General features: G+C 39.0%; 2 protein-coding genes and 1 long non-coding RNA gene across 9 annotated transcripts in view; all 3 read left to right on the top strand.

The window, feature by feature from the left end:
* The first annotated feature begins 23,101 nt into the window (after positions 1 to 23,101).
* LOC144077471 (uncharacterized) lies at positions 23,102 to 36,488 on the top strand. The gene is made up of 3 exons (XR_013301021.1): positions 23,102 to 23,345; positions 34,839 to 35,040; positions 35,117 to 36,488. It is a non-coding gene; the product is annotated as an uncharacterized LOC144077471 (long non-coding RNA).
* A 2,734-nt stretch (positions 36,489 to 39,222) lies between these two features.
* LOC144077469 (axin-2-like) lies at positions 39,223 to 96,408 on the top strand. Of its 4 annotated transcripts, XM_077605244.1 has the most exons (12): positions 39,223 to 40,599; positions 41,214 to 41,395; positions 79,402 to 80,346; positions 82,102 to 82,242; positions 84,619 to 84,721; positions 86,223 to 86,363; positions 88,125 to 88,546; positions 88,639 to 88,788; positions 88,873 to 89,106; positions 89,226 to 89,327; positions 90,160 to 90,285; positions 94,765 to 96,408. In XM_077605244.1, exons 3-12 carry the CDS (start codon positions 79,514 to 79,516, stop codon positions 94,889 to 94,891), a joined length of 2,379 nt encoding a protein of 792 aa, XP_077461370.1. In that variant the 5' UTR covers positions 39,223 to 40,599; positions 41,214 to 41,395; positions 79,402 to 79,513; the 3' UTR covers positions 94,892 to 96,408. The 4 variants fall into 4 exon arrangements, with proteins under 4 accessions (XP_077461370.1, XP_077461369.1, XP_077461371.1 ...); XM_077605243.1 differs by having other exon boundaries at positions 39,223 to 41,395; XM_077605245.1 differs by lacking the exons at positions 39,223 to 40,599; positions 41,214 to 41,395 and adding an exon at positions 75,548 to 75,846.
* Positions 96,409 to 133,786: 37,378 nt separating this feature from the next.
* The window catches only part of LOC144077597 (testis-expressed protein 2-like), a 17,118-nt gene continuing 6,725 nt past the window's right edge, over positions 133,787 to 144,179 (top strand). For 2 of the 4 annotated variants that reach the window (XM_077605463.1, XM_077605460.1), the window contains exons 1-5: positions 133,787 to 133,934; positions 134,332 to 134,423; positions 142,066 to 143,488; positions 143,627 to 143,827; positions 143,934 to 144,179. The exon at positions 143,934 to 144,179 is cut by the window's right edge and continues 61 nt beyond it. In XM_077605463.1, the coding sequence (XP_077461589.1) occupies positions 142,085 to 143,488; positions 143,627 to 143,827; positions 143,934 to 144,179 (1,851 nt within the window). In that variant the 5' untranslated portion in view covers positions 133,787 to 133,934; positions 134,332 to 134,423; positions 142,066 to 142,084. Of the gene's footprint in view, positions 134,424 to 142,065; positions 143,489 to 143,626; positions 143,828 to 143,933 lie in introns of all 4 variants that reach the window. The other 2 variants (XM_077605462.1, XM_077605461.1) reach the window with 2 other exon arrangements.

The following is a 144,179-nucleotide window of genomic DNA, read 5'->3' as shown; positions in this document are numbered from 1 at the left end:
AAAATTTTAATTTTACAGGGGACCTGTGCATTTTTAAGTGATTCTGATAAAGATTGCAGTGACTAGGAAGTGGTAATGAGGTCCATCTTGCACACCTTGCTCTCCTAGAGTATGATCAATTTTATTGATTTGCAGGACGAATATGAAACATCTGTCTGTGGCTCAATGTGAATTTAGCACATATTAGTTGACCTTTTCAAACAAACAAGGAAGGATTTTTTAAGAACTGTTATTGATTCACTGAGCCTTGTCTGCATGAGGAGTTTAAAATATATTGACTTAGTGAGTACATTCTTATTTAAAATGTTGGAATATCTAAAATCTTTCACATGGCAATACTGTTGTCATATAACAAAATAAAGCTATGAGCACACTAAGAAAGTCCAACTCCTGGGACTAACTGATAAGAACAGCAGCTCAATACTGCTCTAAAGCATGTAACACTCCTGATTTGATTTTGTCCACCAATGTTATCATCAGTCACTGGGAGGTGGGGGCATAAAAAAGTGGTTAAAGGATGACATTTCCTTCTAGTATATCTGTCCTTGGGTTTGAGGTGAGTTTCGATAGATAGACAAAATAATTGCACCCTACAGTCAATAAATCAAAGTCTGTAAAAATGTGTGTGCCCAACAGACAGCACAATGGGTTTTTCTTGCAAAAGATCCAAAATTCCAGATGCTCCAAACTTTGTTCCATCAGTAGCGTGAGCAGTTGTGCAGACTCATCTATCTATGTGTTGTCAGTCGACACTTTACAAACATATCCACGTTTCACAGTCGGACTGTTCCATTAATGTGTGCCTGACAGCTTTTCCATTCCTTTTGGTGTCTTATGGGAATTTCTAGATGCCATGCCTATGTACATATGAAGGGTGGGAACACAGACAGCTGAGGGTTAGATCTCAATTGCGTAAAAGCGTAAACAACCCAGTTGTACTGAGAGGAATTGTAAACTTGAGCGATAGGTAACTAAAAAGGCTAAAACAGATAACAGATGGAGGTGTGAGGCAATAAACAAAGGTTTGGGAAAATGGCTTTCAATCTTGCCATTGTGGTGTTATTAGTTGTTTGAGTAAACAGGCTGCATCTCAGGAGGGATTGCTTTCCTCAATGTCAGGCCGCAGAAGTTCAAAGGCGAAACAAAGGGTCATGGGATAGACGAGTCGGGGGTCAGGGGGCGATTTGTTGAGGATAGGGGTCCTGTTGTCCCCAGCTGTCCTGTGCTTGTCACCCTCACCCTCTGACTAAGGGTTAGCACCAGGTCAGACGGCCACAAAGAAGAAAGGGAAGAAGAAGAAGGTGAGCAAGTTCAAAGGCAGGCTAGTCTTGAAAATGGGCCGTTTTTGTGTGACTGTTTGCGACAACAATTGCTGTAATGTCCCTTCACTTCCTGATTCTTTTGCTCTTTCTGACTGCGTAGCCAGACATCCCATTGGCCTCTGATATATTTGTATATACTGCAGCAGCCTCTGCTCCTAGAGAGAGAACTACAAGATGCACCTGAGCAAATATTAACATCCTTCAAAAGGAGTCTTTGAAGTGCTGAGAGCAAGGCCAGGGGTCGTCCCCCCTCGGCGGTCTTGGCAGGGAGCACAGGGTCTACTGCAGCCACCCCCAATTAGCATGCTGCGGGCCAAATCCGGTTCGTGACAACAAAGCGTCTGGCCCATGTGCCACTCAGCGATTCCCACTGTCAGCCACTTTCAATTTCACAAATGGGGTAACATCTTCATGAGGGCAACAATAACGCCCTTGCGTATCCATTATCAATACAACAAAATACACAAATCTACATGTGGATGGGCTGTGCTCCCAGCCCATTGCTTGTAGTTGATATATTTTGAGTAAATAGGATATTATTTCTGTATGTATTGCAATGAACATTACAGTTGCTTGTTTATTTTCTAACTTGGCTTGTTAGCGGACTGTTTTCATCCACACTGTGATCATGAGATCTTTGATACGTATGCTGAAAGGAGATTTCTAAACTCTTCTTCAAAACTATTACTGCTTGAAGCATCAAAGAGGAAGTGTTTGTTTGTTGTATATACAGTATTTCTCGATCGAATAGATGCTTTTATATGTCATTTCATGGGCTCAGTAAACCACTTTAGTGTAGTTTTGGCAGTTGCAAAAGCACCAATACTAACAATAATACTATTAATAATTATACCTACAACAATGACCATACCTAGACCAATTTTTCTATCAAGAATACATTTCTATCCAGCATAATTTAATGTACTCCAGAAAAATGTGATAAATAATAAAGGTGCCCCAAGGATTTTGTTTTCAACATTTGTAATTACAGTAGCAGTAAAATCTGATCTCATTACAGTGAAATATACATTAAAAAAAAATTGTATCTTACAATGGATGTTTTTGTTTTCCCCCGTCTTGAGCTACTGCTTAATCTTACAAAACTTATTTAAGGGGGAAAAAAGAAAACTTCCAGGGACTTAAGTGTCTTTTCTCCAAAATCCCTTTTCAAAAATTGGAAAAAGACTCGGGGAAAATAAATATATAAAGTCATCCAAGAAACAGGCTAAGTGGTTTATCTCCTTTCATCTTTTCACTGCTATATGAGGTCTAATCCTGCCTTGTGTCTGCACTCTGCAACTGAGGCTCTTCTGAACTACATTAAATAGAATAGATTTGTTCTTTTGAAAAAGTCACACAGTGGCATTTGAGAATCTTTTTTGTTTTATGGTGCCATAGCTAGTGTAGGAGGCCACAAGTCGGAAGCATTTAAATGTTTATCCGTCTTCTGAGCTCTTGCTAAAAATATAGCACTTTTTGCAGGGTTGACGTTTTATCAATCTTTTCATGATGTAGATATGCTAAAAAAGGGTAAATGTAGAATACGCACATAGTGCATTTATGTATGTATGTAGTATATTTATTTTGCCCTCAAGCATTTCACATTAGTTAACACTCATACATTTACACGCGTTCCTACAGTAGTGGTACTTTTGCTATGTAAAATGTTGCCAATCCTCTGGGGCAAATTAGGGTTCAATGTCTTTCCCAGTACGGCACAGTGGATGAATGCTAAGGAGCACCAAATGGTTAGCCTGGCAAGCCAACCTGACTTTGGCCATAAACAGGAAAAATATGGCAACCATAAATCTGATATTCTGTAGTTTAAGCTGGATTTTAAATAGATATTTGAGATGGGTCATACAGGCACAGGAACTGTAACTCTCCAAAAAAGAGTTACAGATAAACAGATGTACATTCTGTTGGTTGTGGTCAATTTGTGGGATGAAATCACAATAACTGCAGTTTTTGTTTAACATCTACGATTACATGGCGTACTGTCATGGACAGTGCTTTCTTTTGAAAAGACAGCAAATGAAAAGTCTGTTTGAAAGATTTGCAGAGTTAGGTCTGACTTTGACTCAATGTGAAAAAATCCCCACATTTGTATGTTCTTTCGTACATTGAACACAACTTTATGTGGGACAAGCACTAACAGGAGACTGAAAAGACTGCCATTGAGTGCTGTTGAAGGTAGAGATCTCTGTCTTCCTTCTCGGGTTCGATTAATTTCGGATGTGGAAGATGTTGGTTGTCCAAATACAGTCTGGAGGCGATGAACAGTGACTTCGAAGCTTTTATTACAGAATATTCCGAGCGCACCTGAACCACAGTAAAGGCCGTCATCCACAAATGCGCAGAGACAGACAACTTGCATTCACCTTTATTCTCTTAAGAGGGTGGTACCGAAAGTGAACAAGGATGGGATTTTCCATTACTTCATACTGTAAACTATTTGTTATGAATGGGCAAATATAAGATAACGACAATATTGCAAGTCTTCAAGGACACATCTGGGTACAGGACAGAGCTCTACTAATGAGAAGCTTGAGACTCATGGAGTCATGACTAGAAATGGGCAAAATACACATTTCAAGATGAGACCTACTTCAGTGCCCATACAGATACTTTGGATATGCGGAAAAAGAGACAGGAACACTCAAAACCTTCCAAAACTCCCAGGACTTGCCGTTGGGTTAGGGTTATGATGCGTCACAAAGCCCCGCCTCACATACTGTGATTCATCATTCAATATTGGACTTGAGTGGAAATCCAAATGAAACCACAGAATAATGGCTGACTTGCCATGTATCTTCACATGTGGAAAGTTAGGCCCGCTTGCCAGGCTTTCCAATGAGCTGACAATACAGGAAAAACATATAAGTTAACAGGTATGATTGCTTCATCTCAGGTGTTAAAATTCTTATTTAAATGCTTACTATCTAAACAAAAAAGATTAATAAACTTATTTTGTTCAAGTGTGCCCTACTCAAATATATTCAACATTTAAGGTTTCGTCAAAACGCATCAACCCATTTTTAACCCAATCAGGGCTATAGGTGGGCTCGAGCCCATACCATGTGATTTTGAATGACAAGCATATACATGTAGTGTTTGTTGCGAACAGAGGGCCAGTACTACAGCTAATGTATTCCTCAAAATTCTTATCAAAACTGATGTAAGAGGCTTGATTCTCTGACACAGTGGAGTGGCAGTGTGTAAGGCAATAAGAAAAAAAGTCGGCTTGTTTGATCTGCTTCATTTCATTTGCGCACACTAATTTGGACAATAAATCAGATAAGGCCATGCCAGCATATGTTTTGACATCAAAAGTGACATTTTTCCTGCTATGCTTCTGCTTCATCATCTCGGTCAGACTTCTGAGAAAGCACTGATTAGATCATCCTCACTTCTCTTCACAATGAGTTATTATTGTGTGTGGCAGCCATAGATTGGATTCTCAAAAAATGTTGAAACTGTATGAAAGTTTGAGTTGAGTGGTTTGGTCACTGACTGTGTAGTGGCACATTTCTCTTTAGTACAGGCAGCATTTATTCTACACAAGGCAATTTAAATATATATTTTCAGACCAATATTGTAGTGTGGTTGTTTGTCTATATAAAAAACAACAACAACAAAACTGACTTATAGTGGTGCCCAATAAACAGCGTGCTTGTGTTGATAAAAAATTAACCAAAACAACAAAATCAAAGACTTAATGTTGTGCCCCCTCGCCTTATGCTCACCACATTATCAGCTTGTAGGAAGCAGCTGCTGCTTGTGGGTGCATCAAATGATGCAGGCAACCTTATTAAATAATGAATCAAGGTGTAGTTCATAGGATACAATTTGATAAAAGCGCCATCTGTCAGTCAAAATTAAACTCTTCTGTCACCATGGTATTATTGTTAGTTAATGCTGATCTATCTTTCATATCTTAGTCCCCCCTCTTTGTCTTCCATCCTCGTTGGTTCGTCTCTCTCTTCTTGTCAGAAGTTTGAGGTTGTCAGTTTGTCAATTAATGCGAGTTACTGCATGTTGTTTCATCACTTGGGACGTTTGATGTGTTGATAGAAAATGCCTTTGAAATCTGTTTATTTTGCGTTTTGTATTGCTCTCTTTATCCAGCCCCTTTCTTCTGACTGACTGGTATGCCTTGGGCTCCTTTTATCTTGCAGGGCTGTGAATTAAAGTCTGGGAGGGGAAACAACAAATGTATGCATGAGTACCAATGACATAAAAGTACATTTATATCAGGACATTTCAACAGACAGCAATCTAGTGGATTTAGACAGCATATTTCTCAAGCAGAAAATGTGCAAGATTTAAGATTTATTAAAAAAAAGAGAGAAAAATTAATTAATTCAAAAGCATCAATTAAGGGCTTTCCTATTAATGGGCAGCATTTTCCCCCTTTCTGTGATCCATCAATCACTCTTGTGCAACATAAAAAATAGAGAGCTAGCAGTCTCAAAATAACTGAGCATTCATGTCTATTTTTGGGGTGATTTGGTAATATTGTGGTAGTCATTCTCCAAATACTCAACGCCAATTCCCCTGACCCAAACTCATCTAATGTGCTGTACTGTACTGGCAACAACTTAACTGTCCATTGAAAATTTTCAGGCATTAAAGGTATTCTTAAACATTTTTTCTATTGTTTTGCACCAAAACTGAAAAAAAAACCGTTCCTAACTTAGCTGTAAGTCTCTTGCGTATCTTAAACATGCAATCACTTTAATATTAATAATGCATGCATACTAAATAAAATAAGATAATTATTCACCATGTACCCTACTATTATAACATACATTTAGTTTGAAGTTAATGTCTGAACTATATTTTTCCTTATACCAATCCATGAAAAAAATACCTCTGAGTAAAATGATGGGACTTTCAATGATAATATTCCCAAATGGATTCATTATGGAGAGCCCAGGGGAAATTTACATTTCAATAGAATACTATAAATCATATACATGCACTCATCATAAATAATACATTACCCCAACAATGTATGAATCTGTCTCTGAGTGATGTAATTGCTTAAAATCATTAAAATCCCTCATCACTGTGGACAAATAGACTCTAATGGTGAAGACTGCATGCATTGGTAATTACCCCCGCTAACCATGCTTTCAATGGCTTTGGTTTGCCTAGTTGTTCTTTCTGCAATGGCTATCAATATCCTCTTAAATTGCATAATTTATTTTTCAGTAAACACAAATATTAAACCATTTGTTGAAATGTTTTATATTTACGAACAATTTTAATCATCTTTTTGGAAAACGACTTGATGAGAATAAACTGTACCTATTATCATTGAAGAGAAATGCCAGGGTAAAACTTAATCGTATTATGTTGAAAATAAAACAGTAAAATCTAACATTGAGGTGTGAGTGTGTCTATGTTTTTATGACACTTCCATACAGTATGTTGGCCTGAGGCTTTTTTAAAGTATTGGGAACGATAATTAGACACTTTGAGGTCAATGGTATTATTCAAAGGTGCTGTTAACAGTGTCACTAAAGATCAAACAGTGCAAAAGATGAGAGTATGACCCAACTGATTTTAAAAAGGAAGTATCAGCCCAAATTAATTGGGCTTTTCATTCTTTATAAAGTATCTTAGAACTGACAGATATGCAGACATGTCCAGGGGTGCAGTGTCAATTAACCTGTGACCAAAACATTTGTATGTAAGTTGGAGCCTATCCCAATGTTATTTATTTCTTTTAGCTTTTCTCGTACCTTTTTCTATTTATTGTGGCTATGTTTGAGCTTTCTATTTCCCCTAGCAAATAAGAGAAACCACCTTTTTAATGTTACAACAAATTGGGTTTGGGGGGAACTTGGCATTTGACTGACAAACGAAGGGGAAAACTGTTTTTGACACATACTTTTCTTCACAGGCTGAAGGCTTGTCAAGTGAACACTGAGGTTGTAGTTGTGGTTCTTGTGGACACTATCTCTGAAGTCCTATTCCTCCCTCATTCGTGAAGCGATTGTCTTGAAATTTGGTAGCTTGGGCAAGTTTATATCAGAGCCTGTTTTTACTTTACTTTTTTAAAATCTGAGCTGATTGATTAATTGCAGAATTATAATTCTACGGAGGAAGCTCGCTTTAGGTGATGAATTTTCCAGGACAGGGCTAGTGTGCATTGCACATGGACTTATTGGTGCCTGTGTTGCTTGTAGGCTACGAGCTAGCCAGTAGAGAGCATGTTCACCCTGTAGGGTGTTGTGGAAGAATTGTGCTTGTTTTAATTTCTTCTCATTTGGGGTTTCATATTTTCAACATTATGGTCAGGTAATGTGAAAACGTTGGAATAAATAAATACATTTGATGACTTTTGTCACTTGTGTTCTTCCAGTCGGTTTAATTTCAAGCAAAAATTGTGCATTCTTCACAAAATCATTAAAAGCAAAAACATGGGTGTTCTATGATCAAATTTATATACATATATCAATGCATGAATTATACAGTGTATGTACTGGTAGTCTACCTACTGTATAAACAATACAGCAATTTTATAGAATTTTACAGCTGATCCGGACACTGTGAGTGTGCATTATTCTTCAATCTATCGCAACAGGAACTTTTGGTGTAAATGAGTGTTTACAATTGCTGGTCATGTCTGGAAAGAATGTGTTGGTTTGTTTGAAGTAAAGGACACTGAGGTACAGTTTAAAAGGATAGCTGAAGGCCAACATAGAATGTTGCATCATATCCTGAATGCTTGCAGAGCTGACTGAGACTGCAAGGCATCAACAATAGCATTTCAACTCCCATACCATTAGTTTGCTATGAAATATTGCCATTTTGCGAAAGATTTGAATTGCATTGTGTATCACTGAGTTTCAGAGATAGACATAGGATATTGAGTTTTGGCACCATGACATGAGGCTTTCTAAATAATAGTCCCCAAATACAATGTAACAAGTGCACTGGGTCTATTTTGTGTATAAGTTAAATATGCTCTAGCCTTTTCCTAAAAGAGAGAGAAGAAAGCTGTCTGCTCACTCCAATATTTGCGACATTACATTGGTCATATGGCAATAATGTTTTCAAATTTTGTCTGTTGCAAACCGTGTTTAGCCACAGATGAAAAACGTTACGCTTCAGAATAAGTCTGTGAGCCTAAGGCTACCCAGTATGCAATTCAGAAACAAAGAGGCTTTCCTTTTGAATCCTACACAATGTGACCTTTTTTGATTGGGTAAGATTGACTGCCATGGAAATCAATACTACATTGCACATTTGATGCAGTCTTATCTCTTCTCAACACTGTCAACAACCAGGTGGAGGCAAGCGAGTTTTGTATGGTATGTTTTTTTCAGTATGTGTCCTTGCATGTATTTAACACTCGTCTATTGTGATTTCATAGTAATAAAATCTCTTTGATGTGCCTTATAAACACAAACCATTGTAAAACATGTAAAAAAAAGGAAAAGAATAGGGAATGATTCGCAGAAGACTGGAAAATTTGGGTTAAAGCATGTCTGATTTTCACACAACTCTCACTCTTTGTGTTGGCCAAACAATGAGGAGATTGCAAATGCATTTATCTGCGGTAAATACTATTGTTTGAAAAGCAGACATCTTGTGCTATTATTTCATTTTTGAACTACCAGTTTGCAAACAAGAATGCAAAGTGAACAAAATATCATTAGTATAATAGACTGAATAAAAGCCCTAGTTGTTGAACTAAGGCAATTGGACTGTAGTTTGTTGAAGACATCCCATCTAACTGGGGGCACCAAGAAGGGGACACCCTGAATTGGTGGCCAGCCAATGGCAGGGCACAAAAAGACGGACAACCATTCATACTCACACTCATACCCAGGTGCAATATAGATTAGATTAGATCAGATTAGATTTAGAGTGTTCAGTCACCCTACCCTGCATGTTTTGGGATGTGGGAGGAAACTGGAGTACCCATAGAAAACCCACGCAAGCCCGGGGAGAACATGCAAACTCCACAAAAGTGACCTGAGGTCAATCCCTCGACCACCGATCCGTGAGGCCAACGCATGAACCACTCTTTCACCGCGCCGCCGTTGTTGAAGACATTTCACCTTTATTTCAAAATACTTTTCTCATTTCAAATATTCAGGTGTATAGTGGCTCTTGGGCGTTATTTTGTCTCAAGAACACATCAAAGATAACAATATACCACACACCGTGGTATGAAAAGAGAGCGTCCACACGTGCACTGGATTTATGGTGATCTTTGACAAATAAGACAGTCCAGATACCTGCCCTGAACCTTTGCAAATACCTGGATGACGACGGCCCTACATAGACGTCAGGTAAAATCCTTCTCACCTCTTTATTTAGTTATTCATCTTCCATGACCGCAAGCAAAAGATGTGTACTTGTTCAAACTGGCTTCCTACCACTCGCAGGGCACATGTTCAGGCACTTTTAAATAGAACGTGAATCTGACAATTCAGAAAAATTGCCACACCCTGAGATGCATGAATTCCGATACAATAATGTTATTGAACATAATTGTTAAGACATGTTTTTACAAGATCTTTTGTTCAGCATAACAAAACCCTTTGTGGACATCAATCGGCACAACAGCCAGCTGTTTCTCACCGTGAGGCTCCAAAAGGCGCATCTGAAAGCATTTAAATCAAAAGCAGTCCTAGTTTCCACTGCACATTATAGGCATTCCAGCATGGCCTTTCACTCTGTGATGCAGCCTCACTCAGCATGGGTGTACGGTATAAAGTGGGCACATAGCAACACAAATATGTTGCCCACTGTGCATTGCCCTGTGCATTCCTCTCAAGAACACTGAGAAGAACAGAGCAACAAAGAAAAGGGTCACAGGCTGAGTAATCTTTGAGCTTGTGCCGCTTTAGATAAGGGCCTTTACTTTGCTTTTTATTCTGGCCAAAGCTGAAAGAAATGAAAGGTAGACGATGAATCATATCCTGTGGTTCATACATGTACAAGCAGAGACAAAGACATCTACACTAGCTACAAGCCATCAATAAAACTCGACTGTTTTCTTTATATTTTTATGTTTCTGTGTGCTCATTTAATGGCAAAAGAAATGTTGAAACTAAATTACTACTCTCCAGGCTGAGTTAAAGCTACCAGATTACCCTAGTTCTTGCCCCTGCTGACTTTCTGCCCCCACATGGCGATCTGCACTCATCTCATCTTTCATAGGACATAAGAGACAGGAAGTGTCCATAGGCATCAACAAATACAGGACAATTAATAATAACAAGTGACTTTCTCTCGAGGTGGTTACGTGTCCCTCAGATTCTAAAACACAGCCGAATGCTTTTTTCTCCAAGATGGCGCCGTCACGCGGAAGCCAGTGGCAGTAGCTCTGTCCTTTCTTATGTTTTTCTTGTTTTACAGCCCTTCTATCTTTTTTAAATTACATTTTAATATTTCTTAATACAGTCCTTTTTACTTTACTTTGTACTTTATACTTATTACTTTAATGTTTTTACACCATTCTTTGTCATTTCTGTTTACCTGGCTTCTTTCTGCTACTTCTTTTTTGAAAACATTCAGCGATGCCTACGCTGTCATACAGATGGGACTAACTGTTACAATACGCAGCAGAAGGAGCAACACCTCAATTACCGCTGGAAATTCGGAGCTGGACAAAATTGCCGTGAGAAGAAGCAACGCTTCTGACCAACCATTCCATCATGGGATAAGATGGAAGAGCTGTCGGCGCTTACCAGGCCGGAAGCGTAGTCGAGGAGTTCTGCCCTGCTGCTGTTTTCTTCAGCTCCAAACTACTGAGGAACTGTGCGGATAAGCTTGGAAGAGTGACTCTGCATATTCTCTACCTCGGTCCCAGTCTGCAGAAGTTCCCCACCTTGTGGAAGAGTTCCTGTGTGTGGTTCCAGTTTTTGTCCAACTTTACAATGTCTTTTTGAGTCTGTATCCGTTTTAGCTACCGCAACCAAGATGGCGCCGTTCAAGTGGCAGCCGGCGGCGGTAGCTCCGTCCACTCTTGCTCGTTTCGTGTTTTTGCTGCTTTTCTGTCTTAATGATTTGATTTGGTGATTCTCAATGATCCCATTTACTTTGATTTGCTTTGTATTTTGAGCTTTTGCTTTGTTGTTCTGTCTAATCACCCTCTTGCTACTGCCACAATGAAATTTCCCGAGTACGGGATGGATAAAGTTATCCAATCCAATGTCAGTGGGATTAAAGGTTGGCTCACCTAAGTAAAAAAATAATTAACTGTGTGTATATTTTCTTGTCTTTTGTAAAATAAAGAAACATATATTTAAAACACTCGTTGATGGTGCTATACATCCAAACCATTATGTCGGGGAGAGACTGGCAGGGAGTAATCAAAATAGATTGGACTTTTATTGCTGTCTGTCTGTGCCAAAGAGTTAATGTAATTGTATGATCAATGTAGAAATGTGTTTTGTCTACCACGTCAATCAGTTTCAAAATGGATGACTGTAGCAATTACTGGTGTGTGCCAATGGTCATTTGTCTCTCTGTGTGCCCTACGGCTAACTGGCCACCAGTTTAGGGTGTACTAGTCTGCCTTTCGCCCAGCTGGGATAGGCTGCAGCAACCACCGCAACCCTTACGAGGATGTGCGATATGGAAAATGAATGAATGAATAGAAGCATATTGAGTTATAAACACTTATGAACTAATCAATTCCATTAGAATAATAATCAAAATTAAAGTGGATATAATATAAGATCTGCCCTTTCCACAAGAAAAAATGGTCTCAGCAGTCCATTTTAATAACCCATTTTCGTATGAATTTATACAGACCAGCGGCCCCGTGGATGAGTGGTTAGTGCCTCAGCTTCAAAGCTCTGGGGTCCTGGGCTTGAATCCAGGTCAGTCCACCTGTGTGGAGTTTGCATGTTCGTCCCAGGCTTGTGTGGGTTTTCTCCGGGTACTCCGGTTTCCTCCCTCCTTTCGCATGGTAGGCAGATTGGACACTCTAAATTGCCCATAGGTATGAGTGTGAATGTGAATGGTTGTCCGTCTCCACGTCCTCTGCGATCAGCTCTGGCCCGAAGTAAGCTGGGATAGGCTCCAGCACCCCCCGCAACTTTAGTGAGGATAAAGCGGTTCAAAAAATGAATGAATGAATATTTACAGACCATGTAATGGTTTATCTCCACAAATAAAGCAAATAAAATTTTGACAATTGTGGGGCAATTCAGACCACTAAACTATGACCCGATAGCTGTTGCTCGATCCCTATATTTTTTCTCAGCAGCCATCTATAATACGTTCCAGCACTCTTGCCATGAAATGAGTAATGTGAGACATGAAACGCATTGGAAAGGCAAACCCTAACAGATAACATGAACATTCACCCCCACCCCCATTCCCTTCCAGTGACAAATGACAGATGACGATTTGGTTCATTACTGTATATGCAGTTTTTTTCTGGTTGGCTTTTCATCTCATATATAATATCTTTGGCGAGTTACTCTCATTTCTTCATGCTTGATTCAAATGACCTTCATTGTCTATCATGGGAAGCGGTTGCTGTAACTTTTGTTCTCATTTGCAGTTTAAAGTGTTGATTGTCATTTGGCAAACGTATATGTGTAAACCTGTACACATGAACCTTGAAGGGAAACCAGCACAGAGCTGACAGTAGTAGTCTGGATTCTCTTGGGATGGAAGAAAGAAGCCTTCTTTGATTGTGATGAATATATAATTTCTGTGCTTTCTTTTTCAAGACAAGTCCGCCTATTCACTCCCGCTATTGTTCTTTTGATCTGGCTTTGGTTAAAATTTCGTTCTATCTGGATGAGCTCACTCTTGTTCCACAAATAAAGGCATTTTGTTCTTCTTCTTCTTATAATCTATATTTAAATATATATATATATAATTTGTGGAACAAGAGTGAGCTCATCCAGATGGAACGAAATTTTAACCAAAGCCAGATCAAAAGAACAATACGTATATATATATATTCACACACTCATATCTAGGGGCAATATAGAGTGTCCAATCAGTCTATCATGCATGATTTTTGAACGTGGGAGAAAACCGGAGAACCCAGAGAAAACCCACGTAGATACAACTGTATTGAGCTTGATGCAATTTGTATTTATTGGGTTTGAATTCTCGTATGATAAATACCAGATTACAATACACAAATGCACCCATTAGGAACACAATATATATTTTTTTACCCGAGCATCCACAGCTGTGTGTGGGGGTACACAGGGAAGCTGCTCCAAGTAGCAAAGCCACAGTGATAGACCACCCACCTGCTCTGCCTTTTCTTGTGTTCACATCAAAATTGTGGGAGAGCATCTAAAGGGATTTCACTATCAGCATTTCAGTGTAGCGACCATGTCAGCTCACCCTCCTCCGTCTCGCTTCGCACAGTCAAGGAATGTAAAATTGCTCAGTCTGCATGGCTATAAATTGACTGTGAATGGTACAACATATTCAGGACTACATATCGCCGTTTCGTTACAGTTACCACAGGCAGCGGAGCTCCATCGCCAACAGAGAGCGCACCACTGCCTGTTTGAAAATGTTCAGCAATGACTTCTGTGGCTTTTCTGTTCCATTGTTAACTCCTTTGTTAAAAAGCAAATAACAAAAACCTCTGTTGACAGCATTTTTCTTTTATGTTTCTTAGGAATGAAATACCCATAATCACAAATTATAATGAGAAACACAAGGGGTCATTTAAAAAAAATGCTCATTGGTAATTAATGTTTTCAAATGGTTTGCAGTAAATTCTGTTTGGATGATTACTTTTCTTTTGTATACCTTTTTAAAATTAAATGATCATATATACAATAGTTAAGGTACTACACAATAGTTAAGGTACTGCTTATCTTTTCAAGGCCACGGGTAGACTCAAATTAATGTTCTACTTTTTGAAGTACTACATTGGAATATAGTTTCCAGAACACAAAAATATGAAATAAATGTAAAAACACAAAAGCAAAAATATCAAGAAAACAATCTGACTTTGGAAAAGGTAAATAATGAACTTAGAGAAGGTTAAATTATGATATGGAATATGTTAACATAAATTACTTAAGATACACCCAAGCACATGAAGCAAAACAGGAAAAAAGGTTTGCAAGATATTCTGCCAGACAATAGTCTGTCATTTTTATTGTTCAAGTTACACATGGCACAAGGTAGGAATTTTTGGGTAAAATGAGAGACGTAGCATTTAATAGAACGAAAAGGCTTGCCTGGAGGAAAAACAACAAAAAGTCACTGTAAGATACTCACCATCTCGACCTCTGCACTGTCACGGTGAAAAGAAGACAAGATGCCTTCTTACGGCAAAAATCAATGTCTAGCTTTTGTGTGTTGAAGGCGTTTAAAGTTAGACCGGATTTACCTGCTCATACTTATAGTAAGATTTGTATATATTTATATATATATATATATATATATATATATATATATATATATATATATATATATATATATATATATATATATATATATATATATATATATATATATAACTTGGACTTTTCCTCCAATAAGATGTATCACAGGATAATAACATAGGGTTGCTCACAGAAATCAAAGGGACTCATGCAAGTCTAATGAATTTAGAGAGTCCTGACTAAAAGCACTAACACAGCACACCTTCCTTTCATGCAATTTTATTACGTCCTTCATCCACTAAACTGCTGAAATGATACAAATGTAACCATTGTGGGGTGTTTATCTTGGCTTAGGCTGTACAGTGCACCTTTATAGCTGACAAGTGTCTGTTCTAAAAAGCAGATCATAAAAGCTAAGTCAAGAAAATGGTTTGTCTTAATTAAGTGCAAGACGTGAAATTAATATAAAAGGCAAAAAGAAATATGTAATAGCACCAAAGTGGCTCAAAATATATATTAGTCTGCATGTATATATTTTCGTGGCCGAATGATCCCCTTGTAGTTAATGTATCCTCTTAATGGTTCTGAGGTTCATGGTTCCTTTGGCATTTCTATGTAGAGCACGCTTGTTCTCACTCTGCTTGTGTGACGTCTCTCTTTTCATGTAATTCAGCTTCCCTCCACATAACCAAAACTTGGTGAAGCCAATAAAACACATGGATATATGACATCAAAATGCACATTTTGATTGAGAGATAGATAGACATCATTTTCTTCCACTTCCGTTTTTATTCAGCAAAGCACACTGAAGAAAAATGTATTTCAACTAGAAGTCAAAATAGGTCATGAGCATCCCAACTCTAAAAATAAAAATGATGGCAGATAGTTTTTGTGTGATGACACCCGCTGTCACAGGCTGACATGAGGAAGACAAAATTACAGGTGGTGTAACTCAGCAGGTAGACCAATAGTGAAACCACAAGAAGCTCAGTAAGGTGGAATAAAGCATTGGTAGCATGGGTAAATATTTTCATTCTTTAATATGTTGGGGACATAGATTGATTTTCCTCCATCACTCATGGGGACTGACAATCAGGAAAACATTTTGACATTTATTCAGTGGCTATTCTCAACTTTAATATCAGTAAGGTGCACGTTGCTACTAACTGCCAGTAGTAATACAGACCCAGAGAAAACCCATGCAAGCCCAGGGAGAACATGCAAACTCCACGCAGTACGAACCAACCTGGGATTGAACCCTTGACCCAAAAACTGTGAAGTTGATGCGTTAACCACTTGACCGCCGGGCCGAACTTAAAGCATCATTTTAAGGGGAACATGGTAAATGTTCACTTGCAAGCACAAATATTTCGGATGAAATTTGATACCAAATTCTATCACCAGAAACAGGAAGAGCAGCACATGGGCAGATGGGGGGGTTCTGTTGATGTGAGATACTAATGTGCCTCCTACAGCGTGACACAGTGACACGTATCGTGAAAAACTTGTGGGGTAATGTGTCCATATCATGGGTCCAATGTACCCAAAATGAGTAATTAGATCAGGGGTGGGCAAACCGGTCCTCGAGGGCCACGGTAGGTGCAGGTTTTCGTTCCAACCGATCCAGCACAGAGTTTAACCAATAAGATTTCTGCAGAAAACAAGAAGCACCTGACTGCAATCCACTGATTGCACTTGTAGTACACCAGATTGGTGAAAAGGTGCCCTCTCTATGGGCTGGAATGTCCCTTTGTGGAATAGTTTGCCCGCCCCTTAATTAGATTATATTTCCTTTATAATCCCTCTATCTGATAAATCTTTTAAAAAATGTGGGTAATAGTTTTAGCAGCGATAGTAAGCTAAAATCCATATGCGAATGTAACAAAAGAAATAATAAAAATAGACCCCTGTAAAACGTCCCGGAACATCACTTTGATGAACCACTGACTGACTCCTGGAACCACTACACATTTCCACAAAGAATGGCTGTGCTTGTGAAAGTCCCACATTCCCAGCAATGACTGACCAAGACATTCTTTAAGGTTGGACAAATTACGCCATGGAATCAAAGCCTTCAAAATGTCACAAGAGTTACTGTAAATGCAATGACTCTCTACATGATCTGCGGGTGTAAAGCATTGATGCTTTGACCTTGACTTCATTGGAACTTGGGGGGAGAAAGCACTGTGAACAACAATCTCTGAAACAAACAAGGATACAGCTGCATTCAATTTCCAGCCACATGCTGTTTCTATCACTAAGTCTTTCGAGATGCACCAAGAGAGCCAAGCCTGGGAATGTCCATGAATTTAAACCAGCCTTCCCTATGCGCTTGGCTTACTTAATTAGGGTGCTACATAGGAATTCCACTCCTCACATCTTTCCCTTGTGGGCTTTTCATTGATAAGAAAAAAAATGCAATGATTTAAATCAGGCATTTTTGCCAGGTGTTACATCTGCCACATTTCTGAGCATTCGATGTAATTGCAAACAGACAAAAACAAAACACTGAAAATTTTTGAACGATTAAAATCTATTTTCGATTCTGATTTAATACAGTTTACAAAGCAATATAATTGCAGAAAAAAAACAAATTCCAGACCACATTTTAAGATTTCCAAGAGTCCTTTCACCTCTTTCATCATCAGCCTGTTTTAAGCGTCCAAACTTGATTATCAAATTTAAAAAAAAAATTGGTATTGCTCGCACTGAAACATCAACACCAGTGTGGCGTCAGACTAAATATACCTGTACAAGCTTCTGATTATCCTAATTAAGAATCTTTGAGATTTCCAGGTGTTGGGGGGTTGAGACCTTGGGAGTAGTGTACTTGGGGAGAATGCTTTGATTATTAAATGGAAACGTGAATTAATTTGTTCCACTCACCAATCATCTTTAATTCATCACTTTGCATGAAGACCTGTTCAGTTTCCCCTCATAATCCAAAAATAGGCTCGATAATGAAAGACGTTTCCAATAAGTGTGAATCTCACAGTAAATGTGAAGACGAATATGCTTTTGTTGAACAAAAAACTACAACTAACTAAACGTTAAATGAAATGGATTACTAAGCAAAGATAAAGCTAAATCAAACATGTTTTTGTGCGTAAAATAATTATTTTAAACATACACAACTTCAGTGAATGAACCTTAACAATAATATGAGTCATAACTCAGCAGTGGGTAAAAAAATTCATTTACTTTCTACAGAGGGCATCTACAAAAAGAACTCACAACTGTTATTGGACTAGCTCGAAACTGTAAAAATGTTGACAATCCACAAAACATCGATAAAATCTCTTTTATAAAGAGAAGTGAAGATTTTTGGCAAGTCACATTAACTCTTGTGTTTACAGAAATTTTAAAAAAAGCATGTGTGCAAAAAAAGGAGAAAGATTTTCAGTGTACAGGTTACCACGACAGAAATGTAAAGTTGGGGAAATCGGTGCAAGTGAGGGTGATTTTGGATGAATCCCATCTACCTACAGCATGAGGAGTACAAACACATAAGAAGTACACAATAACAAAACATTCCAACATGACACTGACACACTCTTATACACACTCCTTTGATTCGGTTAAAAAAAAAGTCGAATGAGATATATGTAGACTTTTATAAATTAGTTTTTGGTCTTTATTGTAGTTAACTAAAATGAATGACCATCTTTAGAAAAGAACATCAAAATGGGATGCTAAACTATTTCACTGAGCACTGGACTGAAGTTTATGCTTTCTTTTATGTATTTTGGGCTTGAATAGCTAATAAAAACTACATAAAGAGCAGAAAATCTCATGTTATATGTGGATGCCAATCCCATAAATTTTCTCCGCAATAATTATTAGTTGGCTGACTATATATGCACTGTGTATTTTCCTTTCCTTTCCACAGGCCTGTGTGAAGTGATAACTGCCTCTTTATGCATAGTTGGGGGTGGACAGTGATGGTAAGGTGAAGGTATACACAGTATTTTACGGTTAGATTGAAAGGTTGTATCAATTACAATGTTTTGAATGTGGTCAAGCTGATCCCTATTTTCATTATGCAAGATTTATTACATCCTGGTCTTAACCAACATTAATATCACCTAATCTTGATTGTAAATCTTACCCAATTTCCCTGTGGGAATGAAATAGATCATGCAGATGACAATGTAACGTTATGGAGAAAACTACATTACTTTGTGGTAATTGGTTTCTTCACAAGGGGGTGCACCTCATTAAGATTCTATAAGGAGCACCACCTCAGTGCCCATGTGGGTGAATGGAACACTTCCACTCTGACTGAATACACTGGATTAACCCGTCCTTTCCTCATGGGCCACCTAGATCCATGTTAGTACTTGTAATAAGTTCATTTTTTTCTTATTTTAGCATCCTTTGATTGTTTTTGTTATTTTTCACATACAATGATTTTCAGGTCGTTTTCTTAACTGTCATGTTTTGGCACATTATTTCCTCCATCATCAGAATCACACTGGTGTGTGACACGTTTATATCAGCTGATGTAAGAGACACGTTAGCTAAACAGTGCATTAAATATCTTAAGCGTTAGTTTCTTAGCTTTCAAATGATGATTATATACACAAAAATAATGGTTAAAATTCTACACTATTTTATAATGTTCAAATAAAAAATATCTTTGCTGGTAAGAACATCCCAGTCTCACAACTGTTTTGAAATGAAAACTTCTGATCTGAATTCAGCCTAAACATATTTGCAGACACATTATGATTTGGGGATGTAGTATATTGTTAGGAACATTCAAAATTAGTTTTAAATTCCTGCAATTAAACATCTGAATCAAGAAGGCAAAATGTTTATGGTCATCTCACATTATGTTAATTGTTAATGTCAATATTGATTTAAAAAAAATGTCTACTTATAATGAGACACTGAGATATGTTAACTAGTGTACTTAAGAATGACAAAAATCATTCCATCCAATCTGATCGCGCATATTCACTGCTTTTATGGTCTTCATTTGTTGGGAAGATGTTTTAGTTTAGAATTGGCGCAAAGAGGTATACAGCAAAGCTATTGTTTTGTTTTGTTAAAATCAACGTCTTACTATAATTTTAAGTGGGATTTTGGTCATACTAATTACACATGAGGTGCATTCACTTAGGACCAAGTTCTTTGGTACCCTCTATTACAAAACATCAAATGTTCACACGTAGTAATCAGCTTGTGCACGTTATCCCGCAGATTCTCCAAACCAGGATGTTGTGAAAAATAAAAAAACATCACGGCCATGCCTTTGACACAACAGATTCAGCTCACACAACTCCCACACTTCAATCTAATGGCTAACAGATAAACTGAGGCTACTTCTCGAAGTCTAAATAAATTGCCCCTCTTCTGGTACTTTCCTCAAAAATAGTGTCAAAGATCAGCACTAAATATGAATTGTGCAAATTTGTGCCAATCAGGTGCAACATAAGTTAGTGGTTCATATCTCATTTAATGGGCATCACAAGCAATTTGAGTTTAGGTAAACAACGCCTTTAACAGTATTTTTTCATCAAATCCTGAAGTCAATGAACCCACTGTACTCTTTACTGCTGTTGTGAACGGCAAGCCATTGAAAGATGGATCCAAACACAAACTCAGGCAGAGGGTATAAAAATGCACAATAATATTAATTAACCAAAAAAGCAAGCCAAAAAATGTATATTACAAAGAGCATTACAAAGAACAAAAGGGCACAAATGGCCCAAAAAGTCAGAACTAAGGTGTTGTGAAATCTATGCAGCTAATAATGTTCAACAAGCACAATTTTTTCAACACAAAAACTAAGGGTGCAAAGCACTAAAATAATCACAAGAAAATACAACCATATGATGACAGTAGACCTCGGAAGGGATTCCAGGCACACACGGTGGTAAGCAAGCAATAGTCTGACAGTTAGCTGATTATGGTAGCTGTCCTTAAATTCTGGGCGCACAAAAGTGCAAATTTCTCAAAATTATTGTTTAATAAAAATAAAAATAAATAACTTGACTGTTGTGATATATATAAAAGCTCAGCAAATTGAAACACACAACATTTAGGGCTGTATGGAAAGCTTGCTAGTTCCATACATGTAACATGAGGGAATGAGTTTGTGTCAGAAGTATTTTGGAGATGCTTTGAAGTCTTATTTTACCGCATTTGCCTTCTGGGGGATTGGTCTGAAAATAGGGAGTAGGGGGCTGTTTGAGCAGTTGTGCAGTACGTTTCGGGAAGATCTGCCCTTATATCCCAAAAGGCACTGCTCTCTGCTCTCCTGATCTTGTTCCTGGGTGGTCAAAGTAGAAATGTAGTTCCACTTGGTTTTAATGACTGACTGAGTTTTCATTTTCAAAATGATTGCACTCTGTATTCATCAATATGCAATCATTTTCATGACTTCTGTTTTTTTTTCAGTGTAAAATGTCTCATTCATTAAGAACTGTATTTAGGAAATGTATTGATAAAATGATAAATGAATAGCAAATAGAATACATCATTACAAATCCAGTGAAAAAATTCTTGTTTTTCTCATATTATACAATCAATGATCAGTAGGGAGTCTGTCGATATGAGCCTTGAGCAAAGGACTCCTTTTGGGGATGGAGATATTCCTGAGGGAAACATCACGCAATGTTTTCTGCTCACTTAAGCAAAGAAAAATATTTCCACACAGATGACTGCACCTTAAAACAGAATCGTTCTCCATGCATTGGCATATTAAACTATTAAATTTTAGCCCAATAATGGAAACCTCATCATGAATTTTTGTATCAATAGCAGAATCTCTGAGAGAACTTACATAAATGTGCATACAGTCACACAGATTTCCTTGGTGAACATAGTGGATACGTCCCACCCCCTGTTGCCTCTGCAGGGATGTTCCTGAAGTTGGGACAGTGAAAAGGGGCATCCCGCAGGGCTGTTGGAGCGTCCTTGGCAGCGCCAGACAACTTCACTATCCCCTCCATAGCAGGGGGCAATAATCACATCAAGCTCACTGACAAGAGGCATTGAATTTAGCTCTGGTCTCGTTCAGAGCTTGGCATCCAGCTGCATCTTCTGAAGATGCTACCGACATTAGCAAGGTTAGGTTTGTGTTCAATTTCTTTCTCCTCTAGATTCAATTATCTCTTTGGCACTCTTTTTGTACCTTAGCCATCACATAAACGTTGCTTAGAAATGCATCTCATCTCATTGTTGGACTTCACATTCCAGTAGCATTGATCTTACATAATACTACTATTGGAATCACATATGTTTTCAAGTTATAAGCCATTATACGCTTGGTGTATGCTTTGGTTAGTAGGGCTTTTGGTTTATGACAATATCACATTTGCCAACCCAGCCAACCAATCAAAGCTTCAATTTACCTAAATTGGCATGACGTACTTCTTCTTAAATCCACCAAAACTGATGATAACCGCACTGGACTGTTGTAAGCAGCTTTGAGGCCCGACAGAGCTCATCCGCTACCCAGGGAGTCTGGCTTCCAGCAGCTACGCTCCATTCATCACCTGCTTTCAATGGCCACCACCAAGCCGCCTCCGGCTTGAAGGCCAGGTAGGGAGCCGAGCGGTGCACAATGTTTAGGGGATTAAGAATCAAAAGAGTGCGAAGGCTCGGCCCTCGTGTCTCAGCCGGCTATTCTCTTTAAGCCTGTGAGAAGAGCTCCAACAGTGGCCAAGGTCACCGTCTACTGCTCGGCAGGAGGTAATTGGGAAAGAGTCTGGGAACTGGACGTCCGCATATCGCGAAACGTGCTACTAGCAAGCCAGCAGCACAGCTGGTGTCTCAGCAGACAAACATTCGTTTGTTTGGACCAGAGCTAGCACGGATAACAACATGATAGTAATGCCTTTTGCCAGCCTTGCAGTTTTTGCACTGTTCCTGTCTGTCAGATTAGATTCCTGATGTTTGATCTAAACTGTATGTCAAATTAGACAATAGCTAGCCTGTTTCCATTGTTTTCTTATTTTCATTATGCCAAAGTTGTTGTCAAAGCTTCCTGTGTAGGAACCACTTATGGCATTATATGGAATCGTTTACAATAGACTGTTGGACAAGGAATTGAAATATCTCGTTCCTGGTCTCAAACAAAATGGCTTATTTTTTACGTGTTGGACAAAGAATTTCCGTTTTTTTAAATCATTTCTTTTAGGACTTCTGCTGTCGTCCCGAATAGGTATAAAATGTTTCAGCATGCTGCGGTGCACGGTGCTGAGCCGTAAAACTGATGGGACAGCTGTTCGTAGACTTGGATCATAGTTTGTATTTTCCGCAAGGCTCGCTGAAAAGATTAGCATAGCCTGCTACCACCAAGCAGAGGGAAGCGAGCAGTAAGGTAACAGCGATACAAAACAATTCGTAATCCAGTCAGAAGCAAGAAAGCTGGCCAGTCCAGCCTCCCGCAAACACACCCCTGTTGGGATATTGGCAAGTTGTCATGACGACAAGGATGTTCTGCTGATGAAGTCTCGCTTAACGTTGTCCAATCAGATCGTGAAACTACCACCGCAGCGTGAACAGCGCAGGATGCACCTATTTCGATTGCACAATTCCAAGAAAGGACAGGCGAAATCCGAGACCACCGATGGAAAACTGGCAATCTATGGGATGTTGTCAATGGAATGCCATGGTTCGACAAAACACGATCAGCAGGGGTCGTGGATCCAGGGTCTGCCAGGTAGGGGGTCTCCATTATTATGCCGGTAAAGCCATATATATATTTCCTGTTATTAGTCCAAAGTTTGAATCGAATATTTATTACAATTATTCTGTTGAAATACATTTAATATTTGTGTTATTAGAACTTACATATAGTGAACATACTAAATCAGAGTCACCCGGCTTCTTCCGGAGCACTTAACTAAAAAAGTAAAACACTCCTGCAGGTGGTTTTCCTGCACAAATGAACAGCAATGAAAGAAATATAAAAGGGGCGGAAGTATAAAGAATCTTGTGTCAACTCTAAGTCATATGTAATTCAACGTATTATCCTGTGGTATCCATTTCATTGTGGTACGTGGACCAGGAGTATGAAAGGCAACTATTTCAAATGTGCAAAGTGAGCTAAAATCTGTCCTGGTGTTATTTTAAGTCCGGCCTTTTATCACAAACTGCGGGGAGGATTTTTCTATTCATTTTCTTTTAGCTGACCAAAAGAGAAGCCTTTGCTATGTGAAAGATGGATGGCTTGGTGGGGGTGCGTTCTTTTTTTCCCAGTGCACTGCAGGTAGCCGTTACGGTCAGCATCCTCTTAAGCCTTTTGTTGTGTTCAATCAAATTGAATGTGAAAACAAATAACACTTTATCAAAATGGAATATTAAAAAAAAAACATCAAATATGGTATTATATTGGTTTGTGTTTCTTATTGGCCTTTTCCATTATTCAACTCTCTCCTTCCCTGAACTACATTCCCATCTTAGTAGTTCTCTCTGGGATACTATTAGAAAATGTTAGACATATGAGAGTGTATCTAATGCTTCAAACTATAAAAATCTAATGTATGCTGTCTCCATGATGAAATAGGCTGATGTTGCCTAGTTTGGGACTTGTGAAACTAATGGGAAGCTCGTAATTTGTATTTGTTATTTCTTTTTCACAGAATACTGGAATTTGTTGGTTTGTTTTAGTTGTTTTTCAAGTGTTTTAGTTTTGTCTTGAAAGTTATTTTACACAAGAAGCAATGGATTACTGTGAGTAATTTTCTTATGTACCTGGGCACCTACAGCCCAGCGGGTTTTACACATGTGGGAATGTGGTGCCTTGATACACTAGACTGAGGATAGTCAATACATGTTACATCAAGCATGGCATAATTGTTTATTTAGAGTAAAAGTGCATTCAGAGGTACAACCTAGACCTGCTAAAGTAAATAGTCATTGCAGGACCACTGGTTATTATGATAACAGTGCACCTTGCAAAAGATGATAACTCAAAATATTCCTTGATGCTCGGAAATGATGGTTCATGCTAAAGTCCAGAAGGATGAGTTAGTGAGTAGAGGACCAGCAAGAAAAAGGGATGGCAAAATCAGGCAAATGAATCTACTAAAAAGAAAATATTTAAACTACCATGTAAATATGATATAAACATATTGATAAAAATGATGAATATCATCATGATGTGTATTCTATTTGACTACATCAAAATTCATGACTAAAAATCCAATGGTATTCTTGTATGTAAAATATAAATATCCTTAATAAAATGAAGTTCGTCTTTAAAACGAATTTGAATCTGACTCATAGAAAATATGGTTTAAACATTTGTAATGATAAATGTATCTTTCAACAGGTTTTATAAAATGCACTGTGATTATTAATTAGCTTAAAGTATGTTTAATCATCAACCTAGTAGAGGTGCCAACTGCCTCTTAAAAAATGGAACCGTCCAGTATTGAGAAACAAAAGCAAACATCCCAAATTGAGTTTACCAGGGACATAGAATGAACAAATACCGGTAGAATGGTATTTAAGAGTCGCTGATGGTGTAGTGGTAATTTCGGGTGACTCTGATGAAGGAAGTGTGGGATGGATACTCACACTGTGGTGTACACATTGTCGATGTAAATGGTTGTCTCTATGTGTTGTCCACCCTTCCTGACAAGGATGAGCCGTGTTGCAAATGGATGGATGGATAGATGGATACTAGTTGGTTGGTTGGATGGATGGATGCATTTTCTCACTACCTTTAATGTTTTCTCCCCAGGTTTTCACACCATTTTAGCTGTTCCATCAATCATATTAACTAATCTGGAGTGTCACATTTTAGAGTGCAGTGTGGATGCCCACTTAATGACTAAATAGCAAATCTAGAGGAAGTGAAAAAGTATTTGGATTTTAGACCATTTAAAACCACACACTTCAAGTCCACAAATGCAACTTCATTTTTTAAAGTAACACTACGATGTAAGTGAAGACTTTGTGAATTTTCATGTTCTTCATATGGGTTAACAAACATTTTCAGAAATAAAAATTCATATGTGGACCACCTTTGTATGAATACAGGATTTGGACTGACCTAAAAATAGACAATGGGAAACAATACACTTGAAGATGACCTCACTCCTCCATGCATAAGATCAATAGATGAGATTAGTGATTTGATTTGGAAGTTTTTTTAAAAAGAATTACGTAAGTCAGACAGACCACTTTGCAAATTAGAACAGTTGAAATCTGTGGCAATGTGACGTCAAATCGTGTAAGTATCTGCCCACGTGGTGCTTCCTCCACAGCTTTTCATCTTAAGAGAGCAATTTCTAGTTCAGACTGGGGTTAGAGCGACAAGCTATAAAAAATAGTAATAATAATTATTAACAAAACAATATATAAACAGATACATGTGCATTTGCTGTGTTTTACTGCAAAACTTAAAGATTGACCTGTACTGGTGTGCCAATTTGTTGCTACCAATCCATGGCCGCCGTCATAGGAATACTAACTATTAGTGCACAATAACACTGTGTGTAATAGTGGATTAAATAGCAAAGTTTATAGGCTTTGAGTCATATGCGGGTCAAAGTGTCAAGTGATTGAATGTGATTGATAGAATGTGAGCGCAAAAATCTCCTGCTCCGTTTGATTTTGTCAACTTTTAATCCTTGTGGAAACACTACGTTAATACTGGTTGCCGAATTGGGACACCTCACATCTAACAATCAATACGCAGCGTCCCATGCTTTGTTTATATGAAGAAAGATACAGTCAGTTGGACACAACACACATATTGCCAACAGCCAATTAGTGCAAAGAGTTTGAATGAAAACATTAAATGTTCAAATTCAATTCTGTCAATCAGATATTGATGGGAATCTGGCGATTTGCAGAGGCAGACAAATAACCAATCAAATAGCTTGAAAAAAAGGACATTCGGGTCATTTTAATTGCAAATTGTCTCGCAAACCTGATAAAATGGCACCAGATGTTTTGAAAAATAATGTTAAAAAATATGGGTATACTTTGAAGATGCTTACAGAGGATATGCCGTTTTCATTTTTTTCCACTGAAGACAAAGAAGCTTGTAGAAAAAAAAATCTACTCTAAATGATCATCATTACAGCCAACTTTAGTATCTCTACAAAGGCTGGCAGGAAATGAGGAAATGTATAATATAATGATAGGGGTTCGGGGTGGCACAATTAATTGCCTGTCACTTGTCAGAGAAATGAATAAAAGTAGCAACATTGTCTTACGGTATGTCAGCCAAGGACAATGAATGCATGCCATTTCATCACCAACTTCCATGTGATTTAATAAAAAGAGACGTGAAGCCCAGACCGAGTTGAGAGAAAGTACACAGCAGCAGTGTGGTGAGGTTGTAAACACAGACATGAAATAAAAGAACAGGATTACAAACAGGTTTTGATGTCCTCAGGGCTGTCCAGATTGACTAATGGGGGAGGGGGAAGCCTTGATTTGGAGCCTTTTTATTCTCATTTTTCACATCAACTACCTATCTGATGCCTCCAGCATTGTCATTTGAGCTGTCCAGATACCAGTGAAGGTCCTGCATTGATAGAAGCACCGCAATAAAGAGTGAGACAAACCAGCAGGCAAATGCAGCCAGAGGCTGAAGACAGAGAAACAGCTGAGACCCTCCAATTTGTTAACAGCACAATATTCAATAGAGTTGTAACATTTTGACTCCATCCCATGCTTGTCTCTTGTCTTGCTTTATGTCTTTGTTCATAACTTTGAGGCACAAAGAGCGGAGCAACACTCGTCTTCCTCCTCTTTTTTTGTCGAGTGATGGAGGCAGCAGAATTAAATTACTTGATATCATTTTGTTTTTAGTTCAATGAAAAGCTGTTGCCATTTCAGTAAGATTGAGTTATGAGACTGTAATAATTGTCCTCTGTGTTCATGTTCTACTGGTCTAGAAAGATCTACGGGTAGATCACGAGATGATGATTGTGGGTCTTTTCTCATATGATGAGGCCCAGAGTGAGGATGACACGGTCCAAAGATGAAGAGACATCCTCCCTAGCCAATTTAGACAGGAGAATTAAAGGTCTAACATAGCTCCAAAGTGAATTGTGTCCTTGAAGTTTATGTGAGACATCAAATATCATTTGTGGCTGAAAGGCAGGTTCTTCAGTGAAAGGTAATTATATATATCTGCAGGAGGGGGCCCTAAAGAATTTAAATATGTTTGAAAGTAATAGAGAAAAACGTTAATTAGTTCAACTTTATTTTCATCTAAAATTCATATTTACACACTCAATTATTTCTGTTAAAGAACTATCCAGACTTACAACATCAGAAAGTTTCAGAGTTAACAGCATTTCTATTCTAATGTTATGGCAGTATACCAACATTGAACACATTGTTGTTGAATCCCAAATTTCTAATTAAGCTTACATTTAGTATTTTGAAAGTGGGACTTTGACTTAAATTGGAATGTTTGTGTCATATAGTGCTCATAACTCATACTGTATATTGAACCAACACCTAATGTAAAACTGTTTGCACATCTTTCCCAAATTAACATGCAATGAAATTTTTATTTTATTTTTTTAGTGGCTAAAAGATCTCATTTCATTTTCTGAACCGCTTTATCCTCATTAGGGTCACAGGGGGTGCTGGAGCCTATCCCAGCTGACTCCGGGCCAGAGGCGGGAGACACCCTGAATCGGTGGAAAGCCGATCGCAGGGCACATGGAGACGAACAACCATGCACACTCACACCCATACCTAGGGGCAATTTAGAGTGTCCAATCAGCCTACCATGCATGTTTTTGGAATGTGGGAGGAAACCGAAGTACCTGGAGGAAAGCCATGCAGGCCCAGGAGAACATGCAAACTCCACACACGTGGACGTAACCTGGATTTGAACACAGGACCCCAGAGCTGTGAGGCCGACGCGCTAAACACTCGTGCCACCGGGCCACCTTGGCTAAAAGATAAGCTTGATCAATCACAGAAGCTATTTGTCAAAAAAGATTCCTTTTGTTCTTCCTGATTATTGTTAAAAGTATGCATAAAATGAACTTCCCTGAAAAATGAATGACTTTACCTATCGTGGTAGTACTCCGGTTTGCTCCCACATCCCCAAAATACGCTGGTTGTATGTTCTGAATTGTCATTGAGTTTTAGTTTTAGTTTGGTTTGCAATCCATTCAGGGTGTCCCCCGCCTATTGCCGAAAGTTGGCTGAAATACTACACTCCAACACCACTGCGACTCTTGTGAGGATGAGTGACTTGAATATTACAATTCCATACCTGTCAACCTCTGCCGATAACTGCCCTTATAAATGATTATGATTCCCCTTACAAACCCCCAAAAAACCTTACAAACACCGTACAAGTCGTACGGTGTTTGTAAGGTTTTTTTGGGGTTTGTAAGGGGAATCATAATCATTTATAAGGGCAGTTATCGGCAGAGGTTGACAGGTATGCAATTCATACCTGTGAACCTCTGCCGATAACTGCCCTTATAAATGATTATTGATTCCCCTTACAAACCCCCCAAAAAACTTACAAACACCGTACGACTCGTACGGTGTCTGTAAGGTTTTTTTGGGGTTTGTAAGGGGAATTAATAATCATTTATAAGGGCAGTTATCGGCAGAGGTTGACAGGTATGTTACATGAATGAATAAAAAGATCAAATAAACACTGTATTGCTGATAGATGTGCATGTGAACAATTGCTTGTCTATTGCTCAGAGAAAAACTTTATGCGATGCAATTGGCCAATGACCAGTCATGGCTATATAGCCCAACTGTGACCTAAAGGTCAACTGAGATAGTGTCAAACACCCATGACTCGAGTGAAGATGAGTATCACACAGAATTTATGAATGTTGATTTGAAAATATAGTATTTCAGTCAAATTTTACTCTGCTAATCTTGAATGAGAGCATTCTTCCCAAGGCGTTGGTTAGTGTTGGTTATACATTTAGGGAATTTGTTTTGCCCACCATAGCAACTTCATGCTGGAGAAAACTTGGAATTTACCAAAATTAAGCGGGAAAACAAACCAAACAAAACCACAGAATGGAAAACATTTGAGCTAACATAGGCGTGCAACATTCCGTTCAATGCTTAAAAACGTAATCACACGTGACAGCCATAAAACTAAATAAACAAAAAAAACGCCATGGTCATTCAATCAATCCGTATACATGCCTAAAATATAGCAATAAAATTTCTGTCAACAAATAACAACAACGAGAAGAATAACAAAACAAAGCAAGTGACGTGTTGAACCTGCCTCTATTGCTTGACATGGCCAAAATTGTAATATTGTTCAATTGATTAAGTGTATTTTTCTTTAGTGCTCTATACTTTAGCTGTAACATTGAACTATGCTTAGTAGAACATGACACATACACACACATACAAATGCAGACACAATAATTGGAACTGGAACATGTGTGAGACTTGTGGTTTAGTTAAAACATGAGGAACACTGTGATTCATTTATTTCATATGACTGTCCATTGGTTTTAATTATGGCTGGCGCTTTCAACTTACAATCAAAATACTTCAAAACGCTCTGTCTTTGACCATTGTTTCCGTAAGCCTTCGCATATAAGGGGTGGGGAACATAGTGTGTGTTTGAGTCAATGTGGACTTGTTCTATGCCGCTTATCCATTATAATTGCTCAACCTGCTTTCTCCATCTATATTTGCATTCACGCAGACAGTTTTGTAATTGATGAGCCTCACACTCTGTGTACATTACTGTGCACACGTCAATGCACACTGTTCCATGCAGTTGGGGGATTGGCGTGCTTCATTTGCCCGCACAGCTGCACTGGGACTGGATTGATGTGTAACCCGAGCCCACACTTTAAAGGGCGAGAGGCCTGGGCAGACATGGTCTTGCTAGTACACCAGATGGGCTTCATGATGAAAAGAGCATAATCCCCATCCAAGCATTGCATTCATCACTTGTACCCTACAAAGCCGTTCACAGTTTTATTTGTTGCCATAAATAATATTATTTTTAGCACACTCCCAAGTAGAGTCTAATTTGGACGTTTCTCTCCTCTTGCCCTTAATTTCTGATTTTATCTTTATCTCCCCCATCTGAGATTCTTGTGTTCCTTCATGCTTTTCTATCGCCTTCATCTCTCTGCCCCTCACCCTCTTTACCAAACCCCCTCAATGCACTTGAAGACTTGCAAATGTGGTATTAGCTCAAATTCAGAGAGCCAAGCAAGTGATCTCTTTTTTTATCCACCAGAGCCTTTCTGATTGAGCTACAGCATGTGCATTGGAAATGAGTGCTGCACTGGGGCAAGCCAACCCCATCCCTCTGATTGGTATTCAATATACATGTCACTGCAGGACAAGCTTGTTTGGGGCTACAATTTTACTACTGCATGTCTCTATTTCTTGCTCTCATATGAGCTCTCTCCTAATTCCAACCTTGGAAAATGTCCTTCTTTGCACGTAGCACACAGAAAAAACAGTCAATTAGAATCTCGGGAAATTAGTGTGTTTGGCGAGGCCTGCACTACAAATGTGTCAACGTTATTTTGGGGCCCAGTCATGCTTTGAAAATACTGTCTTTGTCAATGATTTAATGAAGAGTAGCATTATTACCAAAGATAGAATTGTAAACATAGGCCTGTTGATTTCCTTTCTACAGTCCCTTTGTATTAAGTAGATATATAATGCATGAAATAATATACCCAGAAAGTATTTTGTACATTTTATTGAATGTTTGCTTATTATCCTTATAGAGTATTCCATGTACAGAGTCACACGGGTGAGTTCTCACTCAAACTTTCAATTGCCTGTTCTTGTCCTTCTCAAAGTTTTATTGGGATCCCCTGGGAAGCAGATGATTTTGCACTGTTACACTACTAACGTCAAACTTGCAAAAAATGTGAGAGATTTAATTTAAAATTCACGTAAGGTAGGCATGGTATGTATTAAGAAAGTAACAATGCCCAAGTACTCTGTGACTTTCTCAGTGGGATTCATGCACTGATGTATGAATGACCATGTGTAGGTTTACTGGGTACTTTTTGAGGGTAAGCTACTGATTAATGACATGAACAATAATATATGGTACATAAAAATAAAGACTAATTGAAATATTTTATGGCTTAAACTGGATTTTAGGATGATTTAGAGTAAGGACTACCGACACATCAATTTAGACAAGTCAAGTTGAGCAAGTGGCTGTCATGTTTTCCTTAAAGTTCAGCTTTTGCGGCTGTGTGTGCTGCCGATAGGCATTAATGTGCATATTATTATATTTTGTCTTTTCAACCAGTCGCCTTGAATAAGCTCTAGTTCACTGACACACGTGATGAAAAGCACTAATATGGAAATATATAATATGTATTGTAGAAAGCATGAACTATTTAAACAATTCTTTTAATGTTTTTGGTCCAGTCAAATCATCAGAAATATTGAATCAGTTTATATCAAAGCTTTTAGATTTCAGACTACTGGGCCAACATTCTATTTCAATAATCTTCAATAACAATTTACTCAATGATTGAAATAGAATGATAATGATTTAGAAACTGTTTCAGACTAGTGAGCCAACATTCTATTTCAATACACAAATAGCACAATTTAAATGATTTGTCATACAGATAGAGATCGGTAGAGCAGGTTGTGGAATGTTGTGGATAGGGACAAGCCTGCAAGATTGTGGGATTCACTGAATATGGTAGTATAATTAGTAATACTAGTAATATTTAATGAGATGACTTTACGCTATTCCCTATAATGTGCATTAATTTTAATTAACATTGCCAAATCACTAGTTTACCTTGCTCTGAAACTAACCAACTATCCGACAGCGTGGTTTGATTGCATGTTCCGCTGCAAAACTGACCAATTCACAGTACATATCCACAAGGACACAATATTGCTGTGCCAAATTACAAAAAAATGTGCGCCGTGGACTGCACTGACACAAAAATACACTTGCATTGCATTACACCAAAGCACAAGGGTGCCGTATATGAAAATAGGGCTCTCAATATTCTTTAAAAAAAAAGAACGTCACGCTTGGGACACTAGAGAGTTTTTCCCCTAAGACAGAATCAGTCCTAGTTTATAATGAAAAAATGAGCAAACTGAATTAAGGCGAGTAAAATAAAACAATCGTGGTAAACCAAGTATATATTTGCAATGTAGTGAAAAGTGGGGGGATTCGATGATCATACCGACTGTTTCAATGAGGATTGTTTGTGCACATATATACACGCAAACACATGCCCTCATTTTATTCTGAAACCACTAGATGCTATAACGGTAAAAGTGAAAACAACTAGATGAGGTGAAGGCGACCAAGAGCTTTGAGGTAGTAGAAACATATATCTCCAAGGACACATACCACCCAGATCAAAGAACCCAGAGGACGTTTTTGATGGGGAAACCACAGCGGTTTTCAAAGCATTCTCATGCTGCATCTCACGTTGCCATCGAGGCTCGTGATAAAATTCTAATGCAGCAACCTGTCAGTTAATTGACGCTCAATTTTTTTCCCTTGGGGACCATGGGCTCTCTCATGGGAGAGCACATTTCACCTTGTTTCTTGCTTACCATTAATTTCATTGATTAATCAGCTTCTCACTAACAGTTTATCACTAAATTCTATTGTATCTTGTAACTAATATCTCATCTTTGGAGAAGAGGGGGATGGAAACATCACCATATTGCAGCTATTCGTTTATTTTATTCATTTGGTATCCACCAACCGGAGAGAGCTGACTGAGGATTTTTTTGTTTATATTTCTAGTAGTGCTAGATTTGATCAAGGAGTGACTCGTTGTGCCGTAGGACATGGAGAGAGTGACTAATAATAATAATAATCGGACATAGGCTTGTCATCATTGACTCGACAAAAAGCCTAATTCTCATCATACCCAGAAACTGCGTATGACGAAATTGGTACTATTAGGGAACATTAGGTATCCTTGAACAGTTGCTGTAAGACAACACAATTAAAAGTAACCATATTAAGAATTATATTTGGTATATAATGAGGTTCATAACCTAAGACTCTACTCTGGTTTTTATTCAAGGCAGAATTTTTGATACACTCTATGTATTGGATCTCATTAGACTGTGCAGGTGTAAGCCTTTTAGTGGACAAACCGTTTCTTGCTTCATAGCTCTGATCGTGACAGGGACACGACAAGACCTCAATTGGGGTCACCACAGTAGTCCAGTAATTTGCACTGTGGCCTCAAAGCCAGAAAATGTCAGGAATAAAGGTTTTAGAGACTCTCAAACCTTTCTGTGCCTGTGATGCTGCATATTGTAGAAGGTTAACTGGTAACTCCAAATTGAGGTTGCAAATTTCAGTCATGCCTTATGTACTGTATGTGTGATTCTGTCCCATTCTGTCCCCACTATAATAGGCTGCAATTGTCTGCAGTCCATTACTTAAGAGATGGTATTAAAGGTGCGATGAAATGTAAATGCAAGCGACTTTAAAATTATAGCAGATGCTCTATTTACATACCTAAAATGGAATAGGGGTTGCTTATTCACAGCACCAATCAAAGCATTCATTCCCAAAGATCAAGTGCAGGCAAAAAAAGGGAAAGGGAGAAAAAGGGATTGAGGGGTAGAGGAGAAATTGTTCAAAGCATTCAAGGTCGCACTTGGGGGTCAATCCCTGTGCCTCCTCAATGCCTGCATGAATTAATAACTGCCGATTGACTTTCCAAAGGCTTTCATGGGAAGGTCATTAAATATGCAGTTTTATAATAGTAGTCATTATGCGACTTTTTTTATCCCCACCATGCTTTCAGTACAAAAGCATCTAAAACATTGTTGTAAAATAATTGGGCTGCTACCTGCTTCCCTTTTGTACAGTGTTTCCCAGCAATACACAAAGACAGCCAACCATTTCCTGCAACCACTCACATAAAAGATCACCCGTCATTGGATTTTCCTCTGATTGGATCAAAGCTTTGACCTGTGTTGCCAGGTGACCTTTACTGATCCCACTGGAGGATGTAGAGGGGTTGGGCATTGCCTGCACACCTGGGAATTGGTTCAATGGAGGCATATTCAGAGCTTCTAACCTTGGCTTTTTGATGCCGCCACAGGAGACAGCTGATACTCTCTCTTCTGGGCCTGTAAATTAAAAAGAGAAAATTGCTCATTTTTGCCCATCATTCTCCCCTGAATTAATTATCAGCCATGGTTATTTTAAGGAGTTACAGTATCTTGTTGACTGTTTCAGGATGCAGAGCAAAGTGGTGGCAGCAAACCATGGGAGCCAGCTGGCAACAAGCTGCTTCAGCTGGCAGTGCTCAAGGCTCCCGAGACGAAAAGATGTGTTTGAAGAGGACACTCCAGGATGCTGGAGGATAAGAAAGAACAGCTGGAAAAGAGGAGTCCTGACCCAACGCTGGACAACAGTGTTTCCATTTCATATTTGTTCAGTAAGTTAACCAAGGTTTAATCCACGAATACCATTCTCATCTCATCTCATTTTATGAACCGCTTTATCCTCATTAGGGTCGCGGGGGTGCTGGAGCCAATCCCAGCTGTCTCCGGGCCAGAGGCGGGGAACACCCTGAATCGGTGGCCAGCCAATCGCAGCGCACAAGGAGACGGACAACCATGCACACTCACACCCACACCTAGGGGCGATTTAGAGTGCATTACATCAAAAACACTGCTTATTAAATATGCTTTGTATATTGCTTGGTAGACAAAGGTGAGGGGAAAAAAACAAAAACTACCTACTATTACACCCATTCATTCTCCCCACACACATCCTTACACTTGTTCCATCAGAAAATTTCTGGACATGGCAAGCTGTAAATCTATACATGTTTTCTACTGTGTACAGTGTGAAAAGAAAGGGAGACAGTATTGTCTCCTGCAGAGCCCCAGTGTTGCTCACCAGAGTTTGCGAGACACTGATCCTCAGCCTAACATCTTGCACCTTGTCAATCAGATCCACTTGTTAAAAGTATTATCCACTTCCATCCCCTCCAGCCAAAGTGTGGGAAAAATCACTTGAAAAATAAAATAAAAATAAAAGCTTTGCATAGCCGGCAGACCAATCTAAAATAAAAATAAAAAAGACAGACACCTATGAAGCAAATAGAGGACCATGCCAGAAACTCCCACTCCTACCTGGAGACCAATCCTGAGAGGCAACTGGAATGGATTCAGTGCCAGTTTGTCCTGAGATCAGAGGTGTCAAAGCAGTAGCTGATTCTAGTCTAGATTATTTGGAACGTCTGACCTATTGGTCTATAGTTCAACCCCACCGGCCTTGCTACCTTGCTTCCACTGGGTATTACTGTACTGTACTATACCCAGAAGCAACCGCTAGAGTTTAGGACTACTTTGTTTTTTAAACATTTGTGAAATGATGTTCCAGCTATCATATTTTTGGCTTTTATCATCAATATCAGACTATTTTATAACTGTAAAATATTCAGTAAGATGTTTGAAAAACTAACCACGATCCATAAACAAATATATAACATGTTTTTTTCTGTACATACAATAACAAAATACATATATTGAGAACACCAAAGATTGGTATTGTAGTCTGTTTTTGTTCTGGCACAGTCACTGAAATTGGCTGATGAATAAAGATGGAAAAGATACAGCAAACAACATCACTCTGAATATTTGGTTTCTTCCAGCATCATTTTCCTATTCTCAATCCAGCCATCGTTACCTAGCACCTATGCCTAATCCATCTGTCTTTCTTCTTACTATATCTCACTTCCCACTCTTTCTAACTGCCACCAAGCTATTTGTAGATACAGTACAAACCTAATTCCAAGAATGCACACAGAAATGCTCACTCCGCCAATGTCAGCATTTCTATGTACTACTAGATTTAGCCCAGCAGTCCCCCCCCCACACACACCACCTCACATACACACTCTACAGAAACTAAAAAGAAAAGAGCGTAAGGTGAAATCGGCTAAGTCGGCAAAACTCAGGAATGTATTTTCATTAGACAAGTTTGTTTGAGGGGATTGGTTCCTGAAGGTTAGTCCAAGGTATCAGAAACTGTGGCTGCAGCGGTGGTGTATAATTTGATTTCAGGGCAGAATTGAAGTTTATCAGCTTGCAGATGACAGCGACTGCTTCAGTTTCAAAATTCTGTCCAAGCCCTGTGTGCATGTGTGCGCATCCGTGTGGTTGAATTTGTGCTATAAGACTCTAACAAGAATGCACAACTCAATTGTATGCCTTTTTTTCTTAAGTAGCCTGTGGTGAAAAAAACCCAACCAAAGTAAAAACTGGTTTGCTCAATGGAAGGTCAATTTGTAAGAAAGTACAGATGGACCTCAGGGCCAGATAAAGTCAATTAAAATTATAGATAATGGCTGTGTAAAATAGCCACTTAGAGACCACCTTCCATCGAGATCACTCATGTCCTTAAGGACATACCGTTGCTCTTAAATAATGAACAAATAAATAAATACATTTTCAACACTGCTTATCCCAGTCAGGGTCGCAGGGTGGTGGAACTTATCCCAGCTGACTATGTGCAAAAGGCGGGTGAACCACCACACCATCAGGTGGCTAAACAAATCAGTAAATAAAAATAAAAATCTAATGCAACAAAAGTGATTTTGCTCAATTCTTATCTATCATCACAACTGTTCTGTGCAGTGCTTTTCAGAAAAAAAAGTGTGCAGGGAAAAATAGTGCCAATTGTTCCCAGATATTGTATGAGGGCACTTAAATGTCATGATAATAACACAACTTGTTTATGTCCCTAGTATTATTTTTCTCCCTTCCTCTTTTGGCACATTCCTTATCACTATGATGTGAACCAAAGTGTTGATATTTAAAGACTGGGTTAGTGGAGAAAGATAAAGATGACGGAGAGTCAGGAAGGAAAATGAGAACGATGGGACAAGCATAAATGGAGTAGACAAATGAAAAGAAAAGGGAAGGTGGGTGCATTTCTTTTTACAGTGGTTTTCTTGCATAATAACTATAGCTGTGCAAAGCTGATAGCATTGCAATTGGTATGTGAACGCACATCATAGACACAACCACACATGCTTCCTCTATTTTTGCCTGCTCAATGTTGCAATCACCATGGAAACAAAATATACAGAAAACAATCAAGAGGGATATTTTCAAGTTTCAAAGACATGCAGAAGAAAAAAAAAAAAGAAATACAAAGGAAGGAAGAGAACTAGTGAACAAGAGAGATGATTGAGCAAGAATGAATAAGACTAGCATCCATGTATAAATGCAAGCAGATGGAAATCTGAGGTGTGTGTAAACGTGTGCTTCCAATGTCACAGACCAGAACTATCTGCTTATCCTCCTGACTACCAGTAGTTCAAATTTCTTCTCTAAATATCTCCCACCCAGTGCATCCAATCGCATTAATCCCTTTTGTGCTCTATAGAGGACATTCAGAGCTTTCCAATGATACCAAAATTCTTTTGCAGTAACTTCACATAGATTGGGGAAATTCAAAATAAATGTGATTGGACAACATTTCTTTTCCTGGTAGTCAGGAGGATATAAGGAGAAAAATTCGAATCAGATAGAAGCAAGAAGAAATTGATCAAAACAGGGATCTTAAATACACAGACATGGGGGAATGAGACGACGCAAGACACAAGAGGAAGCCGACTGGTAAACACAGAAGGAGCAAGCCACAAAGAGGTGAAAACAATAGGTTATCACAAGGACAAGACACAACCGTAACTCTCAGATTTGTGTCTCAAAAAGATGGCAAAACACATACATGGGATGATTGTTTCAATCGTGTACTGTAGCTTTGAAATTAACATGTGCTTTTGGATGTACACTTCACCTTGAAACCATCTGTAATTTTTGTTCTTTGGCCAATGTGCTACAATCAAACAGTTTTTTTTTGTTTTTTTTTGCAAACTCAGTCCTTTTCAGTTCAGTTCAGGCCTAATGTGGAACAGGGTCAACTTGAAATCTTTCAGCTATACTTCTGGGGTGAACTAAATTGAGAAGTTTACAACAGGTTTGCTAGCTTTCTTGATTCCTTAGACAAGTGACTACCAACAACACGGTAAACAGCTCAAAGTGATTCACCATGAAAATATGCCTAAAAAGATAATGTGATGATCTGTATGTTTTGCTGCCAGGTTAGAAAACCACCTCCAAAATCTTCTTCCAAGCCTTCCCCCTGTTCATTATTTTTCTACCTTATTGATTTCTGTCAACTGGTTTTCTCTGCCATTTGGAGATACTACCAAATCACATTATGTCAGTCATGGATTATGTGTAGAGGCAATCTATCTCATTGAAGAGGGGGGAAAAAAAGATCAAAAATATTCTTCCAGTCACATCTTTACGGATATGGGAAATGGACGTTTGTGCTTTTGTGTGTGTTTGTGTGTTTGTGAGCGTGTGTGTGTGTGTGTGTGTGTGTGTGTGTGTGTGTGTGTGTGTGTGTGCATGTGTTTATCTCAACATATACATACATGTCCTGCAACTTTATGTGTGGGTGTTTTTGTTCTGAATTCGAAAATTGATTTTTTCCATTGTTTGGATCTATTTTAATTTCTTTTCTTTCTTTTTGTTGTCAAAAACTGATTTTCATTATAAATAGAGTGATATCTGTGGACCATTTACTGCATTTAATTTATGTATTCATTTTAAATAGGTGGACAGAGCTTTCTTAGTAACAGCAACATTTTTGGAAACGTGTTAATGTTTCCCTGTTCAAATTGGATGAACGTTCACCACAACAGCAGCAAAATAGTTAATTTCAGTGTTTTTTGTTGAGATATAGCTGTAGTTTAAATTAGGAAGGATTTATGATGTAAATGAAGTAAACCTTTGTCAGTTATTGCCTACTTAAAAAAGAAAACAAAGTAAACTGATGATCCTACTTGGTTATACATTAACAGGTTTACAGTTGTGACTACAGTATGCAATCAGAGATGTATTATGCGTTATGCATTTACTTCTTTTATTGGACCTTTGAGATAAATTTCATCTTTCGGGATCTGTTTATCTCTGTTTTTATGTCGGGTCAGAAACCATCATCAAAACTTGGGGAAAATAAATGCCACAAAACACACTAGCAAATAAAGACAAGGACAAATGACTTGAATTCATAGGACAATGGAGAGATTTGGTTAATGTTCAGTTTGAAGATGCAATTGTCTCAAGAGAATGCAGGAAAAAAACGGCCATGAAAGGAAAATATGCCGCCAACCAGAAAGAGAGAGTCTCAAAGAGACAAAACAATAGAAACTTGTCCTTGGTTATGAATGTGAGTGCTATTGTATGTTCTTTTTTCTTTGTCCTCAAGGACGAAGGATGGGGAACACAAAAGTTGCTCATAAAAAGTATTAAGCCCACCAGATGGATGGTTTGTCTAAAGGTATGAGCAGTTATTATTAGTTTTTATAAAGTCAGTTAATTTTTCCCGACAATGATATGGAGAGATCTGCAAAATTAAATGAGTGGTCAGCAAATTTGTCATCTTCAGCTAGGACAGGATCTGCTATTTTTGTGATCCTGACCGGTAAAAAGGGAAGAAAATATATGGAAGGAAATTTATAATTGTCAAAGCCAGTGACATACAAGAAGGTGTGTGCCCCAGATACAGTTAATGCGGAATATTGTTGAACATCGTTGTGTCGTTCATTCTATTGTTTAAAAATGTGGCATACTTCTGGGCTAGGAAGATGTTAAAATAACCTATTAATTTGTGTTTCAAGTTTGACATGCAGGGGGTCTTCTTCCGTGCATTAAGGCACTGTACATTAACAGCATTTTACCACATTTTTGCTTGTTCAAATTCACTCCCATGATTAATTTTTATCTAAGTTTTTTTTTTAAATCATTCCACTGCAATTTTTGCTAAGATCTGTCACTATCTTACTCTTATGCGGACAACCTGTGCTTTTCTCTTATTACAGACATGTAATAGGACCTATGGTGGGTTAGGGCTTAGGGTGCCTTCCCTGCAAGCTCCAGATGTGTCAATGTTTGATGCCTCAATGCTAGTGGTATGGTCTTTTTTTTCTCCTCACCTCCATGCTCCCAGCATCGGGTCCTTCCATACTGCTTCTGTCAACCTTTCTCAATTTATGTGTCCATGTGGACGTGTTTGTTTGTAAGTTGAGGTTATTTTACCAAAACAAATTGATTAGCATTTTTACGTATTAAAAGCACTGCATAAGAAGTTTCAATGATTGGCATGCAGACATTGTCATGCCTTTTCTTGTTTAAGATACTAACATAACACGATTGGTAGTAGTGCAAATATATTAGCCACTGGACATATTCGAACACGCAACCCTAGAACTGTCAGACAAATTGCATGCGCCCCCTCTAAAGAAGGACATGTTGGCAAAAATAAAAACAGCCAAAATGTGTCATAACAGACATGCAAAACCTTAACAGCAATGATCATATCCTGTTAGTCAGCTTCAACCTCAGCCAGCCTCACCACTATCCAGAATGAAATCATCAAACACCACCCCCTCTTCTCTGCTCTTTTACACAGGCAAAAAAGACCTTGATGTTTCTCCAATAATTGGCAGTAGGGGTTGACTTTTATTCCCCTCCTCTTTTTTCTGTTTATTTATTTTTTATTTTTTTACGCTTCCTCTTCCTTTAGAGATGAATAGTTGGCCTAGGATCAAAGGCAGTTCCCAACCGGCCACTGTGGCCAACACAAAGGGGTGTTGGGTGCTGGCATGGAGCCAGGTGCTGCACATGGTCACACAACCAGGGACAAGACATGCAGATGGGGCCAACGGAGCCCTTGTCATCTCCGCCCCCCAAGCCTTTATACAAGAGGTCAGTGGCTAAATTATCAGAGCGTGTGCTTCCTGTAAGTTGATCCAGTCACTAACTCCCTTTTCTTTCCATTTGGTTGGTCTACTCTTTTTGTTTCTCAACCTCCCTGACTGTCCTATCTTTGTTTCTACAACTCTCACAAATTCTTCATCTGTATTTTTGCAATTTTCTTTTAAGTCGTTTAGTGGTATTCCCTTTTTCTTAGACATTCCAAAAACATGCAGGGTAGACTGGTTGAACACTCCAAATTGTCCCCAGGTATTAATGTGAGAGAAGGACAGGCTCCAGCACCCCTATCTTGACCCTTGTGAGGATAAACACTACGGAAAATAAATGAATGAATGAGTGTAGAGATCATCAAACACAAAGGAAGCAAATCCTGTCAATATCTAGTGTCTTGTAGTTTGGACGGATTATAGAGTGGTTGTACTGCTCTGCTCTGATTGGATATTTGGGAATCTATATGATGTTACAAATTTGAACTTTGATTGTTAATTGTAACAAAAAAACTAATATAATAGTGTTGGTTAGCCCTTTTGATTTCCGAAAAAGTCAGTATTTGATAACATTTACTCTATGCTGAGCATATTCACATCTTAAGCAGTCAATAAAGCTGACTAAATAAATGTATATGGCACTCTCATATGACCACGCTGGAAAAAAGCAGTTACCGTAATTACTCGAATATAACGCGCACTCGAAAATAACACGCAGGTAATTTTGGGCCAAAAACATCTGGAAAAACGCAGTAATCGAATATAGTGCGCACCTAAAATTTCCCGCTGACGAAAATCAGAAATCTTACCTTTTTTTCTTCGTTTCACGATTGTTTTGTTCAAACAAATTTATTCATTAGAATCCTTCAAATGAAGAGTTCCTCTCTCTCTTTGTCTGTCCTCTCATCCGTCTCCTCATACATCTCTTCGTTGAGAATCCTATCAACGTCCACGCTTCCTTCATCCACTTCCTCTTCCTCCCACAACACATCATCCGATTGGCTTTACGAGCTGACGTAAAATCCGTGCGTCAAAGTGAGTTTGACAATGCTTTTTTCGATCGAAAATTTGTAATTTATTTTAGTTATTGATTATAACACTGAACTGAGAGAGGGTGAACTGAGACGAGTACGAGGCTAGAGGGGGGCAGTGGTGGTCTCGGCTTTACGAGATGACGTAAAATCCGTGCGTCAAAGTGAGTTTGACAATGCTTTTTTCGATCGAAAATTTGTAATTTATTTTAGTTATTGATTATAACACTGAACTGAGAGAGGGTGAACTGAGACGAGTACGAGGCTAGAGGGGGGCAGTGGTGGTCTCGGCTTTACGAGATGACGTAAAATCCGTGCGTCAAAGTGAGTTTGACAATGCTTTTTTCGATCGAAAATTTGTAATTTATTTTAGTTATTGATTATAACACTGAACTGAGAGAGGGTGAACTGAGACGAGTACGAGGCTAGAGGGGGGCAGTGGTGGTCTCGGCTTTACGAGATGACGTAAAATCCGTGTGTCGGCTTTACAAGATGACGTAAAATCCGTGCGTCGGCTTTACGAGATGACGTAAAATCCGTGCGTCAAAGTGAGTTTGACAATGCTTTTTTCGATCGAAAATTTGTAATTTATTTTAGTTATTGATTATAACACGCACCCCCAACTATTGGAATTAATTATATAGCAAAAATCTGCGTGTTATATTCGAGTAATTACGGTACCTCCAGTTTAGATAACGGCCGCTTTAATACTAAAAATTTACCATCTTATTATCACAACTTCACTTATTGTGAATTCACTTCTTTGCAATTTTCTTCTGCTATCAATGAGAAAAAAAGATTAAAGTTCATAAAAATGTGAAAATCCACGCTGAAACTCATAAGCAGAAGCCACTCTTGCTCCTAGGACTCAGCACTGAAAAAAAAGGTGGTTATAATAGGGGTGACCCTAATTCGCGATTTTTCGATTATTGCGGCCATGTCGGGTCTACATTAACCGTGATATTCGAGGGATTACTGTAGTAATTAAACTAGGAGAAATTACTCTTCAGTTCCCAAAGAGGTGTCAACTGCTCGACTGTGTTGATATAGAGGCAAGTCTTGCCGGAGAGACTGCATGCAATTGTGAACACCAAAGGCTAGTGCTGTTTTTCTGTAATAATGAGCATCACTTTCACTTTTATGTCCTCCTCCTACGGAGAAAATAGGCCTGATCTCTTCCTTTGTGGTTGCTCCAACTGCTTACTTCCACCACCCACACAAACACATTTTTCCAGGCAACAATGTTCCTCCAAAGTTTACAAACAATATGCCCACAGCAGTTACAAATGGCCCCACATTGTGTTTCCTGGCTGGAGTTGAAATGAAATGGTTTGTCTTGAGGAGGATTTCAAAGGGATGCCCTCTATTTTTCATCTTGTTGCATACCGCAAACTTACCGACACGTTAGATAGATATATAGATAGAGAGGGGCAAGACACGTACACCATTTTAAAGCTGTTTTTTTTAATGATCATCATTCCCTCACCATCTTCCCACATGAATTGGAAATGAAGCAGTGTAAAGATATTTATCCCAGATGGACGGTATTTGTTTAAACATCCACCCACAACTTGAGAGTATTTGATGTGTCATTATCTAAAGATTGTTTCCTTATATTTTAATAGCTCACTTTATTTTTCAAGTCCTAACATTTTTCTTCCAAGAACTGATGGACCGTTCTATTGGTAGAGAAGGAGTGTCCTCCCCTAGTCTAGAAATTACTGTTACTTGTTCTTAGAATGAGTATCATTAAGTCTTAACTGATGTGCTCAGTCAGTGTTGAATTCAACTGACGATATTGCCTTCATCTGAAGCATCTGTCAAGATGGCTGACATTGGATGCCCTGTGGCCGGCTCCAGTTCTGCCAAGGGTCCGCTGAATTTCTAGCATTACTCATTTTTCTAGCATTATTCATTTTTCTAGCATCATATTTTGTGTAATGTCGGCTTTGTGTTATAACGCATGGCACAGCAGACAACAGAAACTCCGTGGGATCCCTGCGGCTGGAAGTTCCTTACTTAGGTACCTGCCTGCTGGTAGAGGATACAAAGAGTAGGCTGCAATACTGCCACAAGGTCTATAAAATTTCATGCAAATTGTAGCCAACCATATGTATTTACTGTCGGAAACTTCTGCATGAGGCACACTGACCGCTTGCTCACGTTTTCTGGGTTTGCGACTAGCCTCTGACTGTTTTTTTTTGCTATCGCACAGCCCCGGTGATGAGAAAGATGCTCCTCCTTGTGTTTACTAGTCCACAATGGCATGGTAAATGATATCTGTAGACATCAAGAATTGTTTATAGAACTCTTTTAACCAATCAAATAATATATTCATTCTGACGTCCATTGGACTGCCCCTGTAAACATTAAAGTGGGGAAACTAAAAAATTGAGGAGGACAATTCTTTTTCCAAGTTATTTTTGTTTTTTTGATAGCAATCTGTTCTATAGAAATGTTATTGTGTGTGAGGTTGAATGAGTCGCATTAACATGTTGCACTTTATAGGTTGGACGGCCCGGCGGTTGAGTGTTTAGCGCGTCGGTCTCACAGTGGGAAACCTGGGTTCAAATTCAGGTTGGTCCACCTGGAGTTTACATGTTCTCCACTGGGCCTGTATGGGTTTTCTCTGGTTACTCCAGTTTCCTCCCACATTCCAAAGACATGGATGATAGGCTGATTGGACACTCTAAATTGCACCTAGATATGAATGTGGGCGTGAATGGTTGTTTGTCTCCTTGTGCCCTGCGATTGGCTGGCCACCAATTTAGGATGTCCCCCGCCTCTGGCCCGAAGTCAGCTGGGATAGGCTCCAGCAACCCCCGCGACCCTAGTGAGGATAAAGCGGTTCAGAAAATGAGATGAGACTTTATAGGTTGGCGCTTTATGAAATATAGCCCATTTACAAAGCACAAGCCTGTTTTCTAGAGTAGGCCAGCCTCAACTATTTTACTGGAAGAACAGGTAATAAAAAAGCCAGTCAAGAGGGTCTATATTTTTATGCTACAACATTCACAAGTTTTGTTTTATAATGTTGTAGTTTTAAGATTCCTATTCTCCATATTATGTTCCACATTATTGAACAAATGAAATATTTGTTTCTTTGATTAGCCATAATTGAACTAATTAGTGAATATAGCATACTGTCATTACAGTAGTTTAACTGTGTCCCACAGGATATGAGGTCGCTCAATAAGAAGGCCTTATCTTTTTTCTGAATGTGTACTGGTTGCCGGTTTACAGAAAGTTCTCAATTTTAAATGTAAAAAGTATGACTTGGAAAATAATGTAGGGATAATGTGGGATCCAACGCTCCACTCCAGAACTGTGAGGCCGACGCGCTAACCACTCTGCGGCCGGATTTTTTTTTTCATGCCAAAAATATAGGTAACATATTTTGTAAATAAATTTTACATTAAGGATTGCTCATCAAATATTTCCACTCATCTTCTTTAACATTACAGTGCTGCCTCTACTTACAAATGTTTCCAAATATGAAATATTCAAGTTATGGAAAGCCTCAAAGGGAAACATTTTGTCCCAAAATACATGAACAATTCAAGTTACGAAACGTCAAACCAAATCAAACATGCCCCACAACATAAATACACTTCCTGTATCTGTTTTTTTTTAATTATCGTGGTAGTTACTTTCCATATGGCTATCGCCCCACACCTCGCTGGCCTCTCATTGGCTAGAAAAAAGGTGTGTCTCCATGATGCCAGAAACTAAGGTTAGCACACTGTCGGCAGCCATTAGAGTCAGCCCGTGAAGGGGCAGTGGCCACCGGGCCTGACAGGAGGGAACGGCAGCAGTCAGACCCGAAAACTGCGTGCTCCAGAGGGATGCTTGAGCTGGCCCGAAATGGGTTAGTGCCCACCGGCACAGTTTGAGCATGACCGTCCCACCAAAAGACCCCGTTTCTGAGACTATGGCAGAGCAACTCCGGCCGGCGGTGAAACACTGATTCATGTGCGTTCAAACCTTGTCACGAACAACACGTTGTTTCAGGTCGTTCGGAGTGTGCGTATCATAATTTTACTTTGTAGTGTGTCTACGTGCGTGTACAGCTGTCAAACATTTGCCTCCTTTTCCTTAGCTTGCACACTCGCAATTCCACCCGATTGGAAAATGTCTTTGCATTTCCTATTCGTTTCATCTCATCTCATTTTCTGAACCGCTTTATCCTCATTAGTGTCGCGGGGGGCGCTGGAGCCTATCCCAGCTGACTCCGGGCCAGAGGCGGGGGACACCCTGGATCAGTGGCCAGCCGACAGCAGGGCACAAGCAACAAGCAGATGAACAACCATGCACTCTCACACTCATACCTAGGGGCAATTTAGACTGTCAGCCTACCATGCATGTTTTTGGAATGTGGGAAGAAATCGGAGTACCCGTAGGAAACCCACGCAGAACCGGGGAGAACATGCAAACTCCAAACAGGTGGACGTGACCTGGATTTGAACCCAGGACCCCCAGAGCCGCCCCTATTCTTTTCAATGGTTAAATAAATATTTTTCTTTTCTTTATTCCCTTCATTTGCATACTTACATACATTTGCATACACATTTCATACAAAATGTGTGTATTTTCATAATGTTTAAAGATCGTGGAACTAATTTAATGTAAATTATGTCTCCTCTCATGAAAATCCAAGTTAAGAAACCACTTCTGGAACGAATGAATTTCGTAAGTCGAGGTAAGGCTTGCTGGGACTCAAACTCAAGAACAGGCCAAGCCAGGGTGCTGATTCCAACTCTCAATTAGTGGTGTGACATCTCAGCACCTTACATCTGAAAGTCATCCCACTGTTAAGAGAGGCTGCTTGGGCGGATAAAGTAATTAGACTTAGTGCACCCCTTTCATCTGCAGTGACAGGGAAAGCTTCTGGAACTTGTCACTGCATTTGCTTTTTGTGACATTAGCGCCACTGTGTTTCAAGTGGCTACGAGGCTGTTGGGCTGGACAAATACAATCATTATTTTTATTTTTTCATTTTGACACAAAATGTTTCCAAAATGTTAGCTTTATTTCATTTTCTTGTTAAAATATTTAGTTTGAGTTATATTTTGTTTCACATATAAGGTAATATTTTTGAGAGATACAGTATCATAATATTTTCACCCCTCTATGTCGAGGTGTTTTTTGTTGCATGTCACTCAGTCAAAGCCCAAGTGACTTGAAAGGATAACTTTGCCAGTGGGAAGGACAGTGTGCAGGTTCATATGCGTTTCTGATAACACTTTGCATTCTGCAGGCACCAGCGACAAGTCTGATGCCTGCGTTTGATTGCTTCTTTAATGTACTCCTCCCCCTCTACAATCAGCAAAGCAGAGGTGGAGGTGAAGGGATAGCCAGCGGACTACCGCAGTGGAGTGCGAGTGATGTGAGATTCATTTGTACTGTGTAGATCAGTGGTCTCCAAACTATTCCACAAAGGGCCGCAGTGGGCGCGGGTTTTCATTCCAACCCAGAAAGAGGGACACCTTTTTTCACCAGTCTGGTGTCCTACAAATGCAATCAGCGGATTGCAGTCATGTGCTTCTTGTTTTCTGCAGAAATCTCATTGGTCATGTGCTGGATCGGTTGGAACAAAACTTGCACCCACAACGGCCCTCGAGGACTGGTTTGGGGACCCCTGGTGTGGAAAGGAAGCAGTCACTTATTGACCTCCAGATAGGGTTTGTCTATCATTTAGTGATGCACAAAATCCACTGTTTCAAAAATCTTGTGTAATGAAAAGGTATGTTAAGTTTCCGTGTATTCTGATCAGTGATACTGGAAGACTGTTTTATAACATGAGAATTTCCTAAAAACACTAATGACAGAAAAATCTGTTTATATATATACATATATATATATATATATATATATATATATATATATATATATATATATATATATATATATACATATATATATATATATACATATATATATATATATATATATATATATATATATATATATATATATATATATATATATGTATATAAAACAAAAGACTGACTTCCTAAGTGTTTTTTCTTGGAAAAAAATAAGCATGGCTATATATGCCCCCCACGCCCACACATATACATATTCGGAAAACTGCCAGATTAGCAAAATAATCAAGGTCTGGGGCGATACCGTGTGTAAATGTATGAATTTAGTGCACTTGATGAAATATTAAAAACCTGAGACAAATTTAACTTGCAGAGTTTACATCTTTAAACACATTTGAAGGGTAGAAACAATAAAAAAATGTGTGATATAAATCTCTTACTGTACACAAAAAAGACAAGCAGCCTTTTGTTTACTTACACTACCAAATCAGAATCCAACAGTACCTACGAAACCATGATGTTTGGCGTACCATTATTTGATACATAAAATTAGTGTATTCACTGCTATCAAAGCAATGCATTGACCTGTATTTATCCATTTGATTGAACCCATACTCGCTGCATGTAAGTCAGTTGAGTAACCATTGCATTGCACAGTGGCATATTAAAAATCAACATAAATCAAAAGCTAGTTGTAGATTTAACCTAATTATCTGCTCCAAAAATTACATTCATTATCAAACACTCATTAACATCTTGATTAAAACTAAGCAGTGATCAGTTCTTACTTTTAGTAACAGATAGGTGTCCAAGTCCTTTTGTAACCCCCTGGTTTTGTCCACTTTATTTGCATGGATTCTTCTGCTTAACGATATTGTAATTACAAGAGTTGTCCTCATCTTGTCTGCAGATGTGCAGTAACTAAATCATACTTTGGAATACAAAGCGCCAACCCTACGTTTTTTTATTTATTTTCTGTTGTTTTTGCAGCATATTGTGTTGAAATAAATAATAAATAATAACATTAAATTATTTACTGTTGTGAGAAAAAGGCCTAGAATGGTTCCTTTTCACAATGAAACAAATATATAACAGTATAAGACCAAGATTAATTATACAGCGGCTTGCAGCTAGGCCCCCTTTCTCTCTTCAGTGAGAATGATTTGTGTTTGTTGTCGGTTCAAGGCTTACTAAAGGATGTGCTGGCATGTACAAAAGGCTCTGGCAAAAAGGAAAGTTGTGGTGGTTGTAGGGGCGGATGTGAGCCGTTGTTGTTTGCAAAGCGTGTAAGCGACCATCATAAAGCTGGATCCATGGAAATGAAGGAAAGACACAGAGGAAGAGGGAGAAGGGGAAGAAAAAAAAGCATTGACTGGCAACTTAAAGAGACCAAATTTGTCTTATTCCGAGAGATGTCAGATGCACTGCCAGTTAGCTAGTAAATGTGAGACAGAAATGGAAATCGCAAAAGCACAGCATAGAATCTGCCCTGCATCTCTTTTCCACTCCTTTTCTTTTCTGGTTTGAGACGACATGCTGAACATAGAAACATCAAAGTCCTCACTCACGGAAAGCACATTCTTGTTTCGGTATCCATATGAAAAAGAGCGAGCTGGAGAGAGAGATGAAGCAAGTTGTTCCCCTTGCTGTGCTTGCACGTACTAACGTATCTTTGGGTGGAATCTACTTAGAAACGAACTCTCACAATCTTCATGCAACAAAGCAGCGGTCTCTCAAAAATTAGGACATTTGCGAACAATAACAATACCAATAATGTCTACAACAGGGAACTTTACTAGTAAAAGACACTTTATAAAACCCACTAACTAATCGAACTGTGAGGCCGCTCAATCACTCAAACACCAGGCCGCCTACAAAAGTATCACTAAACTGGAAATTTTCTTTCGAGAGATGAGCTTACTTTGGCTGAAATAAGTGATGCTGGCTTGGCAGCCACATTAGACCCAATTTAAATGCTGTTGAAACAGGCAACAATGGAAAGCGCATGAATCGAGTCATTATATATCTATGTATATATATATATGTATATATTTTTATTTTCTTTAATATATGTGCCTGAAATTTTTTAAGTGGCCAGACAGCTTCAGCTTATACAATGGTTAGTAGTTAATCGTTCGCTTATGTTCAGCCATGAACTATTTTAAAGCAGAGAAAAAATCAAACAGTCCTGCTTTTGGGGGAGATACTGACATATAGAGTGAAGCCGGGCTTGAAATGGTTAATTATTGTGTAACTACAGAAGCATTTATGTAATTTTTTATTTATTTTTGATAGATTACAGTATTCAATGCATTTCATTTGAGCTTTAAAGAATTAACAACTTGCAAAACTTCCTGTCATAAGACCACCAAAGGATTAACAAATTAGCCCTCACCTTTGTTCTGATTTAAAAAGGGTGCTTCATGCAATATAAAGGGTGCACACTGGTGTGTGTACGTGTGTGCATGCGTATAAATATGTTTGCTACAGCCAGGATTCTACAGCCCACCATCTGGGCCCTGTTTGAAGGGCTTCACTGTAGAAATTTAAGTGGCACCATGGCAGGATTCACAATGTGAAAAGCAACACCTGGAAGTATACCTTAGTCTTGCAGTTCCTATCGGTCGCAAGCTCAAAATATTCCCGACTTCCGATCTTGAGCCGCAGTATTTGTTTTCAACACATCGCCCTTACTTTGCCCTGAAAGAAGAACAGAGAACACAACCCACATATATGTTTGATACTACAATCGTTACAGTATATTTTAATGAGCACTCGCTCTCTCTCTCTCTGCCGACAATAACTTCTTAAGGCTGCCTTGAGACATAAACAAGGTGTGACAGCTGCTCGTTAAGTGACCTATGGATAGTGGACACATCAAAAGTGTTATATGCTTGAATTTGGCAACCTTTGGTGGTTGGTTATGTCTCAGCTACCCCCCTTCCAACTACTTTACCATTCTTCCTCTGTACTGCCTAAATGGATTTAGAAAAAATAAAAATAAATAGAGGGGGATCTATGTCTGTTAGAACTGGCATAGGTGCACATTGTATATGCTTCTGTTTTTATAGCATGCCAAAAAAATTAAAGACTGATTATCCACAGTGAGTATAAGGCTGTCATTGAAAGAGTGGAATAATCCCAGATGAAAATTGAGTCAGCGTATCTCCATTGAAGATTTTCCATAAGAAATAATCTCAGTCTCGCATTAGTTACAATTAAAACTGTTTTGATGTTTAAAGTGGTTGTTCCACTGAATTATGCTATTCTATGCCGGTTTTATTTGTAATTTTTGCTTGTAGTATTTCTGAACATTGTCAGTGTCAAACTAAATCTCTGTGTACTGCAACAAGGATCTACTGGATCTATTTAATGGATCTTTTTCTATTTAGTGCACTATGCATTTTATAGGTAAATTAATACAGAGCAATGACTACACTGTGAAATAAGTGTCAGAAAATTCTGATGTATTTACTTTGATTTCTTTTAACATTAAAAAAATATTTTAGTAATAGTGAGGGCGACACGGCAAATGAGTGGTTAGCACGCCGGCCTCACAGTTCTTTGGTTGAAGGTTTGATCCCTGGTTGGTCCTCACTGTGTGGAGTTTGCATGTTCTCCCAGGCTTGCATGGGTTTTCTACAGGTACTCCGGTTTCTTCCCAGAATACAAAAACGTGCAGGGTAGGCTGGTTGAGCACTTAAAATTTAAATGATTGAATGAATGTGCTCTTTTTGACAGTATGCTTTGCTAAAACTGTTAATTAACAATTTGTGCCAAGACATTATTTGCGCACAGCGCGGGTGCTCAATATGTCGATTGCAATCTACCAGTAAATCGCCAACATACAATTCAAAGATGATGATTAAAAGATTGAATCCAGTCTGGTTTTATTAGGTAGGCTATTATGAATTTGGCTTGTCTGCAGCCTGTTAGCTCACGGGATAAAGCCACTTTTATTGACGGTCTTGTTGGTCAATCATAACGCTGGAGGCTGCGGTGAATGTTCATTAGTGCTCTGATTGGTCAACCTCATGCCAGGAACAAATGTCGCGCCATACATGAGTGCCTGTGAGTTATGTTTGCCATGCTATCACACATACTCTCGCACTTCAACAATAAACAATTTTTCTTTTCTTTATTTTTTGGGAGAATACTTCTTAAAACTCCACAATGCAATCCACGAAATGTTAATCATTAAGTCTCGAGGGAGTACTATATTGGCTCATACAGTGACACAATATATATCAACAGACATAACTGCTGAGTTTTGTTGGTGGAAAAAAGGTAGATTGCGTGAGGTTAGGTCCTTAAAAAGTATTAAAGTTTAAAGTAGTAAGATCTTGGAGCAAAAACTTTTAGGCACCCCTGATGTACCGTTTATTAAAGAGCACTATCAAACACAAACATGTAACCTTACCAAAATTTGATTTGATTGTAAAAGACTATGAGAAAATATCAAAAAATGCTGAATTGCGTAAGATCTATTATTATTGATTGTTCATTCATTCACTTCCATATCGTGCATCATTGTAAGGGGTGAGGGGGTTGCTAGAGCCTATTGTAGATTATTACATAAAATAAAAAAATGATTTCTCCATTTTATATTCAATCTATTCTCTTCAGGTTCTCCAAGAATTGGCAACTACATTCAGGAATGCTCAACAATTCCTATGCAAATTCACATTTTCAAGTCAATCCTTGTTGCTTGCACCAAAGTAAGTAAAGCGTACCACCACACCACTGTAAAGCCGGTCTTTGTAAGTTCCTTTCATTTAACTCACAACAATATTTTTTTGTTCATAGACTTTCTTTCATCAGGACTATGAATGCACACACTTTCCCTACTACACTCTCACACACACTCTACATTCATGTCCATAATCCCCCTCGTACCCACAATTGTCCCGTCCCTTCACCAATTGTCCACCCACCCTGTTGACCGTCTGACACTGCTGGTGGCGTCTGGGTCTGATGTTCGTGACATCATGCATCACAATGAGTCCACTGCCACCACTGGCTCGACTGTCTAATATCAGCCACACAGTGAATGTCCTTGTTTGCCAAGTTGAAGGGGGTGAGGTGGCACACTCCCTCAGTAAATGATGCAAGAGGGCAAGAGTGCTGCTCCAAGAGTGGTACAGGGGTCAAGGAAGATGCTGAGGGCTATGATCTGAATGTACTGGACAGTGAGCTGATTGAAAAGTTTCCTTTTCCACTGGCCGTAATTTCGCTGATCTTTCGCGATCAAAAACCAAGAAAAATGTGTTTGATGTCTGGACGTGAATAGATACTGTGATTTTAATCGTTTCTCAGTGTCTTTGTGGTTAACCATAAATCAGGAATTGCCTGCTAGCATGTGATGGTTTATTTGCTGCCTCAGTCATTAAATATGTCTCTCAAAAACATGTATTTTTGTTGTCGTTGGCTGTGCAACTGAATATTAAAATTCTTAAAGAAGAACATACATACACACATACATACATGCATAAGAACATACAGTTTTTCTCAAACCAACTCAAACATAATAGCAAGAAGTTGTTCTGTGTTCAAATGCGTGTGTACGCATGTTTAGTCAGCTGCCACTCACAATTCGACCCCATTGGAAAATGTATTTTCATTTCTTATTAATTTTAATGGACGAATAAAGAGATTTTCCTGTATTTTTTTCTCTTTTTTTGCATACATACACAGTGGATACATATTTTGATCAGAATTGGTATACTTAAATTTTTTTCAAGGATTTAGACTTTAGAGAGTATTGTTAAAGATTGTGGAACAAATTAATTTTGCAAGTAGAGCTACCTCTGTCTGTGGGTGTGCGCGTGTGAGTGTGTGTGTGTGTGTGTGTGTGTGTGTGTGTGTGTGTGTGTGTGTGTGTGTGTGTGTGTGTGTGTGTGTGTGTGTGCGTATGTGCGTGTGTGTGTGTGATGCCATTATTTCAGCTATAAATGTGCAGTCTGCTTTTTCAAAGTGACTTCAGGTTCATATTCTTTTTTCGTGTTCTTTTTTTTAGCAGCCCTTGTTAACTCTGATCCTTCTTTTGGAACACGTAAAAAAGGCACCCAAAAGCCACAAAAAACAAAGACCCACTTAGAGTTATTCCTTTTTTGTTAACTAAGCTCTCATTCAATAGGTTTTTGCCTGGCGTGACGTCAGACATAGACAGTAGGAGTTTTGTGGGCCTTCAAGAGGCATAGTTTAACAAAAATGTTGTGGTATTCTAAACTGGCCGTGTGGGGCACTTGACTTACAAAGTTGTGCTTTTTTATTGTCACCATCAAAGAGATCCTATTGTAATTATATTCTAGTTATTGTTGTTTCGGGTATTTCACAAGTGTGTCATAATGAAACATAGAGTTAAATGCATTTTCCAAAATATTCTCTGAAAAGGATGAATGGATGTGTGGTCATTAATATGGAGGCTAAGTTTTGGAGATTTTCCCATTTCAATGTTGGGTGTCTCATTTTAACCTATTGTTTTTTCTTAACATGTTTTATATAAGATGAATATATATGGATGAGCAGATCAGGGATTGTTTCCTGGAATTTCACAAAGATCCACATCTGGAAAAGATTTTTATTGTGTTGTGATTAGCTCCAGCTGCTGTGTTAAAAGCTAAAAGGAACAGCAGCATCTTAGAAGTTGAAAGTTTTATCCTTAAAGTCAGGAAGACTGGAGGGAGCCTCAAGATCCTACTAAACCTGTTACCATCTGGCTACAACATGATACCATAATATATCTTATAAACCTTCTTTTGTAGTTTTTTTTAACAACTGTCAATACTAAAGTTTGATGGATCAGAGGAACGCGCTCAGTTGGCATATTTACCTCACAATTCTGAAGTTTGTTCTACAGATCTTAGCTCTTCCTCTGTAGAATTTCCAGTACATATTTGTGTGGGATTTCTCTCCTTCCACATTCCAAATAACTTGAATGTGTGTACTGAAAGAGAATAATTTCATTTTAAAGTAAAATTTGTTTATATGTGGCCTGTAATATCTGGTGACCGTTCTTGGTCCTTTCAGTTTCTAGACAAAATTAAGATGGATAGATTCCTGCTCACCTGAAACACTTATTTATCAGAGGAGAATTTTTTTTTGTAATACATGTGTACTTGGTTGGATGGCATGACTGGAGGAGGTTTAGTTAGAAGCTTCTTTTGTTGAGAAGAAGAGACAAAGTATGTATTTGTAAAAAAAAAATCGAACACACAAAAGATCTACCTACAGAGAATGGATGCATAGATGGATACACGTACCTATTTATATGTCATAGATGTTTTATCATGCGTTATATTTTTAGTCATTGAATTTAGAACGATTAAAGAACAATTCCTCAGCGGTGTCAGAGAAGCAAAGCCTTCAGCCTGCCTTGTCAAAAAACAAGCACAAACTTTGTTGGCTCACACACCACGTGGAGAGCTGTTCCATTTTCATTTCCTTTAAAACAAATGCTAGGTGTTTCAAGTCAGTCCTTTTATAGCGAAAACCACTTGCGATTTGGCCTCTTGCGTGGCGACGCAAACTTTGACTTTGTGATACATCTATCAGTGCCGTCTGACAAGTTTCTGTCACTTGCTTTTTCTTCCTTTTCTCTTTTCACCACAAGTATATCTCTAACCCCATCGATAGATTAGCATACATCTTATCCCTGTCGTCATGACAAAATCTTCAGTTGAATCAGGAACTTCCCTGTGTATTTCAACCTGCACCTGTCATCCATATCAACACAAGATACGTTCCCGGTGTGACATTAAATTCACACACACTCTTTAGATGATGTACTATATATATTGGAGGGGGAGAGAGGGCTCTTCATTCAAAAGAATTGTGGAGCACTTTGGGATAGTTTTGAAGGTGTCTTCAAAGTGTCTCAACATGTCTTTATTATAGCTGAGCTTTTTGATTCACGGCAAGAATATAATAAACTTCGCCATTGAGCAAAGGTATGTTAGTATTGAATTTTGTCAAATGATTCTGGAGCAGCAATGAAATCAGTTTTTGAAAGATGCCTCAAAAAGACAAAAGGATGCAAAGTTGTTGTTTGGCAAATTTGGATGGACACAATTTAAATGCCATTATTTAAAAAACCAATAGAGGTTGTACATATTTCAAGGTTATGCAATTATTTTTAACTAGCAAAAGAATAGACAACACTAGCAATATTTTTATGTGGTTGCATACAATACATTTTTCAAATATGGCACCACAATCTGCAAGTCCCTCCTTTCCTACTATTCACTTTTCTTTTTAAACTTTCTTTTGTCTACCCAGTTGCGGGATTTTTCTTTGTAGTTGGAAAGTTATTTTCAAACCCAAACTTTTTGCTCTCCTCAGTTTTCAACTAGCAAGATGAATATCTGTGGGACAAAGTATTGAAGGAACAGTTTTTGACAAAACATCTAAAGGCCTACGAGCTCGTCCTTGTGCTCCCTTTTGCAGTTTTCCCATAACTGGCTTTCTCGTGTGGCTTCAAAAGAAAAAAAGAAAAAAAGACCATATCAAATGCAAACTCACTAGTCACTATCTTTCAAGATACATCACTGAGGCCTTGGTGGAACAGCTTGCTTGGCAAGGTTTATTTTTCACTATATACATATATATTTAAAGAGAGAAATAAGAAATGGATGCATTCTCCCTTGTGTTATCAGAGATACTGACAGAAAAGTCATTTTCAGTTTATTACAAGCAGATGGATCATTCTATGAAAAATTGCCCCTTATACTTAGATGCAGTGTTCCCTCTAAGCTGCGCGCGTGCGCAATTGCGCACTACTCTCGTCTTCTCTGCGCAGCAGCAATCATATGGCGCGCAGTAAAAAAAAAAAAAAATCGGATTTTTTTTTTTTTTTTTTTTTTTTTTTTACCCCTTTCCCCATGATGGCGCCGTTTAAGCGGGAGCCAGTGGCAGTAGCTCTGTCCACTTATGTTTTTCGTGTTTTACAGCATGTTTGACATGAAAAATTAGAGGGAACATTGACATGCACCTGCTTGTGGCAGGTGTGATACTGGTGTGCCCATAGCGAGCAATGATGATGTCGTGACCGGATGATTCGCCTAAAGACGTTTCGCCGACGGACGTTTGACAGACGGACAGGTCGCCGAATGGACGTTCCGCCGAACGTTCATTCGGCGACCTGCCCGTCTGTTAAACGTCCGTCGGCGAAACGTCTTTAGGCGAATCATCCGAGTACCGATGATGTCGCTCACACTGGTACTTGGTGCGCTCAGGGAGGTTGACTTTCTGCTCAGACCAACGAAAAATTAGAGGGAACATTGCTTAGATGTAGGATGAAGTTATACTGCAGGTCCATGTACAGTGGTACCTCTACATACGAGCTTAATTCGTTCCGGGACTGAGCTCGTATGTGGATCTTCTTGTAACTCAAGCGAACGTTTCCCATTGAAATGAACTAAAAACAAATTAATTCGTTCCAACCCTCTGAAAACAACACCAAAAATAGGATATTGGATTGGAAAAAACATTTTTATTTGTTCTAATTCGCCATCTATTGACAAAGTAACAAATAACGAGTGGTTTAATAGTACTAAAATGTGTTTAATAGAACTAAAATTAGACGCGCAGGGTTCACAGACGGACATAGAAGCACGCTGGGCGGGGGTTCGTGTGGACTTTATCAACGGCAACGCACTCGTAAACGAACAAACACATTTAAATTAACTTGGATTAATATATACAGACACACTCAAACATACGTTTAATGTAACTTCACACAAAACTGAATTCTAATTTTTTAAATTTATTTTTTACCTTCGTTCTCCGGGTTAGCTGTTTGCCACGCCTCCACCCTCACGTTGACTACCGATGGAGTGTTTGCTGTTGTATTCCCTTCAAAATATTCCGAAAATGATGCACACAAATGTCCTCACAATACGTTAACGCACGACCACTTTCCAACGAGAAGTAGTCTTGAATGAGCGATCGCGGGAGCTAACATCCTAAGGAAGGAAAAACAGGAAATGCAACAGCTCAGCCTACCCACGTATTGATTGTGGGTAATGAAGTTTTATTCTGAGAAAGGGTGCCATTGGCTATCGGTGTTGTGTGCACGAGTATACTTCATTACCCAGAAAGCCCTGTTTTTGCCCGCGCATGCGCGTTGTGCGTTTTCTGGTCCGTGTAGGAGAAACTCGTGTGAAGAAATCGTTCAGTGCTCGTAGATATCTGTTATACACGAAAGAGAAGCGACAAAAAAGACAGTGCGCTACAATGATAAACAGCCTCTCATGTCATGGCCACTTGGCTTCTCGCATCTCAAATTTTTTCTCGTATCTAGAGCTAATTATTTGCTCGAAATTTTCCTCGTATCTCCAGCATCCCGTAGGTAGAGTTGCTCGTATGTAGAGGTACCACTGTACTTGGATACAAATATGTCTCTATAAGGTGCCTTGCAAATGTATTCATTCACCCCTGTTTACTTTTTCATTTTTTTTTCAATTTGTTGCATTGAAACACTGAATCCTTTCTTCATATGTACCCTGGTTTTATAGATCTGCTGAAAATAATCTCAACTCTTGTGTAACTATTAACGGTCTGTATCTCAATCCCTAATTCTAATCATGGGTGTCCAGTTATATCATTCTATGTATGGTTTAAAAAGCCATTGCTAAAGTGTTAGGAATCCAACAACCACAGTGGTGAGAGCCATTATCCACAAACGGAAAAAAATGTAGAAAGTAGCATGCCAATAAATATGTACATATTGTCAAATATCTCAAAAACACAGCAACAAGTCATTCAGGAAAATGGACTACATCAGAAGATAAGTCTTCATCAACGTTAAGGAACAAAGAGGGAAAATAAGCATACAAAAGTTTATTTCATTTGTTTATGATTCTGGTCCTTGAAAAAGTTGATCTTTATTTTATAATCCATTTGAACTTCTGAACAACTTTGTCTCTGATTTGTCTGGAGAATTGGTGTTTTGGTTCTGTGCTTTAGCGTTACAGCCTCTGGTGCACATGATGTGTGAATTACCGACAAACATTCATTTAAGACACTCCTAAAAACAACACAATTTATTTAGGATAATTAGGCCTTGTGATGAGACATTGGTGTATTAAATAGCAGAGATTATTGGATTGGATTGGATAACTTTATTCATCCCGTATTCGGGAAATTTCATTGTGACAGTAGGTGGAGGTAATTTAAAAGTAAACAGCAACAATTTATAGTTCGTCTTTTAGGAGGTCTGCTCAGCATGAAGAAGAATATTGTCAAATATGGGCAAGGATGGGTTTACACAAACACCAGGTACAACGCAGGAGTAAGGAACTGATCACAAAAAGCAGTGAGGCAATGCAAGGAGCAGGTGCAAACTGACATTTATTAAAAGAATTAGTAAATACAAAGCACAGATAAAAAATTGCACCAAGTAGAATCACTCTCTGTCCGGCCATGCCGCAATCAAATCGGGAGTTCCTGCACCAAATATCTAGCTTATCGAGTAAGCCTGATTCATGTAGAACAGGGGTGTCAAACTCATTTTTTTGTCGCGGGCCACGTGGTAGTTTCGATTACATCCGGAGGGCCGTTATGTCTTCCAACTAGGCTGCCAAAATTAATCGATTAATAAATTGACAGCTTTCTCGATCGTGCTAATCGATAGATCATTTTTGGACATTCAAATTAGTACACATTGTTTGCAATTGTTGATTTAAAATGAGGAAACACAGGAAATAATCTACAATCTTCATTTGAATTTCATCATAAAACAGAAAGTTGGCACTCATCATTTACTTTCTCGGGCCACACAAAATGATGTGGTGGGCCAGATTTGGCCCGCGGGCCGCCACTTTGACACAGGTGATGTAGAAGATGCATTGCAATTCATTCAGGTTTTGATTTGGTCTCGATTTCAAAATCGATGATAGAGGTGTGGCTAAAAAGCAAAGACTGAATCTGAAAGAGTCAATCACAGATGCATTATTATGATGTTAATGTAATACATTTTATTCAAACAATAGCAGAATGCAAAAATAAAAAGTGCCAAAAAGTTCCCAATAGTACCCTCTTCATTGAATATATGCGACAAAGAAAAAAAGAGCACACGCAACACCTCTCAAAACTCCCAGGTGTGTAAAAAAAAGGTTTTGCCGTCTCTTATGATGAATCACAAAGTCCAGCCTAATGTACTTTGATTCATCAGTCGATATGAGAGTGAAGTGGAAATCCAATTGAAACCACAAAAGATGAGGCTGACTTGCCATATATTTTGTACATTGTCAAAATCGGGCTGGTTTGCCAGGCTACCCAGGACCGCGGTGCGTGCAAACAACACTGCAGGAGTTTAAACTGAAGGGCCTGTGGATAACACTTTCAAGAAGCTCTTTTTGTTGGGTGGTGTTGTGCAACAGCCTCAAAGATCCCTGAAATAGCTGAAATGAGACCACTGTGCAAATAATCACCTAGGGCCTCTGTAAGCAACTATGCATATACATCCATTGTAAATTGTGAAAAGGAATGCTTTAACAATGTGTGGCATACATATTTCAGGGCTTTGAACATTGTCTGGCATCTGTAGCCCACCCACACAACCAACCACAGCTTTGTTGCTCTCTCTTTTGGACTAAAATATCATCCAAATTGCAAAAAGAGCTAAAAAATAAAAATATATAAAATCTTTTGGGCTTGTAGGAATGTATCTGAGCTGCTTTCATGAATGAAACAGCCCCATTTTTTCTGTATTTTAGGTATATTTACTAATTATTCATTCAACTTCACATAAATACACTAAGCCATAAACTTCAAAGTGAATGTACTTCCATCATTGCATCTTTGTTTCCTGATACCGCATTAATAATCCATGCTTGTTACATTACTTCACACATAAAAAGAGACTTCATTCAGGGCCATATTAGCTTTACAGATATCCTTGGAGGGGCAGTTAAGAACATCAAAAGTATACACCTAAAATTTCCTCATTATTTTCAGTCATGATTTATGAATACTATATACATTGTTATAACCATGATGACTAAATCCTTACTTTTGAAAAAAAGGCTCTGAATGTAGTTTCATCAGAGTAAACCATGCATGCTTCATTTAATCTAAACCAACCATAACATAACTCTCAAGTTTCTATTAAAATATGAACATTTATATTACTCTTTTAACCGCACACTAACTTTGATATGATTAAAAAATCATGCATATATTAAGCCTACAACGACTAGTTAATTACCAGCCTGCTTGTTGGATATTTTCCAACAGTCTTGACTGGTCGTACAACAGCTACCCACTGAAATAATACATAATAATATAGATAATAAGATAGTAATATCTTGCTTATTGCTGAAATGACATATGTATCACAAAATTCTAAAACCCATCCATGTTGTTTTTTGTGACATTTAAATCAATGTTTAGGGATACATCTGATTTCTATAATGCTTATTGTCATTATAGTTGGAGGTGAACTCAATGAAGCCTGTACTATTTGAAATTATTATAACAAATTTTAAATGTGCATATGATAAAAAAAACTTACATACTGTAAGCCACATGTGTCAAAGTGGCGGCCCGGGGGCAAATCTGGCCCGCCGCATCATTTTGTGTGGCCCGGGAAAGTAAATCATGAGTGCCGACTTTCTGCTTTAGGATCAAATTAAAATGAAGAGTATAGATGTATATTAAATTTCCAGATTTTCCCCCTTTTAAATCAATAACTGTAATTTTTTAATCATTTTTTCTGTCTTTAGTTCAAAAATCATTTTGTAAAATCTAAAAATATTAAAAAAAGCTAAAATAAACATTGTTTTAGATCTATAAAAAACTTGAATATTCAGGGCTTTTAATCTAGTTCTTTAAATCCATTTATAATAATAACAAATCTAAATATTATATACGTGAAATCAAGTTGACGTTAAAGCAGCCCGCGAAGCAACCCGAGTCTGACACCCTTGCTGTAAGCACTAGCATGTGTGATGGCAAAGTTAACCTTGGGAATGAGATTTGTAAGGAAATATCATTATACTGTCCTTCATATAATGTGGGAATGCAAGAATTCATTGATTGTAAAGTCATCGAAATTCCTTTCTTTTTTCAAACTACAGCAGCTATTGTTATGGAAAATAAAAGAATGCAGGGATGGTTTAAGTTTTTTTTTGAATTATTGTTGTGGAATTTTTTTTTTTGTCAGCTGTGCACCATGTGGCTACATAGAACATTATAGCTAGATGTAAAGAATCCAAAATATGCATTGCAATCCTTTGCTAGGGTGGCCCCGTAGCCGAGTGGTTAGCACGTTGGCCTCACTGTTCTGAGATTGTGACTTCATTCCCAGGTTCAGATCTTCATGTGTGGAGTTTGCATGTTCCATGACATTTTACAGCATCATATTTACTGTAAACTAAGAGGGGAAGGAATGAAATACTCCATCATGTTTTTAATTGTTTCTCAGGTATGGGACAGTGAAGTATGCTGCCTTCACACTATTTTGTTGACATACTTCACCAGTGTTGGGGGAGCAACACTGAGGGCCCCAGCCTGCCTTGCAGGAGGTGCTGCTCATTATTACAAGGCCAGGTGAACTCTAAGAACCGTTTTAGTCTCATAGCCTGTTGTTTACCTCCTTAGTGTTTGAACATCGTCACACTTGAAATTCGCCAGCGTACTCTCACATGCAGGACACAACTTGGTAAAAATAGGCTAACTTAGACACCAAAGCATCCTTTCTGAGTCGACTACACTGGTGTCATTTCTAAACAAAGAAACAGGGTTCAGTTGTGTTCAAAGTTTTTCAACTCTGATTGCAGTGTTGTGTCAACAACTCTTGACTTTTTTCTATCTCATATACGGTTAATGAAATAAGGACTTGAGTGTAATATAGGCAAATGCAATTCTTGATTTTACAAGTCTTAATTGAGATTAAAAATAAATTAACATCATTCTATCACACTATACAATCCGTAATTGGTAGATTTCAACACCTGCGAAAATCAAATCAGTTTGTTAAACACAGGGCAGAGTGCGTAATGTTTAATTTCACTCTGCTGAGACATGGTCATCCAATAGAGCACATGTGTCAAAGTGGCGGCCCGGGGGCCAAATCTGGCCCGCCGCATCATTTTGTGTGACCCCGGAAAGTAAATCATGAGTGCCGACTTTCTGTTTTAGGATCAAATTAAAATGAAGAGTATAGATATATATTAAATTTCCTGATTTTCCCCCTTGTAAATCAATAATTGTAATTTTTTAATCATTTTTTCTGTGTTTTTAGTTCAAAAATCATTTTGTAAAATCTAAAAAAATATAAAAAATATTATATCTAAATTGGTCCGGCCCACGTGAAATCAAGTTGACGTTAAACCGGCCCGCAAACCAACCCGAGTCCGACACCCCTGCAATAGAGTTTGTTTGTGACATTTGACCATGGTGGCACTGACTTTAGTCCCTAATGTTAGCCAGACAGATATAAGTGATTGTGTGTACATTCGTTGTAAGTCTTTCTGTAAGCACCTTGCTTCTGAGAGAGCAAAAAAAAAAACATATCTATGTTTTTTTTTGTTTAAAGTAAAAAATTGCCTGCATTGAATTCCTTGGCTGAATGGTTGGATTTATTTATTTATCAGCAGTAATGTTCATAAAACATGGGGACAATTTGTACACATATTTAATTTTAATTGTTTTGTTTAATGCAATGTTCGGCACTTTAATTTTTTTTCAGCTTTATAACCGTCTATGTTTATAGCTTCCAAGTCAAATGCATACACTTCTACCTCAAACCCATTGTTTTACTCTTTAAGTACTGAAAATAAATCTCCCCAAAGTGCAACAAAGACACTATTGATGTTTATTCATTTATTAACCAGAATGTTTAGCAGCGTTTTAATATTGCATATAATTTCATAAGAAACTTCTTACATCAATATTTAATAATTTTAATGCATTCACTATGTAGCAGTAGAGAATTAGACAACATTTTTCCAGGGTTAATGTGGATCATTAATAGATTTTTTTTTTGCATTATGATATAGTTAGCGGCTTAAAAACTGCAAACCCCATCACTAAAATTAAACTGTAAATATGTATTAATCAATTGCTGATAAGTGTTACACTTAAACTTAAATGTTAGCATTTTGATGAAACCCTATATTATTGTAAACTAAAAGAGAAGGATTTAATTATTCCTCACCAACACTATCAGCAACTGTTATTATTTCCTAATGCTGAATTCTTTTATGGTAATCACAGCTATTTGGAATTTGCAGCTGTCTGCTTAATCTTATGTTCGTCATGCATTGTATGTACCGCTTTCATTCACTCTTCCATGTGTGTTACTAAATAAGCTGCCCCAAAAAATGTTTTTGTTGAACGTTTCCAAAACAACATATGGCTTTTTAAAAAAAATCCATGGTGGCATTTTCTGGTAAGGTTTAGTCAGTTAAAAACATGGTCAGGATTTCATGATAGCCAAGTTGCCATAGATACGATAAAAACACCATTTGAAAACAAAGCGCCATTTCCCTTTCCATTATCTCATGTTTTGTTAAACTGCAGACTATGCTGTCACTTGTGTCTCCAATCTCCAATCACAATACAATTTTAGCCTGTTTTATTATCATTGTGAAATCTTTGAATGACACACTATTTTTTGTTGCTATAGTATATCATATTTCGGAATCACTGCAGTCAATTATCAAATTGTGTTTAATTTACTGTAAATTCCAACAAAGGCGTAGTTTGACCTATCTCTTTTTAAACACCACATTGCATCGCTCCCCGAATGTGTCTAACCACACTTAAAGTTATGATCAACACATTCACAAATATGTGTTTGCTATCTAAATAACCTGTCACTAGGTTAAACTGTCACAACTGTGCAAGACAGAAACTTAGAATGATATCAGCAGTTAAGAACTGTTTGACATTCACGACAGCCAGTCAGATCTAATTTTTGCACAAGCACAGGACATGCATCACATTCAAACTTGACTGTCACAAACACCCCAGAATATTCAAATTGCTGCTTCAGCAAAGGTTTTATTCACAGCAGAAGCAGGAATAATTAAAGATAAGCAAATCTACAACTCCAGAATGATCTTATTCTACCCATTCAATGTGATATTTGGGCACAATGGGACTTTTCATGACACTAACAGTCCAACTGAACACTGTATAGTCTGAAAAGTTTTCCACTTTGCCTCACTCCATTATAAATGCCCCATTGGCACAGAGAAAACACCTGTTCTTCTGAGTCCTGATTAGAAATAGGCTTGAAGATCACGGGACCCCAACATGTTTTTTGGGGGCTCACGCATACATACGCAGTGATTTCTCCAAATTTTCTGATAAACTTTGCAATTGTAAATTGGGGAATATTGACCTTAAACTGACTATTTTCTCATCCATCTGTTCACAAAGAAGTGAAGCCCCTCTTTCTTTGTTCATAACTGTGCAATTAACAGATGCTCCTTTTATACCCAATCATAGCACCTACCCGTTCTTAATTAGCTTGTTGTTTCATGGGATGTTTCAAACTGTTGTTAGATATTTATTTTGCATTCCTGAGCCTTCCTTCGCTTCTTCCACCTGTATTAGCTCTTTTGGAATGCTTATATTTAGTATATTTAATTAAATGCAACTTGACCATGATTTGTAATTGATTGCATTCTGCTTTTATTCATATGAACATAATTTTTGAAAATTAAAAAAATATTTTAATACTGTACCAGCAATTCAGAAAACTTTGAAAAACTTTGGGAAAAGATACTATTCATTATCCAATTTTTTAATGTCCTAAACAACCGTGGACAAACTTTATAATGAGTATTTAAAGTAAGGTAATAAATTCACCAGTAAAAATGCTACATTTACATATACCATGGGAGAGGTAATAAACACAATGATTATTATTGTGACCGGACGTTTGGTCGCCGGACTTTTGGTCGCCGGACGTTTGGTCGCGGACGTTTGGTCACCCAGACCCAAACAACCGGCGACCAAAAGTCCGGCGACCAAAAGTCCGGCGACAAAATAAGGTAAAACAACACGGTCTACGCATCAATAAAAGCCAACAATGGCCCTGAGCAGTTTCACTGAGCGGACGTGTGAGTGTATAAGAGTTTGTATGTACATGAGTTGTCCCCTTAGGAAGGGACGTCAGTCAGGGTCTTAACAAGTTCTCCAACAAAACACAATAAAAGTACGGGAAATTTTGAGCTTTTCTTTAGCCTAATAATCAATAGGGCATTAAGTATGACTAAATAATAATTCGCAGTTTGTATTTAGGGAATTTGAGCAACAATTTTAAATGGTAATTATCAATAACCTTCCAGGCGACCAAACGTCCGGTGACCAAACGTCCGGCGACCAAAAGTCCGGCGACCAAAAGTCCGGCGACCAAACGGCCGAGTACCGATTATTATGCAGTAAATGATAAACCTCAGGTTCCTTTTTTTAAATTATTGTAATAACAGTCAAATAAAATAGTTAATAATAAAACACTATATTCCTTTGATCAGCAGTGACAGTCAGCTGTCTACACTTTGCTTATTTCATGTTCTTCTTACCTTTGTCCCTTCATAAACGTGTCACAAAGATTCAAAGGAAAAAGCAAAACACACAAGCAGAGTTAATCTTTTGATGCCGGCTAAAATCAGTTCTTCTGAAGTGCGCTCAAACTTCACTTTCTACATTCAGGACATGAACTCATGCAGAAGGCTGTTTCCATGGAAGAATTATGAGTGCAGGCTAGCTTGGAGAACATCAGATAGATTTTGCTAACCACGCAGGTTTGCCAAGCCTAAACGGATTAGGCCAAACATCACAGACATTGTCTGTATACATTATTAAACTTTTAAGCCACCAAAAAACAGGATTGCAATAGAAAGGCATGAGAGTGGGCAGAGAAAGTAATTATTCATCCTCAGTACCACACTCCCACCTTCCTGAACAAATCCCTCAGTCATGTTTCAAAAGATGACTGTTTTTTTTATTTAGTTTTTTAAATTCCAATTCAGCCTTGTTTAAACCCTTAACAATTATCACTATTCTTGATTTATTTATACTTTTCCAAACTTGGAATTAAAGTTTATTATTTTTTAAATTTGATCTTTTAAAAAGGGACAGCTTTAACTAGCCATAACAAGAAGATGAATGGCTGGCTTCTCAAATTTTAAGGGTGTTATGCACCATGTCCAACTTCAAAGCCCGTCTTAACTCCACGGTCTAATTGTATCTTCTTCAAGCCTGTCTGCCAGACCGCCATCTGATTCTGCTGACAACTGCACTCCTCTCTCCTCTTCATGCTCATCCTTCTATCTCCCCAGTCCCTCTTCCCAACCCTTCCCCATTTGTCATGACAGATCTTCTTAAGTCACTATAGCCGCTACAAGTGTCATCTCAGGCACGAGCCTGAAATTACTTTTTGGGATGAGTGTTGACATCAAGCACCCACCCCTCAACTCATGCAAACAGAATGATACTATTTGCCCTTTTTCTGCTCCCTCTCCCTACTCTGTTTATTTCTCAATCCCTGCATTTTTCCCTGCTATTTCTCTCTGAGCCGACAAACAGCCATTCACGCTTCTCTCCATATGGGCTTTAATTTGCCATTGTCCCCCAAGATATTCCTCGCTCAGGCTTGAGATAAAGGGATAATCACTTCAAAGGGAAGCTAGGGGGAGAATGCCCACTCCCTCGCACGCTGAAAGGAGAAGTGGACAATACGCTAATTGAGAGGGGGAACTGATCACAGGGTCCCTTCAAAGGGACTCCTGGCCACGCCCCCTTCGATGCACTTAATTTTATTAGTGTTTATAGAGATGCTTCAGCCAAAATTATCACTCAAGCTTACCATAGCCTTTGAACTCCTAAATATTGGGTTAGTTGCAATTATCCACCCTCTTCACTCCTCTTCTCAGCTATTTTTGTACAAGTGTAGGGATTGGTGGAAAAAATGATGAAGACGCTGCATGTACTGTATTGTTTGCATTGTGGTGACTGTGGGCTGATGCAAATACAAAACTTGATCATGAGAAGAAGTGACTAGAATTGACCTTTTGCAAAAGTTTCAACCCCTTAGTTACGGTTGCTGAGCCGTTGAGTTTTGTGACTGCAACTGCACAAGCCATTGCAGGCAAATGCATACCGGAATGTACCAAGTGATTTATTTTCGAGAAATAACCCAACAACATCCTCCAGATTGAGGCAAAAAGGATTTACAATATGTAGTGGAGGGTTTTATTGAAAATATACAGTCGTACCTCGACATACGATCGTAATCCATTCCGAGACTGAGATCGTATGTCGAGCTTTTCGTAACTCGAGCAAACGTTTCCTATTGAAATGAATTGAAAACAAATTAATTTGTTCCAACCCTCTGAGAAAGGGTGCCATTGCCTATGAGTGTCGTGTGCACAAGTATACTTTATTACCCAGAAAGCCCTCTTTTTGCCCGCGCATGCGCATTGTGCGTTTCCTGATCGAAACTCGTCTGAATAAATCGTTCAGTCCTCGTAGATATAGTAGTTATACACGAAAGAGATGCGGCAAAAAAAGACAGTGCGCTACAATGATAAACAGCCTCTCATGGCATGGCCACCTGGCTAAAATTTTCGAAATTTTAATTGTATCGCGAGCAAATTATTCGAAATTTTCGTAGTACCACGAGCATGTATGACGAGCATGTTGTATCACGAGGTACCACTGTATTTTAAAAAATAGCAAGGCAAAGACAGGCCACAGCATACAGGTTCAAAATGTACAGCAAGCAAAGGGTTGGGATAGTAAGGTGGCCATTCACAAAATGTAACATGAAAAATAAAATCAAAATAAGATAGAGGCATTTATCAGGACACTATATTTAGTTATAGAGAAAGCATCCACATGAATCAACTAGAAAATAAGACCTCTGAGAATTTGAGAGATCGTGCTTGCTCATCAATGTTGCTTGGAAGTCAATTGATAGAGGTCTTTTGTCGGATTGATGTTTCTGTTGGCGCGGCATCAACGATCTTTCATAAAGGCTTTTTCACACTAGCATCATCCTAGCACAAAAAGGTCCTGCATGACAACAAAAGGAAGGAACCCACATAGTGCTGACGTAGACGTGGCCAGGAAGTGAAGACCGGTGACTAATACAGCGCCGATCCACAAATGCGTTTATTGTCCATAGTTACACAAGAAAAGTTTTATTACTTTGAGGAGTAAGAGAATTTATAACAACTGTGTTTGTGGTTCATGAACTACATTTCAAAATAATAGCATATCAAGATATCATTTATCTTAGCAGGGAGAGATCTGAGAGCAACTTTCTGCGCATTCCTAAGGATTTTATAAAGGTTTCCTCTACTGTGATGTATGTGTATCCACTCATTAAAACAGCATGATATCACTACACTGCCACATCCGCTTATGGACACTAGGAGGTCTGAAATTGAGCAAGTCTCTATTTCGGACCCCACCCCTCCATGGCAAATTAAGTCAAGCTTTGCCCTCCATCAAAAAAGGCCGCAACGCTCACTGCCATTAGGAACGCCTCATCCTATATAGTACACAATGAATGGATTTCCACGCGGTAACCTGGGCACTCCTATCATTTATGTGAAAAGGCCCTCACAATAGCCATGAAAACAACTAGAGAACAGAAGTTAATTTCAGTTTTTCAGTTTCTCCACCATAAATTCATTTAAGGCATTTTGGCATTTTACTCATATATTGTATGTCATATGCACTGAAAGGCAGAGATTTGTTCACTTTCTCTGCGGTGCCATTTTTAATCAAATAATTGCCTGGTTTCCAATCTCTGATGATTGACTTGAGGTGCTGAAATTCTCCTCTTTCACAAACTCCCGCTTAGCCTTCAGGTTACCCTTCTTTATTAGGGGTTTATTTCAAATCAGTGGCTCCACTAACATCCTGTATTGTGCCTTTAAAGTATTTGAATCTTTTTGTGAAATGGTTAGGGTCCTAACAAAGGGGTCAGTGCCGGGTCAACATCAAAAAAGGAGGTTCTTAGGACTACTTTACAGCACCCTCTTTTGTTGCAGCACATGCATGGGCATTCAGGGGTCAACTAACAGGTGTGGTCTTGAGGATTTGGCATCCTGTGGCCACTGCTAAATAAGTTTGAATCAAATCAGAGTGAAGAAGCAGAAACATTTTTTTTCTAAAGTAGTCATTACACTTTATAATTTATCACATACTCAGGAAGCAATGAAGCTGCTTACTGTCTGTCAGCAAAAGTCTATGTGGTTTCTTTTTTCAACTTTGTAGTTGCATCTGCTGCCTAATTTGATTCAGACAAACGAATAACTTCATTTTAAGCTGAATGTAATATACATTTAAAATTTTCTACAACATTTTATAACCACTTAGGTATATCTTCAAATATTTTCTAAGACGTGATGTAGTCAGTGCACCATTACAGTCATATGTCTACGACAAACGAATAACTTCTTTTTAAACTGAATGTAATATGCATTTAAAATTTTCTGCCACATTTTATAACCACTTAGGTATATCTTCAAATATTTTCTAAGACGTGATGTAGTCAGTGCACAGATACAGTCATACGTCTACTTATAAAATTAATTGGTTCCAGAACTTTTTTCGTAATTTGGGTTATTCGTAAATTGTACAGATCTTTATATGTAAATTTTGTAACTTGTTCCATGGTCCTAAAAAAAATACCAACGAAACCCTTTAAAATGATCAGTGTCCCACTGTTGTATGAAATATGTGAGAAACACAAAAATGAAAGAAAACTATTTCTTCATGTGTTAAAATGAATAACAAGCATGCAAAACAACATAAATCCACCAAATCCACAGAAGCTGATCAAAATATTAAAAGCCTCTTTAAAATATATGCACATCTTGACACCTATTGTCAACAGTACGCTATGCAAGAATGAATATTGAATTCTGCACCCTATTATAATTTTAATAATCAATACACACAGCAAAGGTGTAAGCGATCTCAGTGCGTTGACGTGTAATTTAGGACCAGTGGGACCTTGGACATGGAATGCTTATTTCTTCTAAACATGAAATAATGTCAGGTGCTGGATTTTATTGGTTGTCTTGTCCTGTATCATGAGGAGAGTGTTTTGAATTTGAATCCTCTGACTTAGATAATTATATCTTGCCCCACAAAGTTGATTTTCATCAACATCAAAAGGACCTTTGATGTCTCATGGGACTGGATCACTGTCTAGCCCACTCTTGAAGATTCTGTCACAATAACATTAGGGAAGTCATGTGAATTAAAAGACTAGCAAGCAGCTTTTTCCTTTGCTCTCGGTCCAATTTTTTTCAAAATGTCATGCCGTGCCATTTCCCCTGAATGTGGAACCAGTGTGTTAGGGTAATGTCATTGTGGCAAGGCCTGAAATTAATGTGTTTTAATTTATAGATGCACTGTGTAGCGTTATCTCAGTTAGGAATACGTTCCTGTAAATTCATTATTTTTATTTTAAAGGGACAAATAATAATCACAGTGCGGAAAGTGCAATTTTTTTTGTCATAGGTAGTAATCTTTTACGATTTTTCATGTTTTAATTCTAGTCCTTGGAAATGAAAGGGAAAACTTGTCAGAGGACTTGCTGTACATTACATTCATTCTATTTCTGATTTGGAAAGACAAATGACAAAATTAAAAAAATTAAAAAAAGGAAATGTTGCTTTATTGAATCAATTTTGCAGTTTTTAATGTTATAATACGTTTTACCCTATTTAACATATGTTAAATATACTTAAATAAAAGTCAACATTTTGAGGGGTTTTGGGTGGGTTTTCTCCGGGTACTCTGGTTTCCTCCCACATTTCAAAAACATGCATGGTCGGCTGGTTGAACACTCTAAATTGCCCCTACGTATGAGTGTGAGCGTGAATGGTTGTCTATCTCCCTGTGCCCTGCGATTGGCTAGCAACCAATTCAGGGTGTCCCACCCCCCTGGTGTCCAAATCCAAAGTCAGTTAGAATAGGCTCCACCACCCCCGGTTCTGAAAATGAATGAATGTTTTAGTCTTTTTAAGGGGATAGTTTTTTCCCCATTTTAGCAGCTGTGGTGATGTGATCATTTCATAATGTATTCATTTCCATTAACCCCATTCACCAGTGGGTGATATGATAATTGTATAAGTATGTATGCCATGGTCAAGTGCCACCTTGGCGATCGTCCAACTTGCCCATCCTATATGAGAATCTACTACTTCTGGGTATACAACACATGCACAGAATGCAATGTTAGGATAGCAATAGTGTGGAAGTGCTGAACAATGACATCTTTACAAGTGGTGCAGAGAACTTTCCAACACTACAAAATGAGCAGCATTATAGTAACTATGATAGATTGACAATTGTGAAAATTATGAAGTTCACTCATTCATTCATTTTCCTTATGCTCACAAAGCTCGCAGAGTTGCTGGAGTCTATCCCAGCCGACTTTGGCCAGTAGGAGGGGGACACATTGAATTGATTGCCAGCCAATCACAGGGAGCAATGAAATGGGTAACCATTCATGCTCACACTCACATCTAAGGGCAATTTAGAGTGTTCAACCAGCCTACCGCATGTTGGGATGAAACTCTTACCCTTAATGCTACCTGTGTACATCACTACTTCCGCCACTACATACTTAATGCCAGTGGTGTGCCGTCAAGGCCTTCAAGGCCTTCTCTGCTGGCCTAAGAAATATCTGAATCACAGACTGATTTTAATTATATATTGTCCATGAATACTTATTAAATAATTCCAAATTGTCTGTTAGCTTCCTTTCATTGCTTCCACCCTGGTTGCACTGCTTCCAGATGTGTGTTTTCACATTGAAGCATTTAACCAATCACATTTCAGCCATTATTTGTTGCCAGGGTCTGAAATCTGCCTCAAGGCCTTCACAATCAGTTCTGCAGGCTCTGCTACATTAAACAAGCGTCGATAAGACTGTTGCTTTAACCAATCAGATTTCGAGTTGGCAACACCACTATGCCTTCTCACAGACGTAGGGATACGTCATCGCTTTCACCAACTATGATTGGCTAGTGATAAGAGTGGACTAGCCAGAGTTAACAAACTGTATCTGGAGTGAGCTGCACAGGCAAATTTTCCAGACGGACTATGCCAGAAATACGACAGAACTGGCTCGACTTTCAGCATTAGCTTTCATGGCGATAGAAAAGAAGGAAGAAAGGAGGATGGATATTGTGTACAGTTAAAAAGGATTTTTGGTAAGTAAAATATGGCTATATTCCTAAATGATATTTAAATTGTATGAAATTCCCAGGGAAAGTCGTCCTCCGGGCCCGGTTCTGATATCTGAAAAGCTCCAGTGTTTGTATTTAATCAATAAATGCTGCTAGAAAGTGGATTTTACCCCATTTTAGTGCAATTTTTGCCGGTTCGTCATGGATGTCCATCATTGTCTTTTCCCGGGAAAATCACCTCCCTGGCCCAGTTGTAATGTCTGAAAAGCTCCAGTATTTGTATTTAATCAATAAATGCTGCTAGAAAGTTGATTTTACCCCATTTTAGTGCAATTTTTGCCGTTTCGCCATTGACGTCCATCGCTGTCTTTTCCCGGGGAAATCACCTCCCTGGGCCAGTTGTAATGTCAGAAAAGCTCCAGTATTTGTATTTAATCAATAAATGGTGCTAGAAAGTTGATTTTACCCCATTTTAGTATAATTTTTGCCGTTTCGTGTATGGACGGACGTATATGGACGTATCGACGTTCATCGCTGTCTTTTTCCCGGGGAAATGATACTCCGGGCCCGGTTCTGATGTCTAAAAAGCTCCAGTATTTGTATTTAATCAATAAATGCTGTTTTCGGCTGGATTTTGCCCCATCTTCTGGCAATGTTTGCTGGTACGCCATTGACGTTCATTGCTGTCTTTTCCCGGGAAAATCACTCCACTGGCCCGGTTGTAATGTCTGAAAAGCTCCAGTATTTGTATTTAATCATTAAATGCTGCTAAGAAGTGGATTTTACCCCATTTTTGTGCATTGATTTATTGATATTTTTTTTATGTGTCGCAGCTGTAGCTGCAGTAGAGGTTTTATAGCCATAAAATTGTTTTTGCTGAAGGCGTCACTAGGAAATGCACGGACCGCCACTGCTTAATGCACACTGGAAAGAATATCAAAGACACAAAAGTTTAAAATAAAAAACTGAAACCGAGAAAATAAAAATCAAAACTTATATATAAAAACTTTAAAACAAATGCAAACAAAAAGGCCATGTTTATATATATATATATATATATATATATATATACATACACACATATATATACATATATACACATATATATACATATATATGTATATATATATATATATATATATATATATATATATATATATATATATATATATAATATATATGTATATAAACATGGCCTTTTTGTTTGCATGTTTTTTTTAGTTTTGTTTTTTTAAACGGTTGTAAATTGGTTGTCCAATTTTGTTTCAGAATTCTACATAGGAAGAAAAAGGGCAACTTTCAGCACATGCTGGTTGGTGTACCAGTAAGTACTAATTCAACAAAGTTCTTTTGGATTTGTTGTGTTTTAATAATGGTCTTGCTGGTAGAAATCCAGAAGTTACTGGATTTCTTGACAATGTAGTCTCTTTGATTGGCAAGCCATATATAAATTGCGACAATAATTTTCCCCGCACACACAACGCATGGCCACTTGCCAACTTGTCCGGGTGCTCCTCTCGCATTGGCGACCCAACTCGGTCATGCGTACACTACTCATGTTTTTCGATTATTTCGTGCTTAATATCGATTGTCATCATACGCCTTTTCTATGCACTACCCCTCATTGCACCTGCTTGCTTTGGACCCTTTGTTTTTCCCTTAGTTCTGCACTGACTAATGAGAAAATTATGGAAAAAATGCAACGCTTCGCCCAGTGCTCGTAGATATTTTTACACGAGTGAGATGCGGCGTGAAAGACAGTGGCTGTCTCATATGCTCGTATCTCAAAATTTGTCTTGTATTTCAAGGCAAATATTTGCTCGGAATTTTACTCATATCTCAAATTGCTTGTATGTTGGGGCACTCGTATGTCAAGGTATTACTGTAGTCTAGTGGAATGGAGTATATATTGGCTTGGCAGATCACTTCTGACGTTCCAAAGCCTCAGGGAGTTAGCTCAATTGTCTGTCTTTGATAAGGTCCTAGTATACGAGTGAATTGACTCATTGCCCGCAAGTGTATTTTAAAAACAGCTCATTCTTAAATATATCCATTTATGATTATATTAAGGAAGTACGCTATATGGAGTCGTTTGCATTGATTTGTTTTTATTTTGGGGTCATTTGGTTAGGTTGTATGCCAGTTTGGTGGTGAGGATTAGACGCGTGTTTTTATGTATCTTCCGGGACCAGGCCAGCCTTTTTTCTCTTTGAGCTCTTCACAACTAAACCTTCAGCCCAGTTGGTTAAGAAACATTCCTGGTGTGTTCTACTGATTCTCGCTTTCCATTTTGGGGAAGATGTTTAATGACTTGAATGCATGGCTATGAATTATCCAATTTGATCGGACGGAGGAGGGGCGACGGTTGATGCGCGTGAAATCCAAACAAACAGTCGGGGGTGCCTAAACTTTGAAGGAACATAGATGGTAAGTTGTTGCGAAACTGTTCCACAAGCCCCCTCTCTTGGCCGCTTTGATGTGCTGCTGCTCGGCTTTGAAGTTGAGAACGCGGGGCTATGTTTCTTGTTTGTGGGCGAGAAATACGGAGAGATAAGAAGCTTATGTGTCTGTGCGCGAGCGCGTACGCGAGGACTCCGATTTTTTTTTTAAAGACAATTTCTCTTCTCTAGCTGGGAAAAGTGGGATGTATTCTACAAGCGAAGCCCCCTCCTCTCCGTTTCCCTCCTCCAGATTTTTAACACCCCCAAAGAGAGCTACATAGGGACTGAGCTTGCCACTTCTGAGGTCACTTGTGAATGGAAGAAGGCTACGTTTACAGTATTTTTTTTGCTTCGAGTTAAGAACACGCGTGACGAGGCAGATGCTGTGCATGCTCAGATTTTTTGTTGGGATTACTTGCCCCGAGTTACGGACTGCCATTGTTTTTTTTTAACACAACAAAATGGAATAACTCAACTTTTTCAAATGCACCGCTGACGGAGAGAACCTGCGATGGTATGTGATTTTTTGAGACGCGTCGAGAATGCGCTTTAAAATAAAACTATTACCTTTTTTATTTCTAAATGTTCTTTTAAGAGGTCTCATTCCTCCGGCTGTGAAATTCAATGTGCAAAATAGAGGTGTTTTTACTGGTACAAACGCCTGCAGCCCTTAAAAGCCGTGATGATTACACTTTAATAGTATCTATTGACTAGTATTTGGGTAATTGATCGCCCGCGTTTACGCACAAACGAGCCGATTATCCCGTGAGGGTGTGTAACCTAGATGCAGTTTTACTATGCTTTTGGGTGTATGTACTGTAGTATATTCCACTCGGAATAGGAAAAATTAAGACTAAAGTGTGAGATCTGGAAACTAAACGGGGTTTTGTTCGGTTAATTAGAAATGAAACCAGCGCATGCAAACCAGATACTGTGCGGTTCTGGCAAAGAGTTAATACTCTTGAGTTATAATTTATTCTAAGGCAGTGGTTCTTAACCTGGGTTCGATCCAAACCCAAGGAGTTCGGTGAGTCGGTCTCAGGGGTTCGGTGCACCCTCTGCCGCGGAGGTCGACACGTCGACTCATCATGTGTAGTCACGATTACATGCCCCGCTTGACCACAACTGGCTGCAGATGATTGATTGATTGTGTGACATTGCTTGGCCAATCAATGCTGCGAGGAATTCATATATCTGGAATTTGAAGAAAAAAAATACATTTAATTTTGCACTAAAGTAGGGTTCGGTGAATGCCCATATGACACTGGTGGGGTTCGGTAGCTCCAACAAGGTTGAGAACCACTGAGTTAGCGTTAGAATTTAGGGTTAGAATTTAGGGTTAGAATTTAGGGTTAGAATTTAGGGTTAGGGTTAGTGTTAGAATGTAGGGCTAGTGTTAGAATGCAGGGTTAGGGTTTGAATTTAGGGTTACAGTGAGAATTTAGGGTTACAGTGAGAATTTAGGGTTACAGTGAGAATTTAGGGTTACAGTGAGAATTTAGGGTTACAGTGAGAATTTAGGGTTACAGTGAGAATTTAGGGTTACAGTGAGAATTTAGGGTTATAGTGAGAATTTAGGGTTCCAGTGAGAATTTAGGGTTCCAGTGAGAATTTAGGGTTACAGTGAGAATTTAGGGTTACAGTGAGGATTTAGGGTTACAGTGAGAATTTATGGTTAGGGTTAGAATGTAGGGTTAGGGTTACATTTAGGGTTAGGGTTACATTTAGGGTTAGGGTTACATTTAGGGTTAGGGTTAGAATTTAGGGTTAGGGTTACATTTAGGGCTAGGGTTAGAATTTAGGGTTAGTTAGAATTTAGGGTTAGTTAGAATGTAGGGTTAGTTAGAATGTAGGGTTAGTTAGAATGTAAGGTTACTCAGAATGTAGGGTTAGTTAGAATGTAGGGTTTGTTAGAATGTAGGGTTTGTTAGAATGTAGGGTTAGTTAGAATGTAGGGTTAGTTAGAATGTAGGGTTAGTTAGAATGTAGGGTTAGTTAGAATGTAGGGTTAGTTAGAATGTAGGGTTAGTTAGAATGTAGGGTTAGTTAGAATGTAGGGTTAGTTAGAATGTAGGGTTAGTTAGAATGTAGGGTTAGTTAGAATGTAGGGTTAGTTAGAATGTAGGGTTAGTTAGAATGTAGGGTTAGTTAGAATGTAGGGTTAGTTTGAATGTAGGGTTAGTTTGAATGTAGGGTTAGTTAGAATGTAGGGTTAGTTAGAATGTAGGGTTAGTTAGAATGTAGGGTTAGTTAGAATGTAGGGTTAGTTAGAATGTAGGGTTAGTTAGAATGTAGGGTTAGTTAGAATGTAGGGTTAGTTAGAATGTAGGGTTAGTTAGAATGTAAGGTTAGTTAGAATGTAGGGTTAGTTAGAATGTAGGGTTAGTTAGAATGTAGGGTTAGTTAGAATGTAGGGTAAGTTAGAATGTATGGTTAGAATTTCGGGTTAGGGTTAGAATGTCGGGTTAGGGTTAGAATGTTGGGTTAGGGTTAGAATTTAGGGTTAGGGTAAGAGTTATAATTTAGGGTTAGGGTTAGAGTTATAATTTAGGGTTAGAGTTAGAATTTAGCGTTGGGGTTAGAATGTAGGGTTAGAGTTAGAATGTAGTGTTAGGGTTCGACTTAGAATTTAGGGTTAGGGTTCGAGTTAGAATTTAGGGTTAGAGTTACAAGTTAGTGTTAGGGTTAGAATGTAGGGTTAGGTTTACTATTTAGGGTAAGAATGTAGGGATAGGTTTACTATTTAGGGTTAGAATGTAGGATTAGGTTTACTATTTAGGGTTAGAATGTAGGGTTAGGTTTACTATTTAGGGTTAGAATGTAGGGTTAGGTTTACTATTTAGGGTTACAATGTAGGGTTAGGTTTACTATTTAGGGTAAGAATGTAGGGTTAGGTTTACTATTTAGGGTTAGAATGTAGGGTTAGGTTTACTATTTAGGGTTAGAATGTAGGGTTAGGTTTACTATTTAGGGTTAGAATGTAGGGTTAGGTTTACTATTTAGGGTTAGGGTTAGAGCAGTGGTTCTTCACCTGGGTTCGTTGAACTCTAGGGGTTCGGTGGACCCTCTGCCGCGGAGGTCAAGACACATCGACTCATCGTGTCTATTCACGACATCATGCCCCGCTTGACCATAACTGGCGTGTCATTGCTTGGCCAATCAATGCTGCAAGGAATTCCTAAATCTGGAATCTGAAAGAAATCACATTTTAGTTTGGTGACTGCACATTTGAAACTGGTGGGTTTCGGTGAATGCACATGTGAAACTGTTTGGGTTCGGTAGCTCCAAAGAAGTTAAGAACCACTGTTCTAAGGTGTTTTGATGTGACAGATCATGGCACATGGGTTTTATTTGATCTCTAATTTAGATTATAAATAGACAAATGAAACGAAAATAAGGTGTTTCATTTTCTGATCCCAAGGTGATTTTTTCTTTAATATATTTTTTTATTTTCAAGAAAAGAGGGATTGTTTACTTGATGTCTCTCTTTGACGTTCAGCAGGATATGCCTTTGATTAGATCAATACTTTGTGTGTTTCAGAGTGAAGAGGAGCGGAGAAGCTCCCCCGCTGCTTTTAGAGAGTGAGTAGGATTAGGCTGGAGCTCAGTGGAGGCACCACGGCACTCTCACATTGGCAACCGGAGCCGGAGCCATGAGCAGGGCGCTTACGGAGCACATCAGCAGTAGCTTCCGAGAAGATGCTCCTCGTCCTCCGGTACCGGGAGAGGAGGGAGAGTCGACATGCTACGGACCCTGCCGGTCTGGAAAAATGAAAGCCCTTAACAAGGTTAAAGATAGCCCGGCTGCCGCCACGCTCCCCGGCTCCACTCCAAAGAGGAACGAGGATGGATTGGGGGAGCCGGAGGGAAGCGCGTCTCCAGATTCGCCACTGATCCGGTGGACAAAGTCTTTGCATTTTCTTCTTGGCGATCAAGACGGTGCTCAGCTTTTTAGAACCTTTTTAGAGCAGGAGAATTGCGTGGACACTTTGGACTTTTGGTTTGCATGTAACGGCTTCAGGCAAATGGACTTAAAGGATACCAAAACACTACGAGTTGCCAAAGTTATTTTCAAACGGTACGTCGAGAACAACAGCATCGTCGCCAAGCAGCTCAAACCAGCCACTAAGACCTTCATAAGGGATAGCATTAAAAAGCAACAGATAGACTCTGCCATTTTTGACCAGGCACAGACAGAGATCCAGTCCAACATGGAAGAGAACGCTTACCAGATTTTTTTGACCTCTGACATATACCGCGAATATGTGCGCACTGGCTGTGAGAACGCAGCTTACACAAATCACGGCACGCTCGGCAGTCTCAAGCTTATGTGTGGATACCTTCCACCTCTTATGGAGGAAGAAGAATGGAGCTGTCATGACCTGAAGGCAAAGGCTTTAGGTTCTGTGGTCAGTCTTTCGGCCAAATCCCTAAGGGCGACTGCTACCACCCGGACAACAGCTGAAATTATGGAGAACAGTTGCAGGTAAGAGCAGTGTTTCTTGAAGGATATGTCTTATTGTGTCGGCTTATTTCTTCATAAGTTTTCATTTGAGACTTTACTGAGGTCTGTTCTTGTAAAAAGAGTGGAGACAGTTGATCAAAGGCTCCCAGAATAACATTAGTTATGTTTGTACTCGCATGCCTTACAGTTAGTTAAGGGGTTAGAGCGTGGGGGCTGTATTGGGTACAAAACATCAATGGGGCTATGCCTTCCTTTTAAGTAAATGGTGTCTTGTAGGTAACTCTCTGTTGGCTTTCTCAAGTTTCCTGTGCTTTGAAACCCTTCCTCTAGTACAGGCATGACTTCACACACCTAGTGCCAGACGATTACAGCTAGACGAGGAAAAAAAGTTTGTTTTTTTATGTAAAGAACTGTGGTTTTCTTTAGTCAAATGTTTAAGAATTCATTCTCAGCAAGTTAAAGAAATACTAACAAGATTTCAGTTAAAACTGATTTTCTTATTTCTTTTAATTGTGTTTTAACTAGTTTGAGAAGACCATTGAAAAAACATTTTTTAAATGATCTATTAACAAATAAAATGTAATTTAGCACTACAGAAACATACGGTACTTGTCTGTGGTGCTGTCACCAGAGATCATTTAACACAGCTGGTTATTCATTTGCATTTCAATGCCCATGCAAATTTAAGACACAATAATATGTGAAGAAGGTAGTTGAAATGTGTACTTGTTTTGTTGTTGTTGTTTTTTCGTGGAAAAATTACATACCTCGCAGAAAGCCACCTTTTCTCTATGCATTACTTGAAGGCCTCTTTTCCGTGGCCCTCACCATATCTATAGGTTAACCCATTTCCATCTCAAACATGTGGAACTAATTTTGGCGATGCACAGATTTTTTGTTCCCATTTTTTTTTCAATTTTTCAAATACCACTCCAAAATGGTAAAAAACATCTTCATTTAAGTTGCACAGTTTCTGACACTGCTTTGTGTACAACTGCCATTCAACACTTGTATAATTCCAGTTTGAAAATAAATCTTTGAATCACTTGTCAAAGACTACTAAGTGTGCATTGCAGGAAGAGGCAAGAGACAGTAAATAGGATCGTGCAAGGAAGAAAAAAGATGGAGAAAGACTTGTAGGGGGGGTTGCAGAAAGCCCAGCTGTGCTAAATACCTGACTCTTTGCACGGACCTTCCAAAGGTCAGGTTTGTGCTTGGGGCCTACAGCTTTAGTCATGCTGGGGTTCTCCTCTCAGCACTCCCAGCAGAAGGCATTCTCATAAAGAAAGGGGCCCTCCTACCCTTTTCCCTCTCCCCCACCTTACCAAAAGCTCAAGTTCCCCCTCCTCATCTTCCCCCTCTTCCTCATCCACCCCCTTCACAACTACAACTGGAATGCAACACAGCAGGAGAGTAGATAGTCACACAGAAAGGCTTAAGTAAGGAGAACGAGGGAGTTTGGGAAAGAGAGGATTCCCAGACTGTCCATGCACAGCAAATGCTCCAAGCGGGAGAGCAGGGAAAGGGTGGCATGAAAAAAAGGGATAGACGGTGTCTAATGTGGATGAAACAGGGTGGTGGTAATGGCTCATATTACAGAAATCAACTGAGGGCGCCAAGAAAACAAACTTCAAGTTGTCCCATTTATCTTGTTAATTGGATTGAATGCACATCAAAGGCATACATTTATCTTGTGACATGTTTCAGAGACACTGGTTTGCACTGTAACATTGAAAAAATATCACAATAACATGTCAATTGATCTTCTGTTCTCAGGGCACACCGTCGAGTAGACAATGGTAGCCCGTATTTTATCAACTCTGGCTACATCTTTGCTCCTGCCACGAGTGCCAATGACAGTGAGATCTCCAGTGATGCTACGACTGATGATTCAATGTCAATGACAGACAGCAGTGTGTAAGTGTTTTATCCTTATCTCGTCAAAAGATCTGTGGTCCCTTGGTGTGTACTTTTACTCGTACTCTGCCTAATTTATGATAAACCACTTTCCATTCAGAATGAAACAAAGTTTGTATTGAAGTTGGTATATTCATCCAATGTTCACATTTCATCTAAATGTCAACTCATCAATCAAGTGATTAAATATCTGATGTGCATTCCACTAACTTTTAAAATTTCTGCAGAGGTTTATTCTTATTATCTGAATGTATTTGGGCACATTTCCAGGAAAACAACCAGGAGTGTGAAGAAAAATATTTTATCTACTACATTATCAGCTCTCTTAGCTTCCCTTTGTAACTGACAGATGGAATTTGTGTCAAAAAGTGCCCAGTGAATAATGTAATTTTACTGGTAATTCCATTGGAGAGAACTGCAAAATGCATTTTATAGAAATACCTTTATAAAGTTTATTTGCTGATGTATTACATACAGAAGAGTAGGGGGGAAATATGAGATTGTCTTGATGTGGGTAGGTATGTTGCTTGATATTCCTCAAAGTTGAAATTCATCCCTCCCACCCTCCTTTTATCACGACAGACCTATTTTTCCCCCCTTCATATTATCTAATCGTTCTTCTCTTTGAAGAGCTTAAAGGAGAGGGGGAGGGAAATGGCCATTTGGGCCTCAAGACAAACTCATTGAAAAATGTTGGCACCAAATGAAAGGAGGCTTACTCACATGGTGGGTCGGTTTCCTGCCACTGGCCTCTGTGGCGTGCTGAGATCATGTGTCTGCAAGGCTTTCACAGGGGTTACTCATTGATAGACCTTGGGACAGAGGAACTCCCCCCTGGCCAGCCTAGTGCACCCCCAAAAATCACTTCCATCATGACCCAACCCTCCCCACAACCTCTCCCTTCCACCCTGCATAGCCTGTTGCGGGAGTGGTGGGACTCAAAGTGCAAGAGAGTGAGAAAATAAAGTGCGTGGAGTATAAAGGGCTTAACTGAATCGCTTTCAGCCTATTGTTGGGTGAGGGGGGCTTAAGGGGATAAAAGGGTGGCTGGCTGCTTTGAAAATGACTTGCACAACTGAATAGGAGATCCCCATAAAGTAAGGAGAAGGGCCCAAGAAGCCATGAAAGAGTATGTCTGTTTTCTCTTCCAAAACCTACACAAAGCATCAAGCTCCCAAATTGTCTCACCAGTGTGTAGAAAGTTTGCGTTGTTGATTACAAACACAGCAAATTGGCCTATAATTTGATACTGTGTTGAGAAGAGTAGATTTCTTGTCAGACCATTTTTCTTAATTTGTGAATTATATTGATTTGAGTTGTTTTTATTTTTGTACCGCTTGTTAAATCTGACAGTGGTTAATATTATTTTAATTTGCAGAAGAGGTGTGTTTGTCACACATCAGAATGTTTGATACACATCTTACCTTGTCCTTGACAACCGAACTTAAAGTCTATCCGCCCACATGGATTTCAGTAATACTGGAAGAGAACAATTTGATTAGTGGTTAAAAGGCACTGTGCAAATTTAAATCTCATTTCCCAAATAAGGAACAAGAATAAGAGGATTGGGGAGGGGGGTGATAGGGACTCCAGTTTTTGCTTATATCTTATTTATGGATTTACTTGGACGCAGGGGAATGTTGCAGCACCAACTTCAAACATTACCTTATCTTACAAACCAGCCTTTTGATGTTGCTCAGATCAGAGGCTCACAGCAAAGCGCTTGCCAAACGAAGATGGCAGTGGGTGCATATATGCGTGAGTCTGAGATTTCAAAGCGGCAGCAGAAAAGTAGCGTTTTGGGCTAGGTCAGATACTTCTGAGCGCCAAGAATGGCCAAGATAATTGGCTCAGTTTAAGTGGCAACTGACTCGAAAAGGCTAGCAAACTGGAGAAATATGTAACAATTGCTTAATTGTCAGCAAGATATGTCTTCCTAATCACAATAAAAAAAGTCCTCAACAGCTATTAAAATTAGTGTGTAGTACAGTATTCAGTGCTGTCTGAGTTGACAAGAACTAATCTTATCGGTAGGCTCTTTTGAAGTCGACAGGAGAGTGTTTAGCATATCTAACCTATTGTTTGGGGTTTTTGTGTTGTGAGTTTTTGTTGCCTCGGCTTTAAAGTTGTTAAGCCTTTTGACTTTCCTATAGTGTGATCAGTGCTCGGCCACTGGGCGATGTTGTTTTAGTCCCTTTGTTGATGAATCACTTTTCAGTTTATTTTTTCTGTGACAAAGATTGGCAAATGGACCTTAAGTACCCCTAGTTGGGGAGTGGGAAATTGTCAGCAACAACAATCATCATCAGATATGTTTGGTTTATTTATTTTTAAAGAGACTGTGAATGTTAATATATATATATTTTTTCTTTACAGGGATGCAATCCCTCCTTATAAGCTTGCTCCCAAGAAACATCTCCAGCGAGAAATGAGCCGCAGCGTCAAGATCAATGGCCAGGTTACGCTCCCGCACTTTCCAGTAAGTCTATTTAAATGTTCCCTTTAAAAAATGTCACCAAGTCAGTTGAGGACAATTTTATTTACAATGCTAACCTGTCGGTAATTCAGGGTAGAGAATCTTACCTATTGACACTTTGATAGCGGACAGTTGGATTTGGACTGATGACATTTAAAACACTACTAACACTCAATTGCTCGTTATTGTCGTGTTGAATCTTTGTTTGAATTTTTTTCCCCTGCAATGCAAACAAAAATATGACCAGTTACTGTGGAGCTGGTTCAACACCATCTGAGAACTTTCATATTATTAACCCTTGCCCTGCGCCTACAGTGTTGAAGGAAATAATTAACGCATACTAGCCATCTAAATAAGCTTTAAAAGACAAGATCTAAACACTTTTAGCATTACTGGATTTTTTGGGCCAAACCCTGTGCTCTTTTCAGATGCAGATCTGTTTGGAGAAAACAAATTGCATACATAACATACATAAATGTATTTTTATGTATATACCTAAATATGTGAGGATCCAGGGATAGCTGTATGTTTTCTGTGTCTGCACATTTACAATGCTTGTTTGGGCCTCATTTTTCCTCTCCTTGCTTTTCTCTTTCTCAATCTCTTTTTTCTTTTTCCCACTTGCACTCTTTTAATGTTTCCCTCCTGATTTGGTGATGGCTCTGACTCCCATGATGTACCAGCCCTAGGCAGGGGGGCCCCATGTAGGGCTGGCGCTCCTTTGCCAGCAGCTTCGCTTGCCTTTCTTCTTATCCCTTCATCACATATACAAAGAGATGAGAGAAACAACAACAACAAAAAGTCAAAATCAAGAACACCAGTGTTCCAATAACAAAAAAGAGGGGGTGCATATATAGGATAATGTGACTAGAGTATATCTGAGCTGCCCTGCAAATGACTGGGGAATGAATTACTGCTTTGCCGTAGATCTCGCTGCTATTTGACTCTTCTGTCCTATCCCCTTTTTTTATCGTGCTCTCTGTCACTACCGCTACTTTACAATTGCACATCTCTGTGCTTATTATTTTCACGCTGTTAATTTTGTCCCACTTCTCTCGTTTCCTTTCCTTTTTTTCTGTCAATATCTGCCTTTTATTTGGGGGTTTGAAGCTGTGTGTCCCCCCATCCCTAGTGTGTGTTTGATGTTTGACAAGGGCCCTTTGAAGTGTGCCGACTTCAGACGCTGCCTAGCTGATGGCTTGCTTGGGCTACAGAGGGTGCAGGCAGGGGGCCTTGCCTCCAAGCAACAAACCAACTGCTACCCAGCAGCTTGGCATTGCCAAGGGCACTGGACATGGGGAGATCTAGGGTGTAATGGGCAGTGAAGAAGGTTCAGGTTAGCAAGGGCACGGGCATCTAGATCAAGCAGGATTTTTGGAACAAACCTTGATTAGGACAAGGGCAACAGATTAATTAATGCACCATATTGCATCTGTCAAAAACATATGCCTGTTGTGCTACCTCACATTAAAGGGTCCTTCCCACTGTGTTGTGTACCCTGTAGAGGACACGTCGTCTGCCTAAAGAAATGACCCCTGTTGAACCTGCATCTTTTGCTGCCCAACTCATAACCCGACTTGAGAAGCTGAAGCGAGAGCAAGAAACCCTGAGCTCTTTGGCAGAGAGACTTCAACAGATCCAGGAGGTAAAGAACCATAGACAGAACTTGTAACTATCTATTAATGGGTTGGCAATTTATATACAATCTATTTCAACTGGGAGGGCTAGCAGTGGACGATCACTGACAGCCCTCCCACCTGAACTGGATTGGACGTCTGCCATTGTCATTCATTCATCACCTGTACCGCACATCCTCGCAAAGGTAGGGGGTTGACAGGTGTCAAGACAGGTGTGAGTGTACATCTAGTCCTCGTCTAACGAACTTAATTTTTTGTAAGTAGAGTTGCATTTTTAACTGTAAATGCCCCAATCCATTCCAAAGACTTCAATACGACCCCTTAAATCCTTTAAAAATAATGAAAGTGTACCCATTTTGTATGAAAAAATGTGGGAAAGACAAAACTGAGAAATTTATTAAGGCATTAAATGAAGACATGTAATGGCATTTTCCAGTGGGATGGAATAACTGACATTCATGCGTTGGAAGCGTTTAAATTGTTTCTCTATAATAGGATCACATATTTCCCTGATTCTGTTCATTCATTGTAATAAGCTTGTATTATTTTATATCTTTAATAAAACTGAACAGGCAATTTATATTCTTCAAATAAGCATCCTGTGCACATTCATGAATATGGGAGAGAACCAAGGGACTTTGAAAAATATACCAATGCATTTGGTGGGTATTCACATGTTCTACCCATGCAAACACTTTAGAGCAGGGGTGTCAAACCCAGTTTGGTTGGCAGGCCACATTCATGGTGACCAGATCTCACGTGGGCCGGACCATTTTAGATATAATATTTAGAGTTTTTTTTTTTAAATGGATTAAAATCCCTGAATATTCAGTTTTTTATAGATCTAAAACAATGTTTATTTTAGCTTTTTTATATATTTTTAGATTTTACAAAATGGTTTTTGAACTAAAAACACAGAAAAAAATGATTAAAAAAATACAGTTATTGATTTAAAAGGGGGAAAATCAGGAAATTTAATATACATCTATACTCTTCATTTTAATTTGATCCTAAAGCAGAAAGTTGGCACTCATGATTTACTTTCCCGGGCCACACAAAATGATGCTGCGGGCCAGATTTGGCCCCCGGGCAGCCACTTTGACATATGTGCTTTAGAGGAATCTTGAATCCACAACGTTAGAACAGTGATGTGCATGTGCTAACAAGTTGCTCACCGTGTCACCTAAAAGGAAAGTGGTAATTACAATTTGAAGCAATGATATTACCTCGACAATATTTTTTTTCCAAAAGTAAGCTGTTTCATCCCCCTACTAATATCCAACTCAGAACGACAGTAGTTCTCAACACATAACAAGGGCCTTTATGCCAAATTTGGCATGTGGAAGAACAGGGAAGAAGCTAAGGAATTTAAAAGGCTGTCTACTCGTTCCCCTTCCCACTTTGTCGTCTAGCATTTCATCTAGTGCAACTTTAAAACTTGTGTTTCTAGATATTCTTGAAATTTCTTCAAATAGTTAGTGCTTAGCTACTCTCTAGTGGCACTTTTAGTGGATATCTGTAGTGCCAGTTTCTGTTATGCATCGGCACACTGCATTATAGATGAAGCACACCCAAAGCCTGTTAGCGATGATAACAGTGTGGCAAAAAGGAAATTCAAATCAAGTTAGGCAGGCTTTACTCTTACTGACATCTGAGGACGATAGTTACTATACGTTGATGTAAATTGGTACATACATTCCTTTGCTTGCTGCCTTTCCTACATGCCACTGTGAAATTGATTGTTTTGATTTTTGTCTTGGCTGGTCTAGGAGGAGGAAAAAGAGGAAAGCATGGATCTCACCAGCAACACCTCCCTCCATCACACTCTCCTTCCATCTGGTAGCCAATGTGAGGAAGACCCCCAAACTATCCTCGATGATCATCTATCAAGGGTTCTAAAGACACCTGGCTGCCAGTCCCCTGGTTTAGTTCGGCACTCGCCACGCTCTCGCTCACCAGAACGGACAGGTGCCTTAGTATCTTCAGGCCATGAGTCCTTCTTTGGTGCTTTTCATGGATCTGCCAAAACTATGATGTCAGGCCATCAGTCCTCAAAACACACCCATCACCACTATATTCACCATCATAATGCTGGGCCAAAAACTAAAGAACAGATTGAGGTTGAGGCAGCGCAGCGTGTTCAGTGCCTCTGCCCCTCAGGAGGCGCCAATTACTCGGATTTTACCCCTGTGTGAGTAAACATTAAACCTGTTGTCACTTTACTGTCAACATCGTACTTCACCCCGGCAAATTCTTTTCTGACACACCCCTCTCTTCCTTTAGTCGCTGCAGCACTTTGTCAAGACGGCAAATCAGATCATCTGATGAGGGTTTGTCGTCACCATGCCTTCCTCTTGATACCGCTGACCGATCCCAGAATGTTTGGCAGTGGATTCTGGAAAGTGAGAGACAAGGCAAACACAAGACTCACGGGTAACTTTCTGTCAAACCACTCTAGCATCTGCCGAACAGTACTATATTGGATTCATGCTCATCTGGGGCTTTTTTCCCCAACAGTTACCCTGGCCTTAAGAAGCACAAACCCATTGACTTCAAGACCCTGTCTGCTCAAACTCACTCCTTATGGGGTGAGTGTGACACTGGTTCTGGAATGAACCTTCGTGGGCACCACCCGGGTCATCCATTTGTACAGGACCCAGAAATGCCACCGCTGCCCCCACCTAACACTCTAGCACAGCTTGAAGAGGCTTGTCGTCGACTAGAGGAGGTCTCAAGAACACCAAAACCAAGGTAAGACCACATTTTGACCTAGATACCGTGAGATGAAGGCCAAACATACTTTCCCAACATGTGAATCTAAATGGTGCCCAGTGATTTCTAATCGAACTATATACTTCTCACTTTAAAAGGCATTCAACAGCAGTCATTAGCCCCAGAGATCAGAGCCATCCAGCTACAGCCTTACCCGTTGGAAGCAGTGCTCTAGCCAGTCCTAGACGACAAACAGATGGGTAAGGAATACAGCTTTGTTCAATTATTTGGTCTTGTTGAGTTTTACACTTGCTTAATGTTATTTACTTAAAAAAATCCTCCAACCCTAACCCACAGTTCCATTTTCACAACACATTTTCCCCCCCATGAAACAGATCTGGACTATTTGTGTGTATATACTATGTCATTATTCAACTTTTGCACGCAAATGATTTTGATATATGGTACTATTCTGTTACTCGAGAAAAATGCAAAAATATTTGTTCAATGAAAAAAATTCTGAATGATTCAGAATTTTAAAAATTTTCTAATGTGTTAGCCCATTCCCATTCCATTCCTAATGCAAGGGCAATAACCATATGGAATATGCAATTGGTATGGATGAATTTAACTGACATGCAGAATCCTGACCTCAACCCTATAGAGAGCATCTTTAGAATAAATTAAAGCAGAAACTAAATTAGTGTGTGTCTAATCAAACATGAAAGTGTAACCTTACAAATTGCCTCTGAAATAATGGTCAACACGCTCCTAAAGCATGTAAAAATTCTTCCCAGAAAAGTTCTAGTTACAAAGGACTGACAGACATCACTGTAAAGTCTATAAAATTCAAATGCATCAGCAGTTCAATGATGAGTTGAAGAAGGACAGTTAATACTTTTGGCAATATGAGCTTGAATCGAGATTTTTTTTCACCCACTACAAAACTCACCATCTCACATTCATCACAATACATGTGTAATCGTCCTTTTTTAACGTTTTTACACCATTTGTTTAATGTTATCTATTTCTAAAAAGGTATAGTAACAAAAAGTAAAGATGTTTTAAAGCAAATTTTATTAATCTACACAGGACTGATGAACTAATGGTCACCTACTTCTTCTGTGGTGAGGAGATTCCCTACCGGAGCATGATGAAGACTGACTGCCTCACCTTGGGGCACTTTAAAGAACAGCTTAGCAAGAAAGGCAACTACCGGTAAATACGCATGGGACAAAATAACATTTTACACTCCATCCTTGATCCACCAAAGTGAATGTTGAATTTTGAAGTCCTAAACCATTTCCGATTTTTCTTCACTTTAAATTTCCATCAGATGTTAATGTTTTCACATTCCCAAAACACATGAAACAACCCTCATGCTAGATGCCCAAAATGCACTTAATTAACTAGGTGAGAGTCAGAACTGGTCATTGACAACTTTCATTTATAGAAAAATGTAGAAATAATAAAATAGTGAATGGTACATGGGTTTACATGGACGAGCTATTGATGTTTCATCACTGGTTCAAATAAATGTAACCTGAACAGGATGTGAGTTGTCATTTTAGACCAAAATGGTGGTATTGGGGCACTTTAGCCATGCAGTGTAAATCCATTGATGGGTGTATGATGCAGTGGATGTTAATGCATATGTTCGTAAGCCGAGTGTGGAGTGTGAAATACTGGAGCCTTAAGTTGAAAAGAAACTGGTCTGATCCACTGAGGAGGGTTGGGGGTTCTGAAGCAATTCTGTTTGCACATCTGGTACTGATTTCCATGGTAAGGCAGCCTTAATAAAAAGGCTTTGAAGCCTGATCCATTTGATTTTGTGCACAAAGACTGAGAGGCCTTCAAATTCCTCATCCCCATTATTGCATCAGGCATTAAAATCAAATGCTGCAAGCAAATGGTTCGACATTAAGCTTTTTTAGGCTCTTTTGTAACTAGTACTGGCCACATACAGACGCTCCCCTACTTACGAACATTCAACTTACGAACAACGGTACATACGAACATGTCTGCAAATTGCGTTTAAGTCCAAAAATGTTCGCAAGTCCAATTTTGTATTTCGCGTCTTTTTCGGAGTAGTACTTCTTTCCGCCGCTAATACCGACGCCTGGCGCTGTGAGAGCTCAGCTCACCCAGCATCTACCTTCCGCATTGCAACGAAGAAGAAGTGCGTGAATGTATCTCCAGTGTGCAAAGAACCTTTTTCATTTGTATCATTAAATATCTCATGCATCCAATATTGAATATGGTTGGTAAAAAGCTAAAGGCTTCTATTGAGGGAGTTGGAAGGAAGAGGCAAGCCATTTCATTTGAAACGAGTGGCAATAATAACGAAGCTTGATGCGCGTGAGAGTGGTGAGCGTTGCACATTCAGTACCATTTATAAACAGAAAGATCGAGCAGCAGGACCCAAATATTGAACGTTGCACAAAGTTTGCAAATCAATTGAATGATGCCATACAGTGCTACTGCATCATTTATGATGAAAAAAAGAAGAAAACTGTGCAATCGTCATTAGGTCGCTTCTTTTGGCCAGTTTCTAATACATAAATCTATCTCTCTCTCTACAGTACTGTACATATTCTCTCCATTTTATTAAATGTTTTTTTTTTCAGTACAAACCAATGCGTGTTACTTATACAAGCCTTAAACATACAAATGCACTTATATAAACCTTCAATATACTTATATAGGCCTTAAACATAAATTATAATACAAAATATAGCACTAAATCAACTTACAAACAAATTCAACTTATGAACAATCGCTCGGAACCAATTGCGTTCGTAAGTTGAGGAGTGTCTGTACATTCAATATATTAATACATTTCGGTTTATTGATTAGCATGTTAACAAAAAGCCTTTAACAAAATAGTCTAGGTCGTTATCTTGCATCTTTTATAGAGTATGTACTGAACATATTTGTATGTGCGTGAGTTTATGTAATGTAATTTTCACACTATACATTGTTACTTATCCCTGGCTTTTTTAAAAAAACCAGCATCCTATAAGTCTGTGCGGCTGCTTTATTTATTCTTAGAGGCTAATGTGCTGCATGTGCTTTCGTGTCAATATCCTAGAACGCAACGTAAGAACCTGCAGTTTATAGTCTGAAGAGAACGGTAGCAGTATGTGAATACATTTAAAAAATCAAGTCGTTGCTATTTTATAAATGTATTTTACCGTTAAAGTGATTGTAAAAATATATGAATAATTGCTTTGCACTGACATTCCATCAATGCAAAAAATGACAAACATGACATGATAACAACGTTCTCCACACCTTTAAGTGCCACTGTCCATTGTCATTTGAATACATTTTTTGCTCTATTCTGACAAGTGTTATAACAGTAGCCACACAGTTCCACCATGTTGTTGGTCTCTGTGTGTCACTGAATGGCGGCAAGGGGAACAACATCACTGATGTTGTCCCATGCTACTTTTCAGGGATTCTGCTGCCATCCCTTGATTTATGCCTATTTATCCATTTAAGCATTTACACCATCTGTGAATTTTGAGTGACTGTGAAATTTGTTCTGGTGCAGTCAAGTCAGCTTCTATAGGTAAAAGGTGACCCAACACAGCAGCTTACTGGCCTTGGGTAATCCTTTTGTCGAACCATGAACATCTGTAGGACCCACTGACAGAAAGAAATTCTTGAATGAAATGTTTTATATTATTCCAAGTAGTTCACAACCAATGGGAAGAAAATGAGAGATAGAAGTACAAATCAAACTTGTTTGGGTTGCAATTGTTTTAATGAGAGTACAAAACTGAAATATGAGGGTACAACATGTTGTAAACACAAATGTAATTTTTATGACTACAAATTCATGTCTGTGGGTACAAATTTAGTCGTTTAGGTACAAATCCAAATGACGTTATGGAAATCACTGCCAGATCATAGGGAAGATAATTGAATCATGATCCCTTCTACCCGCGTATCCAAAAAACACAGGCAAACAATTTAAGTGGGTTTTTTTTGTATCTTGGTCTTCAGCATACATGGGTGGCGAGGTTCAGTCTTCTGTGGCTGCCCCTCTGACTTGGTTTCGATGCATATAACGTAATATCGCAAGCTTTTCAGTCGTACACTCAGAGAGGAATTTGTAGCCGTAGAAATGAGCTGTGTTCAAAAGGCTTTGCACTCTCAGCTTTTAGATTCTAGCATTAAAACTGTCCAAATGATTTTGATACAGACTCACTTAAAATATATTGCTTATACTCAAAAGAATCCTAATCCCAAAAATTCTGATTATACAAATGTAAATTTCCAGTCTTTTTGACAGTGATATTGTACTTGATGTTCTATACGTATTTGTTAGGTGAGACAGCAAAATAAGCTTTGGCCCCCTACTAACCTGAAACTCTTTAGCAAGAGCAAAGAGGGAGGTGGACATGAAGATTTTGGCTTCAATGGGAGCAGAATGTGTGGAGCTGGTTAATTTGGACATGGCAATGGTACAGCAGAGAACAGTATGCCGCTGTGCTGCCAGACAATATTGGTGCCAGATGTTGCAAAGAGAGAGAAAAACTCTCTACATTAAACATGTTGCATTGGAAAGGCTCCGTCGTTCTGCTGTCTTGTACATTTAGACACAGTGATGACTTAGTGGCATTTATTTTATGTTTAACCCAGTCATCACAGAGACACATTTTGTTTTCAAAGATGAAAATAGTGGATGTCATATAAAAAAACTTTGACAGCTGTTGACTTATTATTTTATATGGGGAGTAATGGCACATGTAAAATGTAGTTTAAAAAAATTCCATCACAAAGCTTATCATTAAATTCCCTCCTGCTGATCTGAGTTTGGCTTGAAAGTAAAGAAGAGAAATCATTAGGAGCCATGGCTTCACAATCAGTGGGAGCAAACTAACCCAGGGAGTTATCCCAGCTTGAGAGAAGAATAGTGGAATAGCGGTGTGACCCGTGACCTTCAAGAGACACCTCCCTGGGTAAAGCCCCTCGGGCTCTGCCCAAATCCACTCTATTGCTCCCACTCGCTGAGTCAGGACAGCTTCTACTCAACATCCCCAGTCTTTCTACAGTTTCAACCCCCCACCACCATTTTTTGCTCAGTTCTTTGCTGGAGATTGATTCATGTGTGTGTGTGCATGGAGGATAAATATGACGATAATATGCACACAGTGTCTGAGGCACCTGAAATGTGAACTTATGTGCAAGGAAAGGCCCACATTTCACCGGCCCTCCCATTAGTAGGTGAATAGCTGGAAAGGGGGGTCGACTTAAGACAACTTAAAATTAACCTTTCAACTTTAATAAGAGGTTGCTAAAAGACCGGCATCTGTTAAATGACCAGCAGACGAACAAGAGGATGAACCGAAAGAACTGTGCGTGCATTACACAAGCACACAGCTTGGCTTGTGTTTAAATTGGGGGGAGTTGTGTTTGTGCAGCGGTGTGAGGTGGAGTTACTCTCTGCCTTTGAAGTATGCAGTATGGCATGAAAGCAGTGATTTAAGTTGATTTCAGCTCAATTCATTTCTGGCTCTCTTTATCGGTTAATGTTTGATTTGGACTAAAGAGAACTTAGCGCCAATATTTAAGATGAAGTAATTGCACAGAAACTTTTTACTAAATCACATCATGCCTTGTTTCATTTTCATTCAGCAGCAAAACTCACTGGCCTTTTTTTCATTCTTCCTTTTGTCTCCTCCACAGGTACTACTTCAAAAAGGCCAGCGATGAGTTTGAGTGTGGTGCTGTATTCGAGGAGGTGTGGGAGGACGCCACAGTTTTGCCCATGTACGATGGCAAAGTCCTGGGCAAGGTGGAGAGGATGGACTAATATCACTGGCAACATCCTTAACACCAAAAAGCTGAAGTCTCTAATGAACCTTATTTCTATAAATTATCAATACTAAGAGTTAATATATCCAGCACAAGGAGTGATTGAAGGAAGACGAGCTAATGAAGTATGCCTAACCCAGAGGAGGGGGTGTCCCTCCCTCATTTTCTCAACCAACCAGCCTTAGAAACACAAGGGAACGACATCAGAAACTTTGAAAGACCAACTGGAGGGGTGGAGCCCCTTACCGCTTCTTGAATATATAACCACTGTTTTAATGTGTTAATGAGAGACGGTTGTGCGTTTACACTGACATGCGGGTCAAGTGCAACGAACTAGCAGGAGGACTGGAGACCCGCAGTATGACAGCCAGCCTACGCTTCAGCTTACTACATGGTTACAAAGTGTTTATTTTATACATGTGCATATACATACTTGCCTATGTGTATATATATACATGTATTGTACTTAGATGCATTGTGTCATGAGTTGAAGGTTGTTATTGAATATTTATTGAAGAAAAAAAAATCCTAACCCCTCCCAACCGGTTCCTGCCCACTCCCCATTTCTAGCCAAAAGGCAAGCTGCTTTGAATGTTGGGAGAATACTGTGGTGAAACTGTTTAGTATTTTTATTATGTGTGACATTACCATACAGAAAGGATGTGACGCTAGCCTGGCACCTCCCACCTCCTTGTTCCTCCTCTGATCCATAATTGACATCCTTCTGTTGGTCTTGGTCAAGGCTTCTAATGGTCAATCCCAGTCTTATATGCTGCTGAAGGTTTGAAATGCTAGTTTTGCCAATCTAGTGTTTCTTCCCCCTTTGCTGGAGCTAAACTTTTTGTCTCTAAGCTGTCAACAGAGCTCAGTTTTTGTGTTGTGCCTTTGTTTGTAAACCGGGCTTTGCACAGGGGGATACACACAGAGCAGAGACCTGAAACACAATTTGTATCATCTAATAATGGTCGTGTTTACAGCTCACACACCAAAATGATTTGGGCTAACAAGAACAAGTTTGCGAGGGAAAAAGTGGACAAAAATGAAGAACAATGGCTTCGATATCCTTTTGAATGTTGCTATAGTGACTTTGTATTTAACAGGACTCCTGTATACATTGTAGTTATGCATCAGAAAGTATGGATACTGACACACGTGTTGCACATCAGGAATATATGCTCAAAACGACACAGATAAGAACACATTATTGCTGGTGTTTTAGGAATACAGCGCCTGTGCCTAAATGGATGCCATACCATGTGCTACCCTGTTTCAGGGTTTTAATATATATCCCTTGGTTTTCAGAAGGGTTTTTATGTTCAAAAGATATTTTTATGCTTTTCATGATATCATGTAATCATGTTTGTTTGTTTGTTTTTACACCACAGCCTTTTTTTAATTCTATCAAAACTGTAAATTATACATTATATAAAGAGTTTCATTTAAAGATTTACATGGACCTATAATTATTGTAATTATTGAGAGATGTAGCCTTTATTAAAGTTTTATATTTTTCAAATGAAATCAATGCTTGAGGGTTTTACTTTCACCACCATGTTCAGTTTTTGCATGGCCTCATAAGTTTTTACCACAGATTTGCTTTGCTGTGTAAAGATGATATTGTCCTTCACTAATTGATGTGGCCTTTCAGCCAGGAAAAAAGACAAGTTGCCATAATCTTGCACAGATAAATGCATAAACCTATTCATGATTTGAATAAATCTGTATAAATGTGACAACAGTCTAGAGCACGTGTCAAAGTGGCGGCCCGGGGGCCAAGTCTGGCCCGCCGCATCATTTTGTGTGGCCCGGGAAAGTAAATCATCATTTCTGTTTTAGGACCAAATTAAAATGAAAAGCATAGATGTATATTAAATTTCCTGATTTTCCCCCTTTGAAATCAATAATTGTAATTTTTTAATATTTTTTTCTGTTTTTAGTTCAAAAATAATTTTGTAAAATCTAAAAATATATTTAAAAAAAGCTAAAATAAACAATGTTTTAGATCTATAAAAAACTGAATATTCAGGGATTTTAATCCAATTCCTTTAATCCATTCATTAAAAAAATTTGAAATATTATATCCAAAATGGTCCGGCCCACGTGAAATCAAGTTGACGTTAAAGCGGCTCGCGAACCAACCCGAGTCTGACACCCTTGGTCTAGAGCAGGTGTCTCAAACCGATTCTGCCAAGGGCCGCAGTGGGTCCTGGTTTTTGTTCCAACCGATCCAGTGCCGACATTTTAACCAATCAGGTGTCTTCTAAAATAAGTAGCACCTGGCTGCAATCAATTGATTAACTGATTACACTTGCAAAAGGTATCCTCCCCTTTGAGGACCGGTTTGAACTGGTCTAGAGCCTCATCAAATAATATTTCAGTGTAATCTCAATTTATCAGTGCTCCTGGAAACCATGGTGTGTCAAACCCTGCCTGTATGAAAAATAATACATCAACATAAATATATATAATCAAGCCACCTGATGGTGTAGGCGTTCACTCGCCTGACTTCGGTGCGGGCAGGCACGGGCTCGAATCCCACTGGTGGTGGTATTATTGTGAGTGCGAATGGTCGTTCGTCTCTTTGTGTGCCCTACGGTTGACTGGCGACCGGTGTGGGGTGGTCTGCCTTTCGCCCGAAGTCAGTTGGGATAGGCTCTGGCAATTCCCGCAACCCTTACAAGGAAACGCGGTACAGAAGATGAATGAATGAACATATAAGATATAGCATTACAAAGTGAGTGCGTGTCTCATTACATGTGATGTAAATGTAATGTAGCACTGTATTTCAGAGAAAATGCGAGGCCAACAGTCAAAACTGGGGGTTGTAGAGTGATGGTCTCGGTGTGCTTTGCTTTTTTAGGACTTGGATAACTTGCTGTGATTGATTAAATCTTTAATTCTTCACTTTTCTAGAAAATCCGGAGGGGGAGTGTTTTGCCATCAGTTTATGGCTGCAAGCTGAAGACCACTTTAATTCTCTGGCAACCCAACAATCATTATAACATCCAAAAGGCAACTTTTCTTTAACCCCCCAAAAAGTTTGGGAGCTGCCTAGACCAAGAGGCATGAATTTAAAAAACCTGCTGAATTATGTTGTGTTCAAGCATCCAGTGTTGCTTATTAAAAAGAGATATGCACACAGGGCAATGTACATATGAATAGCTTTATTTCCCCTTAACAAATAAAAAATCATCTCCTTGAGTCCTTATGTGAAATTTCCATTTGTTTGACAACACACATTGTCAGCAGGAAAGTAATATTTTCAAATTAAAAAAAATACATGTTCAAATTACAGTAGTAAATCTGTATCTTGCATTGCAAACAAAAATGTAATATTTTGGATGACAGACCTTTCTGCATACAGAAATGTAATATTTTGGATGACAGACCTTTCTGAGTAAACAGTACACACATACAGTATACCATTCACACACACTCTTATTTAGTGTGTTCAACCAGCCTACCATGTATGTTTTGGGGATTTGGGAAGACACCAGAGTACCTGGAGAAAACCCACACAGGCACGGGGAGTACATCCAAACGCAACACAGAAAGGTTGGAAACCACCGGAGATTGAACGGTCGTTCTCGGATCTGTGAGGCAGACATGCTACCCATCACACACCTTATCTAATAGTGCAGATTATTTGTCATAATTGCTACATGTAGACATTTATGTATGTCTTCCTACATTTGAAAAAAAGAAGTTATGTTTGTGTCCATGTTCAAAAGCTGCAGCACATCAGTGCTGAGAACAGAAAACAACGGAGAGGCAAAATGGAATGTGTGAAACAAACTGAACATAAAAATAGACTAATCTTTTGGCACATTGCTTGAAAAACACTTCATGATGGCAACCCGTTTCATGAAAATCACCAGAAATATGTGAGCATTTGATGCATTGCAGCTTCTGAGGTTCAACTGGTCGATTCTTTATTCAGCACTTAAATGAGAGACATTAAGCATGGAAATTGGGGCACTAGGCTAATTGGTCCTATTAGAGAGCAATAAAAAGCAGTGTTTCCCTGAGAGTCAACACAAAAATTAATGAAGCGCCAAGCACAGAGCCGAGACATGCTTGCCTCAATTACCTTGTTTTCCTTGGGCAGAAAGGGGAATTTAATACTAGAAAATAATTTCTTGTTTAGGACTCACTTTTAATGTGTAAGTTACAGTGAGATCATAAAGACTTGGAACTGGTTAAAATAATGATAACGTAGTTAGATAGTTACCAGTGCAACACTGTCAGTAGCAGCAAAATGATTCATTTCTCCCCCTTCAATAACATGGGAATATACTACTAAATATTTATTTTATGAGAGCACAAACACCCCAACTTGTCATAAAAAATATTTTACTGCAGGATTTCCTTCCAAGTGTATTTTTTGAAACCTAAAATAGCACATTAATTTCCCAGATGCTTCATCAAAGGTACAGTGCAATGAAACCTCAACATATAATTGGAGTATTACATACCCCTGAAACCTGAAAATCAATTTGTGTATGCATTTATCAGCATAATGGGGAGGGCTTAATTAGACAGAAGCAGCTAGTTGCTGTTTAACTGTCCAGAACAGGCCAGGTGTAACTCTACAACTCCCTACCATCACTCTCCCAACTCAATTTTCACAGCCTCTTGGGGATTCGGCTTTGAAAGGAACCCTATCCAGGTAAATTGCTCACATTTTTCCCCACCAAAGTGTTGAGAGACGGCCATTGACTGCAATATATTCCCACTCTCCTTCCTTCTGTGTGTCTCTATCTTTAGCATTCCTGGTGCTTTGTCGAGGTGGTATGCAGGTTCTATTCAAGTTGTGCTTTTATGCCAACTCGACTTCCATTCTCTGATTTTTTTTCTGACTTCTTCGACTCAGACTTTAATCCGAAGCACGCAATTCCTTCCCAGGACCTTCAATCCTTGAGAAACAAGCCATTCTGTGCAGTGTTTGGCCCACAACTCTTGCACTTGGCTTTTGATCCACGCAGTTGCACTAATTTCTCCGTGCATGCCGATAATTGGCATGTCGTAGTTGGTGCTATTGTAAACATGGCTGTGTGAGCATAAAACGACACCAGTCACTCCCCAGGCTAAGCTAGTGTATGAGGCAGGCAGGCGCTGGTGCCTATTGTGCTGCTGAAGCCTTTGTAGATTTGCAGCGGACCCCCTTTTAATCGCCTTCTCATACACTGCCTTTCGACTTGCTTTGCATATTTAATTGCCAGGTAAAATCACTGTCGACAATCCGTTTAATTATTTGATTGTACAGTGACCGTAAAGAGTGTGAGAAGGGAAAAGAAAGGGATGAATGTGGAGAGGGAGAAGGCGCGAGGCAGAGATAGAGCAGCAGGCAGCGCAAAAAGAAAGAAGTCTGTTGCCAGAATAGACATCAAAGCTGGGCCTTGATGTTGATGTTGAATGGGCGTTAATGGTTTCTGAAGGCAAGAGATTGCAGAGGGGAAAAAGAAGGAGACAAAAGAATGGAAAAATAAACCCTTCTTTTTCTCTGACAATCCCGCCAGCAATCTGAGTAAAGGCATAAACACTGGACCCCTGTGCCAGAAAGACAACTTGGAAGAAAGTGAGACTGAGGAAAGATAGTTGCTTACTGTCTTATAACAGAAGTCATTGAGAGAAGAGCTCAGCTGGACTAATTTAAGGATCCTAGGTTAAAGAGAAATGACTGGATTTTTTGTTTCTTAATGTAACACAAGGAACTCACATAAATAACCACGTGTTTGACTCCCACACCTTCAACCCTGGTTTAAAAGTCAATCAATCACAGAACCAATTACCAGTCAATAACTGGTCTCACAGCAATCATGTTTCAACAAGCAACACTTTCCGTTTTGAAATTATCCTCCTGGGGTTTAAAGGCACTTCTTCGCTATACCTTAATGCACTCCTGGGAAGATTCTGGGATATTCTACCGCACTGTTGTCACTAGCATCTTGAATAAGAGGAGACATACTACAAAGTGGTTGGGTGAGTAGAAATGTTGCTTCACCAGACTGAGGCCATGGTAAGTGCATTGTTAGGTTAACGCAGTTACAAGGTCCCACAATCATAGGTTTAATTAAATAGCCTAATTAAATGATAGAAAAAATAAATAAATGACTCAGAGATTCGTAACTATTGGAATTCTACAATAAAAATAATTAATGTAATATTTTTAAATCAGTGATATAATTGGATTGGATTGGATTGGATAACTTTATTCATCCGTATTCTGGAAATTTCATTGTGGCAGTAGCAAGAGGGTGATTAGACAGAACAACAAAGCAAAAGCACAAAGTACAAAGCAAATCAAAGTAAATGGGATCATTAAGAATCACCAAATCAAATCATTAAGACAGAAAAGCAGCAAAAACACCAAACGAGCAAGAGTGGACGGAGCTACCGCCGCCGCCTGCCACTTGAACGGCGCCATCTTGGTTGGATTGGATTGGATTAGATAACTTTATTCATCTCGTATTCGGGAAATTTTGTTGTCACAGCAGCAAGAGGGTGAGGATGCAGGAATAGGAAAGGCATTTTAGACATAAATAGATAGGTAAAAGTAAGTTAATAAATAAATAGTAAATAAATAATGAATTGCGGTAGCTAAAACGGATTCAGAGTCAAAAAGACGTTGCAAAGTTGGAGGAAGGTAAGGATCTGGTAGAGGATCAACGAATAAGAGTCAAGACTTGTTGTCTATATCGTGTGACGAGGTAGAATATGAAGTTGAAAATGAGTCAGAAAGTGATTCCAGGGAGATTTTACTATACAGGTGAATGACCATAGCACAAAGCATGTGAGAAAAGGAAAAGGACAGCGAGAGCGAAGGCTCAACGTGGAAGCATTCAGGGCTAGATCAACTTCGGATCCTACTAAATGGTGAACATCTTGCATTTATCCCTTTTGACTTTACAAGCAAAGAGATAGAAATACATATAGTAGTGTTTCCCAACCTGTGGCACACTTTGTGCATTGCAAAATCTCAAGTTACAACACCAGTTAAAAATCTTCAAATTTAAAACATTAATATTGTACCAATACCAATTTTCAGCTGGCAGTGAACTATGAAAAAAATCTGAATGTACTTTTTATAATTTTCCAATTCACAAAGCATATACTGAGTTTATTTCTTGTCACCTCTACTACATCAAAAGAACCCTTTTTGCTTCATTTATTTTAGGAGTATCCATTTGTCTCAGTTTCAGTCTGACTTTGTAATTGTGCCAAATTATGAGAGTGGTGTACAGTCGCTTATTTTGTTAAACTACCCCCTGTTGAGTCTCAAACCAACCTCAAGGAAAGTCTGTTCCTTGTGAAAGATAGAGTTTTGGGTCCAAACCACTGTCAACAAGGGGAACAATTTGGCTGGTAAGGGCCCTATTTACAGATCGGTGAGCCACAGCCAAATTTAGCTGAGCTCTTTTGTCAGAAAACACCGCAGAACTTCATATTTTTCAGATCACAAGAGAACAACAGGGTTAAATGCATGCTTTTTAGGCCCAAGTTTCTCAGTGCTGTCCAGCAGGACCACCGTTGTTTAAGTTTGAGATATTGTCTGATAACCTAAGAGTTTCATGGCATGCTTCTTGTTCACATTCCACATTCACCAAGCGGAATGAGACTGCCAAAAAGGTTTTGTCTGTGGCCTTAAGCGTGGAAGCAGCGAGGTGTTTTCAGAGAGAAACCCTTTCAAGCCAGCAAAAATGAAGCCATTGACGTTTTTTTTGACATGAATGCAAAAAATACCCTGCCAAACAGTATACACCAAAACCAATGCCAGAGGTCGCTTGATAACGATATTTGTTGGTGTACAGCTGTTGAGGAAAACGCAATACTGAGGTCCCTATATAAACAAATGGTCATTGCGGTTAGGATTCAAGCCATGTCAGCAAGTATCTGCATTGAAACAGACTGGCCTAGGGTTGCTTTCAAAACTGTATTTTGGTTTCTTGCTAAGTTACTACTTTGTGGATTTTGTGTGCAAGCCATGTGACATTTGTCACTGATTTTACAGCAACAGGGGCGATAATTTAAATAGAGAGAATGTTTACCTTACGGAGTGGATCAGGTCTAATAATCACAACATTGGAATATATCGTGAACTTTACTGATTCTCAAGACGATTTAACGGGAGTGTCAATTTCATTGTACAATTTTAATTACAAAATGCATTTAGTTGAAGTTTAGCTTTTGGTTTTTATGGAAAGTTTCTTGAAACGTAATCTGTTTGCTAAAGTGTACAAATTATATTTATTTATTTGTTTGTTTTTGGGACAACCAAGCTTCAAATTTTCTCGTTAAGAATAAAATAAAATACAATGTATTCCATCTTCTGTTAGGCTACGTGGCCCAATTCATCAACACTCTTGCTACAGCAGAATCATATAAAACCATGAATGGTTAGATATATTTTAACAAAATAGATATCTAGATTTTGCTGGGACACCGCTTTTGGCTGTTGTAGCCCTTACCAGCCCCTTTGTCCGACTTCATCCAAAACTGCAGGTATTTTATTGACTAATAGGGATCTATCCAATGCTATATGCCCCTACAGAAAAAAATATTTAAGTTTAATTTGGTTATTTCATATATTTTTGATCAATATAAAATTTTCTGGGTCCTCGCTCTCCATGTATAAATATCCCTTATAAAGACATGGACACCTACGGCTTATAGTCAGTGCAGCGCACGTGGCTTTTGTTCCTAATTTTTGTGAAATTTGGGCGGTGCAGTTTATAGAATCCACTGCGAAAATTACAGTAATTCTTATGGCAACTGAAGGATCATTATATGTGTTCTAAATCTCATATCATACATTAGGTTCATTTGTAGGAAATGTGTTTTGAAATGTCACTACCTTTAAGGAATAAGGAAACATTCCCATTTTTCTGACCTGCAGTAGCAACCAAATCATTGTCATCAATGTTTTCAGGCTTGGGTGTGGCAACAACAAACACCATCAATCTGTGCTCTTTTTTAGAAATACTAAGTTTTTCTGTATACTTTAATCTAGAGACGGCATAAGGCTACCGTACAGTGCCCCACACATACCTTCAGGTCTACACTCCATTCCCTAGACGGCTGTGGGAATTGTGGTGACTCCACTCTAGGTTTGGAGGCCTCCCAGCAACCACAGGGATATTTAAAAAGAAGAGAAAAAAACTGCCATGTAACAAGGTCACGTGACTTGCAGTAAGGCATAGGAGGAAATATGCTGCTCTTTGGCAAAAAAAAACTCAAGTTGTAAATGCCTGAGTAATTAATATAAGAAAAGTGTAAATTAAATACTGTAGAGATGCGAATTATGAGTAGTCATCAGATCCAACCATCAAAGATGGTTTACTTAGACTTTCAACCTTCTAACAATGAGCAAATGAATAAAATAATATTTTTTATTTATTTTAAAGCTTTTTGTGACCCCTATATACATACATACAGTTGTGGTCAAAAGTTTACATACACTTGTGATGAAAATAATGTCATGGCTCTATTGAATTTCCAGTTATTTCTACAACTCTGATTTTTCTCTGATAGATTGATTGGAACAGATACTTCTTTGTCACAAAAAACATTCGTGAAGTTTGGTTCTTTTATGACTTTATTATGGGTGAACAGAAAAAAGTGATCAAATCTTATATGTCCATTTGTTCAGCAGCAAACATCAGACCCAACAGATTTGATCACTTTTTCTGCGGTCCTGGGTTCGAATCCAGGTCGGTCCTCCTGTGTGGAGTTTGCATGTTCTCCCCGGGCCTGTGTGGGTTTTCTCTGGGTACTCCGGTTTCCTCCCATATACCAAAAACATGCATGGTAGGCTGGTTGGACACTCTAAATTGTTCCTAGGTATGAGTGTAAGCATGAATGATTATCCGTCTCCTCATGCTAGGATAGGCTCCAGTACCCCGTGCGATGCTTGTGAGGATAAGCGGTTCAGAAATGAATGAATCTTGCCTAATGCAAATCCTTATTTGTTTGATCAAGAATGACTCGTTGAATTCTACATGTTATAGTTTTGGATAAAGATGTATTTGTAGATTATCATGTGACTTATGGCTGGCTGGATGGATAAATAGATAGATACATTTTGAAAGCTAATTCATACACCAATGGTTGGAAGGGATGAAGATGTCCGATTATTATTATTATTATTAAAAGAAAGGCAAGAAAACAGAAAATTTCCCCTGTGAAGGGGCATTGGATGTAAAGCTGTTGTTGTTACTGCAAAAACTACATTGATAATACTCTTACAATACAATACAAATACAATTACAGGGGGGCTATCCATTATTGCGTACATAAACTCAGTCAATAACCCATGGACAGCAGATTTAAATCTAGATTGATTTTAAACGAATGTCAAAGATAACGTATCATGAATAAAAAACACAAATTAGGATGTCTGAGACTAAATTACCTCAAAACAAAGGCATCAATCAACCAAAAGATCCTTAAATTCAGTTTGTTGTAAATCTATGTTGCTTGAAAATCGGACGTCCTAGCCTTCTGTCAAACAAGAGGCCACCATTGTAAAACAAAAACTAAAACATTGACAAGGGAGTCTCCAGGAGGCATTGTGTGTTTTTTCTTTTTCGGTTTGCTTCGCTGTCGCCGGATTGTCCCTCTTCTTCCTTCGCCTTTCACACATAGGCAATTAAGTCTGTTTCCCAATGCTATGATCCCCTCCTCCATTCTTTGTTCTTGTTTTTGTTGTTTTCCTGTTGCTTGGCTTTTCATCCTCGCTCCGTTCTTTCTTGCGGTTTTGTTTTTCAGGCAAGGGAGTTGAGGTTAGGGTCAGAACAGAAAGAAGAAAAAAATGGAGGGGGGCTTACATATGCAGCTTTATGACTTTCCACATGTGTTTTTAGGTCTTGGTATTTACATGTTTCTTATGGAAAACAGGGTGGTGGAACAGGATGATCGGAAAAGTAAGACAAGCATATGGTTTTAGTTTGGTGAGCTCAATTCACTGCTGGACTGTTTGTTTTCCATGTTGAGAAAAGATCATTGTTGTCTGTGATACAATTTGTCCTTCAAGTAGTATTAGGATAATTATGAACAGTGACCAAGGTCGCCAACTATTCCTTAAAAAATGGAATTGTTCCGTATTGGACTTACAAGGGATGGACTTTGTCCCATATTATTATTAAATTTGAAAATATTGTCAAATAAGGTGCTTTTTAAGAACATGCAGGTAAAGGTATTTCCATGCATCCCCTGCTTCGTGACCACTGCGCATACGAGTGTGTCAAAACCAATTCCAAAATTCAGGTTTGAGTCATTTATTTGAAAAAAAAATTAAATTATACGAAAAAGAAAAAAACATTAAACGGTGACTGTTATTTGGCTGGCTGGCTCTATCAATGAGTTTTTCCTTTTTTCGGGGAAGTAGAAACACTAACCGTGAGGACAACAACAACAAAGAAGTCCTCTCATGAAACATGTCTTACATATGCAGTATGTACAAATCTAGCCACTTTTTTCCTCACTCCGGTTGAATGACTTATAGACCAAGTCTTTAGACTCAGGCTAAATAATTTTTGGTTCAGCCATTGTTGTACTACCTTCCAGTGAATGAGAATCTGAGTGTCTTCATAGGCTGAACAGTTTTAATGTGCCAGATGAACATTTGATGAAATCCCACTGTCAATCAGTCTAACACGAATGCTTTCAGGAAGTGGGAGGAAACTGGAGTACCCAGAGAAAACCCACCCAGACATGGGGAGAACATGGAAACTTCACACAGGAAGATTGGAACTCACCAGAGAACTCACCCTAAATGTGCCGCCAGAAAATGCTTCATTAAATGTATCTAAATGCTACCTATTTCAAATAGCATTGCAGTCCACGTTACTTGGGGACACCATGTGGGGACAGGATACCTATCAACCGAAACAGGCAGTGGGAACATAGGATAGATAAAAGTGTGTGAAAGAGTGATTGTGCAAAGTGTTCATTATGTGTAGTGGGGAACTCAGCATTAAGACAAATCACCTGCCACCACTGTGTCTATGCAGGACACTGTGGCAGAGGAGAAAAAATGGGGGCAAGAGAAATAGAACTGGACACCACAGGGAAGAGAGGGGGAGCCCATCCCCCTCCCTCCACCGGAGCGACCCAGATGAGGAGCTTCCGCCCAGGAGCCACGCCAAAAGAAAAGTGGGACCTACCTACCACCTCATTATTGCTAGGCTACTATCTGCCAACAATTAATACAGTGTCAGCCTTGTTTGAAACCTTCCAGGAAATATTGGGACAAACAATAGGAACTTTCCTGGATGAGGTATTGATAACAATTTCTCCATCAGAACTGGATATTATTAAACAACCATTACTGTTATTATATTATATATACCTGTTGTTGTGTGTGTTGTTTTTCTTGCGCCTCTCTAATCTCTCTGGCTCTCTTTTTTTTGGACATGATTTTTGTTTGTGTACGTGATAGAGACATCAGTTGTGCTCTTAAGTGGGAGTCAGCCATCCTCTCCCTAATCAATAAGACCCTAAAGCAGTTGCTCTTCCTGTAGCACACATGTGTCAAACCGATTCCGCCGAGGGTCCTGGTCTTTGTTCCAACCGATCCAGTGCCGACATTTTAACCAATCAGGTATCTTCTCAAATAAGTAGCACCTGACTTTAATTAACTGATTACACTTGCAAAAGGTATCCTCTTGTTGAGTTGGAATGAAAACCCGCACCCACTGCGGCCCTTTGAGGACCGGTTTGACACCCCTGAGTAGCAGATGAGGAAACTTAAGCTGACAATGTTGGTGCAATTCTACAAATTCTACACTGCAATCATTGAGTCTATCCTTAGCTCCCTCATCTCTGTGTGGTACGCTGTTGCTGGTGCACAGTGAACTGTTGAGAAGGTAATTGACTGTAGACTTCAATTCATCAAGAACTGTACATGGGCATACAGTCTTGATTATAGATGAGCTGACTTAGTGGAGACAGCCGCCTATTTGACCGTCTTCCCGTAAATTAAAACGGAATGTTGCATTCTGACCACAATCTCCTGCCACGTGAACATTTTTTTTTATCTCACTGGCTCAGACATATGACCACCAGTACTGTTTTTTTGCTTCCCTTTTAATTATTGTTTTTTTTCTCTTTTGGATGAAAATATACTTATGAACCACACCTGTGTTAGACAATCCAAATATGGTTTGAAGCACATGCTGCATAATAAAATATGCCGTGGTGTTATTCCCATAACATGCTAATGTTGTCAGTGCAAACAAGATAAAAATCAGCATCTGTTTAAATTGAACACGAGTGTAACTGTACAAATAAATGTCTAATTGGCCTGTAAAATACTAGTTTCCGTGACGTCTCATGAAGACTAGCGAAGTAACCTGGGAGTTGTTTGACTTTTTTCAGCATTCCTCAGGGATGTAAGCGGTTACCAGACGTACGTCCAGATATTTTTCAGATAATACAGTTTTGTTTGATTGATATGGCAGAAAAAAATCCTCTAGATGCCATGGGATGTAGAATTTCAGTGGAAATTTGTCAATTTAAAGGGAATATTTAAAAAACAAGCAATCTTGCACAAGATCATGTCCACGTTGTCTCATGGCATCTACTCAGTGGGAAATTAAGAAACAGAACTACAAAGACATTTTTTACATAGTTTAGCTTATTACACAACTTGGCTCTACATCTAAATGATGATATGAAACAGTTGAACACTAAATGAGGCACAGGCATATATTGTAGAGCATGGTCTGTGGTTTATCAAAATAGGACACTGTGTGTTGATTTGGTAGTTGTTTTTGTCCCTTTCAAGTTTTAGAAGATCTCATTGGGACAGTGACAACATGCTGTCGGATGGAGTCTGCAAATTTGAGACATTTTGAGGCTGTTAATCCATGTCATCTAACTAGAAGTGATGGAAAGAGATGTCAATAGTAGCTTTATGTCAGTATGAAAAGTTCTCCATTTGGAAGCTGATAAAGGTCATACGTTTCTTGATTTTACTAATTTTGTCTTCATTCTTAACTGTGACTTTTGCATGAAGAAAAATGACTTAGAGAAACTTAAGGCGGATGGCCCGGTAGGTGAGTGGTTAGCGCGTCGGACTCACAGTGGGAGACCTGGGTTCAAATCCAGGTCGGTCCACCTGTTTGGAGTTTGCATGTTCTCCCTGGGCCTGCATGGGTTTTCTCCGGGTACTCTGGTTTCCTCCTACATCCCAAAGGCATGCATGGTAGGTTGCTTGGACACTCTAAATTGCCCCTAGGTATGAGTGTGAGCGTGAATGGTTGTTTGTCACCTTGTGCCCTCCGAATGGCTGGCCACCAATTCAGGGTGTCCCCCGCCTCTGGCCCGAAGTAGGCCGGGATAGGCTCCAGGACCCCCTGCGACCCTAGTGAGGATAAAGCAGTTCAGAAAATGAGATGAGATGAGAAATTTAAGGCATTGTTGCAGAGAGGGAGGACGGTTCAGCAGTTCCATGGTAATAAAATAATTTACACAATTGGCCTAAATTTAATTAATCTTAACAGTTTTCTCTAAAATGCTTAACCTTGAGGAAGTTGTAATCATGTTGCCACTCTTGCTCAATTACCAAAGTGGCAGAATTGTAATAGGGGCCTTTGTAGTCTAATTGTCTTTATTAAATGGACCTTTCTCATGGCAAAAAAGCCTATTCAGCTTAGGCACAGTGTGCACAACAAGGCATCAATAACGAGACAATTAGCGATAGGATTTTTTTTCTTTTTTTTCGCTGAGGCACTTCTCTTTTCGCAAAAGGATCCAGGGAGCAAATAAATTGATTCCCATTGCACAACTACAGGTCCAAATTTGGGACGGAGGCAAACACCTTTGACAATGCAAGACAGCTCAAGGGGTTAGGGGATGTGTTGGGTGGCTGGATGATAGGAGTTAGTAGAATTACTTGAGAGATATCTGCCTAAAAAAAATAAAGACAAAAAAAGCTAAAGGGTTGCCTTGGCATGTTCTGCTGTTTCTAAATTCTGTGTAGGTTTGGTACAGAGGTGAGGAAGGTGCCCGACTTTCCTCCGTACACCCCCCTACTCCCCCCACCCCCCTCTTGGTAAGCTTGTGCCCAAGAGCGATCCATTTGAACTACACTGAGGGGCAGCTTTCTTGTGAGCACTTGAAACACTCACTTTGGGCGGCTTAGAAGTGCCCAGGCATGTCTTCTTTACCTGATGTGATGTGAAGCTTACTTTATTTTGATGATTCCATACATAGATATAAGATGGTGTCCTTGGCTAGAAAAGAGGTAGAGAAGAAACTGAAGAGAGGATGGGGAGAAAAATCAAAAAGATGACTGACATCTGACTTGTTTCTTCCCACACAGTCTTCTCCAAATGGCCTGCACAAGCATGTAAAGTTCATTTATAGAGGCGAACACACAACGTAGCTGCATGAAAATATTGATTTTGTACATATACTCTGACCAGTGTAGATACAGTCTCTTAGCTCAAATCCTCAACCTAAATATTTGCAAAGTGCAATAGTATATAAAAATTTACTCTTGTTTAAGATGAGAGGGAAGCACTTTGCATGTGATTCTGGCACTGTAAGTTAATTAGCATTTTCAGTCAGTGTGAACTCATAGCTACAAAAACAGCTTTACTTAATCATCTTTCTATTTCTGAATTTCATGTGTCATTGGCCTTTTTTGAGTGCTCAAATTCAAAACACAAAGTGACACATTTCCAACCTTCCATCAATTACAGAAATGTTAATAGGTTGATTCAGAATGCTTGGATGAGATTCACAACAACAAATCACTTCCATGTCTTGTTGAGCACACAGCCTTAATATCAATATGAATAGATAAAAATGGACGATGCCTTGTCAATTTTACTAATTCAATTTTGTCTGCCTTGTGAAGAGCCAAATTCATCATTGTACAGTATGATGTTAAATACAAACGAAGTCGCCTCAGGGTGACAGGCGTCATGTTCAAATGCCCAAGTTGGTCAAGTAGCAAAGATGTCACCAAAGAGCCCATCTGGAATTACTTTTCATGAATCTTCCTTTTAACAAGACTCCTTTTAAGATCTTTTCCCATCATCGAGATCGAGAAAGGGCAAGAGACAGCAGACAAAAGAACTCAAAAGCACAGACTTCAGTTCTCCCTTGAAGATGTTAAAATTAGTGTCTTCAAAAAAAAATCAAAGTCCTAACATTAAACGTTAAAAGATTCTTGAAACGTCGACACTTCTGTTTTTTCTGAATAAAGGGTATTAGATGAGAGATACTTGGAAAAAACACTTTGGTGTCACTTCAAAGCCTTTGAAAGTAGGCTAATATAATACTGATAGGAGGATCAGTACCTGCCTTTGCTGACCTCTTCCGAGGCTACTGACAGACCCACCAAGGATCCTGGGACGATGCCTTTGCACCACTGGAAGAAGGTGTCTACCAGGGTCCGACGGTCAAAGGGGTTCAGTTTTGACGAGTCACTTTGAAGGTCGCCTTTGCTGTCTTTTTCTGTGATGTTTCTTCTTTTTCTGCAGTGAAAAAAATACAATGGCCTTCTTTCAACTCCAATGTAGCGATAAAATCGGCTGGATTTTGTCCACTCGCGAACGGCTGTCAGAGTCCAACTGTGCTGTCGTGATGGGCCACATCATTAGACAATACCGTACACAGGACAGATGTGTTAACAGAGTGAGTATAAACAAAGCCCTGTGGAAGAGTCTGTGTCAACGTGTTTGTCTTTAGGGGGTAAGGAGTCGTTTTAATTGGGCTGGTAAACCAACCTAGAGACAGGAGAATTTGTGAGTAACAGGCCGGATGTGTTTTAGTTTTATATTTCAGTCTGGGTTGTGGAGTCTCTGATTTAAAGCTTTGCGAATGTTCACATGCTGAATCTGATCCCCAAAAACATTCATGTTATTAAAACTCCGGGCCATCCAAAAAGGAGACAGAACTTTCATCAATGTGATCTGCATACTGTATGGAACATTCTTGACAAACAAGATTGCTAAATCTGTTTACCAACAGCTGCCAGTTATTTTCATTGCAATGTGTTTGAGAATAGAATGCCTCCTTTCTCTTTCTTTTTTGTAAGACTTAAGATTTTTCCATTCTGTGCAAGTTTAAAGTAAAGCATCACAGTTTCCGAGCCTAAATCTCTATTGTTTAACTCGAACACCCTGCTAAGTAAAGGTGTGCATTAGCAACACTTTCTTGTACATTTATTCCAAATGGATTGTATTAACTGGCTTGGCAAAAGAAGGTATTTAATGCTAATACTCAGGAATAACAAGGTTTTACATTTAATTCTTATTTTAAGGATATTATTTTGTGAGTCTTTGTCAAATGAGCTGTGCACCCCAGACTCCTCTGCATTTATAATTTCTTTGGGAGGAAGACACCCCTGTACCCTCCGCCCCCACACCTTCTCACTTTGATCCATTTGCGTGTTTTTGAATCCACTGGTTCTGATTTCGAAGATCAATGGAAACGCAATTGCATGTGCCTTTTTTCATTATTTTTCCACAGAGATAAAAAGAAACGACAGACACGTCGGGGTTCGAGAATGTTAAGAGTTTGTCTTATGTTTCTGTCCTGAAAGGCAATTATTATTCTAGGTCAATTTAGAGTAAGGTTGTTCTCAAAGTCTTTTTTTTTAGGCATTGGCACATTTTTCTAATGGACCAAATAAGAAAGGAAGTACCTAAGTTAAGGAGTAGGTATGTAATAAGGTAAGGAATTATGCTGAAGTTCTAGCTAGCAACCATGGAAAGGAAAACGAGGACAGGGTCTTTAATATGCAGCTATTTGGTGCCCTTCTAGTATCATACAGGGGTACTTTGACTTTAAACTTTTCCAACTTTCAGATTTCTAGATTAATAAGTCATTATTTGTTCTGATCCGTTTCTCAGTTGCAATGTGATTGCCTCAACCTATAACAATAACAATAGAAACAGACACTTTATTTTAACATATATATAATTGAACTAATTTATGAACTTGGTGACTAAAAGAATAAAACGTGTAAATTTGAAAATACTGAATGTTAATGAAAAGGAGATCAAATGCATGAAAATGGTTTAGTTTCCGAAAATGTCGCTGTGGTGGTTGCTGAAACATTGTACGTTCATAGCGGAATCCTAATTAATTAAGCTTTTCTCGAGTGTAGAGGTAAAAAATGTTAGACAATATTTAAAAAGTTTTATAAATGATTTTGTTTGACTTCTGTCTTGCCAATATATGAAAGAAGCGTTGCCCTCCACCTCAAGTTCCCTCTCCAGCAGGGCACCGTGAGCCTTGACTGAAGCAAATGGGGATTGAGGCATCCCACAAAGTATAATGAGTGATGGGACTTCTTTGATTCCAACTAAGCTTTCATCTTCAGTCAAGACCTTGGCTGCACTTTCTTTCTCTCTATTCGTCTTTGTCTCTTGCCCTGATGTCTTTCCTTGGTGAAGATGAAGAAAAACATCTTTTATAAGCCCTATTTCCATTATCTACAAAATCTCCAAAAGTTGACATTTAGCATTACCTCTCATGTTTAGTTCTTGTTTGGGACTCCACAGCTAATACATGTTACCTGTTGTCATGCAGTGGAGACAATTGGCATAGATATTTTTATTATACTATATACCGTATTTTCACGACTATAAGGCGCACCGCATTATAAGGCGCACCCTCAATGAATGACACATTTAATTTTTTTCCCAGATATAAAGCACACTGGATTATAAGGCGCCCTGTCTATTTTGGAGAAAATTTAAGACTTTTAAGTGCGCCTTATAGTCGTGAAAATACAGTACACTCACCACTTTGCAATTTCAGCATTCACAGCTTCTTAAAATAAGCAGAGGAAATTTTTCACTGCGAGTACAGTATTTAAAGTATTTATATTTTTATATATGTAGATTATATTTCTGTATTAATGCATTACAGTCTTTTCATATGCCATATGAACTGTAACATTTACTAAATACACTTCTTGGCAATTTTTCTTTTGTATAGGGGCGAAAACATGTAGTAATAGCAAGAGTAATCCTATGGTTTTTTGATCATCACGGCCATGTGTGGTCTACATTCGCCACAAAATTCAAGAGATTAGTGTACGACAGTTGAAAACAATTAACAGGTTCGCATGAGCTTTTTGTGGAGTCTTAGGGTCACATAAAGTTAGCGAGCCAAAAAAAAGTGTGCACAATTTGAACAAAAAAGATAACTTAAAAGCAAAACAGCACAGCAACCATTTGTTCTTTCTCTCCATGCTCTCTCTGTCTAAGGCTCTAATCTTTTGGTTTTTCAAACCTACCAAAAAAGAAAACCCAAAGAAGTCACAGATCAAAACAAATGACTATCAAGCCATCAAATGAGCACCACCCTGCCACAATTCCAAACGCTGACTGCAGGAGAGCGAGAAGAGAATCAGAGTCAGACGGTCGTGTATTGTTTCCACTCACTTTGATGCGGAACTTAAAACGCTTGCTAAGAAAAAAATGAAAGAAAGAAATCAAACAATGAAAGAAAGATGGAGGAAAATGAGGAAAAAAAGAAGAAAAAGCAAGGACAATGAAACCCAACGTTTACATATGTGGTCATTCCTTTGTTTCATTAGTGGACCAACTGATAACCTTTATGGCGCTTGATCTGGAATTAAACTCATGGACCAACAGAGCTTTGAAGCGCCTTTCCTGTTTGTGCTCTAAATGTAGGTTGTGGTGCGGAGATAAAGAACTTCTGAAGGATATGCAGACTTGAAAGTCTCTTGGCTATTCATCGGGACATATTTGATGTTGTTCTTTGGCTTCTTTTGCTAAATTAGCATATCTCTTTCAAAGCATTCCTCCTCCTCCCCATAACAAATGAAATCCTCTACCATCATGTGTTCAGCAAAAGTCATAAATGATAGAAATATAGCGTGTATGCTACTGACACATCAAAGCTACTATAACAAGATTAACGACGATGACTCAAGTTTGTTGTCTCCCCTCCCATTCTCCTTTCTTTCTTCTCATCACTGTAATCAGGGACCTTTTGCACCTGCCTTTATTTTTCGCTGCGTTCTTTTCAGACAAAATCACAGTCACTGTTGATGTCGTCTTTCCACTTGCAATAGGGCATGATGACCTTTGCATCGATATATTTACTTTCATTCAGTTTGTCGACAGAAAGCCTTTCGCGAGTTAATTTTAGGAGCTGTTGCACAGTTTCCCACTGTGACAGATCTCTCTTATCCTTCTCGTTTCTCTTTTTGAAACGAGTCTTGTGCTTTGGGTGACAGGGCAAATGTGGCACACAACTGTGGATGATCAGCCCTGTGTAAGTTAAACAGCAAAGCACATTCTGCGCCTCATCACAGTGCACACTTCAAAACAAAAGACAGTGACAGAATCATTGTGATCTATTATTTAGCCCCCTCTACATCAGATCACTGGTGCGTGCCACAGTGATGATCATGCAGATTAGACCTCTTTTCTTCCTGGTGCCCCACTAAACTCCTTCGCTTTTATTTCTTAAGGGATCTGCATTTTTTACCTTGCTTGCTTGCAGTGTCTTATTGTTCAATAACGACACTCGGTGAAAAGTTGATGTTACATGATCTAACAATGTATTGTAAAGTGCTCAATCAGAATATTGAAGGTGGCTACACAGTACACACAATGGCTTTGTGTAATGTGACCATACATGAAGTTGCATAAAACAGCAATATCAACTGTTTTGAGTTCATCTGACCTCGTGCCCACCAACCTCTCCAATTGTAATGCATGGCATTGCAATGTACACATGGTTCAGGACCAGTGGTTGCCACTTTAGAACCTGGCAGCCATTATAATATGGTAGAAGGTCTCCCACCATAATTTATGTCTCTGCTCCTGGGACCAAGACCCTTCCCCAAATGGTTGGCTGGCCAAGATGGTCTTTCCTTCCCATGGAGGCCCCATTTTGTTCCCCGGTTTTGTTCCTTCTCGCACCATAGCCTGCTTTAGACTGCAGCTGATGCAGAGTAACAGCAACTATGGGGTTATAGCACACACACACCCCACCACTCATCCTTGATTGGTGGGTGGGAGTGGTTAATCTCTCACTTCCCCTTCGGATTTGTAAAATAATTGGAGCTCTACTTCTTAAGGGGCAGCAAAATATGCGTGTGAGCGTGAATGGTTGTCAGTCTCCTTTTGACCTGTGATTGGCCGGCCACTGAATCAGGGTGTCCCCCACCTGATGCCAATATTCCGCTGGAATAGGCTCCAGCACCCCCCAAGACCCTTGTGAGGATAAGCAGTTCAGAACATAGATGGATGAATATTAAATATGCACAAAAAAACACCATAATGTGTTCTTAAGGACTCGCATAAACTATGAAACTGCATGGACCAATAAGATGGGCCTTCAACTTTGCTAAGAGTTTTGACCAACATTTCCTGGTATGTTTACCATGTTAACTTTTATCTTGCCTCGATCAGGATGTGACATTGCAGTGACTCTGTTTCAAGACATCTACTCGGTTTGAAACCGTCATGTTTGTCACATCCTGGCGATCTGTCGCTCAGTCACACGGATACAAAGCTTAAAGATTTCCTCTTCAGAGAGCAGTAGATATGTGTGTGTGCGCGTGCATGTCCCTGAGCCAAGAAGAGGGGTGCGGTAATATGAAGTGGAGGGGCTTTTATCAGCTTCTAAGATGGGAGCCTTTGAGGGCCTTCTCAGAAGCTCAGCACTTCTTCCATTGTTCTATTTCCATCCCTCGTTTCACTCCTGTCACATGTAAAATTACAAAAGGCCTCCTATACCCCCTCTCTACTCCTCCTGCGTACCCATCCTCTTTGGTTATATCCCACCTCCTTCCCCCATGTTCCTAACATCAGGCATATAACCCACTTAAGCCTTCTCAAAATACTTCAAAACTTTACAGTCTTCTTCCTAAAAATTGATATACATGCAAATAACTGTAAAGTCAAGGTTGTAAACTTCTACCACTTGCTAATTAAGCCCTTCTTAATCTGTCAAACACATAATTATTAATATTACTCCCAATACAATTTTAGTAGGCCTGGCAGCGCGAGTGGTTAGCACACTGGCCTCACAACTCTGGGGTCCAGGGTTCAAATCCAGGTCTTAAATCTTTTTTCTCTGGTTTTGCTTAACTACATAGATTTGCATACATATTTCATATAAAATTTGATATACTTTTTGTGGAACGCATCATGCGAATTCATTGTAAACATTGTCTCTTCTTAAGAAAAATCCAATTTAACACACTATTTCTGGAATAAATTAATTTCTTAAGTAGATATACCACTGTACATTTTTAAATATTTATTACATTTTTCGCTGTGTCTTTATCTATATCATACCCATTTGATGAGGGGAATAATAGTCTGACACAAAGAAGAGCACAGGGCCTAACCTAGCGGATAAGTACCGACTCGCCTGTCATTGTTTACTCTATAAGTTAAGGGGAAATCTTTTTGACATGGTGAACACAGCACACACACACACACACACACACATTGATATGTGAGACTTTGAAAATCGTGCCTGGGGGACACTAAACAGGTGATACCAGTATGTCATGTCTTAGCTTCAGCGGATAGACCATTTCCCATTGCTGTTTTATCTTCTTCAATTACCACCATCTTTTAACCTTTATCTTTTCCCCCGGCTCCATTGTCCTCTCCTTACTCTCTGCGACTTCTGTTGCTGATGTCAATTTGACTTTTGCCCTAAGGTACATTTTGACTTCAGATTTCAGTCTGACAAACACAGGACAGAGAAGATTAGCTGACCATTTGCTTAAACATAAATGGCAACAGGTGGAATGGAAATCCCCTGGTTCATATTTTTTCAAGGCATGGATCACTTTTGGGAGATGACATGCCCACCAGCATGGAAAAACAAAATGAGCAAAGAAATGGAAAAAGTGTTATGACCCTGTAATTGATGCGAACAAAACATGTTGGTGCCATTGTTGGTCCTCTTCCTTGTGACGCAGTGGTATCAGAGCATTGTCGTCTTTTTATTCTGATGCATTAGCACTAGCTGATCCTATTAACAGATATGGTGCAAGTAAATCAAACTGACTTCCAACAAAATACTTGTGTTGTGAAATCAATGATAAAAGCTTCATTTATCCTTAGAGCTCATTCCATTTATTGTCAGCGTGTTCTGTACCTGTCTTAATATTGCATCAAGATATCATTGTTTTGTTTCCAGGAGCATGCCTGTGCAAGTGGGATTTTACCAGAGTATCTAGCGAACAATGGTCCTCTGTTGGAGCAAGCACCTGAGTCAGTGAGGAAGGGAGCAAAAGGGCCCAAATGCAGAAAGATAAGACAAGTGCGGACTCAACTGAAGCTGAGACAAGGAAGAAATAGAACGAATAAATGAAGTCGTAGAGGGGCAGAATTATTAAAGCTTAAAAGACTTGACATTTCTTATGATAACTTGTTAAATGTTCTAGGGCATTACTGTTCAATGCAAATAAGTTGCTTTGTTGGTGTATGGTTTTTAAGAAGAGTTACAATTTTCAACTTCAAACTACTAAATGGAACCCAAACCCAGCTTTAGAATAGTAGCAACCATTGCAATATCTCTCATCTCATTTTCTGAAACGCTTTATCCTCACTAGGGTCGAGGGGGTTCTGGAGCCTATCCCAGTTCACTTCGGGCCAAAGGTGGGGGACACCCTGAATTGGTGGCCAGTCAATTGCAGGGCACAGGGAGACAAAAAAAACCATCCACGCTCACACTCATACCTAGGGGCAATTTAGAGTGTCCAATCAGCCCACCATGCATGTCTTTGGGATGTGGGAGGAGACCGGAGTACCCGGAGAAAACCCACGCAGGTCCGGGGAGAACATGCAAACTCCACACAGGTGGACCGACCTGGATTTGGTCCCCCCATTGCAATATATTGATTGGCGTATTGTTTAGTTTTCTTAGAACTTTAGAAGTTTGTATTTTTGTAAAAAAAAAAGTCAGGTTACTGAGTCTGTTATTCTGTTGCCTAAACAATGATAGAGTAAACGGTGGATCTTAATTTTGTTGAAGTGTTGACCTCCATAGCTTGACTTTGGGACTCCGAATGCTTTGTCATTGGAAAATATAGATATATTTATAAATTTTCTTTAGGTCCAGCAGACGAGTGGTAAATCCTTCGGCTTCACAGTTCTGGGGTCGAGGGTTCGATCCCAGGCCTCACTATGTGGAGTTTGCATGTTCATCCTGAGCGTGCCTAACCCACAACACTCTAAATTGCTCCTAGGTATGAGTTTGAGCGTGAATGTTTGTCCTTCTTCTTGTGCCCTGCAATTGGTTGGCCACCAATTCATGGTATTGCTTACCTGGGATATGCTCGTGTTGGAGCATAAGGGGAATGGCTTATCCTCACAAGGGTTTTGAACTCAACCTGGACTAAAATCACTTGGACTTAAGCAACAATTTGCAAAATTCTCCTCAGGGGGAAACTGAGCCACGTCCATATTACGCCTTTGGCCCCTTCCAGCCATTTTGTGTTCACTTGTAATGCGTTTGTTCATTTCCACGTCTCGGGAACGTCCCGAGACGGGTGCTGTTTCTTGTCTTACTGTTTTCTTGCTACATTTGTGTTATTTAAGACAATTTGCGTATATGTAACAAAAACAAAAATGAACAATGGAGATTGCAAACATTCAGCCATTCAGAAAATGAATGAATGAAGTTTCTTTAGTTTAGATGTCTACTATTATTTTTTTAAAGTATTCAAGGATAGAAAACTGTAACTGTATGTGACAAAAAGAAAAATCTGAGATTTCATCTAACCCAAAAATAAAACACATGTTAGAGTAACATTAAAAATGAAAAATGATTTGGAAAAAAAAAAGAATTCTACGTGATCCTGTTTATGAAATTCATTTTTATGTTATTATTATTACTATCTCTTACATTAATCAGGTTAACCATCAATTTGTCATGATACTTTTTTTCAGGAAAAATTGCTGGAAATACTGCTTCATTTTAAATTGTGAAGGATATGCTTCTAAAGGCTTTTGTCACTAATTCTTGACAAATACGTCGTATTGTTAGATAATAGGGAGGAGACATGGTGACATGAGAACAAAGAAAAAGAAATTAGAACAGAATCATATGAGATTTTATTTGGCTCTCATCTCCTATTTCTCCTCCTCCAGCTTTCAATCAAACTTCCTGCGCATGCATGCTTGCCAAAAAGTTCAGAAAGTCAAAGCATTCGCACCCAGGAGGAGCTCTGTTTCTGCCTCAACTTCTCAAACATGAAACCCAAATGTATCTTTGATTCTGTTTAATGTTTCTGGGCGACAAGTTACAACCAATAAATACAGCGCACTCCCCCGCAAACGTGCACATACCTTTAAAGCATTACAGGACAGTGGGCACCCTGCTGTGAGGATAATAGGAGGAAATTGTTTTGGAGTGAAATTATGTGATAAGCGGAAAAGTATAAATTTTCAAAGACTTCATAACACCTTTAATGTGTTCCATCTGGGGCTCATGACAAGAGAACATTTCAGCGTTAATTGAAGGATTGCTGATTGTGAGTTGTAAATCTTTGAAGTTTAGTCTTTTCTTTATAGAGTATGCAATGAAACATCACGGAACTCCAGTTTTCATTTTAAGTGAGAAACATGTTCTTGGCAACTTAAAAAGTGACATTTTTTCTCTGCCTTTTTCACCTCCTTGTGTGGTATGATTGTACAATTCAACGCCTTACTCTTCTATGACTCTCCTTGACAACACACTGTTTGTTACAAATCTCCAGATCACTGTCCAACTGTCCAACAACTATTTACAATATCTACGTCATTACTTCTAAAATAGACTTTGCCTCAACTTTTTCTTGAACATTTGACTTCCATTCGCTCTTTGTGACCAACTTCAGAATAGAACAGAACGATAGAATAAAGTAGAACAGAACAGAACAGAATAGAATAGACATGAGAAGATCCCAGGGGAAACAGTGACGTTACAAGGAGTAGACGTAAAGATTGTGGAGGACTTCAAGTATCCAAGGTTAACGGTGGAGGGTGATGGAGAAAAGTATGGAAAGGTAGTGAAGAACCGTTTGCAGGCATGCTAGAAAAGCTGGAGGAATATATCCGATAGGAGAGTGTCAGTAACGATAAAGAGAGAGGTCTACAAGACAACGGTGAGTCCAGCTATTATGTATGGCTTAGAGAAAGTAACTCTGAAACAGGAAGCAGAGCTAGATATGTCGTAGATGAAGATGCCGAGGTTGTCCTTAGGAGCTGCCTGGATGGATAGTATTGGAAATGAGAGAAAAATTGGGACAGTGAAGGTTGGCGTTTTGAAGACGAGGTCAGAAAGACCAGACTCCGATGGTTTCAGCATTTGCAGAGGAAATATAGGGAATAAATTGGTAGAAGAAGGATGGTAAGGGTGGAACTGCCAGGGAACAGGGCCAGAGGTCGACTAAGGAGAAGATACATGGATGTAATGTGGCAGAATGATGCAAAGTACAGGGCGAAGTGGAGAAGCACAAAATGTGTGCGCAGGTCAGTCTGACTATACTGAATATAACATGCAAAGTAGGCTGGTTTAACTCTCAATTTCCTCTAGGTATGTATGAGTGTGAGTGTGAATGGTCTCCTTGTGCCCTCCGATTGGCTGGCCACCGATTCGGTGTATCCCGTATTAGGATGTACCTACTTATTTATGTGACTACTTATTTATGTGACTGCTTATTTATGTGACTACTTATTTATGTGACTACTTATTTATGTGACTCCTTATATATGTGACTACTTATTTATGTGACTACTTATTTATGTGCCCATTTATTCATGTTTACTACTTATCTATGTTGACTATTTATGTATGTATTATTTATTTATTTGTACCTATATATATATATATATATATATATATATATATATATATATATATAAATAATGTATTTATCACTTATTTATGATTTGTTTTCATTTATTAATGTTAGTTTGTTGTTATTTGTGCACTTTGTGGTGACGCTTTAAATCTTATTATACTTGTATAATGACAATAAAACATTCAATTCAATAAGCGGTTCAGAAAATTAGAATTGTTTATGGCAAGTAAAAATTGCCTTCAATTTGAAGGCGTAATGTGGATTTCAAAAGAAATGTTAATAAAAATAGCTTGAAAGGGTAAACATAAAATGTGCAGTCTGAATTAGACAAAAAAATCCTCAATTACCGCTTTCAAACTTCTTGTTTTAAACCAACAAAGACAGTGTGTGTATGTCTGTCTAGTACACTGACAGGCTTGATGCAGCAGGGCTTGACAGCAGAACACACATGAAAGAAAGGCATGGAGGAGTGGAGTGGAGCAGTAGGAAAAAAGCAAGGGATGAACAGAAACACACACTGAGCTCCTGCTGTTCATAGCAGCAGGTGCAAGAGAGAGGAGAGGAAGGGAATTGATGAGGGGACACGCGGTTTTATTTAAAAGCGAAAAAGATTATTCGTCTTGGCCAGTCAAGGGCCAGTGGGTGCCACATATGTCCACCATTCACTGAAGGAAAACTGAGGAGAGGAAATGGATTTCCACCACAAGTCTCTATAAATGGAATCCCGGTTTGATTTTTTTAAAATCATGAAGCTTTATATTAAGATCTACAGCCTTATAGCTGCCTGGTGATGTTTGTATTCTACAAGAGGCCACAAACAGCAGGAAGCCAAACATGGAATTGTCAGTTGCCACCACTCTGATGCTTAATAGAGGAAACATCAGGGTAAAACCTAATGAGCCTAAAGACACAAAAAGAAAACCTTTATGATCAAAGTCTTGGCGATGACTATAGGTCACATAATCCGATTGAGATGTGCATACATGAAGGAGAAATGGAAGAAGGAAATCTTGAATATCATCACAATTTCAAGCCTTGTTTACATTCTAGCTATGTCATTTTCTGACTGCAACTGTCACGAGATCATCCGGTATTTAGCGGATGAATGTCAGCGCATCATATTAAATAAATAAAAAAATAAAAATGGAACATGGTGACTGTGCTTTGAGGTGACACAAAAAAAGCAACATGAGGTAAAATTGTTTGTATAAACAAGGATAACTCATCTTACATACAATCTAAAAAAAAACACGTTTGGCAAAAATAGGACGATAACTTTTCATTAGTTTTCTCCAAATCAGAAGTTCACATACATTTAAACAGTGGCGGTCTGTGCATTTTCTTGTAGCGCCTTCAACAAATCAATCCAACCCTCAAAAACTATTTTATGGCTATAAAACCTCTACTGCAGCTACAGCTGTGACACATAAAAGATAATCAATAAATCAATGCACAGAATTGGGGTAAAATCAACTTCCTAGCAGCATTTAATGATTAAATACAAATACTGGAGCTTTTCAGACATTAAAACCAGGCCAGGGGGGTGATTTTCCCGGGAAAAGACAGCGATGAACGTCAATGGCGCCCTTTCTTAATGATGTCCATTTTTTTCTGGAAAAGTCCGTCTGGAAAATAGCTTTGTTGAGCAAATCTGCAACCAAATCCATTTGTTTTCCTCCGTCGGCCATTGTGGGGGGAGTTTGCGATATCTGACTGGTTCACTTTGGCTTTGGTCCGCCTACTAGCCAATCCTAGTTGGTGAAAGCGATGACGTATCCATATGCCTGCGAAATGGACTTGGTGTCACCAAATCGAATTCTGATTGGTTAAAGCAACAGTCTTATTGACGCTTGTTTAATGCAGCAGAGCCCTCAGAACTGATTGTGAAGGCCTTGAGGCAGATTTATGACCCTGGCAACAAATAATGGCTGAAATGTGATTGGTTAAATGCTTCAATATGAAAACACATCTGGAAGCAGTGCAACCAGGGGAGAAAGCAATGAAAGGAAGCTAACAGACAATTTGGAATTATTTAATAAGTATTGATGGACAAAATATACTATATGATTCAGATATTTCTTAGGCCAGCAGAGTTGGCCTTGAAGGCCCTGACGGCCCGCCACTGCATTTAAATATTGTTTTGTCTCATTCCCGGCATTATACTGCATGAAATGTTCAAACGTTTTGGGGCCATTCCTTATCTTTTTACTGAGAGTATCACTATCTTGACAAAAGAGGTTGGGGAGGGGGGCATCAAAGAACTCCTTGCACTATTTGATTTTTCAATGTGTGAACATCACTGGCAAATGGTTCAAAATGACCACAAGTTCTGTGAGCTTTTCATTATTAAATGTCTTCCAACTATTTCGCCAATAAGTACTATTCTTTTATTATGATGTTAAAAAGAATAGCTGACTGACTGAACAAGTGCTAACACCCTTGCACGAACTCCCTTGAGCCAGCATGTGCCTTAACAAAGATTTTTACAACCCCCACAGAGGGAAAGCTCGGGCGGGTGGAGGTTTGGGGAGCATATCAAATTACAGTAGATCAGTCTTGAGGAGAGGCCTCTTTCTTCAAAACTGGGTGTTGACAGGCAGCATGAGAATAGGCAAGGGGGAAAGACGCACATCTCGGCGTTTGATGAGACAGAACAATATCCAAATCCCCAACTGCCTCATATTTAAGTTACTGAGGACTCTAAAAAAGGGAAGTTCTTCCAAAGTTGCTCAGAAGCTTGTGCGCTTATAGGTAGGTGATGGGAGGGAATGGAAGGAGCAAGAAGTAGAGGGGCGGGAGGAAAGAAGATAATGTTTATGCATTAGATTTTCAAAGCCCCTTTCTCTGCAAGGAAATTCAGATTCAAAGGTGTATTTCTCGCAGGAAGATCTGAAGGATTCTTTCTCCCTGTTATTGCTTGAGTGACAAAGTCTCTGTAGCTTATCCAGGACTTTGTATGCACATGGTAACTGAGCGTGAGCAGGGCCTACATAGCAACACTTTATCCACTCCAGCAAGTGACTGGTGTGTAACCGTATATATAATATTGAATCTTCTCTCTCCTCAAACTAAATATTTGACATCAAAGAAAAGAGTAACGGTGAATCGTACTACCTCGGCTGTGGAATGAAAAGCTGCTGTTAAGTCAATCACCTATCCCCTCAAAAGCAACAACTCTATGCACACAATTGAGTCTGAAGTATGTGTGTGTGTGTGGCTGCGCTTGTCGCCGCGAATTCAAACAGGCTGGAACAATATTAGCTGAGACTTTTTCTAAGAGAAAGTTTGAACATCACAACTTTAGAGGCAAAGCACGTTGAAAGAGCTGAAGGAGCAGAGATGAGAGTGTTAGGGCGTGGATGTGCACACTTGCGCCGAGATACTTGCTGAGTGCAGCAGTCATACATACGTGTGATTAAAAATTCAAATGAGTGCCTTTAGAATCAATGCGAGGCTTTGAGGCTTCGTAATGAGGCTGATATATGAAGTTTAAACATTCCCATCTGCTGGAAGTGCCACCGTGGAAAAAGAGACAGAGAAGGGGAGGGAGGCAAAGAAAAAGGGAAAGATTTGTGCCTTTGATGCCGGGGTTTCACCGTGGGGCATGGCTGCGTGGTTGGCTGTTACTGAGATCCGGAGCTCATTCAGTTCGCAACCCTCCCGAAGATACCGTTTTGTGCATATGTTCCCCAAGCGGGCGCAAAGTGTAGCAGAAGAGAGGCGTGTCGATAAAAGTAAATAGAATGCTATTCTAAAAGAGTTCAAAAGGGGAGATCAATGAAGAATATGAGGGGACGTATATGGCATAAATTTATTATGCTTTTTAATCCTGTATTCACCAGGATTTAATTATTACGGTACTTCCATGGCTCATGGGGCTAAGAACAAATTGTCATTGAAATTACTTTTTAGCTGATCAAAAATAAGTACAGTGGTAACTCGACATACGATCTTAATCCGTTCCGGGACTGAGATCGTATGTCGAGCTTTTCGTAACTCGAGCGGACGTTTCCCATTGAAATGAACTAAAAACAAATTAATTCGTTCCAACCCTCTGAAAAAACACCAAAAACAGGATATTGGATTGTAAAAAAATGTTTTATTTCTTCAAATTCGACATCTATTAACAAAGTAACCCATAACTGGTGGTTTAATAGTAATACAATTTGTTTAATAGATGTAAAATTAGACGCATTTCGCGGAGGGTAGAGACAGCGACATATACGGAGGCAGGGGGCGGTGTTTGGGGGGACTTTATCCACGGCAACAACGCAACAAACAAATTTTAATTAACTTGGATTAATATATACAGACACACTCAAACATACGTTCAATGTAACTTTACACAAAACTGAATTCTAATTTTGTTTTCATTTTTTTTACCTTCGATCTGGGCGGGTTAGCTGTTTGCCACGCCTCCACCCTCACGTTCGCTATCGATGGGCTGTTTGCTGTTGTATTCTCTTCAAAATATTCCGAAAATGATGCACACAAATGTCCTCACAATAGGATAACGCACGACCACTTGCCAATGAGAAGTAGTCTTGAATGAGCGATCGCGGGAGTTAACAGGCTAAGGAAGGAATGGAGATGAGCGAAAAAGAGAGAGATGCGGCGAAAAAAGACAGTGCGCTACAATGATAAACAGCCTCTCATGTCATGGCCACCTGGCTTGGTCGCATCTCGAAGTTTTTGATCGTATCTAGAGCGAATTATTCGATCGAAATTTTCATCGTACCTCGAGCATGTCGTAGGTAGAGCTGATCGTAGGTCGAGGTTCCACTGTACTGGTATATGGCATCCAAAGAAAGGGTGGGGGATGGGGGGTACACGACGGCCAAAGACCTTGTTGTGGCTGTTGTTATTTTTTTAGGGAGGTTAAAGCGCAACATGACAGAAAATGAAAATACGAAATCCTCCTTCTGATCTGGCAACCTTGAGGTGCCAGCACGGCCTTGGCACCTGATTATCATATTTGAGCATGGATAGCGCCTCTTGTGTGGGGCGCTTAAAACAGTAACAAATGGCGTTTCCAGACTCGTGGTTGGGGACCACTGCACTACACGACTGAGAGCATAGTAATAGGATGAGATACATGAAATTCTCATTTTTTCCTGAGCGAAATTTGTGTACATACAACTTTTTTAAGAAACATGTTAACGCATGTTAACATTACTGTTATTGTAATTGCCTAAGATATATACGATATTTTGGGTCTAACCAACGTCATTGGGTGGATAAGTAGTTAACACATCGGGTTCACAGTTCTGGGGTCGAATGTTTGATCCCAGGTGGGTCCCTAGTGTATGGAGTGTGCATGTTCTTTCTGGGCTTGTGTGGAATTTCTCCGGGTATACCAGTTTCCTGTGAGGATGAGCGGTTCCGAAAATCAATTAATGATGCCCTGGGCAGATGCAGACTCTGAGATATACACACATTTGATTAAAAACCGCTGGCATATAAAAAATGATATGTTACTTTCTTAAACACATCATAAAACTATTTCAGTTGTTGGTTTTTTTCGATTCGTAAAAAACAATTCTTTCTGCAGGAATGGACTAATTTAAAATAATCCCATTTGTTTATGCATATTATTACTATATATTATGTTTGCTGTACATTCTCAACTCATTTAAATATCAAACACAATGTTTCACCTTTCCAAGGAAGTAAGAGCGCATATTTGGGATGAATGTGCTTGAATGAGATTGCTGTACACCCACACACAAATGCACCTACTGTATCTGAGGAAATAAATATAAAAATAATACAAACTTTGAATATAACTAGCATTAAAATCCAGACGACAGTTTTGAAGAGGCCCATTGAAGCCAATCCTGTGCATTTGTGATGAAATTGTGTGTGTTTTTTTATTAAAAAAGAAAACTTTTCTCTTTACCCTCTGATTTTTATTACTGTGACATCCTTTGAAATTCATCATATGCCCATCCAATTTAAAAGGCAGAAAGACGTCCATGACCCCAATTTCCCCTCTTTGCAACAAAGAAACCCAATATAAACTTAAAAGGACTTGGCTGAATATTCATTCATTCATCCTCGATACCACTTATACTGACAAGAGTCGTGGGGGGTGCTGGAGCCTACCCAACCAACCATGGGCAGCAGGCGGGGGACACTCTGAATTGGTTGCCAGCCAATTGCACGGCACAAGGAAACAGACAACGAACTCATGCTCACAATCACACGCCACCGAGCGGTAATCAAACCCCGACTGCCCACAAAATATGATCAGCACTGATGATATCTACGAGCTCTGGGCCGTACAGGTTGCATTTTTTTTACTGGGTGATGGCGTGACCGAGTCGATAATCTGCGAAAAAGCCAGCGGAATCTACATGGACTTGAAAGCAAAGCAAGCATCTGAAAAAGACACCAGCGAAACCCTTCAAAGCGAGTCGTGGCTGATTCTATAATTTTAAAAAGCGAACTGGGATACACTCGGTTCTAATGCATGGAGAAGCAGGAAGTTCCGACTCGAAAGCCATGGTGGAATACATTAAAATCTTTGCCTTGGTTATTGCACAAGACGGTTTAAATTTAGTGTAACGTAAGATTAAAACTTATTAACTGTGTGTATAATAATCTAAATTCATTTCAATCTAATCTAATGTTACAGGAGGCCCGGTGGGGTGAGTGGTTAGCGCGTCGGCCTCACAGCTCTGGGGTCCTGGGTTCAAATCCAGGTCATGTTCATCTGTGTGGAGTTTGTATGTTCTCCCTGGGCCTGCGTGGGTTTCCTCTGGGTACTCCGGTTTCCTCCCACATTCCAAAAACATGCATGGTAGGCTGATTGGACACTCTAAATTGCCCATAGGTATGGGTGTGAGTGTGCATGGTTGTCCGTCTCCTTGTGCCCTGCGATCGGCTGGCCACCGATTCAGGGTGTCCCCCGCCTCTGGCCCGGAGACAGCTGGGATTGGCTGCAGCACCCCCCGCGACCCTAATGAGGATAAAGCGGTTCAGAAAATGAGAGAGTTGAGATGTTATGTTACCAGCGGATTGCTGTCCGTCATGTCTATCACCTGTCCTCTCTCTCTCTCTCTCTCGCTCTCTCTCTCTCTCGCTCTCGCTCTCGCTCTCGCTCTCGCTCTCGCTCTCGCTCTCGCTCTCGCTCTCGCTCTCGCTCTCGCTCTCGCTCTCGCTCTCGCTCTCGCTCTCGCTTTCTCTCTCTTCTGCGCACTCCACATTAAGCTGCTACCGTCTGTCTGGACTGAGTACTGTCACATTTTAGTAATGAAGATCATAACCACTAGATAAGTATTTTTTTTACTTTGTGAGTAGGTGGTGAATTAGAACAAATAAATTGTAATATCCTGTTTTTGGTGTTTTTTCAGAGAACGGGAACGGATTACTTTGTATTGAGTTATTTTCTATGGGAAAAAAATATTTGAGATACGAGTAAGTTGACAGACAAGCTCAGTCCCGGAACGCAATAAGATTGTATCTCAAGGTAGTACTGTATCTAAAATAATAGCAGAGGTTTCCTTTTAAACAAAAAACACATTATAATCTAAACAGACATATATTTGAAGTGACAAGTCTGCGAAAAAGAAACAGAAAATATGACAACTCCAATTCTCAAAATGGTCCAACTTTGTGTTAAACCAAAAAAAAGGAATATTACATTATATAACTTTTTTTAAACAAATACCAAACTACCCAGCAATCTTACGGACTGTATTTCTGTCAGCAGCAGCATTTAGAGCAGTGCTCTGCATCATGAGATTAGATTCTCTCTGAACAAGTACATGTACTTTAAGACACAAGATACTTATTAAAGTAGCTGTGTTTTCACTTGCAGACCACCTATTGATTTAAAGAAGAAAGAGACCTTTTGCTGTATTCACTTTCGCAAACAAGGATGCTGAGTTGTTGTGCCCATCATTGGCACTAGAATCTTAATAAAGCCAAAACCCTGCCGTGCATGCTCTCTCTTTCACAACTCCTGCTGGTTGTCAGTATCAACAGTGTCGTAATTTACTGTCAGAGAACTCCTCAAACTGGCCACCACACAGCGCACGGAGGGGGGACGGCAGACAAGGTAACAAAGATCACAGTGAGAAAGAATGAAGGAAACAGTCTTGTTTTCCTCTGCTAGGGGAAAAAAAAGTGGATAAAGGCTTCAAAATAATGGAGGAGGAGGAAGATACAGACTGAAACACAAACAGCAGTTTGCTAGCTTTAGTTATGTTGGCTTTAGTTGTTTTTTTTCCAGAGAAATGGATAAAGACCATGCCGGGTTGGGTTGGGGGGGTGCAAGGTGGATGTCAACAGTTGAAGTTACAGCTGCACCTGGCGACATGCGACTGATCTTTGATCACTTGTCGAGTGAAATTCCATCAGTGGATTAGAGTGACTGAGGGGGCAGCTGTGGATGGGAGGGCTAGAGGAATGACAAAGGAAGAAACGAGAGAGCATCCCCTAAAATGTGCCGTGTGCAAAAGCTACTCTAGATGCATGTGTTCGTGATGGAGATCTACCACTAAACGTGTTCATCAAATGGAATGAAATATGTCACACATACCTATCAACTTGTTTTTTGATCATTTCAAAATGTGTACACCATATAACAACTTTTGTACGGGAAAACAGAAGTTTTTTTGAAAAGTACGTTTTTGTAAAATCAATCTCGTCTTCCCCGTTTCGGCCCTGATTGTCTCCGTCACAGGTAGCAGACGAAAACATCATCGTCGATTGCTAATGTTGTCATGCTCTGAGCATGATATGCACACACATGTCAGTTACTTCCACCTTTTCACTATATAAATATAGCGCGTCAGCAAGCAATGTACCCAGAAGTCAAGCTGTTAGCGACGCCTACAGAATCTTGAATCTAGTGCATACAAAAGGTGCACCAACTGATTAGGCACCCCGTTCACTTTGGTGAAAATGTTAGACTTTTAAGTCCACCCTATGTGAGTAAATATGTGCCACGTTGCATTTGTACGGTTTATTATCACTTAATAAGTGGAATCGCAATCATTAATATGAGGAGTAATTGGCAGAGGTTGACAAGTATGGTCACATGATGAACTATGCTAGGATCCATAGAGTTTGTGTCATAGTTTATTCATTCATTCATTTTCTTAACTGCTTTATCTTCACAAGGGTCGCTGGGGGTGCTGGAGCCCATACAAGTTGAGACAGAGGTGGGGGACACAAGGAGACGAACAACCATTCACACTTGCACTCATACGTAGGGGCCATTTAGAATGTCCAATCAGCCTACCATGCATGTTTTTGGAATGTGGGTGGAAACCAGAGTACCCAGAGGAAGCCCACGCAGGCCCAGGGAGAACATGCAAACTCCACACAGGTGGACCGATCTGGATTTGAACCCAGGACCCCAGAACTTTGAGGTCGATGCGCTCATGGACAGGTCGCAAAGGGTGAAAACATAACAAACCCAATCCCTAACAATTTCAATCAATTCCTTTGCATTTATTAAATACTTTGGTTGCCACCAATGATGTTAGACATTCAATCCATTTGACTTTGACTTGAGAGTCAACATTATCAGAGTCATTGTATTCAGGTGCTTCTTGTTTTCTGCAGAAATCTCATTGGTCAAAGTGTCTGTGTTGGATCGCTTGGAACAAAAACCTGCACCCACACGGCCCTGGAGAACCAGTTTGCCCACCCTTGCGCTAAACCCTGCTCAAAATACACAGAATTATGTGAATTACTGTCTATAAGTAAACTATAATTCAACTGTGACCATCCCAATGTTTGAAATAGTACTAGCTTGGTTCTTATTTCATGTATTAGACAGCAAGGTGGCAGATGAAATATGTGTAGGCCTGCCAGTTATATTTGTCAAAAATGCCAGCACATCTAGACATCCATGACAGAGAAGCCCGAACAATAGGAGGGAATATTGAGAAATGTTCTCCACTTGCCAGCTGGTTCCAATGTATGACCTTCCTTTAGCATGTAGTAAATCTGTCAGCAATGTTTGAGAGGTAAGCTCCTGGTGCAAATCTGCACTGTGTTTGCCACAATGTAGTGGAGTGTCCATGACATGAATGGTAAGATTCCAATATCGATTGCTGCACAATGACCTATTCCAGGGATGGCGAACACGCGGCTCTCGAGCCGCATGCGGCTCCCGTCCAAATTGAATGAGGCTCTTTGCTTCTGATCATATTTTTTATATACAGTGATACCTCTCCATACGAGCATTTCGAGATACGGGGAAAATTTCAAGCAAATGATTATCTCGAGATACGAGAAAAAAATTGAGATGCGAGAAAGCCAGGTGGCCAAGACATGAGAGGCTGTTTATCATTGTAGCACACTTTTTTGCCGCATCCCTTTCGTGTATAACAGATATCTACGAGCACTGGGCGGAGCGTTGCATTTTTTTCAGTGTTTTTTTTCCGTCACTCAGCACGAATGCCAGAGCGATCGCTAATACAAGCAGTATAGTATATTACTTCTCGTTGGCTGCTCATGAGAACATCAGGAGCACTGGCTCTCTCCCCCACAAATCCTCGTGTAATATCTCTGGTCGCAACTACCTTTTTGTAACGTCTCTGTGAGCAGTGAGCGGAGCGTTGCATACGAGCTCAGTCCCGGAACGAATTAAGCTTGTATGTAGAGGTACCACTGTACTTGGGCTCTTTGTTTTGTTTCAAGTTTCTCTTTTCTTTATTATCTCTTAAAACACACTCAAATCCATCAGGGCACATTAAAAACAAATAATAAATTGTATTTTAAAAATAATTTGGCAGATTGGATTTTTTATACTGCTACTGCCAAATAAAAGAACCCAGCAAAAGGACACCAGATTTACATCTTTACAGGATTTATATCACTTATGGAGGCCAAATAAAACAAATAAATAAAAAGAAGGTTTAGAAGTACGGACTGTAGTTAAAGTGTTGATAGATTAAGTAAAAAAATGCCTATCATACTCACTCACAAACCCTTCATTGTCTATGAATTAAAACAGATCTAATGAGGAATGGGCTAAAAAAAAATCCATTTTGATGTGAAAGACTCATCGATAGCCATATTAAAAAAAAAATCTTTGGTTACAGTTTTTGCCTCGATGAAACTAAAAAAAGGGCAAGTTGGACTACAGGAGTGAATTCTCTGACATGGAAAAAAAATATGACACCAATTTTCTTTCTAATCAAGCTTACTGCTAATTTGTCACAATTGTTTGTTTAACCTGAGCTGCACTAAGAACAAAATCTTGTGGGACAGGAGTCGCACCTGAATTTACTCTTTATCTTATATAGAAGTAATACCCTTTTCTAGGTCTTTTGAATATTTCAAATTGAACGGATGTGTTAAGAAACAATATGGAAGGTTAGAATCTTTAAGAAATATTCATTGTTCACTTGTAAATACAAAATGTTCACATAATAAAATAAATTATTGACTAAGCAACTACTTACAATTCACTGAATTTCTAAATTTTAGGGTGCATTTCAAATATTTGGATTGAAAGAAAAATGATTCATCAATTTTAGGAATAGTTCCTCTTAAACCTTATTATTTCACACATTTTTAAAATACGAGACAAATGTGTCCTGAAAATTACTTCTTGTGGTGCTATTTTCTTGATGTATTACCAACATTTTACACAAGATGGCAACATTTGCACAAAAAGTATCATTGTGCCATGCCATACGTCATGTTGAAAAAGTATTTTTTTAAATTAAATTGCCATTTCTTTACTTTTACTCCCAAACAGATGGTACTACATTGCTATTTTTGTGCTCTGCAATTTACAATTTAGTACAATATATCTGATCAATTTTGTACTTGTTGGAATCTTGTTTTACAAGATAGTTAAACGAGATCATTCTGTCATTTAGGTTAGTTTAGGGATACATTATTATTATAAGTCTACATTCCAAGGTTTTCGGTATTTATATTTAAGATTTGGCTTTGTTTTCCTTGTAACATCTGTTCTCGACATTACAAGTCACTTTACAGAAAAATCGCTCGATTGGATCGAAAGCACAGTGACTTTCTAATCATTACTCGATTTTTGACTAGTTTGGCCTAACATCAAAAATGTTTTTATTTTTTTTAATATTTAGGTCTAAGGAGTTGAGTCAGTTGTCAACAAGCTCAGCAGGAATGACACACTGATCAATTCGGCACAACTGGAATCACACTTTGGGTTATACACCATTTTGGTGCGGAAAGAAATTGGTTTTGGTATACTTAAAATCGCGTTTTCTGGACCACGGTAAGATGGTTTGTTGATGTTTTTCAAGCCTGTTCTTATATCACGAGTGACGAGGTAACTAACCTTCGACCACCATAAACTAACGTACACGTTGATTTAAGCCGTAGTAAGTAGAGCCACTTAAGATTTCTTTTTTTCATTGTCCAACGTCAAATTTGAGTTAGGAGTTTAAGAGGGTATTTTTTTTAAAAGTTGTGATAATCCATGTTTGTAATATAAGAGTTGGCTGGTAACTGTCAAGAGTTCGAGTAAACATTGAAAGCAAGATTGCATGCCACACAATTACTGTATTATGCCCTTTCTTTTGATTATAGCTTCGACTAATTTAGTTTGGGTTGGGTTGGGTGTGCTTATACTCGGATTATTTATTAATATGTTCATAATTTTCATTTCATAGCAGCCGCCTGGGCATCATGAATATGTGAAACTTGACTCTACAGTGGGCAGATGTAAATCCCTTGCTGGATTGAATGGCACTGAGAATACAAGGTAAGCACTTTGCCAGTAAATGTGAACTCATTATTGATCAACCAGTTTCCTGAGCTACAAATGACCTCATAGTAGGGCAAAGTCCCGATAGAGAGAAAAAAAAGGACAGAGAGGAAGATAAATATAGGAGAAGAGTAGGATTCAATCTAAAAAGTCAAACCTTTTTGTTTCAAGTCAAACATATACCATAGGATAGAGGTAAAATCAGGCCAAAAAAATCCGGCCCAACCCGAACCGGCTCGCAGGTATTAGGGTGGCTCTGCCTGCAATTGCAATTACATTACAGCACCTTTGCTGTTTTATCCAAAATTATTTATTTTATATCAAGTATTCCTTAGTTTAGTATCCACACATCGTTTTACTATAGTAACTTCTATAGAGAGAAGCCAGGCCCAACCCGACCCGAAGTAATGATTGACATTTTAGGCCCAATCCGACCCAAATATCGGGTCGGGGTTTGGGTTAAAGTTCTCACCTCTACAATGGGACATTGCTCATTACGCCATGACACGTTCCTATTTCTCTAACATAAATTATAAGTCAGAAAAGTTTAAGGAAAATTAGCACTTCAGACACCAAGCTGCAGGGCAATTACAGTTGCGTAATTTTCAAATACTACCTTGGAACACCTCTTCTGGACCCACGACCCGACTCCCGTTAAGCGGGAGAAGTCGAATGGATGGTCAGTGGTTCTGTCGAAACCATCAGTTAAAATATGTGTGTGAAAAATGTGTATATTCCTCTGAATAGAAAAAAGGGGTTTTACAGGTTTCTGTGCAAATAACCCGCTCTGCAAGGTTGCGGTCTAGAAACTCTTCCTGTCCTCACAGCTAGGTTTCTACATTACATACAAAGTATTTTATCATTTTCTGCATAGAAATCCAGGACAGTGGTCGATAATGGGACGCTCATTTATATCACATCAGATGTAAAGCAAGCCATGTGATGGTTATTGATTGTGTTTTGTCTATGGGTAGATACTTAACACAGTCTTAATTAATGGCCATTGTCGATGCCCTACAATTTGTTCGTGACTCAAGAATTATGTTTGGCAAACTTTACAAAGATTTCCTAGAGAATATTTTTTATGACCATTTTAAAGCTATTTGGTAAAAACATCGATATCAGTGTGCAAAATTTCATTTTCCTGAGTCTCTGCGGGTGTTAACATTTTCAAATCATCACTTCTACATCATTCATAGAAAATTACCATTCCCTATTGCTAAGTTAAGTTTATACTCGCTACTCGTGCTCCTTAGGGGAAAATCTAGTGCCTTGCGGGGATCATGTTGCTGAGTCCTGTTGTTGTTGTCCCAACATCTTTGGCACACAGGACAGTTGGATTGCTCATTAAAATTCTATACATGAATTAGCTTTGCCCCAACTGCATCAAATGTACAGACGCTCCCCTACTTACGAACGAGTTAGGTTCCGAGCGATTGTTCATAAGTTGAATTTGTTCGTAAGTTGCTCAGTGCTATATTTTGTATTATAATTTATGTTTAAGGCCTATATATGTATATTGAAGGTTTATATAAGTGCATTTGTATGTTTAAGGCTTGTATAAGTAACACACTGGTTTGTACTGAAAAAAAACATTTAATAAAATGGAGAGAATACATACAGTACTGTATACATACATTAGAGAGAGAGAGATTTACTAGAAACTGGCCGAAAGAAGCTATCTAATGACGATTGCAGTTTTCTTTTTTTCATCATAAATGATGCGGTAGCACTGTATGGCATCATTCAATTGATTTGCAAACTTTGTGCAACGTTCAATATTGGGGTCCTGCTGCTCGATCTTTATGTTTATAAATGGTACTGACGGTCGAACGATTCAAGTTGTATTCACGTGCAACGCTCACCACTTTCTAACGTGCATCAAACTTCGTTATTATTGCCACTCATTTCAAATGAAATGGCTTGCTTCTTCCTTGCACCTCCCTCAATAGAAGCCTTTCGCTGTTCACCAACCATATTCAATAATGGATGCACGAGATATTTAATGATACAAATGAAAAAGGTTCTTTACGCACTGGAGATACGTTCACGCACTTCCGCATTGCAACGAACTGGGCAGAGGAAGGTAGATGCTGGGTGAGCTGAGCACTCACAGCGCCAGACGTCGGTATTAGCGGCGGAAAGAAGCACTACTTGGAAAAAGGCGCGCAATACAAAATCGAACTTACGAACATTTTTCGACATAAACGCAATTTGCAGACATGTTCGTATGTACCGTTGTTCGTAACTCCAATGTTCGTAAGTAGAGGAGCATCTGTATTCCTTAAATTGAACAGGAAATCAGTTTTTCGCAATATTGTAGCTCACCCGTCTATGGGAACTGCATTGCCTTTTCATTATGATTTATCTATACTGAACATGATAAGTACACTATTGGAAAAGTTATCACAGTAATGACTGGCTTGTGGTGTCCAAGTGTTCCTAGCAATGTTCCTTCCTTGTTGAAGCTTTTCAGCTCCCTCGCTCTCCCGCACACTTTATTTCCCCCTAAGGTAGTACATATGAAATCTATAAATAAGTATTTTGGCTATTATTGCAAAACAAATATTTCACCTGAGTTGAGTGGGTGGTTAACTAGCCATAAAGTAGGTAGGTACTCGGATAATGAGTATGCTACCTTTCTATATAACAAGACAAATTGTATTAATTTCAAACCCAAATCAGGTCACTGACCGATTTGGGTGACTGTTTTTTAATGTATTTGACAGTAGAAAAAAATTACTTTGTTGGCATTTGATTGGATTGGATAACTTTATTCATCCCGTATTCGGGAAATTTCATTGTGACAGTAGCAAGAAAAGGCATAGTTATAAGTTAGACAGTACAGTCGCAAAGGCCGCACAACAACAAAGCAATGGGACCAATGACACAATTTATTCATTCATTTTCCATACAGCTCATCCTCACAAGGGTTGCAGGGGGTGCTGGTGCCTATCGCAACCAGCTATGGACACCCTGAATTGGTGGAAAGCCAATTGCAGAGCACAAGGAGACGGATAACTACACACCCACACACTCATACGTAATGGCATATTTGGAGTGTAAAACCAGACTGCCATGTATGTGTTTGAATGTGGTAGGAAACCACAGCACCTGGAGAAAACCCACGCAAGCCCAGGGAGAACATTCAAATCTCGGACACAATTGCACCAACTATTTTTGTCTGAATGTGCATTGTGTAAATTTTGCTGCAACTAGGTTGTTTAGGATTAAAGAAAAGTATTTGACGCTACACGCCCATTTATGTTCCTTTAGTATAGATGAGACAGAACCAAATTTGGGCGTGTAAACTTCTACACTGTTAAAAATAGACTTAACAGTCATCACTTCAGGAAAAAAGCAAGCACAAAGAAATAGAAGACCTGGAAGAGTGGGGGTGGTTAATGTTTTGAGCAGCAGGTGAAGTGAGGTGCAATGTCACAGTTTGATGTCCCAAGGCAGTGCAGCTGGTGGCTCATTCACATGATTGAGTGAACTGGGTCTCCACTATCTGTCGATGAAAGCGAGGTAAAAATACAATAAGTGTATACTAGGTCAAGATTCATCGTCAGCTTATCAAAGTTGGAGAGCGTGTGGTAGTTTGTAATGGTTGAATTACCCAAGCATTGAATGAGGCAGTACTTGGTGTCCTGTGTGTTTGAAAGGCAAACAGCTGTGTCTCTGCTTCTTAAAATGCAGTAAAACAGGTAGTGGCAGTTTTGTTTCACTTGAATTTGTTTTCCTTTTTGTTTGTTGGATGAAGGGAGAAGTTTGGCTCAGGCAAAGTTTGGCCTTCAGTGATAAAGATCGGTTCATTTAGTATTTGAGAATATTGTGCATATAATTGTATTTTGTTACTGCATTCTCAGTATTTTCTTTGAACACAGGACTCAATTCCTTCATTTGAGGAGAACACAAAATTTATCCTCCAGACATGAGTACTTTTTGTCATGAATGCAATTAAATATGCACATATTAAAATCAATGCCTTGGGACTTTTACATGTGTTTATAGGTTTGTTATTAGCCATTATTGCAAAAGAGATCTATATATACTAGGCCTGGGCGATATAACAAAAATTGTTATCACGATTAAAAAAAAATCACAATAACTATGACATCTTTTTTTCTTTCAAATTTGAAACTTCAAACTTATTCAATTATGAAAGTAACTGTGTTACCCTACCTGAAAATAGTGAATACAAAATAAGATGATTTTAAAGTATTTTTTTTCTTCTATTATGCAATAAAAATAAGAGAAATCCCTCCTTACACTATGGAAAGTAATGAATAAGAAAACCTGCAGAAATTTTGACAGGCGTCTTTATTTTTATAAATTGCCTTCAAAACAAAAGCTGCTGTGCAATATTAAACAAATAAAATCATCAATTGAAGATATCACCATTGGCAAGCAGACTACTTTCAGCCTCGCAAAAAGAAACAATGCAAATTTACCTCACGTGGCCATTTAAAAAAATGTAAAAACGTTGGATGAACTTAACCCCTTTTAACCCAACTTAACAAGTTTTAGATTTTTGGAACATTTTCATAACATTTGCATAAAATGGGAAAACTCCTTGTTATCAAGTAAGAAAAAATGGTATTTTATACATAGTGTAGCATTAGGTTGAACCTGAAGAGGTTATTTTTTGCACTCAGTTGTTGTTACTTCTGTTACCAGTGGTTTGCACGCAACTGTTAATACTTCCATGCATGTTGTCTTCTGCTTGTAGTTTTACAGAATTACTATATATTTCCACCTTCTGGAGTTAGTGTGTCTTTCTGTCTGTATATTTTGGAGGCAATGTCTTGTCGCAAAGTAATTAGTAGGCATATAATCAGTGAATACTTATTAATCCTCTGTTTGCAACCAGAAGGATAGTGCAGTTGTTCATTACAAAATTAAACTCACTCCTTTAACAATTTTGAGCTTAGTCACTCACCATGGGCTACTGCTTAGTTTTTAAAACAATGACAAAACACTCCCCATTTCAGTTTTCCATGAGTTAATCACTCATTTAATAACAATGTAGCTCTTTGTCAGTCTGTCTTAACTAAGAAATTCTTTGCCCAATTATGATGCCCTGACTACAATGATGCTTTGTTAAAGTTGATTGGACATGGTCATGTGTAGCCAGTTGTTTAATGAAAGGGGGGACTATTGCACGTACTACTTCTAACAAGCTAAATAATTGTTGAAAGAGGCTATTTCACAATATTATGGTTTCTTTTCTCATGTAAAGCAACAGTGAAGGTTTTACCATTCGATTTTTTTTATCTCCATCAAAGAGAAGGCTTCCTTGCAGTAAATGGCAATATATAGAGAAGAGCTTTCACGTGAATTCTGCTTTGATACAACATACAGTCATATCTTGAGATACGAGCTTAATGCGTTCCGGGACCAAGCTCATATGTCGATTTATTCGTATCTCAAATCAACGTTTCCCATAGAAATGAACTAAATACAAATTAATTAGTAGTTCCCATCATCTGAAAAAATACCAAAAAACAGGATATTACAATGGAAAAACATTTTTATTGGTTGTAATTCACCATCTACTAATAGAATAACAAATAACTAGTGGTTATGATGTTTAATGCTAAAATGAGACATTATTCAGTACAATGCGGATAGATAGAGAGAGGTGGTTTTTTTCAATAACATTTGTTTGGAGATTCCTCGTTCTTGTGCTTTTAAAACACTAAATATGGCGATTTATCTGTATAAACACGGAAGAAAACATTTTTAGAGTTGCTATTTTCAACACCTAAGCTATCATCTGGGGCAATCCTTTATACCTGTATTGTGTTGCCACTATCCACAACATAACACATTTGTTTAAGCATACCAACTAACATATGTTAGAATGATTACCATTTATTCAATGTTGACTCAAAAAGCAAAAACTGAGTTTGTGTTGTAAGTAGTCAGTGAGTGTTATATTCAGTCTGTTGATGTTATGACATCGCATAAAGGATGCAATTCAACATTCAGTTTTTTGGTCGAATAGCCTGCAGCTCAAAGTAAAGTCCAAGAAAGTATGACTATTTGTTTAAAGAAATACAGCAGTGTTTTTCCCCCGCAAACTCAACTTCCTACTCGTTTGATTACTTATGGTTGACATTTAAATGGCATGTCAAATTGAGAAGGAAGACATTATAAAAGCATTTTATTTGCAGCTGAAGCCATACACGCACTGAATACACACCTTTCATGTTTTGTCTCACTGTCTGAAGACCAATCAAATTAAACCTTTGCTGTTTTTGGATCAATCCGTAATACCAAAATGATTTAATTTTGTTAAATACCACAATGATGAGTGAGGACAGGTGGTTTTAAAGATGAATGGATTGACTTATATGATTTGCACTCTGTTGGCAACCAGATATGCGCAAATCTTCATACACCATATAATTCCTTAACTGTATTTTGTAGTTAGATTTATTTGAAAATATCATGTCCAACCAATTTTTATTAATTAAGGAAATATACTGACACTCAATCACTAATACTGCTCATTAAAACTATAGAGTGGATTTGTAAAGAGGAAATCAACACAAATTGGACCTTTTGCATAATTTTCATTGGGATTTGCGCTCGTACTAAAAATGTTCTATGCAAACTATCATTAATTGTGATTGTGTTGGTAAAATATATTATTTGGCTTTTAGATTATCGTAACATAGATAAACCTATTTATACTTGTGGCACAATACTTGTTCACAAAATAATTTCGCCATCGTAGAAAAAGGCTTTTGTTTGTGATAATAACCATTGCATAACATTAATTAGATGCTACTAAAAGGTTTTAGCACTTCATCTGTGTAACTGCCTGTTACGATCGCGCCGAGATGTCGTGGTGCGATCGGAGGGATTTGGACCCAGTAGCGGGGAAGCAGGAGGGGACAAGGTGAACTGTGCTCATGATAATAAGCCTTACAAAATAACAATGACTTGTACATCCAAAACGAAACAAAACCGGAGCATTGAGAACAGTACCTTTGCTGCGATTTATGCAGTATCATGCAGTACGATCCGACAATGAATACCAATTCAGTCGTGTTTAAATACACACATCCGGAAGTAGTCATGAATCACTCGTAGCTGCTCGAACCCAACGGCAAGGCAGGAGGGACAAACGAGCTGCTGCTGACACTGCTTTAGTAAAAAAATGTTAATATAAGGTATTGTCTCCTAATCGTATAATGTTCTTTGTAAAATGTACTTTGTACACTCTTTTTTTATTTACTGTTTCAGTCAGCAGAGCAAATGCTAGTGTGCACAAACAATCCCCATTCAGCTGCTTACATTATGCATAACATATTCATAGGTTTGGACACTGTGGTGCATCCAACATTTGTCATATCGAGAGATAATGCAAATCACAATTAAAGTTAGGCCTTGGCGATATGACAAAAATTGTTATCATGATTACATTTTTTTTTTTTAAATGCACCTGAATGCCTGGCTGCATGACCAATATGACCTCATCTGTGTCAGGACATGCCACCAATTCTCCTTTTGCTAATTCCCGACCTTAAACAATCATACATCTACTGTAGCTACAATATCTGTTGATTAAATCTATTAAATATATCTGAGTGGATTTAATTCCTTGTTGTCTTTTTCTTCCTGACAGACAAATTGGGAGTCCTGCAATGACTAGCCAGCACCCTAGCCATGCAGAAAGCACTTCCTCCACAGACCAACAGCCACCTGCTTTGGCCCCAAAGCTCCATGTCCATCGATCCGGGTCAAATGACAACGTTACAATTCACTTCTCAGTTCTTGGGAAGGAGGAAGAAGAGGAAGAGCTTTACACAACATCACTCTCCTCCTCATCTACCATACAGAATGACTTAAATATTGTGACAGGTGTTGAGGCCAGTGAGGAGATGTTTGAAGCACAGCAATTGAACCTTTCCATTAATGTGATTCCTACAGCCCAATCTACCAGTCTTTCACCGCATTCAACTTCTCACACAACTTCAATGCCATCTCTCGCTGAGCAAAAAGGCACAAATTCAAGTTCATCACCTACAAAATCTTTAAGCTTTCCGTCCACCGACAAGTCTTTTATTAGTTCAATGAAATCTTTTTCATCTGATGAGTCTAAAGATGGCGTTTCCTCTATGACTGCTACCACAACAAGGCATAAGCAACTGAACTCCTCAACCTATCGCCTATCAGATTCTCGCCCTAATCTCCATCTATTTAAACACTTCAATCAGCCCCGAATGCAGAATACTACGACGTCAGCAGCTGGTAATTCAAAAACGGCCCCCTCTTCACCATTAGTCTCGCCAGATAACCGCAGTTTCTTCAAAGTTTCTGAGGTCGAAGCACGATTTGAAGACACAAAACGTCGTCTGTCCGAGGCTATCTATGAACCACTTCAACTCCTGACTAAGATCATGGATGAAAAGAGCAGTAGTAGCCTCAGTCGACCTAAGACTCTATCTCACAGTGTGTCCGAACTCTATAAACTGACTTCAGCCAATGGCCGACTTGAAAGTAACAACAATGACTGCATCAAAGAGGAAGATGCCAGTGAATTAGATGGGGAAACCACAAACAATGAACCAACAGATTTTCACATGGCCCCTTTTGACATAAAGAGCACCAACAAATCATCCTCCATACCGATATCGTGCTCCATGTCTGCTCTTGCAAAACAGGACGATGAAGATTTTTGCGATTTGTACAGCGACGACTTTGAATCTCGTACTGACACAGATGTCGATATTAGCCAGTCTCAAGTGCCATTGACTGGTAGTACTGAACCTTGCAGTCATAATGAAGCTAAAGATGCTGAGCCTCTACCAAGTGTTCCTTATTATGCCCTTTCTATCCTTACTCTTCTGGTCTATGGGTGTTTTATATTACCTTTGCCGGAGTATATTACAGGGATGTTGCTTGGAGTGGCGTTAGGATTTTTTGTAGCAATAGGATTTGTGTGGCTGGCTGGACCAGAACCTGACAGAAGCTTCAGATACTCCAAACACCATGAAAAATTGTGTAATGTTACACAGTTAGACATTAAAGGTCCCGAAATGTTTAAGGTCAGTAAGAATGTATTTGTAAATTCAATTAGAATTTTAATTCTTTTCTTCCATGAAAAGCGTATTTGTTTATTTATTGAAAGGCCATTACAGTTCTATCTAGAAACTCTAAATCTGTAAAATGTTCTTTCTTTTCAGGGCTGGATGAATGAGATAACAAACTATGACCCAGAAACCTACCATGCCACATTGACACACTCTGTGTTTGTCCGCTTGGAGGGCTCCATCATACGTCTTTCTAAACCAAATCACAATATTGCCCGACGTGCCATACATGGTGATCAGAAACCGGATGTAACTTACATCAGTCAGAAGATCTATAACCTAAAAAACAGCAAAGTATAGTAGTTCAATTACTTATTCGTGTCATTAAGACATACACATACACCCACAAAATATAGCCCAAAAGCAACAATGACTAAATCTCATTCAAACCATCCTCTAGGTCCATCTAGTGCCTCCGAGTCTGGCCAGAAAACGGATATGGAACAAAAAATATCCAATCTGCATTGAGCTCGGCAAACAGGATGATTTCATATCAAAGGTGGAAGGTGACACAAATGAGAACAGAGCAGAGGGGACAAGAGGGACTCAAGAGCCATCCCGGTCAACGTCCTCCAGCCGAGATATGACCCTCTATCTATTTGGAAGGACTGGTAGGGACAAGGAAGAATGGTTTCAGCGGTTTATT

The sequence above is a fragment of the Stigmatopora argus genome, chromosome 7 (genome assembly GCF_051989625.1).
Source record: "Stigmatopora argus isolate UIUO_Sarg chromosome 7, RoL_Sarg_1.0, whole genome shotgun sequence".
NCBI classification, from domain to species: domain Eukaryota; kingdom Metazoa; phylum Chordata; class Actinopteri; order Syngnathiformes; family Syngnathidae; genus Stigmatopora; species Stigmatopora argus.
Note: the sequence above shows the minus strand (reverse complement) of the source record. Positions and strands in the feature narration are given on the sequence as shown.

Coding starts and splice junctions, on each gene's coding strand:
- LOC144077469 (XM_077605244.1), top strand. CDS start 79,514: ATGAGCAGGGCGCTTACGGAGCACATCAGCAGTAGCTTCCGAGAAGAT. Junction 88,789..88,872: donor GGCAAACACAAGACTCACGG/GTAACTTTCTGT, acceptor TTTCCCCAACAG/TTACCCTGGCCTTAAGAAGC. Junction 89,107..89,225: donor TCAAGAACACCAAAACCAAG/GTAAGACCACAT, acceptor TCACTTTAAAAG/GCATTCAACAGCAGTCATTA.